The sequence below is a fragment of the Anabrus simplex genome, chromosome 2, assembly GCF_040414725.1.
Source record: "Anabrus simplex isolate iqAnaSimp1 chromosome 2, ASM4041472v1, whole genome shotgun sequence".
NCBI classification, from domain to species: Eukaryota; Metazoa; Arthropoda; class Insecta; order Orthoptera; family Tettigoniidae; genus Anabrus; species Anabrus simplex.
This window is the reverse complement of record NC_090266.1, coordinates 658,478,233-658,600,128: the sequence shown is the minus strand read 5'-3', so window position 1 is coordinate 658,600,128 and position 121,896 is coordinate 658,478,233. Positions and strand designations below refer to the sequence as shown.

The following is a 121,896-nucleotide window of genomic DNA, read 5'->3' as shown; positions in this document are numbered from 1 at the left end:
AGGGAGGGGATGTTGAAACTGTGGTAGAGTTCCAGTACCTTGGCAGCATCATGGCAGATGACTAATGCCAGAACAGATGTTAAGAGCCACATCAAGAAAAATTCTGCATTCGTCTAGCTGTATTCGGTATGGAAAACCTGAGATATCTCAACCAGGACTAAGCTTTGAATCTTTTATAGTAATGTAAAAGCAGTTCTCTTGTACAGATGCGAAACCTGGGAAGTTACGAAACAGATGACCAAGAACCTCCAAGTCTTCATCAACAACTGGCTTAGGCATATCCTGCAGATCCATTGGCCAGAGACCATCTCCAATGAAGAACTTTTGACGAGGACTGTCAGAACTTCCTGGGTATGGAGGAGAGGATGAATTGCATTCAAGAACAGGTAGCTACAGTAGGAATGAAGTTTAATAAATCTACAGATAAAGCGCAGAAAGTGGGGCTAGACAGGGCAGTGTGTGAGGAAGGAAGCACTCAGATGAAACCTTCAGGGCGATGAAGGGAGAAACCAAGGAAGATCTGGTGAAGAAGCGTCGTTGAAAAGATAAGGGAGGCTGGAAAATCCTGGGCAGCCAGGAGAGGAACTCTGTTACACCCCTCTGCACTGAAAGGGAAATAGGACATAAGTGAAAGTAAGTCAAATTATGTAGTCTCCTCTCTTTATTGGCATAAACTCCAAATTTTGAATGCACACCATCAATGCTGTTACTTTTAATTATGGGGTCCTCTCTAATGAAATATTCTAGAAGCTCTCTTCTGTCTTTCAATACCAGAAACAAGCTGACTTAGAACAAGCACATTTTCCCCCTACAATTGTGAACGCAGAATTTGAGAGACCAAGATCTCTCACAAAGTCATTTAGTTCTACCTGATTAAACAACTCCGATTTTCTTTCTCCTTAGTCTAATTTGCAATATTATCTTTCTTACTACTGGCATTGCAGTCTAATCAATTTGATGAAGGCATGGAATAGATTTGATGTACGAATGTTGAGACCATGTGGTACTGGTTGTAGGGTAGATTCATCACTTGGGTAAAGAATTTCATTTACATTTTTCCAGCGATATCTACACACTTTTACCATACAAATGTGTTAGTAAATTACATGGTTCTTCTCTCCTCTCCACACCAAAGCATAATGACTTCTGTTTCCTGCAATTCCATTTTATCAAAGCTGCAACACACGTATAGCAAATAGCGTAATGGACCTATGATTAAACATGAGTTCTTATGCCACTGCAAGTGTGACACATTTTCTTTACAAATACAGTTACAATTCCCCTGTGATCTTTTAAGAATAACTGAACTGCAAATAAAACAATACATTCAAATTACCTGCACGTATTACAGACACATTCACCATTATTACATTACTATGTTCACCAAAGAAATGTAGACAAATAGCCTTTAATACACTGTCCATTTTCCAATGTAGAAAACTATTGGGCCTCTTGACTGTATTACTTAGCTGTCAATTAATTAGGGTTGTGCAGTGCAAGTAAAAATAGGTAAACTGAAATACTGTTAAACTATACATTATGGAAAGGAAATGAGTTTCTATTTGGAATAGTTATGACAAAATGCATATTTAAAAATATTAAAAGTGTCATTTTCACAGCCTTATATTTTATTAGAAAGCATTAATATAGAAACATCCATTTTCCATAAATGAAGAGGAAATGCCTGTACAAATTGAGAATAGACAAGCCTGTACTCAGAGTTCACATCATATTTACAGCAACAAAGTTTACATTCACAGTCAAACAATTTGACAACATTTTAACATACTGAATTTTAAAGCTGGTACAAAAAGAGAAAAAGGCAGTCTTCTTCCACTTCATCTAGTAGTTCATCTCACTTCATCCCAATACCTGAAAAGAAAGGAAATATTTACCATAAAACCAATCAATTTTTTAGGGTTAAAACATTAGAAATATAAAAATGTTATTAATCAAGGAACAGGCTGTACTGTTGGTGAGATCTTGTGTTTACAGTTCGCTATGTCTTCTGGTATGGGCTAGATTTGTTACTTTCAGTGACCTGTCTCAGTCTCGTCCTGTGCTTAGACAATATGAAAGTGATAATGGTTATGACGTCCCTTATCCAGCCAGTCCGTTATGAATAATGTGAAAATTCTGCTCATAGTGTCAGATGGTGAGCGCATTTCATTGGGCTTGGTAGTCTGATATGTAATAGCAACGTCTGTCTACATGTGGAAAGCAATGAAAAATCACCCCACTCCTCTTTTCCCTAGTATGCCTCTTCAGTGAGGCCTAGCCCATGTACAACAGCTAACTGCAGAACTGTTGAGGATCAAACAAGCCCTTTGACTAAATACTCTATATAATCTGGGAACCATCAAAGGTATATGTACTCTGAAAATGTAATTATGCATTACAATACAGTAATATAAAGGGTAAAGATTAGGAATGCTGAAGAGGAATGAAAGTATTTTGGGTGTATCTGTCCCAGAAAGAGTACTGTGCTTGAAAATCAAAAGAATAAGATAGAAAGAAATATCAAAGTGGAATGATGGGGTGAAAGAAAAAACACAGGAAAAGAACTGAAGAGGGAATAGAAAACAATAAATACGTAAGAGAGTGGTTACAGATGAAACCTTGCGATGATCTTAAGAGTGGGAAGAAACTACATAGTCACAAAAAAAAAAGAAGAGTGAAAATGTCAATACCAGTGGCACTAAAAACCAGTTGCAAGGGGTATTTTCATGATTCACTGAATGCAAGGACAAAATACAATGACTGGAAAAAGTCTAAACAGCTGCTGCTACAGGAGATGAGGAAGTGACACTTAAAAATGAAATTGGTAAGGAGAAATGGTAAAAGACAGCTGGATCTTAGGGATTACAGCAAACATTTAATCTGATAAAAAATGAGAAAGGTCTTAAAGAGATTTGTTTGAGAGAATTAACAATACCTACTTTAAAGAAAGGAGTTGGGAAGGTAATAAATAGAGGAATTATAATTCATGCTGCTAAAATCATGGGATGAATGCGAGGAAAAGGAAACATAACCCAAGTAGTACAGTTTGGTTTCAGAAGTGGAAGACCAACAGTGGGCCCCATTTTCTAATACGAGGTCTAGTTGTTTAACCCAACAGTGTGGAGTGAAATTTATTCATTCTGGATAAATATTTCAGGTTCCCTATGTGAATCAACATCTATATCATCCGATGACCAGGCAGGCATCAATTTTTGAAAATGAGACAAAGTCTCATAGTCAACTGGCACTGCCAGTGGATCCAAGTAGCCTAAGCAGTGGCCTCAACGGTATGCACAAGTCATGCGTCTTGGTAAGTGTGCTATTTACCAACTGATGAGCCCAATTTAGCACACTGGGGTGAAACGATGGCAACCAGGAATGATGATTGATTGATGATTGTTATTTAAAGGGGCCTAACATCTAGGTCATCGGCCCCTAATGGTATGAAATGAGACGAAATGAAATGACAAATTAAAAAACCCAAAATCCTCCACTGACCACAATTCAAAACGTGAGGATGAAGAATGAATGGATGGATACGAATTTAAAACGATCAGTGAAACCGACCCACAGGGCCTCACATGCACAGAAGCTGGCGTAAAACAGTAGTATTACTGACCAAGGGACTGCTTCTATAGCACGATACTGAATTGATGACGCTTGTAGTCGAAAGGAGTCCAAAATCCAAGTCATCGGCCCCTCATAATGGTACTGATCGCTAGAGAAGTAGAACCATGGTATTTGTCATGTTGCAGTACTAATCAAGGGTAGCACAAACTCGCGGTATTCCACACATTATGGTACTACTGACAGCTAATGAAATTCCCACATGTATTACAGACCTGCTGTGTTTCGCACATTGCAGTGCCATCGACAGGCAACACAAACCTATGGTGTTCATCACGTAAGTGTACTAACCACAGGGACTCGTACTATCCCGTGGTGTTCCTCATATAGTAGGTACTAATCATAGGCAAGCCAGAACCATGGGTTCCGTCATCCCATTGTGTCGCTCATATAGTGCTACTAATCACAGGTACTGTAAAAGCCGTCGCACTCTCGTTTGCTACTAATCACAAATCTATTTGGTACCTAACATAGTGGTACTATGCACAAGTAAAAGCAACCCATGGTGTTCCCCGCGTGGTGGTACTAATCACAAGGAGTTTCATGGTTTTAATATAATCATCCCTTGGTCGCCCCTTTTTGATGCCTCTTATGACAGGCAGGGGATACCGTGGGTGTATTCTTCTTCTGCATCCCCCACCCGCAGGGGGTTGTGTGTTTAGTCCGCGAGAGGTACTTTATTTCCCTCAAGTCCGCCGGCAAGCCGGTTAGGACCCCCATATCCTCCACCCGGGACGCACCATGTGGGAGTATCACCTCTCCCCCATGCTACACCAGTGTAGTAGGTTCATGGCAATCAGGAATGAGTTAGCTGGAAAATTTATAATGTCCAATAATGGACTAACTATATTGGTATTATAAATTTAGCCATTTGGGACAAATATTTCAGGTTCCCTATGGGAATCAACATCTATATCATCTGATGGACAGGCAGGCATCAATTTTTGAAAATGAGACAAAGACTCATAGTGCATTGGCACTGCCAGTGGCTCCAAGTAGCCTAAGCAGTGGCCTCCACGGCATGCACAAGCCATGCGTCTTGGTAGGTGTGCTATTTACCAACTGATGAGCCCAATTTAGCACACTAGGGCAAACCGCTGGCAGCCAGGAATGAGTTAGCTGGAAAATTTACAATGTCCAATAATGGACCACCTATATTGGTATTATAAGTACTACGGTGTTGATCTAACAGCTCAAAGTTCCAGAGCTAAAATGACCAGGCTGCAGACAGCCGCGAATACTCCGGTGTCATTATTCCGTTTAAATGTGCACACTGCCCATTCCAATCACTGCCTGAGTGTAGGGATCGAATAGCTGGAATACTATGATGATCCAGTGTGTTACGTACCAGTAGTATCAGAAAATTTATGAACCACAGGAATGGCATGCTAAAGAAAAGAGAGATCTAACTGACCAGCTACTTCCTGCCAATATTCAGGCAGGCTGTTATACTCGATACGGAGCAGTAATCCCATCTATCGGAGATAAATGGCAGCAGAATACACAAAGCACGTCACAACAATGGCCAATGTAATGCTATTGTTGATAATCAATTTTATGAGCTTTCTATATTGGAGGCCTTCACATTTAGTTTTTTTCCAACTCTGTGATATTAGAGCATCTAATGTGAAGTGAGTCGTCCTTTCTTTCATGACTTCCTCTTGTGTTATTATTCAAGCGATCCTTCCTTCATAACTTTTTCCTCATTCTTATAACCATTTTCACATTTTCACAATTTAATAACCATAACCACCAATATTATTATAGGTGGTACGGTAAGACCGAATAAGACATACATAATCGGAAACTATATAACTCTATAACTTTTGTTATGTAGTACTTTTCGATCTGACCAATAATATAGGTAATTAAAAATTAAATTTTTGGCACCTTCCCTTAAACTACCATTTTAAACAGGGTGAATAAAATTATTTATAGCGTAGACTGTAATTCCTTATTCCCCATCTTTACATAAAATTCTGTTCACCCATTTTATTGTACCTCGGCGCTGATATGGACTTAGGAAAAAAAAAAAAAAAAAAAAAAAATCCAAATTCACGAATATTTCTGTTATCATAGCCAGTACGGTAAAAGTGTATAAGGCATAAATGATAGGAAATTTAATAATATATAACTTTTAGTTATGTAGCATTTATCGACAGGGCCAATAATAACAAATATTAGAGAATTAAATTTTAGGCCTTCCCCTAAACTACCATTTCATTCAGCGTGAATAAAATTATTCATGGCCTAGATTATAGCGACTTATTCCCCAACGTTATATACTGATTTTCATTAAATTCTCTTCAGCCGTTTTCTCGTGATGATCATACATACATACATACATACATACATACATAGACAGACAGACAGACAGAAATTACGGAAAATTAAAACATACATTTCGCCTTGTTACTGTGGCTACGACCGGTATGGAAATATCATTCTCTTTAAATTCTGAGCAATGTACAGACAAAACTCTTATTTTATTTTTACTGAGATAAATTAAAATTAGTCAGAATTGTCTCCAAAAGTCTCCTAAAATCTCTAGAAAAGTCACTAGCCATTACCATTGAAATTCTGTCACTAGACTCCATATCTAGCAGCTAGTCTCTAGAATCGACTAGACTTATGTGAACGAACACGAACATAGCACGCGAGAACGACAGATTGACAATCAATATACGTGTCGCGATATACAGGTTTCAATAAACATCGCACATTCGCGCACATTTCTGCCATTAATAAACGTCAATATTTCGTTTGAAAGCGGCCAATGAGCGAAGGACTTCTGGCCACTGGCGTAAAAAAGCTGAAATGGCGGGATTTGAAAACAAATGTTGAAGTTCACCAAAAAATAAGCTAAAATTGGGAGAAATAATAGAATAATCGGGAGGCGGGAAGAAGTGTCGAAAATTGGGAGTCTCCCACCTAATTCGGGAAAGTTGGCAGGTATGAATATGGTATCATAAAACAGTTTGGTGCACATACACTGACTGAGCAAATGTCATGGGATAGCGGAGCGCTGATGCGCAGGTGTGTTGTCTGCGCACCACACGCCCCCTGTGCCAGCGGCAGTTGTATAGGAGACCTTGTGAGCAGTGGGTGTGCATGTGACAGGTGTAACGTGGAACGGCGTCGTGAGCTGACACCGTTCGAACGGGGTATGGTGGTCGGTGTCCGACAGATGAGAAGTGAGATTGCGGAAGTGGTGCGGGAATTCGGCTTCACACGATCAACCGTGTCCAGGGTGTATCGTGAATGGTTGAATGCGGGTGTCACCGTCCACAACAGACGAACGACCGGCTGTTTAGCCACTCTCGATGACCGTGACCAGCGACATCTGAGACGGATTGTGAATAGTGACAGATGGGCAAGCGTGCAACAAATCACGGCTCAATTCAACACAGGCCGTGCTAGACACGTCTCCCAGTGGACAATCCGTAGGAACATGGGTTCTATGGGGTATGGGAGCCGGCGCCGCATACGGGTGCCACTGTTAACCCAGCGTCATTGGGCACGACGACGCGCATTTGTCGCCAGTCCCCAGGGATGGACACTGGAACAATGGCGTAACGTGATATGGTCGGACAAATCACGATTTCAACTGCACCATGCCGATGGGAGGCACTGTGTATGGCGCAGACCACATGAAGCGATGGATCCCGCCAGACTCGAAGGTGTGGTCTAGGGCGCTGGTGTGTCTGTTACGGTCTGGGGTGCATTTTCCTGGTATGGAATGGGACCCCTAGTTCTTCTGGAAGAAACTTTGAATGGTACGTGGTATGTTGAGCTGCTCGGAGACCATCTCCACCCATTTTTGGCCTTCCAGCGCCCAGACGGTTCTGCGGTGTTTCAAGATGATAACGCACCACCACATCACTCCCACGTCGCCAGGAACATGCAGCGGAGGTCCAACGACTGCCATGGCCACCCAGAAGCCCCGATATGAACCCTATCGAGCATATCTCGGATGTCCTGGAATGCAGGCTCTGTGCCATGGATCCTGCACCCACGAACAGACCAGCATTGGCAGCCGGTCTGCAAACGATTTGGTGTCAGCTGCGTCCAGAGGACTACCAGGGACTTGTCGACTCACTTCCATGGCGTCTCACTGCAGATCGCAGGGCCAGAGGCGGCCCCACATGCTATTAGGTGACTATCCCATGACATTTGCTAAGTGAGTGTATATGCTAGCCTTCAAAGGTCCAGTGAAAGCTCCTCCCGCATCCAGTGAAGGCTAGATTTTTAAATGCTCCCACTCAGAAGGCTTAATTCCTGGACTGTACTTCCAGTGTTCAAACGGAGCATTGTTAACATTAATAATACGATTGGTATAATGACCCACAAACTACTACCATGGTTTTCGAAGATGCCAAGGTGCTGGAATCTGGGCTGGGATTGAACCTGCCAACTTGAGCTCAGGAGGCCAGCACCCTTCCACCTGAGCTACTCAGCCTGGCAGCATTGTTCACTGTTACCTTCCAAAAGTTGTACTGGTGTGGTATGATAAGTTAGTTTGCTGAAAAACAGCTTGGTCTGTGCTTTGGAAGTAACACTATACATCTGTGTTAGTAACCACACTGCTCTCTGCAAATAGTCAAATAGAGAATTTATGTGAACAGCATGTTTGTTCAAAAAAGAACTGCCCAGCTGGAGTCTGGTCATTCGTGGTTGAAAAGGATTGTGTGCGTATATGTGTGTGCGCATTTATTGGTTCATTTTGAAATAAATTAGAGTGTTAAAACGAACAGTGTTTTATTTGTAACAATATGTAGGCCTATGTTAATTTTTAGTTGCCAATATTTCTTTTCATCTTCCTCATGTACTTCTGTTGTACATCACTAAGGTCTAGTAATGGAGGAGACATTCAAAAGAGACTCGGGGGACATAGGCACACACTTTGGCCATACCCAAGATCAGCGACCCGCCACCTCCAGACGAAAATCCCAGGTCTACGTTGGGGATGGGCCAAGAAGCTGAAGAGATGGGAACTCCACTTCCCCCATCCTGAAACTGACGCTAGCGTCATGGACGAAGGATAGCGTCGCGACATAGCAGCACTCCTCCGCTCCTGCCTTACAGAGCATTATTGCCACCAAATGCTAATGAAGCCTGATCAGGGAAAGATAATGCGAACCTCGTCCTGGAATGTACCGTCTAACCAGTTTCTATAGTCCGGGAGATACACGATGTTCGCCGATTGGCAATTTATCCATCGTGCTCGCCTAGGAGTGCTGCCACTCAACAGATGCTGGAGATATGACAGGGCGAACAATGACTGCCGTTGCCACAAGTGTGGCGATCTGGAAGAGACAATGGCTCATGTACCAAACCACTGCCGTCCTCATATGGGAACGATAGCGAGATGACAAAACGTGAACCTCGACAGATTGGTCAAAGCTGTACCTGCCAGGTCGGGGATATGTCATAAGAATCAACAGGTACCCTATGACGAGTTGACTGAGTCAGGTATCAACATCGCTCAGGATATCAGAGCACTAAGGCCCGACCTAGTTGTAATCAACAAGGACAAGAAGACCATCATAATAGTAGACTACACAATACCGTTCAGCGATGGATATGAATCACTTAAGAAGGCTCGTGAGCAGAAGAAAACCAAGTATGAACCAACTGCAAGGATTCTGCACGACGCCGGCTACAGTGACTTTGGACGCCTTCATTGTGGGCTCGCTCGGCACCTGGGACAGTGCTAACAACAGAACACTACAGAGCATGGGCATCATGAAGACCTACTCCAAGATGATGTCCAATCTGTGCATCTCGGACACGATACGTTGGTCGAGAGACATTTACGTAGAGCATGTGATGGGACACCGCCAGTACACATAGGCGACAGCGATGTAGTGTAGCGCCTTGATAGTGCGAGTGTTGTGAGTTAGGGCAGTGAAATGAAAGTGAGAGCGCCAATGCGCAACCGAATGATAGGCTGTGTACCAGTGAATGATTGAAAATAATGTTTAATTGCGTATTATTATTATTTCATATATGAGTATTATGTGAGTGAATGACAACAGAGTGATAGTATGAGAGAGTGAGTGTGTGTGATCCAGTGACTTGAGGGAGAGAGAGTGTGTGTGAGTATGAATGCTAGTGGCCATAGCACAACTTTCTATTATGAATTAAAGTTTGCTACTGTGATATATATAATTTGTAATTATATTATTTTATCGTGTATTATATGTTAGCATGAGTGAGTCAATATTAGGTAATACCAGGGTTGTGTCAACTAGGGTTTAGATCAGTTCAGGCCGACTGCCCAGTGCTCTGCAAAGGTCCAACCAATAAATTCTGTTAAGTTTAACCAGTGGGCGGGATACCTCCAGCCAACCTCATTCCCACTTACGCCTGTAAGGGGGTCATGGGGAGTAATGGGCGGGAGAACGTTGGACCATTCCAGATGCCTTCCTTTCTAACAAAACAAGATCAAATAGGTAAGACAAGACACTGATACTACTTAAGTCTGACTGGGCATGTAAATGACTAGGAATGTATAGAACGTGTGCTTAGTTCAGGGCCGAGTCCAACTATTCACTTACCCTCATAATACTGTGTATTATTTTACTCTACTATCAGCAAGAGCCACACAAACATTCAACTAGTCAACATATACACTGTGGACTCACCAGCTAAAAACTACTTATTAATGTGAAAAAAAAAACCCCACTCAATTATTTTCAGCATTTATCTGTTGTTGTTTGAGTCATCAGTCCACAGACTGGTTTGATGCAGCCCTCCATGCCACCCTATCCTGTGCTAAACTTTTCATTTCTACGTAACTATTGCATCCTACACCTGCTCTAATCTGCTTGTCATATTCATACCTTGGTCTACCCCTACCGTTCTCACCACCTACACTTCCTTCAAAAACCAACTGAACAAGTCCTGGGTGTCTTAAGATGTGTCCTATCATTCTATCTCTTCTTCTCGTCAAATTTAGATAAATCGATCTCCTCTCACCAATTCGATGCAGTATCTCTTCATTCGTGATTCCATCTATCCATCTCACCTTCAGCATTCTTCTGTAACACCACATTTCAAAAGCTTCTATTCTCTTTTTTTCTGAGCTAGTTATCGTCCATGTTTCACTTCCATACAATGCCACGCTCCACACGAAAGTCTTCAAAAACATCTTTCTAATTCCGATATCAATGTTTGAAGTGAGCAAATTTCTTTTCTTAAGAAAGCTCTCCCTTGCTTGTGCTAGTCTGCATTTTGTGTCATCCTTACTTCTGCCATCGTTAGTTATTTTACTACCCAAGTAACAATATTCATCTACTTCCTTTAAGACTTCATTTCCTAATCTAATATTTCCTACATCACCTGCCTTCGTTCGACTGCACTCCATTACTTTTGTTTTGGACTTATTTATTTTCATCTTGTACTCCTTACCCAAGACTTCATCCATACCATTCAGCAACTTCTCGAAATCTTCTGCAGTGTCAGATAAAATAACAATATCATCGGCAAATCTCAAGGTTTTGATTTCCTCTCCTTGGACTGTGATTCCCTTTCCAAATTTCTCTTTGATATCCTTTACTGCTTGTTCTATGTAAACATTGAAAAGGAGAGGGGACAAACTGCAGCCTTGCCTCACTCCTTTCCGGATTGCTGCTTCTTTTTCAAAGCCCTCGATTCTTATCACTGCAGACTGATTTTTATACAGAATGTAGATAATTCTTTGTTCTCGGTATCTGATCCCTATCATCTTCAGAATCATAAATAGCTTGGTCCAATCAACATTATCGAATGCCTTTTCTAGATCTACGAATGCCATGTACGTGGGCTTGTCCTCCTTGATTCGACCCTCTAAGATCAGACGTAAAGTGAGGAATGCTTCACGTGTTCCTACATTTCTTCTGAAGCCAAATTGATCTTCTCCCAACTCAGCTTCAACTTGTTTCTCCATTCTTCTGTAAATAATACGTGTTAAAATTTTGCAGGTATGAGATACTAAACTAATGGTGCAGTAGTTTTCACACTTGTCAGTACCGGCTTTCTTGGGAATAGGTATAACAACATTTTGCCGAAAATCAGATGGGACTTCTCCTGTCTCATACATCTTGCACACTAAATGAAATAACTTTGCCATGCTGGTTTCTCCTAAGGCAGTCAGTAATTCAGAGGGAATGTCATCAATTCCAGGTGCCTTGTTCCTATTTAGGTCGCTCACAGCTCTGTGAAACTCTGACCTCAAAATTGGGTCTCCCATTTCATCAGCATCAACAGCCTCTTCTCGTTCTAGAACCAAATTATCTACATCTTCACTTGATACAACTGTTGGATATGTTCCTGCCATCTTTCTGCTTTGTCTTCTTTCCCTAGAAGTGGCTTTCCATCTGATCAAAATAGGCAAATTTAGGCAAAACGAGAATGTGTTCTATTGACTGCAAATGACCTAAAACGTATAAATATTTAGAATCGTACAGCTTAGACCGAAAGAAGAAAAATGCAAATAGGCAAAATCCTCGGCGTACACATCACCACAGAATCCAGCTTGTTACGGGACAGATTTTCCCACTATTGCATAGCAACAGCTTCAGTCAGTTGCTGACTGTTAGGCGGAGGATTTGGATGGTGAGGAATTGCTCTCTTCAGTTCACGCCATGCATGGTCGACACAGTTCATATCTGCAGAACATGCTGGTCACACTGTTCGCTATATGCCATACGTCTCAAAGAACCAATAGAGCACTCTGGCTCGATGGGCATGAGAATTATCCACTAGTGTAAAGCCCTTGCCCACAGTTGGCAGCAAATCCTGTAACTACAGGTTCGAGGATGCTGTCTCTGTATACCAGACCAGTCATGTTACCTCCCTGGATACACATTAAGAGGCGCATGTCAACCAAACAAGATTCCACCCTGAGATATGGTAGAATCCCCCTTGCTGCTGATGGTGCTCTAGGATGAAGGGCCCATTCCATCTCTCATCGGATCATCTCCAGACTCCAATCCTCCCATTATATGGATGCAAGTTTATGGGGAAGTGCTCAGAAAAGAACATATGCTTCCACAGTTCCTCACGCCATGGGCTATAAGTTGTTGCCCACCTCACAGGAGCAGCTCTATGGTATGGTTTAAGAGGAGCTTTTGGCACAGCACTGACCTCCATGATATCAGTCTTCCATTATGCAGTAAATATCACACTGCCTGATCTGACACGTTTGCTCCGGTGCCCCTCCGAAAGTCCTGGCAGAAAAAGGTGGCACTAGCAGTGAGCCTACAACATGCTGGAAGCAACAAATACCAATCTTCCCTGTGAGCTGTTTTCTATGGGTATCCTGTCCACTGTTGACCAACAACGGTTTAGCTCTCCCTGAACTTTCTTCAAACACTGGAGAAATCACTCCAACAAGAGTGGCAAGATCCACTTGTCTCCATCCTTCTTGCAGCAATTCAACCTGGCAATTTCGATCCTGGTTCAGTCTGATGGCATTTGAAGATGCTCAAATACGTCAGCCTCATGGCAGTAGATTTAATGGCATGTAAAAGAACTCTTGCGGAACGAAAGTCACAATTCAAATGTAGTCAGTAGCAGAAAGGATACTCTTGGCATGTTTTCTTCAGTCCTAATGTGCATCTATACACCACTGACCTTTCAAGTGGCGATATTAACCCTCTGTCGGTCATAATATATAATGTTTCACGACAGTATGTAAAAAACTCGACTAACAAGTTAAAAAATTCCACCTTTCCACCACTTTAATAATCTTCGATGACTCTTACATTAAAAGAACATTAATCTATTTAAAAACGGTACAAGTTTTGTTTTCTTTTGAAAACATCTTCAGCCGTGTTCAAAGTTCAAGACCTTATTCCCACTTTAACAAATCCTCATCTTTTTAAAATTTGCTTTACATTGCACCGACACAAATAGGTCTTATGGAGCCACTCAACAGTCTCTTCCGATGCTTCGATAAGAGCATTTAATTTTCCTTCGTCGGCAGCCCTGAAGATGGTTTTCCGTGGCTTCCCATTTTTACACCAGGCAAATGCTGGGGCTGTACCTTAATTAAAGCCATGGCCGCTTCCTTTCCACTCCTAGGCCTTTCTTATCCAATCGTCGCCATAAATGTGTCGGTGCGACATAAAAAGTAGATAATAATAAATTATCATTTTCCTTCACGTTTCTTCAACCTGACTCCTCTTATTTCATTTGCTGTGCCAGTATCTATTTTCTCTGTCCAAAAATATCAAGACCGGGCAAGTTGGCAGTGCGGTTAGGAGCGCGCAGCCGTGAACTCGCATCCGGGAGATAGTGGGTTCGAACCCCACTGTCGGCAGCCCTGAAGATGGTTTTCCGTGGTTTCCACCAGGCAAATGCTGGGGCTGTACCTTAATTAAGACCAAGGCCACTTCCTTCCCATTCCTAGGCCTTTCCTGTCCCATCATCGCCATAAGACCTATCTGTGTTGGTGCGACGTAAAGCAATTAGCAAAAAAAATATATCAAGAAAAGCTAACACAGTACTTACCATATTATTTTTTTAGCAACTGCACATTTAATATAGTTTGTTTCTCTCCTTCTTTGGTTTTAGCCACTGACATCCTCTACCAATATTTCACTTTGGCTAAGAAATGGTCTATATCCCTATTTACTCCACAATAAATTCTTACATCCATGACATCTGACCCATGCCTCTTATCTATAGGGAGCGTGCACGGTCGCTCTCAGCGCCTCTCGCGGAAGAAATCGGTAACATTTCGGTGATCTTGTCTTGAGCGGTCAGTCCAGGCTGTGTAACTGTGGGTGTGAAATTGTGGTAGCAGTAGTGTATCAAAATGCCTAAATCAATTAGAAACTGTTGTGCAGTGAACTGCCACAACACACAAAGAAACACGCGTGGAAAAGGAATTACATTTCACACACATCTCTTGGTCGTCAACAGGAATCGGGCAGATGCAGAAAGTGGATTTCGGCTTTGGGAAGGATAAAGTAAGTACAGTAGGCTACTTTATTTCATTTGTGAAGTACATCACACATTTCATATCACACATTTCAAACATACCAGGTACACCAAGTCAAGAACCCGTTCATTTAGGTACACTTTGAAATAGTACATTTCATTTCAATTATGCATTGCAGCAGGTACGTATGTTTACATTCATGTCCTTCCATGTGCACGTGTCTTGACTACGCTGAATAATAATAATAATAATAATAATAATAATAATAATAATAATAATAATAATAATAATAATAAAGGTTTTTCAGCATTTCAGTGCAGATGGAACTCCATGGGAACCCAACAAATGCTCCGTCATTTGCAGTGAACATTTTGTTGGAGGAAAGCCAAGTAATATTGAAAATCATCCATCATATATACCATCTGTGTTTCATGAGAGCTAGCCCCAGGGATTCTGAACTTTGGAGCGTGGGTTGGCGACCACGGGATCCTCAGCTGAGTCCTGGCATTGCTTCCACTTACTTGTGCCAGGCTCCTCACTTTCATCTATCCTATCCGACCTCCCTTGGTCAACTCTTGTTCTTTTCCGACCCCGACGCTATTAGGTTTGCGAGGGCTAGGGAGTCTTTCATTTTCACGCCCCCTTGTCTTTCTTTGGCCAATATCTTCATTTTTCGAAGTGTCAGATCCCTTCCATTTTTCCTTCTGATTAGTGTTATGTAGAGTATGGTTGCCTCATTGTACTTCCTCTTAAAACAATAATCACCACCACCACCACCATCATCATGAGAGCTATAAGAAGAAACAAAAAAAATGTGATGTATCCCGGTTTTAAGAGCAAGTAAACAAATGAAATGCTCAAATATACATACGTCTTCCAATCAGGTGAAAAATGAGTGTGTGAAAAACTACATAAGTCGGTGCGAGCAGCATTTGAGATTGAAGCAACAACTTTCGAATTCAGTGTGTGAAAAACTACATAAGTCGGTGCGAGCAGCATTTGAGATTGAAGCAACAACTTTCGAATTCAGTTGTGTTTTTAGTGGGAATTCAAGTATTTCGGAAAAGGTAGATAAAAGTTGTGATCCCAACACCCCCTGGACATAATGCAGAGGATTTCACGGATACCAGAGCATAAAAAGTGAGGCACAGTTTAAGGATTTAACAATTGTTTCATTTAAAACATTCAATTTTTTACTTTTTCCTTTGTTTCTAAAGTCTATAAATATAAGTAATAACGATGTTTGTTTACTCTTGTTAATGAAAATGAAATTGGACCTTTGCTTTCTTGGCAGTCATATTTGGTGTACATCGGACTACTGCTGCGCGAATATTTTCTTACTGCTCTCGGAGCAGTCAAGAAACGCGCTTCTAATTTTGTTTTCTGGCTTAGCAAACTATCCGTGCAAAATACTTCGCCTCGCGCTTTTAAAACATATTATCCTGACGCATGAGTTATAACAGATTGCACAGAAATGAAATCAGAAATGCCAGCAAGAATAGATGAGAGATGTTACATGTATTCTTCATACAAGTCATGTTATTCATTTAACTTTTTATTAGCTGTGGCCACAAACGGAACTAATGTTTTTGTTTCCCCTTGTTATGGTAGAAGAACTAGTGATACTTTTATTGTTAACAATTCAGGCTTCCAAAATCTTTTGAGTGAAGGGGACGTTATATTAGCCGACAAGGGATTCCCAGGTTTTAAAACACAATCACCTCATTCTTTACTTGTTATGCCGCCTTTTCTTCACAATGGGAGATTTACAGAAGATGAAGTGTTACAAACTCAGAGTGTAGCAAGTGTCCGAATTCATATTGTAAGATGCATGCAGAGGGTGAACATTTTCAAAATCTTGAAAAATATTCCATACATCGGCGACATTGTTTACGTAGCGTGTGTACTAGCAAATTTCTTGCCACCAGTAATAAAGAACGTAGAACTGTAACCCCTGCACATAATCCACTCGTATAAATCTATCTTATCAGAACTTCGCTTAGCAACATGATGTGTTATCTACTTATTCCAACTGAATTCCTGTTTATTTGCTTACCGGATGCTGCCTGTCAGTAGCTTGTCAAAAGCACAGTCAATTTCACTCGCGAAATTTGAGTTTTCACAGATTCATAGATATGAGGTAGTTACAATATTGTTATTAATTTCGCCCTGTGACAACAATATCAGGTTTGAATGTATTTTATATCTACAGCATTACAACTTCCATAGCATTACTTCATATTTATCTTGGCAACAAGATCCAACGATATTTTTTGCTGTAACTATGAACCCCAAGTCTTCCAGCGGAACGCACTCTCACCGTATTAATTCTCGGAACTCCGCCAGAGCGCTCTGTTACTAGTACCGTGCACGCTCCCTATAGCTACAGTCATTACGAGTTTTCAACAGGAGTACCAAGTCTCTTCATGTTCTTTCTTATGTGGCATGTGAATGTTGCTAATGGTCATTTTCCTGGGAGCTGCAAAATTCACAAATCTGGTACCACTGTTGTTGCTTTCATTGTACACACTATGAGGACTGATAGTTGGTTTAAATGCCTCCTCCCTTCCAATTTTGTTTCCTCTAATAGTATTTTAATATCAGTATGCCCCAAAACATACATTCTTGGCAGGTCTTTATAACATACATTATATTCTGATTTTTTTTTTTTTTTTTGGAGCATGATCACAGATTTTGGTGACAATGAAGAACTTGACTGCAATTCTCAGACTGTAGAGACTGGCACTGACAGTATCAAAACCTATCACTACATAGCTTATACTTTTATAAACTACCAATTCTGTGCAGAAGGTATTAGCATGTTGGTAAATTTACTGACATGTAAAAGAACTCACACTGGACTAAATTCCGGCACTTCGGTGTCTCCGAAAACCGGAAAAGTAGTGAGTGGAATGTAAAAACCAGTAATATTATTGAAAACAATATTAGGATTTCAGCGACACCTGTAAGTCCATAAATGTGTATCAAACCCCTTCATGAAAATTCATAGAGTGAAATTCTTGCTGCTGAAATTGGGAAAGGATAGCTGAAATGGGCAATTATAATAGTAACATATTTGAAAGGAAACGAGGGATAAATAATTTCGGGTTAAGTGGCTCAGCTTCATGTAATGGATACAGCAATATAATCATTAATAAATATACAAAAAGTAGGCCTACGTAAAAAGAAGAAAAGATTTTAACAGTAAAGTTGAAGTACGGGTCTTAACTTGAGAAAAGTAAGGAAGGATGAACTCACACTGGACTAAATTCCGGCACTTCGGTGTCTCCGAAAACCGGAAAAGTAGTGAGTGGAACGTAAAAACCAGTAATATTATTGAAAACAATATTAGGATTTCAGCGACACCTGTAAGTCCATAAATGTGTATCAAACCCCTTCATGAAAATTCATAGAGTGAAATTCTTGCTGCTGAAATTGGGAAAGGATAGCTGAAATGGGCAATTATAATAGCAACATATTTGAAAGGAAATGAGGGATAAATAATTTGGGGGTAAGTGGCTCAGCTTCATGTAATGGATACAGCAATATAATCATTAATAAATATACAAAAAGTAGGCCTAGGTAAAAAGAAGAAAAGATTTTAACAGTAAAGTTGAAGTACAGGTCTTAACTTGAGAAAAGTAAGGAAGGATGATATTAAATCTAATGCATAAAACTTCAAGAATCTGCACGCATGCACACACACAAATTACTAAAATAATGAAGAAGTTCAGATTACATATCACTGCAATAATGTTTAACGATGATCTCATTTTTATTACACAATGTAGTAGCTATCAGCATGTGTTTCTTCTAGGTAACAGCAACAAACTTGAAATAATATTTTAATCTTGTAGAAAATGTCAAAAGGAAATTAGGTTTGGAATAAGCAATCGCATGAAAATAAAGAAATAAATACTTAATAATGTTAGAAGGCAAAACGGTATGGAACTCCACAGCAACCGAGTTGTAAGCCCCAGTATTTCTGATTTTGATCGAGCTGTAGAGTACTAGAAGTTCAAAATACTCTGTTATGTCTTGTTCATGATAATAATACTAAAATAGTATAAATTTTCAGTTAATATTTACTTGTCTGATGTTTTTAATGTCCTGTATCAAGATGGCCGTGAGCAACGGACATGCATAGCTTTGTAGCTCAGCTGAAAAAGAAATCAAGTACATACTTGAAGTTCTAAACTGTGACAAAAGACCGGACAAGAAGTGGAAAGAAAATATTACTAACTCTGTGAGTATAGTTAAATCAGTATTAGCAAACTTTTATGAGGAATTGATCAAACTGGAGAATACCTTAACCTCTACACCAGATCAACACTAACAACAGATCAACGACACAAACAGCCGCTTTATTATGCCACAGTGTCTTGCACTCATATAAACAAACAAATCATTAATCAGACTAGAAATGTGGAATTCCTCTCTCCAAAGAACAAAGACATGGTAAAGAACTCCGAACAGACATTATGCCTATTGCAAGCTACAAGTAAATCCAGTTCTCTAAATGTAGGAGTAAATAAAGTAAAGAAAAAAAGAAATGGAGTGTTATTCGAATTAAGGAATCATGATGAATGCACAAACCTAGTCAGTCACAGTCAAGAAACTTCCCCAGACCTGACGGCTATAACACCAAAGCACAAAAATCCTACTCTCATCATTCATGATATTGAACAAGACTTTCTGGAGGAGGACCTTGTGGACGCCATTAAAAACCAGAACCCGTGCATAAAGCAGTGCATACTAGATCGCACTCAAGTCTTGGAGAAAAGATTTGTGAAGAACGCTCGGAGCGGTGCAACTCAGTATGCAGTGATAGAAGTCATGCCTAAGATCTACCATGCCGTGATTAAAGAAGAGAAGCTATATATTGGCTACCAAAGGTTAAATGTTAAAGACTACTTCCCTGTCATACTTTGTCACTCATGTTGCGGTTATGGCCATTTTGCAGCAGACTAAATCACAAAGATGCCCAATCTGTTCAGAGGAACATACCGTAGTTGTATGCCCCCGAACCAGAACTGAGTGTGCCAATTGCAAATCATATAACCAAAAAATGGGAAACAAGACATATTTTTCAAGCCACAGATACAAATCACACAGCAACACCTTCACAGTGTCCGGCCTATATTAGAATCTTAAACATAATTAGATCTAAGTTTAATTATGGCTAAAATAACGCTATATCAATATAACTTACACAGATCTCTTATTCCTATGCAAGAATTACTTATTGACACCAGAAATCTATCAGATACACAGCACATCAAACTTCTGTGCATTCAAGAACCATACACTCGAAATAATGCTGTTAAGGGACTAGGCACAAATTTAAACACTCATTCTGCTGATCCGTCAGAGCACAGAGAAAGAGCTGCAACAGCTACTAACTATTCCAATCTTTTGAAGTTGGTACAGTTCTGTTGCCATGACTGTGTTGTAGTGTGTGTGAGCTGGTGGAGTACAACCCTATATGTGAGTAATATATACCTCGATCCAGATTGTGACTTTGACAATGCTCTGTGTAAATTGGATCTCATCTGTAAGTCATTAAACGGAAATCAGTTACTGTTACTAGGGCATATAAATGCAAAACACCAAGCATCGAGGGGCCCCGATGAAAAGGGAAAGAAGTTAAACATATGTCAACCAAAAACACAACTGTACAAACTGAAAATCCAATAAGGCACTTAGCCAAGAGGTCACGGAACCACCCCCCCCCACCAGCTCCTTCACCGAAACAAACCACCAGTCCCCCTCCTCCAACTCCATCAATCCACCAAACCCGCCGAATCTCCTGGCCAGAGAGAAGGCATCACCTTCTAGTTGGCCTGCCCCTCCCCCGGGGGAATGAAAATCTACCCTAGTTCCTAAGAAGTTCTATGATTTTTGTTGTACACATCGTCTTCATATACTAAATGATGGCACTATGCCAACCTATCGCCGTGGTAACTCCGAGAGCTTTACTGATATCACAGTGCTAGGCTCTTTCCATTTGTTTCAGATTGGATTAACAAAAACCCAACGACTGATCATGGGCTAATTAAAACAGAAATTAGTGATACAAGATGTCCTCCTGTTATTCCTGCAAATGTTTATCATACGCGTACATACAAAACTCAAAATGTGAAGTGGCTCCATTTTGAATTATCTGCCAAACGAGTTCTCCATACTTCAATTGAGAAATTGGAGGCTATCTCAACGGCACAAGAGTTAAACAACTTTATGTAAGATGTCACACAACATATTGTAAATTTGTGCAACTCCCACCTTCCTATACAGTCAGACATCCCACCTTCCTATACAGTCAGACAATCACCCAAAGAACTACTGGTGGACACCTCAACTTACAGCACTCTGAAATTGCTTTTTAGCAGCTCAGAGAAGATGCAAAAGATGCACATGTGATACTCTCCAGCTTGCATATTGTACCAGGAAATGATTGTGGGGCCAGAGCATGGGAAGGATCTCAGGTAGTGTTCGGTTTCTTATTGGAGCAGGTACAGAGATGGATAGTATCGCAGGGCGAATAATAGATGGTAAATTTTTCATAGAATTTATTAAAGATATTCACAGAAAAATCACCCTGCAATTGGAATTTTAAACTCAGATTTCCAGCCAATATTTTCCAAAAAGTGCAAAATAAAAGATCAATGTTATTATCTTCTGAGACGTCTATTTGTTTAAGAACATCCAAAATAAATATCACTCTTTCACAGACCATATACACCCTACAGTTCATCTAATATGGATTCAAATACAAAAATATCACTTTGCACCTTGAATTTCATCAAGTCCATCACTTATGGTGCTGACCTACAGTCTTTCTAATATTTTGAACATAAAATGAACACACACTTTCATGGACAAGTTGATAGTTTAAATGACAATATTTGATCACTTGCTGTATGTTTCTACAATTCATTTAGGTTGAAAAATAAATTAAAGTAGTGCATTTGTAAACCTGAAGTTCATCTATGTGAAGTTAATTCAATTTATGAATGATTTTAAAAAGGAATTTACAGTTTAAAAGCAAAATATGAACCTTTCTTGAATGATTATAAATTACGAGCTGATATTCACACGAAGCACTTGTTGGAGCACTGTAATAAACTGAGTGCTTTGTCAAAAGTCAGTCAGTAGGATTACTCACTCAGAATATGAGATGATCACCTGGAATCTGCTTACAAGTGTTGATGTTGTGCTGTACTGCGGCTTGGTGCCAGGAACATTCCGCAGCGTGCAGCCAAGGCTCGAACTCAGCACCAGCGATGTGTTCAGTGAAGATACCACGTTAATCTCCCTCGTCGACGTCCCTCGACGGGTACCATAACTGAACAAACCATGTAAATCCCACGTTGGAAGCGACGTTCGATGCAGCATAATCTCACAGCACTTTGCCAAGATTTCTGTTGTTCTTTGAGGTAATGTCGGAACATGGAAAGTTCAATTGGCACTATAGAGCTCACTAATATTACTGACACAAGTTGTAATGCACAGTTCTATTCTCATATTAATTTTACGGAGTTGAATGTGTGACTTAGAATTCACACTCCATGCTACCGTATGATTTGTAAGTCAGGTTAATGGAGTAAGGACTTACAATCGTTTTCAGTACGGAAAACACAGTTTTTATATACACACAGTTAATGGAATTAAGATTTAACACTGTCACAGTTCATGCTTCTCAATAATTATGTCTGAGGTTCGACCGTCGAATAATAATCACAGTCCATAAGCACTTGAAAAATGTTATTAACAACAGTCTCTGAAATAATACTGTTCATAGATTAAGACGATTTTATGGTTGGATTTACAATACACGAGTCTGTACTACTTAATATTGTCATAAAAAGTTCTTAATGTTCACTGAGTTTCTCGTAGGAGCGATCATAAGATCGAGAAAATGCACATTAAAAAAATAGTCAATTCTAGCCCTGTTATTGGATGAATGTCTAGTGAAATAATGTCTCATACAGTTCACTATTGTATTATTGTAGGAGAAATATGTCTCAGAATGATGGAAATGGTCTCAAATTAGGATTTTAGTTCACCACACGCAATGACTTAGAATATTATCACAGTTCAAAATTACGTGAAAATGGTGAAGTTCACAATGTTGTATACTGATAAATGAAATACTTGACACTTCAATTCACAATTTCTATTACAGCTTCACTCAGTTAACACACTTCTGAGTACTATCTAACGACAATTTAGTCGGAGAAACTTTTAGAATATTTCCTTCGTCGCGGTGCGGCAGAAACTTTACTAGCGACGTCTTCGCACTGTTTTAAAGTGTTCGAGTGTGACCACTACTATGTCCTCACGGATCGCGATGAAGCATACTGTCCTTCATAAATGCAGAACACACACACTGGCTATAACCTTGGTCCACTGACCTATTTATACCGGTCTGCGAGCAGCGCTCGGAATCAGGTGATGAAGGGGCGATAATTCCTTCCAAACCTTAACTTATTATATTTTGGAAACCACTGGACGGATTGATCTCAAACTTGCAGTGTTTCACTTCCAAAATATTGGCTACAATTCAGCGTTGGTCTCACGTTAATTCGTCCAGGCGTTAAAAAGTTCATAAAATAATTTTCGAGAGAATTCTGTATCCCTCACGCAGTGCAGTGAGACGAGAACATTTTCTCACACAGCTGTTCATGCATCGGAACTTAACTGTACACTCATAAATAAAATTTATAACTCGTATGTGCCAGGGCCTATGCCTTCCTGGTACAATATGAAGCCTCGTATAAACGTATCAGAGAACTATATAAAAATACAATTTTGTACACTAAATTAAATAGCTGGAAACAGTTCTGCTTCTTGGAATCAACCAGAAATCCCGGGGGGAAAATTTATAAAGTATGCCGAAAACCAGATAACCTCAAGACTGCTCTGCATACTATTGACACTGGCACTGGATTCACAACAACACCATTAGAAACTGCAAATACTCTAGTAGAGATATTTTTTCCTAGAGATGAAGCTGATAATGAAAGGCAGACTGCCCTTTAAAAGGAAACCATGCTTGCACCAGAAACAGAAGATGAAAAGCCTTTTAACATGAAAGAAGTTAATCATGTGATCTCAAAGTTAGATGATATGAGAGCCCCAGGATTTGATGCCATATCTGCAGATATTGTGAAGCATATTCATAGTGCCTGTCCTGATTTGTTCTTGAAACTGTTCAATAAATGTTTAGAACTCTTGTGTTTTTCCAGACTGTTGGAAACAGGCCACGATAAAAGTGATCCCTATATACGAAAATAAAAATAAATATACAGCCAATTATTTACGCCCAATAAGCTTACTTCCTGTGTTAGGAAAAGTCTTAGAGAAACTTATAATTAATAGAGTGATGTTTAACTTTGCAATAAAGAACGGTTTACATGACAACCAATTTGGGTTTATGCCACCAAAATCTACAGAAGATGCAGTACATAAGGTGACACAAGGGATGAACTCTACCTACGATTGCAAAGAATATCAAAGAAGAATATCAACAGATATCTCCGGTGCATTCAACTTTGCATGGTGGCCTAAAGTGTTGCATTGGCTGAAAGTGAAGGGTTGTCCAAAAACATTTATAGGCTAATGCAAAATTACTTCACAAATAGAAAAGTGCACCTGATCATTTGTGGCACAACTGTGACAAGAAACGTAGATCAAGGATGCCCACAAGGCTCTGCTTGTTGCCCGGGTCTCTGGAACATACTCTATGATGACATTCAACAGAAGTTTCCCGATAATTGTACGTTCATTACTTATGCAGATGATGCATTACTACTAGTTAGGAGTAGAACAACAAATACATTAACAACTGCAGCAAATGAGGCACTCGATATACTTCTAAGGTGGGGACAGAACAACAAATTGAAATTCAACCCATCTAAGACTGTTGCTATGCTAGTCACCATAAAAGGAAATTTGAGACACTGGTGGTTATACTAGATGGCCAAAAATTAGATATTGTAGACAGCATGACATATCTAGGAATAATTTTAGACAGTAAAATTTTAATTAGATCACACTTTCAACATTTGGAAACCAAAGCAACAAAATTGCATAAGAGCCTGACAATGGTAGCACGAACCACCTGGGGACTAAGCTCAGAAATTTTGAAGATTATATATCGTGGAGCTGCTGAACTCTGTATTTTACCACCCATGTACCAGAGATCACAGTCATTCAATATACGCAGATGGTTATCGCATTTCCAGCAGCGAAACACTGGTGGGCTGCACCTTCATGCTATATGAGGGTGAAGACGAAGTTCGTTCTGAGAAAATAAAACTAAAGGAATACTGTTCTGTGTTTCAAGCCAAGCTGCTTGCAATACTGAAAGCAGTTGAGTGGTGCATAAACAAAAACACGTGTGCGATTATACTCAGTGACTCACAAGCGGTGCTGAGCTCCATAAAAACTAAATATAATTTACACAATTTGGCAATACATGTGAGAGAGAATATTTCAAAGTACAATAACCATGTATGTTTCGGTTGGGTGCGAGGCCATTCCGCCATAAAACGGAACGAAAGAGCTGACCAATTGGCCAAAGAAGCTTGTAATTCTAACTTGTCAGAGAGTTATATTAAATGCCCAATTACTTTTGTAAAAAGAACCGTGAAGGATGAAATGCTCTCTCGTTGGAATGAACTGTGGTTAGCAAGCAAAAATGGCTTAGTAACCAAAGACTTGTTTTTTCCGAATGTATATAGTAGGCTGGGATGTAAATATATAGCATGCAACTTTTACTTAACTCAAGTGCTTTCAGGTCATGGTAAATTCAATGCTTACTTCAAACAATTCAAAATTCCAACACAAAACAGCTCACAGTGCTTCTGCACTGAAGACATTCAAACTGTAGAACGCATTCTGTTCAACTGTCCTGCTTATGAGAGAGCATGTTTCGAACTTAAGATACATTTGTTAACTTGCAGTTAACTTGCAACTAAATTTCATATTTTATAAAAAAATGCTGCTCTTTTCAATTTTCAGAATTTATTGATTATGTATTTAAACACATATAATTTGATATTGTCTGCATATTAGCTGTTTAACATATGTATTGTATATATTATGATCTGGTATTTTAAATATTAGTACTCTAGTATTAAGGATTATACATATCATACTTTTATCCTTCCATTTCGGTTCACGTCTATTTTACTGTTTATGTATTGAATTTTATCAGAGAAACTGTATATTTTGTATAAACTACAACCCCAATGTACTCGTACTTTATGGTAAAATAGGGTTCACAGAACTTTGGAGATTAAATAATAATAATAATAATATTAATAATATAATAATAATGTTAGAAACTATGAGCGCATTATTCCATTGCTGCTGACAAAGCTCGGAGAATCTACAGACACATTTTCACTGTAACTAAAACTAGTAGCCGCCATTTCAGCGAGCTGTGACTTCACCACAATAAAAATGTACTATTTATGAGTAGGGCTCGGATGTTTAAGACCTAAAGATAGCCCAAATAAGCAAGCAAAAATGACCTCAAAAGTGATTAAATATGACCTCAATAGTGACAAAATATGACATAAAAATTACAAAATATGACCCAAAAATGATTTATATATGGCCATTTTAAAATAAGTTACGGTATAAATCGAAAGGGCAATTCCTTTGATACATATTTGTTAGCTAAATTCTTCATTCTTATTTTCATATTAATTTTCTGAATATACATGTTTAGCAGTTATTCACACTCTATTGTCCTCGATTCATTTATCAAACATTTCTGAATACATACCTATAAAGTACCAGTACTAAGTTCACTAAGATTATCAGATCACACAACATTTTAAAAGTCAAAAAATGTTTGCACCCTTCATTGGTGGTTTGAAATACGAGAAAACTAGAAATTATTCTATTTTTAAAAAATATTTTGGAATGTTTAAACCTGGATTACATTAATATTACTGAAATGTGTAAAGTTTAAATTGAGCACCACGAAATGAATTAAGTAAATGTCTTTCGATATATTATGGTAGGGTGGCAGGGCAAATAGTGCAAACTCACATAACTTTTTCATTCTTTTCTGCAGGTGGTATTGGAGTGTATGACAAGATTCATCTTCAAAGCATCAGGTGCGAAAGACCTGTGATTATCACTTATTCTTGTAAGAAGACATGCTCCTTTCTACGTCACAAGACGTTATTGATGCATATTTAAATATTAAATCACTGCTATCGAGTATGCATTCATCTTGAAATGTACGGGTATCTTCTCTAACGACATAATTTATCTTGCACATACAGCAAAAACTGTCATTTCGATTAAGCAAGTTTTGAAGTTTCCGTTTTACGCTGGCGCCAACTATTCCATAGGATCGTTATAGTGAAAGTTCAACAATTCTCACTATGTCAATAGTTGCATGAATTTCTAAGCTAGCAGCTTCTAAACGAGTAATTGCACTCGATATAATTACGAAGGTCGACTTAATATACGCCAGACTTTCTGACAAACTGTTGGAAAACAGTTCCTGCATAATCTTGATAGAAGTGGCAGAGTATTGCACTTGAATTAACTACAGATGTGATATGGAAGAGCAGTTTTGTGAATACTAGTTCTCATTCAAAAAGTTGACGATTTTGCACAGCTACAGCTGTCGTCAAACTGCCAAAATATGACGTTTCTACAAAAATAGCTCAAAATATGACCTTATTACTAAAAATAGCCAAAATATGCATTTATATGACAAATAAAAATCACTTAATTATGATGATAATCACTTCATTTGCAGCAAAATCCAATCAGGCAGGCAAGAAAATAGAGACAAAGAAAAATATGACTTTTCCTAAACATCCAAGCCCTATTTATGAGCATAAGTCAAAAGCCTTTCTTTCAAGGCACTGATAAAACAGCGGGGTTCCTACATAACCTGAGGCTGCATCATTCACTCTCAGCTGTGAAATGAGCGGGAAAGTACGTGCTTGCGAGCAGGAAGAGTGTGTGTTCGAGAGGTAGGGTTGCCAATTTTTTTGGTACAAGAAAGAAGGGGCATTTACCAAAAAACGCAGGATTTTTCACAAAAATAAGGGACAATTCATAAATACTTGAAAATCAAACGTTAGGTACCAATTTCAACTAGATTATAATTAGTTCCATAAACAGAATAAGATAATTTTTGAAATTCGTAAAAGAAACTAATTTACACCCTCTTAACAGTACACTACTGTACCGGGAAATGATTGTGGGGTTTGAGCATGGGAAGGATCTCAGGTAGTGTCCGGTGTTTTTTGGAGCAGGTACAGAGACGGATAGTATCGCAGGGCGAATAATAGATGATAATTCTTTTTTCTATAAAATTTATTAATAATAGCCACAGATATATCACCCTGCAATTGCAACTCAACTTGGTAGTTAATATTTGCCAAAATTAAGAAGAAAATATTTATGTTATGATTTTCTTGACGTCTGTTCGCTTGAGAATTTCAAAAATAATTATTGTTCTTCTATAGATCATGAATAGCCTACAGCCTTTCTAATTTTAAATGCAAACACACACAAACATTGCCTAGCACCTTAAACACACACTTGTCATGGAAAGTTTGATAAACTAAATATTTGAACTCTTGCAGTATGTCTTTCAGTTTGTTTAACCCGGGAGAGGGCGCGCCGCGGAGAAAACCTCCGCACTTTTCTTATTTTGTTTGTACGAGAATGTGACTTTGACCAAGTCGCATGTGCGCTTGTCTTATTGTTCTCGGGGATTTTGGAAACCAATTGTCAAGGTTAGTTTATTTCTATCTCTAACTCTGTTGCTGTGGCGATTGTTACTGTTAGGTATTGTCATCGTTGCGGAAGTATTCTCCGCGCGCGACTCTTGCTGACACGTACATTGTTGTGTTTCCGTCCGAGTGAGACTGATTCAGTGTATGGTTTGATTTACTCGTTGTGCTTTATCTTTCACTATCATGATGGATATCAACGAATGTTCCGGCCATACAAACCGTGAGCACTGAATGCATTTCTTCTTAGACTTGCGGTTCTTTTTGCGGTCGCAATGTACTTAGAAGAAGACTACTAAACCACGCGGTAAGTGAATCACCTTTTATTGATTTTATATTGAATTGCAATAGGCCTATATTATACTTTTATATACTGCATGATTTTCAGATTTACGGAATGCAGAGGAACTGGAATGAAGCTGTTTCAAAATACGAGGTTCCCAGAAAGGTAGAAAATGTTATTACAAGCAATAAATTTTGAAAATGACTGACAGAACTAAGATCGAAAAGTTGTCTGGTTTAAGAAACTGACTTGGTATATTCTAATAACGACCCAGTTTATGTAGTGCAGTCTATAGTGATAAAATATTAGATGTTTATAACAGCAAATATGATGAAATTTTCTTTGTCTAAATCATGCACAAACAATCAGCATACTGTACTTTAATGTATGCGCAGATGTAGCTAAATATTACACTATTGTACAAAAAGGTGTTATTTTACTTATAGCTGAATAAATAAGGCATAGCTCAAATGCAACTTTCTTTATTGCGAGCCTGTACCGATGCGGAGACAAGTTCCGCGCGCGCCCTTTCGTGTAATCAAACATCGCGCGGCCTCTCCCGGGTTAAATTGAAAGAATGAAATGAATAAAGCACTTCAACTATTTAATGATTTAGAAAGGAATTTATAGCAAAATATGAACTTTTTAACTGACAATGAAATTATGAATTAACATCCACACGCAGCACTTGTAAGAACACTGTACTGAACAAAGTGCTTAGTAAAAAGTCAGTCAGTTGTGATTACTCACTCAGATTGCGAGAAGATCTGCTTACACATGTTGGAGTTGTGCTGTACAGTGTCTGGAACATTCCGTGGATTGCGGACGAAGACTCGAACTCAGCACCAGCGATGTTCGGTGAAGATACCACGTTTATCTCCCTTGTCGACGTACCTCGATGGGTACCATAACTGAAGAAACCGTGTAAATCCCTCGTTGGAAGCGACGTTTAATGTAGCAGGATCTCGTAGCACTTTTGCCAGATTTCCGTTGTTCTTGGAAGTAATGTCGGAACACGGAAAGTTCAATTGGCACTATTGAATTCACAAATATTGTGGATATTAATATTATACACCGTCGTAATGCACAGTTCTATTTTTATATTGATTTAACGGCGTTGAATTGACATTCACAGTCCATGCTGTAGAAAACACAGTTTTTATATACACAGTTCATAAGCACTTGAAAACGTGATCTATCACAGTTTCTATCACAGTCTCTGAACAAATATTAGTAACAGATTAAGGCGGTTTTATGGTTATATTCACACCACACTAGGCCGTACTATTTAATATTATTGAAAAATGTCCTTAATGTTCACTGGATTTCTCACCGTTGTGATCAAAAGATCGAGAAAGTGCACAATGAAAATAGTTAATCTTTGCCCTGTTCTGGGACGAATATTGAGTAAATACAGTCTCACACAGTTCACTGTAAGGGAAATATGTCTTAGAAGGGGTTTTAAATTACGATTTCAGTTTACAATACAATACAATGGATTTATTTTGTCTGGCAAGATTAAGGCCATTAGGCCCTCTCTTCCATCTAACCAGAAAATACAGTATCTACATGTGCAAATTAAAATAAATAGACTTAGGCCTACAATTGAAGCATCTTGCAACTACTAAACAATGCAATATTATGATGAAAAGCAAGAAATTAAAAATAGGAAAAATAGGAAAATGATGATGATGATGATGATGATGATTTACACAATTATGACATGATTACCTAATTTCAATTAACCTTGATAATAACAGTGAGATTATATAAAGTCTATAGTTTGAGGAAGGCTAAATCTACAAAATTTCCATAACATACAAATAACAATATAGGACTTCATCTATTACTTACTAGGTACCGGTGACAAAGTTGCCTAAAACTAGCAGGTGAGGCTCCTCTAACAGAGACGGGTAGCGTATTCCACTGTCGTGCCGAAGAAATAACAAATGAGTTTGTGTATCGTATGGTGCGGTGAGGTGGAATAGATAAGAGTGTATCAGATTTTGACCGTGTTCCGAAACTGTGATTGGATGAGAGGTGGTGAAATTTACTGTACAAGTAGGGAGGAGAGCATGAGGAGAGTATTCGATGAAGAAGGCATAAAGCATGAAGATTACGGCGCTGTTTGAGTTTTAGCCAACCGAGTTCATCGTAGACAGGTGTAACATGGTCAAAGTAACGTAGGTCACATATGTAGTGAATACAAGCGTTTTGTGCACGTTGTAGTTTGTCATTAAGAGTAGCAGTCAGGTCATTGTACACGGTGTCACAGTAGTCGAAATGAGGTAATACAAGAGTGCAAATGAGGCGTTCTTTTAATACTCGAGAAAATATGCTGCAGAATCTTCTAAGTGAGTTAAGTGTCGCAAATACTTTCCTGGAGATACTGGTAACCTGCTGCTTCCAGGAAAGATGTTCGTCTATAATAACACCGAGATCTTTGACAGATTTACTGAAATCAATTGGTGAATTTTGTAGGTAGAGTTTTGGTAAAGTGAAATTGCTTATGGTTTTTGAACAAAGCCGAGGATGTGAAATTAATATAGCTTGAGATTTTACGTTAATTAATCTAAGTCCATGCATGTCAGTCCAGTTACAGATTTCTTGTAAGTCTCTATTGAAATTTTTAATTTTGTCGGTTAGTCTTTCCGGTTCACAGTGCAAATATAATTGTATATCGTCAGCGTACATGTGGTGTCTACAGCTGTTTAGCGACGACGTAATATCATTGATATAGACAAAAAATAGAAGCGGTCCCAGGACAGACCCCTGTGGAACACCAACTTCTATGGATCGCCAGGAAGAATATTCATTACTGTTATTTCTTACACACTGCAGATGACCGCGGAGGTATGAATTCATCCACTGAAGACTGTTTGTCGAGAACTGGAGTTTAAATAATTTGGAAAGTAGTATGTCTATATCAACTGAGTCAAAAGCTTTAGAGAAGTCAAGAAGAGCTGGGATGGTAACTTGTCTTTTGTCCATCGCATTGCGAATGTCGTCGGTAACCTTAAGTAGTGCAGTATTAGTGCTGTGGTAACGTCAAAAACCAGACTGGTGTTCGTCAAGAATATCGTGTGTTTGCAAGTAGTTGGAGACTTGTTGGTGTACAATGAATTCTAGGGCTTTTGAAAGGACCAATAATATGCTCACAGGTCTATAGTAGGTTACGTCTTCAGGCGGTGATTTTTTAGCGAGCGGGACGACAACGGCAGCTTTCCATAAGGAGGGATACGCGCCAGTCATTAGTAAATGGTTAAATATGTGAGTTATAGTAGGTAAAATTATGTCAATTATTGTCTTAATAAGTTCTATTTCTATGTGTCTATACCTTTGGACTTCGATTTTATTCTAAATATGGCTTGTTTAACTTGCGAAGGTGTCACATGTGAAAAGTAGAATTTTTCTCTGTCAGGTGCAGGGGAGTTGTAATTGCTGTATAGTGTTCTATGTTTCCTTTCTCTGTCAATGGTATGTCCGGGAGTGGTAAAATATGTATTGAGGGAGTCCAGGGATATGTCAATAGGATGATCGTCTCTTTGTTTACCTATTCCCAAGTATCTTAGTTCTTTCCAAGCCATACCAGGTTGAGTATTTTGTTTTAACAGGGTATGTGCATGTCTAATTCTAGCGTTGCGTACTGCCTGTGATGTTTTATTTCGTAGCTGTTTAAATGCGTCAAAATTGTCTTGTGTCGGTTGTCGCTTAAACTTTCTGTGTGTGGCATCTCGTCTTGCCATTAACTCTTTTACCTGCAGGTTTAACCACGGTGCTGGGGCTCGTGTTACCCGTACTGTTTTCGGCGGGGCGTGTCGATCATAGAACGCTGTCAGATATTCGTTAAATATATTTACTTTAATGTCAACGTCGTCAACTGTCAGTATATGGTGCCATGGAACATTTACTGCGTCTTCAGTAAACATACTGTAGTCAATTTTAGAGAGATCTCTGAATGTAATAGTCCTTGGTTTTGTCTTTCGGGTCTTTAAGGAGTAGGACAAGTATATTAGGTAATGAGCAGAAATTCCTAGTACAGATGTCTGTCCGTGTTGTAGTACTTTGTCTGTATTCTTGACAATCATTAAGTCGATTGTCGTGTGTGACGTGGCGGTGTGGTGAGTAGGGAGTGTTTGCAAAATACTCATATCGCAAGATGTAGTCATGTTTATGAGCTGCCGACATTCGGCATTGTTGTTTCCGGTGTCTGTGTTAAAGTCGCCCATGACAATTACATGTTCATATTGCGGGAGTACGCGCAACAATGCGTTCTCTATGTCCTCCAAATGTCCAATAGCAGGTGGCTTGTAAACCACACAGACAGCACATTTCTGATGGGCTACGATTTATTTCCACGAGCAGGAACTCGGGTCGTCTATTGTACCACACGCAATGATTTATGATATTAGCACAGTTTAGAATTATGTGGAACTTGCACAGTTCACGGTGTCATATTTTAGTCAGTGAAATATGAGATACTTCTATTCTTACTTCCTATTATAGCTTCACCTTTATAACAAATTTGCAAGTATTCTATCACCTTGAAAAATGTCTAGAATCTTACAGTTGTCGCGGAGCAGCAGAAACTTTACGTACGATATGATGTCCTTTTACTATTACAACAGAGTTTGAGTACGGCCAGTATTATATCCTCGCGAATCGCGACGGAGCCAACTTCCTACACACACTGTGCACACATGACCCTGTACACGGGACTGCACGGTTGGAATCAGATGATAAGGGGAGAGTATTTCTACCAAATTTTAAATTGTCATATCTCAGAAACCACTGGATGGATTGATTTCAAATTTTTGGGGTTTTACTTCCAGAACATTAGCTATAATTCAGTGTTGGTCTCGTGTAAATTGGTCCAGGCGTTAAAAAGTTCGTAAAAATACAATTGAGAAACTTCGGTAGGGGAAGTAAGCTGCAAGTGGCGGTGACGTCACTTGACCTTGCTTGACTTGCTTTCTCGCTCGTGGAGTGCAGTAGGTACGAGAACATTCTCTCACATAGCTGTTCACGTAACGGAACTGAATTGTATGCTAGAAAATAAAATTTGTAATTTATATGTGCCAGGGCCTATGCCTTCCTGGTACAATACATTAGGTATGACAAAACACGCAGAAAAACATTATTAGAACTACCTTATTTTCTCCATCTGTACTTCACATTTCACTTAGCTGACTTTAAAATTGCACTGTCTAACTGTATCATGCCATGGAACACTCTACAAGACATGTTTACAGTAATTAGCAGTTCACTTTCAATCAGATCTACTATACACTTTCTTCTAATGTCCATAGTAAATAATGTTATTGACTTTAAGTCCCACTAACTACTTTTTAATGGTTTTCAGAGACGCTAAGGTGCCAGAATTTTGTCCTGCAGGAGTTCTTTTACGTGCCAGTAAATCTACCGGCAACAGGCTGATTTATTTGAGCACCTTCAAATACCACCGGACTGAGCGAGGATCGAACCTACCAAGTTGGGGTCAGAAGGCCAGCGCTCAACCGTCCGAGCCACTCAGCCCAGCTTTTACTGCCTGACCACTTATTAGACATTAAGGAAACAATACGTTCAACCAATGCATTTGACCCAGGAACACTCATTACAAAAGACACAAGTTTTTCCAATTCCTTTAGTTTCTGTTGTCCTTTATGACTAGTAAACACTGACAACCACTTGTTTAACCCTGGATCGCGCGCGCAGGCGGTGTTTGGACCGCACTTTTGAATTATTGATTTGTATTATCGACTAATGCGAACTCAGCCCGATTACGTCCACTGCTAATCTTTGTTTACTCTGCTAAGCATCAGACAGCGCTACTGATAAGTTGTGTAATGCTTCAGTTCAGCGTGGGAACAGTCGTGAAGACAGCCTCCACCGTTCAGCTTGCCGGCAGCGGTCCTAACACCGCAACGCGCACAGAAATGTAAGTATATTTTTGAGCTTACGTTTATTGTTCCAAGCGGTGTTATACATTATTTCCGCTGTAACAGCGTTCCTTGCAGAATGTTTTAGTGACTAATGGAGGTGGATACTTCATTATGTATATAATTGCAGGTATGAAGTATTATACGTATATAAATATAGTAATCTGTTTTTATTTTTTTCACTACACGGATCGAAGAAGATATATGCAACCTGATGACATCCAGCAGTGTCTTATGGAACTCTCGGAGCAAGACGGAGTAGACAGTGACTGTGATTTCGAAAGTGACATTGATTTTGAAGGAGAGGGGTTCGTAGATGATGATCATTCTAGTGACTCCGCACAATCTATTACGAGTGATATTCCAATGGAAGAGGACACGGGGTGCAAAGACGTCAGATTTTATATTGGAAAAGATGGTCAAACGATCTGGAAAAGTACTCCTGTGGTTCTGAATGATTCTAGAACCCGTTCGAAAAATATCGTGAAGACGTTTCCCGGGCCAAAAGCACGTGCACGAAACACTCCAACACCGATGGATGCTTTCCTGCAAATAATTTCCCTAGAAATGATCGATGATATCGTAAGATATACTAACATTTACGTTGCTAATTGTCGGTCAAAGAATCCGGAATCGCGAAGTAGGGACTACAAGGATACTATACGTACCGAGATTATGGCACTTTTGGGGGCATAATTTGTTATTGCAACTAAAAAGGGCAACCGCGCAGATACTTTAGAACTTTGGTCATGAGATGGTACTGGAATGATAATCCTCAGGGCAAATTATAGCTCCAGGCGCTTTCTGTTTTTGATGAGATGTTTGCGTTTTGATGACGTAAGTACTAGAAACGTACGAATTGCGACAGACAGATTAGCAGCCATCAGAGAATTCCATTTTAAGTTTGTTGCTAATAGTCAGGCTTCCTACTCTCCAGGGGAGTTTGTAACAATAGATGAGATGTTGGTAGCTTTCTGTGGCCGCTGTGGATTTATCCAGTATATGCCTCTAAAACCAGCTAAGTATGGGCTCAAATTCTACGCTCTGTGCGACAGTAGAACATTTTACACGTTCACTTTGGAACTCTACTGTGGCAAACAAGCCGAAGGTCCTTACAGTTGTTCCAACAAACCGGTGGACATCGTCAAAAGACTAACTGACCCAATAAAGAATTCACATAGGAATGTTACCACTGATAATTACTATAGTAGCGTTCCATTAGCCGAATACCTATTGGAGCAAGGACTGACATTCATTGGAACACTAAAAAAAAATAAAAAGGAAATACCTCCCGAATTTCTAATGGACAAATCTCGCCAGGTGGGCTCTAGCATGTTTGGATTCCAACCTGATATGACGCTAGTGTCCTATGTGACGAAAAAGAAGACAGTTGTCCTTCTTCTATCAACTATGCACGATACAGGTGAAATTGATCCCTCAACTAATAAACCATTCGTCATCGTTGACTATAATGGGACCAAGGGTGGCACAGATACTGTTGATCAGATGTGTTCTACATATTCAACAGCAAGGAAAACCAGGCGATGGCCTCTTGTAGTGTTTCTTCGTGAACTCGATATTGCAGGTATAAACTCGTACAAGATATTTCTGGCCAACAGCCCATCAAAGGATTGTGTGAGAAGGAAATATCTCACTGAATTGGGATTGAGTCTGATGGAGGTAAATCTCCGAGAAAGAGCTCAGCTTCTGTCTCTTCCAAGTGATTTGCAGGTATTCTTATCTAAGTTTCGTGAAGCCAAGGAGACTATGAAGTGTGCATCATAAAAGAAAATCTGCTTCATTTGTGGAACGCACAAAAATACGAAGACTGGTGTTACCTGTGACCTATGTCGTCGAAATGTGTGCCGCAATCATAGTCAGCATACGGTTACCTGTGAAAAGTGCAGTCAAGAAGCTGAAGATGAAAACTAAATGTGCTTCATTTCATTGGGAACAGTAATCTGCTATTTGATTTCATAACCCTATGTAGCGGAGTCCCGTGTTTGAATTTCTTGACTTGCATTTGTGTGTTCTCTAAAACATGTTCAATTTCATGAAGTGTATATATGTTTGCCTTTTTAGAATACACATGACATCTTTCAATTATTTCAATCAATTTTCTTAACCTAAGAACGATAAAATTCACATAATGTGCGAGAAAGTAGGCAAACTACGTTGTGCGGTCCAAACACCGCCGCGCGCACAGTAGCGTGATACGGAGTGGCGCGCGCGGTCCAGGGTTAAGGCATCTTCTGTACTCTCCAAGATACTGGGCTAGCTATTTGTTCTACGTCGCACCGACACAGATAGGTCTTATGGCGACGATGGGATAGGAAAGGCCTAGGAAATTGAAGGAAGCGGCCGTGGCCTTAATTATGGTACAGCCCCAGCATTTTCCTGGTGTGAAAATGGGAAACCACGGAAAACCATCTTCAGAGCTGTCGACAGTGGGGCTCAAACCCATTATCTCCCGATTACTGGATACTGGCCGCACTTAAGCGACTGCAGCTATCGAGCTTGGTAAGATACTGGCAGGAATGTTCCCAACAAGACAAAACTCTTCATACAGTTACTCCATATCAATTACTTTAGTTAATTTTTTTTTTTTGCAAGATGCTTAACGTCGCACCGACACAAATAGGTCTTGTGGTGACGATGGGACAGGAAAGGGCTAGAAGTGGGAAGGGAGCGACTGTGGAATTATTCAAGGTACAGCCCCAACATTCGCTTGGTATGAAAATGGGAAACCATGGAAAACCATCTTCAGGGCTGCCAACAGTGGGGCTCGAACCCCTATCTCCCAAATACTGGATACTGGCTGCACTTAAGCGACTACAGCTATCGAGCTCGGTTTATTTCACTTAACTGGAGGGATTTCACTACAGCTTCCAGGGAAGAAAAATCTATGCTTCTGTTTAAATCAAAAGCTTGTACCTTTGCTGCAACATTCTCCTCCAAGAAATCCTATGATTTCTGTAGATAGTTTAAGGCTTCTTGATAGAACTGCAAAAAACTTATCTCCAGTTTGGTTCTTTCTGAAGAAGATAGAGGTTCCATGGCTTAACTGCATTTCCAAAGAATTGATCTTATTCTCTTTGTTTCAGTTTTCTCTTCAGTAAGCACAATGCATCATAACCATAAGCTTCAACCATATAAATAGTGTCTCTTTGTAAGATCTTGATGCACTGAGCTACATTGCTGAAGAATAGTAAATGGATTTCTAACAATATATCCTCAAGCTCATCTTCTTGATCAAAATATATCTCAAGAACTTTGGAACAGTCCTCTCCCAATGATCTGAAGTAGCTTTTGATGGCAGGCCAGTTGTGGATTAATCTTTCTACTGTACGTTCTAAAAAAACCAGCGAGTTGTAACGTGTCTCAATATCTGCATCCATTCAACATCTACAAACTCAAAATATTTCTTCCGGTCTTCACGGCCCTTTGCAGGCATGGAAAAATGTCTATGTATTTTCACAATAATATATTTTTCTATGTCTATATCCAGGCAATCAGTTACATGCCTCGTTGTATTGTGGACAATGTGAGCTAAACAATCTGACTTCAAAATTCTGCCATGTGCATCATAAAAAAAAAAAAAAAAAAAAAAAAAAAAAAAAAAAAAAAAAAAAAAAAAAGAATTGTGCTTACCATGGTTGACATTAATGCTGTCTGCAGTACCGGTATAAGCAGTAATCTTCTCTAAAGGCAGGCCATTTTCATTGACTACGTTAATGACACACTCATGAACTGAACTTGCGGTTTCATTGGCACTTTCATCATAAAAGTCCAGCAACTTGTTTTGTACACCATTTGTAGCTGTGAAGTATCTTACACAGAGGAGGAAAATTTTACTATTACCTTTATTGCTGGCATCTGTTGCAAATGAAAAGCAACAGCTTTTAGAAACAAGTTCTCTCAACATCTTATGAGACTTTGTAGCCAATATATCTTGCACCAAATTTTCTCCCATCGTTTTTCCACATGAAACACTGATGGCAATACTGAATTCTCCAAAAATATGACATACCAGTTTATTCGAACAATCCATGCTGGCATAACTAAGGTTATGTTTTACAGTATGAAACACAAAAGTTAATTCTGCTGCAGTCACTTTATCTTGCTGTATTTGAGAGGTCACTTGATTAGAAAAATACGAATTCAGATTTTTCTTTTCATTTTGTGATCTTGTATTTGCTTTATGGGTTTCAGTTCTAGCATGTTGCTTAAGATCTGACTCACTGCCGTGAGATATAGAGAATTCACGCACACATATGGAACATTGGGCCTTGTGCATTGTCCAATAACAGGTTTCACCCACGTGTATGACGATTCCCAGCTCTTTTGATATGACGTTGCCCGTTTAACTTTCTTCTTAGGAGTTGTATTCACTGAATTTCCATCAGAATCTGACATCTTAACACAGATGTCTTCGATGAGCTTTGATAACTTCACAATATACGTACATTTAGTCTCAAACATTTTGTGATCTTGTATTTGCTTTATGGGTTTCAGTTCTAGCATGTTGCTTAAGATCTGACTCACTGCCGTGAGATATAGAGAATTCACACACACATATGGAACATCGGGCCTTGTGGAAATTGGAATGGAAGACCTATGGAAGTACGCGGCAGAAGATGAGGTAAATAACCCAGCATTCTCAGTTTTACCAGCAAATGGTGAGACATCATGAGATTTCCTTCTTCTGAGGCTCCAAAGAGAGAAAAAAAAAAAATAATGGAGCTACTTTGAACTTCAGCGGCGCTCAAATCAAATACGAATTTTACAATATTTCGAGGAGAAAAAAAAAAGACAAATGCTCATTTTTATGGGACAACAGTTCATAATATGGGGCCCAAAACATTTTCACCCCAAATACAGGATGTCCCATAAAATGTGGGACAGATGGCAACTCCATCGATAGCAAGCTTGTTTGTGTCATTCTTGGTGAATATTTAGCATGTCTAATTCAAGTGTACAAAATTTATATGATGAAACCACACTGGATGGTGTTATGGAAGACTTGGGTTCTGGATTGAGGACAAGGATAAATAATACACACCAAGTGAACATGATGATTCTGAAACTTCCAGGCAAGTTAACTTAGACTGGTGTGAAGTGGGTTCTCTAATGCAGTTTTATACTGCTCCCTAAAAGTTTTTGGCGGTTTCCTGTATGCAGCAACTCGACGTGAGCCTGTCATGAAGCGATGAATGGCGGGAAGCAAATTACTCGTTGTAAACAAGGATACCTGTGCCAATTGACCAATTAGATTGGAATCTGTATATGTTTTAGTAGGTATGTCCTCAATATTTGTCAAATTTCAAAACATTGACCTAAATGGCATTCATAGCTGCATCAGAATGTTTTCATTTGTAGAAATTATCTCCATAAATTTATATGTAAAAACTCCTGCACAGTTATGATAAATAAAAGTCATTTTTGTGCAGAGGAAAGTGTGATCTTTCTAAATATATATACAAGTAGCAAAGAAATATATCATAACTGAGCATTTTATAAATACATAAAAAATTGTTAAAAATATTGATAAATTTATGAATATCTCAAAAACTGTTATTAATAGAAACTTGAAACATTGTATGTCGTATCATGCTGATACTGACATTAAATGATCAAAATTCTAAGGTGATAGGATGAAAACTGTGGATTTTAGAATTTTCACAGATGCATTGCCTTAATTCTGGCACTTGATATGAAGAATTTGTGCCAAAAAACTCAACAGCAGTTTTTCAAATCATAAGAGGTCATATGTATTTTTTTTTATTGCATGAATAAAGAATTTGTTCACTACTGAAGAATGTTGGTGCAGCATATCTTAAAAGCTCTCAAAGATGAACTTGCAACAACTTCCAGAATGGCAAAGGAGGTCAGTTCTACAGTGACGATACTACATGCGATGCAGCATATCTTACAAGCTGTCAAAGATGAACTTGCAACAACTTCCAGAATGGCAAAGGAGGTCAGTTCTGCAGTGATGATACTACATGCGATACAGTTTGTCACTGATAGTTGGAAAAAAGTCATGTCCAAAACTGCTTTGCTCATTACAGTTTTATGGAGCTCAGCTATGAAAGTTCCAATGCAGAAGTTAGGGATATCATGGAGGAATTGCAACATGTAACCAACTGTAAAGAGTTTTCATGCGCTGATGTCGTCGATCTGCTGTGACGACGACAACAAACATTTTGACAACTAAATCAAGGAACAGATTGCAAAAAAGAATGGTATCGAAGAACTGGAAAGCGATGATTACACCGATGACATCCCACCGATTCGTGTGTCTACTCGAGAGGCGAAGAAATGCATTGACCAACTTTGGTGGTACTTTATGCATGAGGGTAACGGGGCATCGTTGGACAACTGTACGGACTTCATTCTGATACAGCATATGAAGAATCTGTGTCAAAAAACTGAACAGCTGTTTTTCAAATCATAAGAGGTTGTTTGTACTTTTTTTCACTGCATGCATAGTTCTCATTTTTATTTCAGTAGGCATGAATGTTGGGTACTGTAATCACACACTGATAACATTATACATGTGTACTAATGTACTATCTATTTATTTTAGCACCCACTCGTCTAATTTCAGTATAAAAATTTGAGAATTAATTTTAGTGAGACATCTGGTTAACTGAGACGAAGTGGCTTCCTCCCAATGTGTCTCTCATAAGCGACTTCAACTGTATTACGAATAGAAATACTTTGAGTTCTTTCTTACTTATAAAAACTCAGTAAAATCCAGAGTGTAACAAAAAACATTCCTGCAGTGACATCTCAAATTTGTTGGAAATTTTATTTTTTAAAATTTTTTGTGTGCCTATATCCAATGTTTTACCACTTCAAACTTCATCCATACCATGTTCAATGCATAAAATATTATTTTGCTTTTCTATGACATCTTTCTAGAATAACTTTTCAGATAGGATAGAAGGTACCTTGAACCAAACTTTAAAGGATTATTGAAAACAATAAGTGTAGCACAGTGCAAAGCACTGATACGCAAAAAAGCAAATAATCTGTCAAATGTTTGCTGTGGTCTAGTAGGACTACTCTCAAGGCTTGGAACGATCTGTTGATCATTGTAAGGTGTAAGTTATATCAACAATAGTATCTTGAATTTTTTTGTCATACGTTATATACAAGGATTTAATTAAAAATGGCACATGAATCATTGATGAATATTTTGCAATGCAGTCCCAGGAAGCCTCATAGTGAAGCTCTCTCTATGCAGAGCACAGATATGAGCACAAAGGCATGAAGCAGTATCACGGTCAGACAACTTTGGTGGAGTAATATGATAAAATTACCGAAGCACATGTATTTATAGCAAAGGTATAGGTAAATATGTTTCTAACCGATGGAGAAGTATGATAGAATTCAGCGGAAGCTGCTTGGGTGTATGCAGAACTATTTTTTGGAAATCAGAGCTCTATACTGGTGGATGACTACAGAGATTTATCCAACACTAGAAACAAAATGCTCTCCTATGCACAAGCTGGACCTGGACATCCCAGCAAAGAGTCAACAAATCAGAGCAATGGTGGGAATATCCCATTGTACTGCCTTTAAAAACATGGGAAGACCTGAAATACCTATCACTATCTGGAGCCATGTATAAAACTTGTAATTACTAAAATGATTTGCAATCACAAATTGCATTTGGTAAATAATTCCATAGTAAACTAGCACACTTTGTGAAACATGTACTGTTTATAAGTAAGACACCTTTTACTAGAAATGGAATGTTCATTTTCATTTTTCTTGTGAATGGGCACAGGAAAATAAAATTATTTTTTTTTTTGGAGAAAATTCCCTGAACCAGCACAGAACGCCTCCACCTGGATGATAGCTTTTATCATTTAATCTTTTGGTATCACTTGGGTAGTTGAAGCTTGTCATAAAGAGAGTAAACACCATTAAGTGGTGGGCAAACTCCAAGAGAATGTTTACTGACTGTACTGATCGTGTATTGCCCAACAATGGTGGATATTAAAAGCACGTGTTGAAAAACTGCTCCATTTTATTTAAGAAAGTCTTATTTGAGTCTTTTTAACTTAAATGTGCAATAAACTTGCTTGCTGTGCAATATTATCTGAAGGTACATCATTTTGACTAAAACATTTCACTTTATTATAGATTTTCATTGATAAATATTTCAGAATGTTGGCTGCAGTATTTTATATTATGAAATCTACAGTTAATAATGGACAAAATAATTTCCACTAACCTGATAAAACTTCCTTTTGAAAACCAATATTTCTTTAATACTGCTGTGTGCATAAAGCCTCCAGCTAATCCCAGGAGAGAAAGGAAGGCAATTAGGGACTGGATACATTTGAAGAGAGTGCTTATGATTGTAACTCATGAAAGTAAGATATGTAAGAGTAGCTGCTATGCTGCTAGGTTTCAAAACATACAGATTTTCTGAGACATGGTGAAAATTGCAGAAATTTTACTTCCTGCCTTTCAACTATCTTACCAGTACTACAGCCAATCCTAAGCCAAAAAAAAATACATACCTATTTCTTAACTACTAAAACAAATCAAACATGAATTTTCCACCCTGAATTCAGTGTAAATTCTTAAACGTGCTCTAAGATGTATCTCATCTAGTTAATTTCTTGCTTGTTTATTGTGTAAAGGGGCCTAATATCTAGGTCATTGGTCCTAGTTAATTTGTTCAGGACTCAATTTATCAATATTCTCATCGGTATAAATGTTGAATTTGGAGTAGGCCAATGAAAATGTACAACATTTTGACCACTTTCTGTCTATTTAATAAGGCAACAATATGAAACATCCATACTAATCCTTCCAATATCAGGTAGGCTATATCATATTGGTTCGAACCCCACTGTCGGCAGCCCTGAAAATGGTTTCCTGTGGTTTCCCATTTTCACACCTGACAAATACTGAAGCTGTACCTTAATTATGGCCAAGACTGCTTCCTTCCCACTCCTAGCCATAAGACCTATCTATGTCTGTGCAACATAAAGCCAATTGTAAAAAAAATGTATATATAATTGCCTTGTACACCATATCTGACATTGCACAAACTAATCTGAACAGCTATTTTACTTACCATAGAAATTCACGATGGAGTATTGTAACCCACATGAAGTTCATACTGGCTGTTTATGACAGAAGTATCAATTCCCAAGAATCTCTCCTGTAGTACTGCCAAGTGTTTCCTGCATAGAAGGATACAAATGTAACAAACATTCCAGATTTGTCAGCATAAGACAAGGGGGAGCATGAAATCATGCATCATACTATGAATTACAAAAAACAACCCCTGTAAGTTTGCCTAATGAGGAAGAGCAGCAATCAAAAAGCTACCACACTGGAACAACATGCTTTTCCATGAATTTTTAAGGATTACTATAACAGTATACATTGCATGCTCAAAAGTCACAGGAAGGGGTGTCCCATTAGATAATGTGCCGTGTATGACCCCTGAGCGTTGCGGCTAACTGCGGTGTAGCTGAGCAGTCTGTCACAGACACCAGTGTTGTGAAGATGGCAACACGTCATTAGTTAACCGACTTTGAATGTGGGACGATCATCAACACTCAATGCATTGCGGAGATTACACATGAAATCGGGTTTCCGAGGTCAACAGTGTCGAGGGTGGATCTTCAATATCGCAGAGAGAATGGTACCACCCGCGTAAACTGCTGCACAGGAAGACCACAGGTGTTTAATGAACGGACATGATGTTGACTCTGCAGAACCATACTGGACGCTTGACGGGCTACTGTGAGTCAGATCACCACTCAGTTGATGTTTGGAATCAGGAACCCATTTCTCCAAGGACTGTAAGGAGGATGAAGACCAACTCGTGTCCCTCAACGCAGAGGTCAACGACGTGCATGGGCCCGCGAACATTGGTAATGGACCCTGGAACAGTGGGGGGCGTGTGGTATGGTCTGATGAATCCCGGTTCCAGTTGTATCGAGCTGATGGGCGCGCGAGAGTGTGGTGTATGCCCCATGAAGCTATGGATCCTGTGCGTCAACAAGGTTGTGTCCAGGTGGGAGGTGGTCGAGTTCTTGTCTGGGCGGCATTCTCGTGGTCACAATTAGGCCCCATTTTCAGGCTGCACGGAGTACAGACAGGTGCACATTATGTGGCCATTCTTTCAGAACATCTGCATCCATTTCTGGCCCTAGAGTACCCTGATGGAGATGTCACGTTTCAACAGGACAGCGTGTCATGTCACCGCTCTGTGGTGGCATGCAGGTGGTCAGAGGAGCAACTCGTTATTAACATCACATTTAGTGTCTTCCCATGACTTTTGGCTGCTCAGTGTATATTACTACATATATATTACTATAACAGTACTATAACTATTACTCCCCTGTGAACCAAGTGACCCTGCGTGTCCCAAAGAAGCAGGTAGCCGAGCCGTAGGTGCAACCATATCGGAAAGGTAGGCTATCTGTCGAGAGACGAGACTAGCAAATGGTTCATCGAATGGGGGTAACAGCCTTTCAGAACTTGCAAGGGCGGCAGTCTAGATGATTGATATGATATTGTTATAATACTCGACATGGCTTAGCTTAGTTGATACTGCTACACAGCTGAAAGCAACGGGAAACTACAGTCGTAACTAACTCCCGAGAACATGCTGCTCTCTCTGTATGAATGATGTACTAATGATGGCTTCCTCCTGGGTAAAATATTTCGGAGGTAAAACAGTCCCACATTCGGATCTCCGGGAGGGGACTACACAATAGGCGCCAATCATCAGGAAGATCGATAATGACATTCTGCGAGTCGGAGCGTGGAATGTTAGAAGTTTGAATCGTTGTGGTAGGTTAGAGAATCTGAAAAGGGGAATGGATAGACTAAAGTTAAATGTAGTTGGTGTAAGTGAAGTACATTGGTAGGAAGAGCAAGATTTTTGGTCAGGTGACTACAGAATTATAAACACAAAGTCAAACAGGGGTAATACAGGAGTTGGTATAATAATGAATAAGAAAATAGGGCAGCAGGTAAGCTACTATGACCAGCATAGTGAAAGGATTATTGCTGTCAAGACAGACACCAAGCCAATGCCCACCACAGTAGTGCAGGGCTATCTGCCTAATAGTTTAGCGGATGATGAAGAAATCAAAAGCATATATGAAGAGATAGAAGATTTAATACAATATGTAAAGGGTGACGAGAATCTAATTGTGATGGGAGACTGGAATACAGTGGTAGGCCAAGGAAGAGAAGGCAATACAGTAGGAGAATTCGGATTGGTACAAAGAAATGAAAGAGGAAGCCAGCTGGTTTAATTCTGCAGCAATCATAATTTAGTCTTTGCTAACACTTGGTTCAAATACCACAAATGATGGCTGTATATGTGGCCGAGACGTGGAGACACTGGAAGGTAACAAATAGACTTCTTTATGATTACGCAGAGATTCAGAAACCAGGTGTTGGACTGCAAGACTTCTCCAGGAGCAGACGTGGACTCTGATCACAACGTGTTGGTCATGAAATGCCATCTGAAGTTGAAGAAACTGAAGAAAGGAAGAAATGCAAGGAGATGGGATTTAGACAAGTTGAAAGAAAAGAGTGTGAGGGAAACACAGTAGAGGAAGAAAGGACAGTCGTGAAGAATGAGAACAGTAAGGCTGCTGAAGAAAAGATAGGAAGAAAGGAAAGATCAACTAAGAATCAATGGATAACTCAGGAGATACTAGACCTGACTATTAAACGATGAAAGTACAAGAATACTAGAAATAAAGAGAGCAGAAAAGAATTCAGGTGATTAAAGAATGAAGTGGATAGAAAGTGCAAGGTAGCTAAGGAAAAATGGTTGAAAGAGAAATGCAAGGATGTTGAAGGTTGTATGGTCCTAGGAAAGGTAGATGCTGCATACAGGAAAATCAAGGAAACCTTTGGAAAAAAAAGAAAAGAAAAGGAGAACTGGGTGTATGAATATTAAGATCTCGGATGGAAAACAACTCCTAGGAGAAAGAAGAAAAGTCAGAAAGATGGCAGAAACATATCAAACAGTTGTATCAAGGTAAAGAAATAGATGATCGAGTTCTTGAAAAAGAAGAGGCTGTTGATGCAGATGACATAGGAGACCCAATTTCGAGGTCAGAATTCGACAGAGCTTTGAGTGACCTAAGCAGGAACAAGGCACCGAGAATTGAAGACATACCCTCAGAATTAGACTGCCTTAGAAGAAACCAGCGTAGTGAAGTCATTCCGTTTAGTGTGTAAGATTTATGATACAAGAGATGTGCCCTCCGATTTTCGGCAGAATGTTGTTATACCTATTCCCAAGAAAGCCGGTGTTGACAAGTGTGAAAACTACCATACCATTAGTTTAGTATCTCACGCCTGCAAGATTTTAACATGTATTATTTGCAGAAGAATGGAAAAATAAGTTGAAACTGAGTTGGGAGAAGATCAATTTGGCTTCAGAAGAAATATGGGAACACATGAAGCAATCCTGACTTAATGCCTGATCTTACAGGACCAAATTAAGAAAGACAAGCCCACGTACATGGCATTCGTAGATCTAGAAAAGGCATTCGATACCGTTGATTGGACCAAGCTATTTGAGATTTTGAAGGTGACTGGGATCAGATACCGAGAAAGAAGAATTATCTACAATCTACAAAAATCAGTCTGCAGTGATAAGAATCGAGGGCTCTGAAAAAGAGGCAGTAATCCAGAAAGGAGTGAGGCAAAGTTGCCATTTGTCCCCTCTCCTTTTCAATGTTTATACAGAACATGCAATAAAGGAAATCAGAGAGGAATTTGGAAAGGGAATCAATCTGACTCTGCAAAAGATCTGGAGAAATTGCTGAATGGTATGAACAGAGTCTTCGGGAAGGAATACAAGATGAAAATAAATAAGTCGAAAACATAAGTAAGGGAGTGCGGTCGAAGAAAGTCAGGTGATGCAGGAAATATTAACTTACGAAATAAAGTCTTAAAGGACGTAGATGAGTACTGTTAATAATGGCAGAAGTGAGGAGGATACAAAATGCAAACTAGCACAACCAAGGAGGGCCTTTCTTAACACTCCAGTGGCCGCGCGAAGAAAAGTCATGTCAGTGGTCGCACGGATCACAATTGTGATCCATTTCTTTTTGTGATATACGGCTATTCTATAGTATTTATTCAATGAATATGATTATGCATTGTGAAAAGTACTCTATTTTCTGTACAATATAATATAATTATGCATGCATTTATAAAATATACCTGAAAAATTACCGGACATTGTGATTTGTCTCACTTACTCCCTCCATAATGTTTTTGAGGTACCTCACTCTCTGGTTAATTCAGCCATCGATTTATATTTTCATAGTCACCCATTTTGTACCTATATACCAATAATTAATATAAACTCATAAAATGGAGTAGATATATGCACATGAACTGAAATTAGACACCGTAAAAAGAAAACAAAGTCAAAATAAGTCACGCTAGTGGTCGCACGGATCACAGATGTGATCCGCAAGAATAAATTGTTCTATAACGCAACAACCATCAGTCAAGTTTAGCAGATTACTGCATTATCAGAGAGGGTATGGGGCACAAGGAAGGTACACGGACGCTCAAGGTCAACAATCATACCAAAAAACAGGAGCAAAAAAACTAAACACCTGGATCACTATTGTGATACGCGCGACCACTGGAGTGTTAAGAAAAGAAATTTGTTCACTTCGAACATTGATATAGGAATTAGAAAGATATTTTCAAAGACTTTCGTCTGGAGCGTGGCATTGTATGGAAGTGAAACATGGACAATATCATGCTCAGAAAGAAAGAGAATAGAAGCTTTTGAAATGTGGTGTTACAGAAGAATACTGAAGGTGAAATTAGACAGAATCACGAATGAACAGATACTGAATCGAATTGATGAGAGGAAAGCGATTTGGCTAAATTTGACCAGGACAGATACTGTAGAATGATACGACACATCTTAAGACACCCAGAACTTGTACAGCTGGTTTTTGAGAGAAGTGTAGGTGGTAAGAACGGTAGGGGTAGACCATGTTACGAATATGACAAGCAAATTAGAGCAGATGTAGGATGTAGTAGTAGTGTAGAAATGTTTTTTTTTTTTTTTGCTAGTGGCTTTATGTCGCACGGACACATATAGGTCTTATGGCGACAATGGGATAGGAAAGGCCTAGGAGTTGTAAGGAAGTGGCCGTGGCCTTAATTAAGGTACAGCCCCAGCATTTGCCTGGTGTGAATATGGGAAACCACGGAAAGCCATCTTCAGGGCTGCCGACAGTGGGATTCGAACCCACTATCTCCCGAAAGCAAGCTCACAGCCGTGTGCCCCTAACTGCACGGCCAACTTACCCGGTGTGTAGAAGCGAAAAGGTTGGCACATGATAGGGTGTTATGGAGCGCTACATCAAACCAGTCTATGGACTGAAGACTCAAACAACAACTTTAACAGATCTATCACATTTTCCATATGTGTAAAAATAATATCACAAGTGTCTTAAAACAGAACTAACCATACCATATTTGGTTCACTGGTACCTATTGCCAAGATATTAAATACCTAATTATATTTGTCACTGCCTCGTCTGCAAACCATGTGACCTTGCCGCGGTGGGGAGGCTTGTGTGTCCCAATGAGGCAGATAGCCGAGCCGCAGGTGCAACCATATCGGATGGGTATCTGTTGAGAGACCAGACTAAGGAATGGTTCATCGAAAGGGGGGTAGCAGCCTTTCGAAAGTTGCAAGGGCGGCAGTCTAGGTGATTGACTGGTACGGCCTTGTAATAATACTCAACATGGCTTAGCTATGTTGATACTGCTACATGGCTGAAAGCATAGGGAAACTACAGCCGTAACTAACTCCCGAGGACATGCAGCTCTCTCTGTATGAATGATGTACTGATGATGGCTTCCTCCCGGAGGTAAACTAGTCCGCCATTCGGATCTCCGGGTGGGGACTACACGAGAGGCGCCAATCATCAGGAAGATGGATAATGACATTCTGCGAGTCGGAGCATGGAATGTTAGAAGTTTGAATCGTTGTGGTAGGTTAGAGAATCTGAAAAGGGAGATGGATAGACTAAAGTTGGATGTAGTCGGTATAGGCTAAGTGAAGTACGTTGGCAGGAAGAACAGGATTTTTGGTCAGGCGACTACCGAATTATCAACACAAAATCAAACAGGGGAAATGCAGGAGTTGGTTTAATAATGTATAAGAAAATAGGGTAGTGGGTAAGCTACTACGACCAGCATAGTGAAAGAATTACTGTCGTCAAGATAGACACCAAACCAATGCCCACCACAATAGTGCAGGTCTATATGCCTACTAGTTCAGCGGATGATAAGGAAATCGAAAGAATATATGAAGAGATGGAAGATTTAATACAATACGTAAAAGGTGAAGAGAATCTAATTGTGATGGGAGACTGGAATGCAGTGGTAGGCCAAGGAAGAGAAGGTAATACAGTAGGAGAATTTTGATTGGGTCAAAGGAACAATAGAGGAAGTCGGTTGGTTGAATTCTGCACTGATCATAATTTAGTCCTTGCCAATATTTGGTTCAAACACCACAAACGACGGCTGTATACATGGATGGGACCTGGAGACACTGGAAGGTATCAAATAGACTTCATTATGACTAGGCAGAGATTCAGAAACCAGGTGTTGGATTGCAAAACTTTCCCAGGAGCAGATGTGGACTCTGACCACAACTTGTTGATCATCAAAATGCCATCTGAAGTTGAAGAAATTGAAAAAAGGAAAGAATGCAAAAAGATGGGATCTAGACAAGTTGAAAGAAAAGAGTGTGAGGGATTGTTTCAAGGAACATGTTGCACAAGGGCTAAATGAATAGGCTGGAGTAAAAACACAAGAGAGGAAGAGTGGATAGTCATGAAAAATTAAGTCAGTAAGGCTGCTGAAGAAATGCTAGGAAGGAAGAAAACATCAGCAATGAATCAGTGGATCACTCAGGAGATACTAGACCTGATTGATGAACGACGAAAATACAAGAATGCTAGAAATGAAGAGGGCAGAAAAGAATACAGGTGATTAAAGAATCAAGTGGATAGAAAGTGCAAGGTAGCTAAGGAAGAATGGCTGAAGGAGAAGTGCAAGAATGTCGAAGGTTGTATGGTCCTGGGAAAGGTAGATGCTGCATACAGGAAAATCAAGGAAACCTTTGGAGAAAGGAAATCTAGGTGTATGAATATTAAGAGTTCAGATGGAAAGCCACTTCTAGGGAAAGAAGACAAAGCAGAAAGATGGCAGGAGCATATCCAACAGTTGTATCAAGGTAAAGGAGTTGATAATTTGGTTCTGGAACATGAAGAGGCTGTTGAAGCTGATGAAATGGGAGACCCAATTTTGAGGTCAGAGTTTGACAGAGCTGTGAGTGACCTAAATAGGAACAAGGCACCTGGAATTGATGACATTCCCTCTGAATTACTAACTGCCTTAGGAGAAACCAGCATGGCAAGGTTATTCCATTTAATGTGTAAGATGTATGAGACAGGAGAAGTCCCATCCGATTTTGGGCAGAATATTGTTATACCTATTCCCAAGAAAGCTGGTTCTGACAAGTGTGAAAACTACCACACCATTAGTTTAGTATGTCATGCCTGCAGAATTTTAACACGTATTATTTACATAAGAATGGAAAAACAAGTTGAAGCTGAATTGGGACAAGATCAATTTGACTTCAGAAGAAATGTAGGAACACGTGAAGCAATCCTGACTTTACGCCTAATCTTAGACGATCGAATCAAGAAGGACAAGCCCACGAACACGGCATTCATAGATCTAGAAAAAGCATTCAATAATGTTGATTGTACCAAGCTATTTAAGATTCTGAAGATGATTGGGATCAGATACCGAGAACGAAGAATTATCTACAATCTGTATAAAAATCAGTCTGCAGTGATAAGAATCGAGGGCTTTGAAAAAGAAGCAGCAATCCAGAAAGGAGTGATGCAAGGCTGCAGTTTGTCCCCCGTCCTTTTCAATGTTTACATAGAACAGGCAGTAAAGGAAATCAAAGAGGAATTTGGAAAGGGAATCAGAATCCAAGGAGAGGAAATCAAAACCTTGAGGTTTGCTGATGATAATGTTATTTTATCTGAGACTTCAGAAGATCTTGAGAAGCTGCTGAATGATATGGACGAAGTCTTGGGTAAGGAGTACAAGATGAAAATAAATAAGTCCAAAACAAAAGTAATGGAGTGCAGTCGAACGAAGGCAGGTGATGCAGGAAATATTAGATTAGGAAATGAAGTCGTAAAGGAAGTAGATGAAAATTGTTACTTGGGTAGTAAAATAACTAACGATGGCAGAAGTAAAGAGGACATAAAATGCAGACTAGCACAAGCAAGGAAGAGCTTTCATAAGAAAAGAAGTTTGCTTACTTCAAACATTGATATACTGTAGGAATTAGAAAGATGTTTTTGAAGACTTTCGTGTGGAGCGTGGCATTGTATGGAAGTGAAACATGGACGATAACTAGCTCAGAAAGAAAGAGAATAGAAGCTTTTGAAATGTGGCGTTACAGAAGAATGCTGAAGGTGAGATGGATAGATCGAATCACGAATGAAGAGATACTGAACAGAATTGGGGAGAGGAGATCGATTTGGCTAAATCAGCTGTTGAATTTAAGAGTGACTTCTGTCTAAAAAGAAACTTATTTTGCATGCTATTTCTGGAAGTTCCTTTTCTTTATAGGAAATTTCAAGTAACTTGGACTGTATGGACTTATTTTGAGATAAGTATGAGGACTATATTTTGTGATTCAGTACTATTATGTTTTATTGTATAATATATTTTCATTTATTATATAAAAGGTTTTTTTCCCCTTCAGTGCATGTCTAAATCAGATCATTCCCCCTGTCTCCCCTGAGAGTATGGGTCACTAAGCTTATACCTGATGATGAAATTGTTGACTTTTCCCCAGGCTGCTTAGAAAGCGGTTTACCTTGTAATTGAGAGAAGTATTACAATTAAGATTTGATTATCACTGAAGTAAGTTGGAAATACCTTAATCTTAGAATTTAAAAAAAAAAATGAATCGGTTAATTCAGATCATGCAATAAAAATTTCATGGCGATCCGTATTGACAGTTTTTACTACCAGTGGCCTTGTGTTGAATAGGTGGACTCAGTTTACCTTACCAAGTGTTAATTCAGATAGTAAGTGCACTAGCAGTAGAAGCTTATCACACCAGCCAGACGACCATCTAACACTGCCAGCAGGATACCTATGAGAGAGAGCACCCAAACTTGCACAGTAGCCTCTGGATGTGGCATTCTTTTGCCTTTTAAAGTCATTTTATTCGCAAGCATGTGGTAACTTCCTTGAGTCAAATCCTGGCTAGCAGGTAACTCGAGAGAATTGTGGGAGAACTTTTTGGCCAAGCAGCGACAACAGAAAGAGATTATGAAGAACATCACCAATTTTCTACCTTCAGAAGATATGGCTGTCAGTAACAGAGATAGAACAAACTGTTACCTTCCAGTATCATGTTTCAGTGTATCCGTTACAGTGTAGCTTTAGGTTATTAAGCTACAAAAGGAACATGATATAAGTTGCAGGTCAGCTTTTGTGAGGAACAGTCGCTACATGTGCGGCCTTTTGAAGCCCCTAACCACACCTTAGTAAGTATGTAAATAGCAGTACTACATCTCCATCTCTCTTTCTTCAAACACACTGTCAACAGCTTGTCACTCACATTCTGAACTATTCAGAGAAATTTTTGCAATGACCCACTTACATTCCTAGAACTAATGCTTCGAAACTTTCATTTACACAATACAGTGACAGCTAGGTCTCCTGTAAATGTAAAGAAATACACTTGGTTTTGATTTTGGAAAATCCACTTGGGGGGGGGGGGGGGGTGAGGGGGTGAAAGAATTGAAAAATGAGTTGAATTCTTTGTATGAGGATAAATCTATGTCAAAAACTAAAGATGTTGAGTACATGAAAATTGGTATTTGGAGTCTCCTTAGGAAATAAGGAAACACGTGCTCTTTTGTTTTCGGAAAATTCACTTAAGTGGGAGTGTGAAAGGGAGTGAAAAATATTGAATTTTTTAAAATGGAGAAACTTATATCTCAAAAATTGAATGTTGCGGATGTGAAAATTGGTATTTGCAATGTCCTTTAAAAATAAATAAACATGCATTTTTGAGGGAAATGTACTTTGGGGGTGGGGGTTGAAAAAGGAGTTTAATTCTTGTTATGAGGTTACATATACCTCAAAACTGAAGATGCTACAATCGTGATAATTTGTATTTGGAAGATCCTTTATAAATAAAGAAACGCATATTTTTTGCGAACAATTCACTTTGAGGGGGGGTGGGGGAAGGAAGTGAAAAAAATTGAATTCCTTTCATGGAGAAACTTATAGCTCAAAAACTGAAAGTTACAGTCGTGAACATTTGTATCTGGAATATCCTTTAAAAATAAAGAAACACGCTTTCTTGAAGGGGAGAGGAATCAACTTAGCGGACGGGAGTGGGGTGAATAATGAGTGGAATTCTTTTCATGAGCGTATATCTCAAAAGCTGAAGAGGTTACAGGCAAGAACATTTGTATTAGAAATCTTTTTTCAAAGTAAAGAAACACGTATTCTTTTGTTTTCGGAAAATCAACTTGGGGGAAGGGGGGGGGGGGTATTGAAAATAAGTAAAGCAGGAGTTGAATTATGTTTATGAGGATACTTATATCTTAAAACTGAAGTTGTTACAGACTTGAAAGTTGATATTTTGAATTTACTTTAAATATCAAGAAACACATATTTTTGTTTTGGGAAAGTCCACTTAAGGGGAGAGAGGGGTGTAAAGAAGTGAAGAAGAAGTTGAATTCTTTTAATGAGGATACAAAGATTTCACGAACTGAAGGTGTTACAGATGTACAGAAATGTAAGCTGGTAATTGGAATCTCCTTTAAACATAATGAAACACGTACATATGTTTGTTCTCGAAAATCCATGTAAGGTGCTGAAAAGAATTGAAAAAGCAGTGAATTTTTAAAATTAGTACTGGTATATCTAGAGTATATGTCAAAAACTTAACATGTTACAGAAAAGAAACTTTGTATTTGGAAAATCCTTTAAAAGTACAGGAACATGTACCTTTTAGATCTCGGAAAAGGCACTTAATGGGGTGAAAAGAAGTATAAAAAGAGTTGAATACTTTTTTATGAGGATACTTTTATCTCAAAAAGTGAAGATGCTACAGACGTGAAAATTGGCCTTTAAAATCTCCTTTAAAAATAAACATGTGTTTTTTGTTTTTGGAAAATCCACTTATTTGGGGGTGTGGGTGAGGAAGGACTGATAAAGGGGTTGAATTATTTTTATAGGGATACTTATATCTCAAAAAATGAAGATGTCACAGATGTGGGAATAGGTATTTGGAATCTCCTTTAATAAAAAGGAAACATGTATTTACTTTTATTTTTATGTTGCATGGTCGTCTTACCCAGAAAAGGTAGCATCACAAGTGTGGTTTATAAAGTGTTTCTGGGGTTAATGAAACACAGTTTTTGGTGAATTTTTATACTTTAGGGATTTTCAGATAACGTCTTAGTACAATTCCGAGACATGATTACTTCTATCAAATTACGAAATCCATGCGAGTGAAGCAGCGGGTAACTGCTAGTCCAGTATAAAAGGCTGCACAATCTTGGTCTTCCATCATTGGAAAAGACTGGAAATATGAGGTAAACAACTGTGGACATGGCTTGACCAGCCCTAATCCCTCAAACTGACTTAACAACATCCAATAAAACTGTTCCATTTTCTTTCTAGAGGCATCAATTTCTAATATGCTTGGTATTTTGTGTCAAAATCAATAAACTTCAAGGGATGTAAAGGTCCCTATTTACCTCAATCAGTTTTCAGCCAGTTAAATGTTGCAATGTCATGAGAGTGATATTTTAAAGTTGCAGTGATGCCAAAAGGTAACTGAACAAGGAATTCACCGAGCATGTGATTGCGCGGTTTGGGTCATGTAGCTATCAGCTTGTATTTGTTAGATAGGGGTTTCGAACCTCACTGTCGGCAGCCCTGAAGATGGTTTTCCAATGGTTTCCCATTTTCACACTAGGCATATGCTGAGGCTGAACCTTAATTAAGGCCATGGTCACTTCTTTCCCACTTCTAGCTATTTTCTATCCCATCATTGCCATAAGACCTACCTGTATTGGTGTGAAGTAAGGAAAATTGTCCAAAAATAAAAAATGAAGTACCAGGAATGTCGTATATAAGGAAATTCTTCAATAAATATTCACCCCCACTGAGTGCCATGTCTTGACAGGCTTCAGTTAGTTAATTATTATTCATTTACCATAAAAGGGCCAGCCCCATGTACATTACACAGTTCATCCTAAAACTTCTACTTATTGTTTAATGTCTGGCTCCTTGGCTGAATGATCAGTGTGCTGGCCTTTGGTTCAGAGGACCCTTGATTCAATAGGGTTGGGGATTTTATCTGGGTACGCTGTAGTTAAATTCTCTAGATCAGGGACACATCACACTACAAACTGCCACAGAAACCTTCAGTAGTGAATACATCCCTCCACAATGGGTTGGCATCAGGAAAGACATTAAACCAAAAAACTGGGCTGACTTATACAAAATGCTGAACCGAGTTAACTGGAAAAAGACCAGGAATTATTATGTCAGGCTCCATGGCTAACTGGTTAGCACGTTGGCCTTTTGTCCGGGTCGATTCACAACCAGGTGAATCCTTCTGGCTCAGGGACGAGGTGTTTGTGCCATCTTCATCAAAATATATCATCCCTTAAGCAGGGCTCTACATTCACAGACGCACAGGTTGCCCAACGACGTCAACCCGTAAGACCTACACCATGCCTCACCGCAGGCCATACCCCATTATTATTCAAAGGACATGGACAAATTCCACCAATGTACTCTTTTTATTTTTTTATTTTACCATTACTAGAATTGTAATTATTTTACTATGGGCTATTTCAGTACATTGTTTTACTACAACAGTTCCAAGTAATATGAATACTTTATCCTTGTTGTCGTATTATTTTGTTAAAGGTTTTCAGTTCATTCTCTGTGAGTAGGGCCAAATGTATTTAATGGCACTGTACTGTGATTTCTTTTCTAATTACTGGAAATGTTAATTTACCTTCTTTATGCAATATGTAAGTATATCTCAATGCCCTTTTAAAAAGACATTATGATGCACCTTTGAGGGCTTTCCTAATAAGAAAACCATGACTCAGTCTTTATTCCTGCAGCCTGTATAACGTGCTTCATCACCACGCCCACTTGTTTTGATCGCTTACAATATGGCAGACGCAGCATTCAAGTGGATTCAAATATGGCTGTGCAATAGCCACTCTAGTCGTCTTTCAAGCAGGTTGGGTTGACAATCCTAATGCCGTTTTTTCAAGAGCTTCGCTATGTAACAGCGTTCAGCAATAATCATGTCAGGATGCTAGGTACTCATGAGTATGCCCAAGAGACTGCGGACAGGCAGCCTGCTTTCCCACTCTATTCGTACCAGTCAAGTGAATCGTACTCGAGTAGTCGCAGCTGAAGTCAAATTGTGTATATGCTTGCACTGTTTTTTCCTGTGTTATGTCTGCAGTGAATAAAGATAATGAATTAATCATTGCTGAGAAGAAAAAAAATGGTATTTATGTTTTAAGAAGAACAATGATGCCCGTATAAAGCATAATATATGGGAGCACCTAGATCTTGCATGCTGTATGGAAACTGGATTGTGTGTCAAGTTCAATATCAATCATTAAACAAAATATTCCTGTGCAAAGAACAATAGCAGTAATTCTGTCAGGTTAGTACTGCATTTCCTTATTTCTTTTACACAGTATCCCTCAGTCTCTCCAGAGTTGAGTGCTCTAGATCTGCAACCTCTTAAACTAAACACACACACACACACACAAAAAAAAAAAAAAAACTTAACACAAATAATAATAATAATAATAATATCATCATCATTATCAGTGCAAGACTAGGATGTGCAGATCCTAAAGAATGAATTCCCCATCGTACAACTGTGACCCAAGCTTTTTCTAAAATGTTGGAAGAGATGGGGTCAGTAGATCTGCCACATATAAGCAGGTCTTAGAAGAAGGCTGTGTTTCTTTCACAAATGACGGTTGGACAGACAAATACAACAGTTATCATTACATCACCCTTACAGCAAATTACATACATGACTAAGAACTGCAGAACAGAGTAATTTATATTTCAACATTTTCAGAAATGCCCCATACAGGAAAAACTATACATGATCAATCATTCAGCTGGTTAAAGAATCGGATATTAGTGTTGTCCTCATTACAAAAATTTCTTTTGTGACAGAAGGAGCGAACATGAAGAAAACCTTACAGGGATCTGACATATCATGACTTGTCCACTCTCTTGCCCCTATCCTGAAGCATACATCTAAATGTAATTATCAGGATATTGTGGCAAATAAGCTGTCTCCAAAGTTCTTACTAAATGTAGTTTTAGTTACCTTTTTAAAACAGAGTGGTCAATGCAAAGTCTGTTTAAAGCCGTCCATTGGGAATATGAAACTTGATGGAACACAAAACTAGGCATGTTCAAATAAGTTCTTCAAAAATGGTGTGAAATAAGACTAACTAAAAAGAAAGGGTCAATCATAGAAAATAACCAGCATTAATAAGGAGGAGAGCTCAATGATTCAGTCGAAACAAATTAAGAAAGGGATTGACAGGCTTCAGAGGGAAAAATTCGCAACTGCTAAGTATGCTGATGAAAGCCAGACTTACAAAGCACAAAAACATTGCAGAACACAGAAATTATGAGTTACTGGCACATAAAAGAACTCCTGCGGAACAAACTTCCGGCACCTCTGCGTCTCCAAAAATCGTTTAAAAATATAGTTAGTGGGACATAAAGCAAATGAATTATTCCTTATTAACATTCCTTGAGAAGCCTTTCTCGTGAACAGCCAAGATTTTCTTCTGATGATGCAGAGCAAAGTTCTCCGCGAAACGTAAAGAATTTCACTGTATTTTCTTGATACAGCATCAGCCCAAAAGCCTACATCATGTCTACAACATAATTATTATTAAATTATGAGTAAGGTTGCAGATCATGCTTTATACTTCATTCAAAAAAGGTACTTATATGTGACGCAGCCCAGGGAACCATGCCCCACGTTGCTTGGAGAAAATCTTTGGCACAGTGGAAAACGGAAGTTGGGTTAAACGACGATTTCTGGATTTTAGTGCCTTCTGTTAGTTAAAACAGAGCCTATTCAACACCTTACACTAAATTGAAATCATAAGATATTATACTTGTACAAAATTTTTCCTTCACATTTTCCAGAAATAAGTAAGAATATAGGTAAAATTTCAATAAACTTTCAATATATAACTTTACAGCTAGAGGTAAATAATTTTTAAATAAATTCAGAATTGAGTTCCTTATTGCAAAGAAAAAATGCAGAAAAATGTTGGCCTCCTAGGCCACGACATACCGTATTTACCCTCGTAATTCTCACGCTCGCATAATTTTCGCACCCCCAATTTTGATGACTAACTATTTGGAATTTTATTTTGCCAGCATAATTTTTGTCTCAAACCGTAGGCTACTCTGCAACTTAGCTCAAACGCTGAAAACAATGAAATTACCTTCTGACGTCACTGCCAGCCGTAGTCTAATATTACCGTGAGCGAAACTACATTCCAATCTCCATGTCTGGAGTTATACCTTGGCCTTCACTATGTGATAAGTAGTTCTGTTTTTAGAGTGCAGTAAGCTTGTGAATGGCTTGCGGGTAGCTACCGCAGATTCATGCTGCAATTTGTTGTGTGTAGTAGTGTGTTAAGGAACAGCATCACACATTTTTATAAAGTGCCTTTTAGCGTGCTATGTGCTGGTGTTACAATCCACCAGTTAGCATGGAGAAGTATAACAACTACACAGCCGAATATAAACTATAAGTAATAAAATAGGCCAAGGAGAATAGTAACCATGCTGCAGAGCAAAAATTTTTAATCTCGAACGCACATGTTCACTATTGGAGAAAGCAGGAAGAGGCTCTATGTAATGCTAACAAAAGTACACAATCCTTCAGAGGTCCAAGGCATGGAAAATATCCTGAGATAGATAATGAACTCTTAATGTACATCAACGACTTAAGAAGTAATGGAAATGAGGCATCGAAATGCTTCAGTTTCACGCATGTGAAATTGCAGCACTGAGAAATATACCCACAGCAGATTTCAAAGCAAGCCATGGCTGGGTACACAGATGGATGAAATGAAATAATACTGTACTAGGAAGGAGAACATCTCTGCATCAAAAGCTGCCTAGTGATCACACGGAGAAAGTTATTGAATTTCATCGCTACTTAATTAGACTGCAAGAACAAAATTTGTATTAATCGTCACAAATTGGCAATGCAGATCAAACGCCGGTGTATTTTGAAATGACAAGGAATACAACGTTGCAAGAGAAAGGAACTTTAGGTGTATGAAATAAAGGCATCAGGCGCAGAGTAAAACAACGATGTGCCGTCATGCTTGCAATTACTGCAGATGGAGAAAACTTCCACAATGCCAAAATGTCATTTTCCACATGGGATACATGTACGCATGCAAGAAAAGGGCTGGATGGACAGCAATCTAATGAAAGACTGGGTAAAAACTGTCTGGAAAAGTTGCCCTGGTGCTCTACTTCGTCTACCATCAATGTTAGTAGTTGACAGCTTTAGGGGATATCTCATTTAAGAAGCCATGGACTCCCTTCTCAAAGGTAGAAAAGACATGGTAATTCCAGGTGCACTGACATCTGTTCTACAACCTCTAGTCCTGGTTTCTCCAACTCTGTGTTAAATTTTACTTAACAAATGTTATTAATTTAACACTTCGGTAAAAAGTGCTCTGTTTCACGAACACATTTCCAACATTTGTTATGAAACAATTGTTAAAGACATTTCCATGAGATTTCTGAACGCGTTTGGCAGTGAGCGTCTTTTGTTTCTTTACATAAAATGCTCCTCGCGGTATGTTGGAATAGTATTTTGTCACACATGGTAGATATTATTATAGGTTATGGTTAGCAGAGACTGCTAAGACGTGACCGTAGTGTAGTAAGAGGCAACAAAAGTGTTATTATATTGAATGTGGGACAAATTCTGTTATAAAATTTAATATGAAAGTATGCGAGTATGATTGAAAATGAAAGAATGGACTGCTATATCACAACATTCAATATTATTCTTATGCAAGTGCAATCTAAGGCTACTACATCACCGGGTAAATGTGATAATTGATATGTATTGAGTGATTTTCGGGCAGTCATTTACTGTGGGGAAAATAATGTAAAGCCTTGTTAATGCTGCAATGGCAGCAGGAATTCCTTGCAGAATTCTACACACTCTTGTTTCAAACTCATGAAAAGTATCTCAAGCATTTCAACAAGCTTCAATGTACCCGAGTATCTGTGTGGGGGGTGGGCACCCAACTCATATATAGGCCTAAGGGTTTAGGTCAATACGCTTTCGTTTTGGAAAAAATTGAGGTCAAATGTCATGACACAGGATCTGCTTCGGACAACGTGGAGGTGATAGAACAGTAAAAGGCAAACAAATTTTACTTAAATGTGTCAGGTCTGCAACCTAATAATTTCTGAACAATTGATGAATCCCCGATTCCAATACAACGCATATATACTTGGAGTTACATCACAGTCAAACCAAATGGTAGCCTGGTGGTCACTGTACTTGTCTGTGAACCTCGTAGACGTGAGTTCGAGTCTCGTCGCAGCTATAATTCTTGTACAAAATAAATTAATATTTGGGGGAACATGAAGATAAAAATGGGAACAAAATATTACGCAAAATGCAGTACACTTAATTTCCTACCTGTAATTAATATAGGCCTAAACGTTCTCACAGTTACTACTGGATGTCTCTCTCTCTGTACATAATTATTAATTTGAGGTAGAAAATAAAGTTCAGTGCAGTTTGCCTAATATTTTTATTTGCATTTTTACCTTTATGTTCCCTCAAAAATAATTTAATGTGTATTAAAAATACTGGCACGGCGGGACTCTAATTCATGTTGTCGCAGTTCGTAGAAAAGTTCAGTAACCACTCGGCCACCGCTACGCTTGACTGAGTTGTAATTCTTCAAGTACATACGCGTTGCATTGGAATCTGTGGATTCATAAATTTCTTGGAAATTATTAGGTTGCGGACTTGACACCTGACATGTTTAAGTAAAAGGCGTTCACCTTTTAGTGTTCTATCACCTTCACTTGGTCCGAAGCGGATCCTGCCTCACGACATTTGTCCTCAATTTTTTCGAAAACGAAAGTGTATTGACCTAAACCCTTATACACAAGTTAGTATGGAGTGTCCCCCCAACACGTGCATTAATTAGCTTGTTAAAATCAATTGGTCGCAGGGTCTGACCTCTCCTTATAAAAAACTATAAGCTACTGTTGCACTGGAGACAATGATAAGTTTCAATCTGTTGGAAACCCTAACCTATTTTCAATTTCTTCTAGTACCTTGTTCATTATGACTTTGATAATTAGATATCTTTATAGAAATCTTTCTTCTGACAACTCTAAAAAGTCGTTTTTTCCATAGTGTGGGTCGTCCTTTCCCTTCTTCAGTTTATAAATAGTCTCCATACAGCAGTGAAGCTTCAAACTTATGTCTTCTACATGCCTCCATTTTGAAATTTTAGCAGCTGTTAAGAGGTTTAACACAGGGCTGCTACCATGTTAATTTAAGATGACCATTTTGTTAAATTATGTGTTAAGTCTCCTTAACAGCAGTGTTAACACTTAACATTCGTTGAAGAAACTGGGCCCTAGATGTGTCAATTAACAAACCTTTTAAGGATCATATCTGGCATTTTATATGGAATGGATGGCAGCAGGTAAGCCCACATTCACTCCAGGTGGCAATATTGGGCATCCTTCTGTAGAATTAATGTGCCAGTGGGTAACAGGACGCTGGAATTTAATTCCATGTGAAATGCTTACAAAGAACTTCAGGACAACGGGAATATCCAACTCGCTGGATGGTCTGAAAGATGACAAACTCATGGAATGACAGGGAATCACACTCCTCTGAATGTGACGACTCCTCATCGGCTGAGAGCAACGGTGAAATGTCGAAGTGTACCAGTAAGTTTGATCAACACTCTTTTTATTACCGGCATGTGACTTACATTTTGTTACAGCTAATGCATGTACCACCATATTACCTACTTTTATCATTACAGATTTGTAGGTTGCTCCGTAGCAGTGTACAACAGTGCAAAGCAAACCACACTAATTTTTTTGCCTAGTCACCTACATGAAGCAAGTGTTAAAAAGCTGTAGACCTGCCTGTAAACTAACGTCATATAATTTTTTTTGCTAGTGGCTTTACGTCGCACCGACGTAGGAAAGGCCTAGGAGTTGGAAGGAAGCTGCCGTGGCCTTAATTACGGTTGCCTGGTGTGAAAATGGGAAACCACGGAAAACCATCTTCAGGGCTGCTGACAGTGGGATTCGAACCCACTATCTCCCGGATGCAAGTTCACAGCCGCGCGACCCTAACCGCATGGCCAACTTGCCCGGTAGTCATATAAATTTGAGAACCTGACTGTAGATATTTCCTTTGTATGCGGTATCATATTGCAGTGATGGAAAACGGACAGCCTACCATAAATACGTACAAACGGCATGCAATGTTGTTTGTCTAATCTGTCACTGTTCATACAAATTATTAATACAACTTCCCCCATGAGGAGGCTGCCACAAGGACAAACTATGTCTACTACACAGTATTTTGTCTTCTAAGTTACTGGCGAGTTTGCTAGTGTGCCAGATAGAAATAACCATCACAAGGCTCAGGAATAAATTTGGAATGAATTTGAAATGTGGCATGATGTATGGTTCTTCAAATGTTATATAGATGATTGCGGAGTATGGTTACTGAACCTCGTGCAGTGATAGCAATGTTGTGAAGTCGTGTCCGGTCGAGACCTGTACAAGAGTCCATGGACAGAAATATTGTCTAGGTGATATAAGTCTTTATAGTAGTTCATGGTTGGCTGGTAAATTGACTTCTTCTCGGCGTCCACCACTTCGGCCTGATCAACATGCGACTCGAAGCGTACTGTGGGATCTAAGATTAGTCCTTACTTGCTAGCTGGTTGAAAGGCTATCATGTCAATATGCCTGTCGCTCCCACTGGTAGCTATGCCAGAAACCTCTTCGTGCACCGTGATCCCTCAGCGAGGTCGCGATCACGTGTCGTATTGTATGATGGCGGGAATTTCTCAATACCTCTCCGTGAGGACAGGCACCCAGGACATGGGCAAGAGTTTTGTGCTCTCTATGGCAACGTGGACAGAGGGTGTTGTCCTGGGACCTTCCCGGCACGGAGCGAACGGCCCACACATTTGCTGTCGTCTTGATGGCCTCTCTCCATTCCGCACAGGATAAGCCTCGGTGATCTCTTATCCATTTGTTCCCTGGCATGTATTCCTGGAAGAGTCCAACGACCTTTCCTTTGTGCGGCAGCTTTGTCCATGACTGAACTTCTCTGTCTCGTAGTATCTGTCGGACCTTCCTTACATTGGGAAGATGGCTGCTTTTGGACATAACTTGATCATTCAATTCTATGCCTAGATCTTGCAAACAAATTGCACGTTCTTGACCCAAGTTCCTAGTTGCATTAATGTAGCCGTTATTTGCAAGCGTTAATTTATTACACATGTTAACATGCTGTAGTTTGGCTTCCCAAGTGACACAAAACAAACAGAGGCCTTTATACTTCCTTTCGGTGTACACCATGTGATCCGGAACGTCTGCTGGTAGTTGTAATAATTATTTAGTTCCACCCTTTTAATATTTTATCAGCATCTGATAGAAAAGTTGTCATCCTTTAGTCATGGCACTCGGCAATCTACAAGTCTTTACAAATATTTAAAAAATGGAAGAGGCCTCACCGAAGTCGAGAAATGGCTATTAGTTTAAAAGAAGTACTCTAGAAAAACATTCCGTGCTAAAGTTTGCAGACCTGCAGAAAACTATCATGGTTCTTATATGGGTAGCACTGTTTAGGAAGGAGAAAATTGTGCAATAATGATGCAAAACGATACAGTACCTTAAGTGGCAAAGAGGAGAGTTCCTTCTTTTGTGCTTGCCATGTATCCAACACATGTATTCTTACTTATATAGAAAAACTAAAAAGAAGACTATGTCAGTCTGAGAAATTAGACCACATTGTGTGTTGCAATTGGCCGGAGAACAGTTGGCTATTATCTCCATTGGAGCTTGCAACATATGTGGTCCTGGGCTGCCGCATTCTGGGAAAATCTTCTTATTCTTCTTTCCTTCCTGGGACCTCTGAACATTAGTTCCTAATTAGCGTCTACCTCCAAGATCTTTTGCTACCATGTTTTTCCTTCATTCCCACCTAGATATACCTGCTCCCTTCACAAAGCTGCAGGTTGTTCTTATTGGGTCTTCTTGGATTTTTTTCCTCTCTCTTCACCTGGTAGTCCTAGAGTGGAGAGTCTGATTCTACCCAGTGCCTCACATTCGAAAAGTATGTGTTCAGCTGATTCCTCTGCTTCACTGCATTTTGTACATATGTTGTCTCTTATTACTCCAATTCAATTTTTTCCAGATGGCAGTGTCGTGTCAACAGTCCTACTACCCATCTTATATTTTCTCTGCTGAGTTTCAACAGTTTTTAAGTATGCTTCTTGTTTGGTCCTTTTATCCGTTCCTTTGCAAGCCTGCATCCTGGAGTATTTTTCCAGTTGTCCACTTGTTTCTTTTGTACTCATTTTCCTATGTAGTATCAGGCTTGACCATAGGAAATCCTGCATACAGGTTCTGGGCCTACAAAATGTGTTCCTCCCCTTTATCTGCCTTTTCATTTCCTTCTATACCTGGATGCCCTGGTACCCATATTATTTTGACAATGTTGCACTATGAGAGCTTCAGGAGAAGTGAGAGGCAATACCAGACAATTTTGGATATTATCCGGACTGCCTCTAGTGCCTTAATGGCAGCTTGGCTGTCCATAAAAATGAAAACGTTCTTAAAGTTCATTTTCAGATTTTCTTCAAGACATGTTGTGATAGCTATAATGTCAGCTTGAGACTGTAGTATGTCTGCCCTGTATCTTCTTTTTCTGTATTCCATTTGTTGATATCCCAGTCTTCATTTTTTATTATCTGGGTCTCAAACGGTTTTTCAAAGTTGTACTTGGGTATCATATGATCAGAAGGCATGTGTAGAACTTCCTCTGTAAATTTTACAGTGTCCTGGATTGGGTCTTTGTGCATTCCAGTACTCTGATTGTGCCAATCTATATGAACTCATTCTAGCCTATCCTTTTATGAACTTGCATAGTGATGGGAGGTCTAGTAAAGTATTCAAGGCTTTTGTCGGTGTAGTTCTCATAGCCCCAGTTATGGCTATGCATGCCATTCTCTGTAGGCTATCCAATCTACTGCTGACTTTACCCTGACTTACTTTCTGCCACCAGATGATTGCAGCATAGGCCATCAACGGTCTAATGGTCATTGTGTATATCCACATTACCACTGATGGTCTTAGGCCCCATGTCTTCCCAATGGCTCTTTTACATGCATACAGCAAGTTCTTGGCCCGGGTTATGTTCCTTTCTATATGTGGATTCCAGGTTAGATTTTTATCTAACACTACACCTAGGTGCAGTGCCTGTTCTTCCATATATATATATATATATCTTGCCCAAAGAGCTTCAGTGATCTCCTTCCCTGTAATTTTCTCCTTCTTGTAAAAGGGACCAGAGTTATCTTGTTTGGATTGACTGATAGTTGTTCTTCCCGACACCAGTTCTCCACATGGTTGAGTGATCTTTGCATGAGATCCTGGATAACACCACCGTAGCTCGTACCACAATCACTAGGTCATCTGCATATCCTTGTGTAGGCTATAGAAACCCTGTTCGTTGAGCATAGCTATGATTTTGTTCATCACGAGGTTCCACAGCAGAGGCGAAAGAACTCCTCCCGGGCACAGTCTCAGGTGGTCCTAACCGTCAGCGTTTCTTCAAACAGGGTTGCTTTTATCTTCCTTCCGTCTAACATGGATTTAATCCATTTGACGACGGTTTTACTCACCTTGCTCTTTTCCAATGCTTTGATCATAGGGTCATAGGTTGTACTGCTGAAAGCTCCTTCTATATCTATAAAATGCCACCAGTGTAATTTCTTTATATTCTAGGCTTTCCTCTAGTTTACAAACCAACTGATGTAGTGCTACTTCAGTAGATCTGCCAGGTCTATATGCAAACTGATTTTCATGTAACGATGAATTCAGTTGCACCGTTCTTCTGATATATTTATCCAGAAATTCCTCCATTGCTTTCAGCATGTAGGAGGTTAAACATAATGGTCTGTTAGCTTTGGCTTGGGCATAATTTGCACTTCCAGGCTTCGGTATGAATACCGCTTTAGCTTCAGACCATAATTTCGGCACATACCCTAAAGCTAAACTATCTCTGAAAAGGGTCATCAGGGCATTGGCGAGTATCTCCCGTCCTTCCTGTAGGAGTATCGGAAGTATCTCACCTGGCCCCAGAGCCTTTATAGGGTGAACCGTGTCGATTGCCCATTTTACATGGTTGTGTTTTATTATTCTGTTGGCACAGTTCCAGTCTGCTCTTCGAGCTCTGGTCTCTGTTCCAACCGTTTCTCTTCTGTCATCTCCTCAGCCTCAGGAAAATGACACGCCATTAGCATCCCTAGCGTGTCCTTCCTCGCCTGAGTAAGCCTCCCATCTGGTTTCTCAAGTGTCCCCACCTGATTTATATGGGTTGCTTTAAGAACCTTCTAGAGCCTTGCTGTTTCAGTGTGTGATTCCACTTTCTCACAGAACAGTCTCCAAGATATTCTTTTTGCTTTCCGTATCTCTAGGTTATACTCACTGAGTTTCCTATGATATACGTCCTTCTGGGAAAATAATGAAACCACAAAGACTGAAAGTGGTGTGGTGTGTGCCAGATGCAAGTGCTGTATCCATGATGTTCTTGCCCCAAGGCAATGGTCCTATTACTAGCCATTTTTAAAATTTTTAATTTAATTTTTAAGACACAGATAGGTCTTACGATGGGATAGGAATGGACTAGGAGTGGGAAGGAAGCAACCGTGGCCTTAATTATTTGCAAGTTGCTTTACATCGCACCGACACAGTTAGGTCTTATGGCGATGATGGGACAGGAAAGGGCTAGAAGTAGGAAGGAAGCAACCGTGGCCTTATTTAAGGTACATCCCCAGCATTTGCCTGGTGTGAAAATGGGAAACCAAGGAATACCATCTTCAGGGTGGCCTTAATTAAGGTACAGCCCTAATATTTGCCTGGTGTGAAATTGGGAAACCAGGGAAAAACACATTCAGAACTGCCCACAGTGGGGTTTGAACTCGTTATCTCCCAAACGCAAGATAGGTATGTGACCCAAACCGCACAACTTGGGCCGATGACCTTAGATGTTAGGCCCCTTTAAATACCAAACATCATCATCAAACCGCACAGCAACTTGGCCAGTGACTGACCACTGGTTTTGTCACTAGCCAATAATCTGAACAAGCCATGCAAATGGTACAGTCACCAGCCACACCTAAGTTGGCAGCCTTGTGTAGCATGTTATGACATCATGCAAACCATCCCATGTTGAACCCTAACCTCCCTTTTGCACTCACCATTAAGTTTTTCCTTTTGAATTAGTCAAGAATGGGCACCTGAGCTGAGGCTCTTAATGGTGCAATACAAGAATTAAATATTGACAGAGTTTACTAAATACCTATTTATAATACAATAATACCTTATTTCTAAATATGTTACAGTCTAGAGAATAGGAAACCCTTACAAATATATATGACCACTGAACATTACTTGGTTTGTAAGATTTACTGCTCATTTTCTTTTGCCCATTGATTATTTATTTTTTGTTTTAATTTTGAAACTGTTGTTGCCTGTTGTATACGTTTTACACTTTAATACCGGTACCTCTTTCTAACATGTTGGTAGCTCCCTCTCAGTAACGTGACCTTGTTGGCTGAAAGGTCAGCGTATTGGCCTTCGGTTCAGAGGGTCCCGGGTTCGATTCCCGGCCGGGAATTAACCTTAATTGGTTAACTCCAATGGCTCAGGGGCTGGGTGTGTGTGATGTATTCAGCATTAGAAATAATCCTAGGTAGGGCCCTCATCTTCACAGACATGCAGGTCGCCTAATAGGCTGTCTACGAGAAAAAGACCCACACCAGGCCTCTCCGGAGGCCATACGCCATTATTATTATAGTAACGTGACATTAGCTATGGGGAGGCACTTCCTCCCTTTCCCTTTCATGGAAACCTTTCCAATACTGCCAGCAAATATGAGCATTTTACAAAGACAATTTTTAACTTACTACATTCATTAAATTGTAATGTAGTTAGGAATTTTCAAAATCAGATTCCAAAATCACTGTTTGGAGATATGATCTTCACAAAATAATAATAATAACAACAATAATAAAGTTGCATTAACTAAATTAAAACGTAAGTTAAAATGTTGAAAAATCATTACTTCTCGCAGCCCAGTACTCGCTACATTCCGCTGCGCACGGAACGACTGTCGTTTGTTTACACGCTCGCGGCCTTCTCGGGAAGGATGTTGTGAAACAGTGCTCAGAGCTGCCAACCTCTGTACTGAGGAACTAACGAGTGAGGTGCTTCGATAGCTGGTGGTGGTGATTATTGTTACACGAGTGGTCTGGACTGGTTCTTGCCGTGCGGACGGTTAGGACAGGATCTGGACAAGACCCTTGGTCTCGATGGTTAGAAACCGCGAAGCGGCCCTAGGCCCCTAGTTTCGTGAGGAAACACGATTGGTCTGGACAGTTAGGATTCTTGCCGTGGACAAGACTATTGGTCTGGACAGTTAGGATTCTTGCCGAGGACAATACGATTGGTCTGGACAGTTAGGATTCTTGCCGTGGACAAGACCATTGGTCTGGACGGTTAGAAGCCGCGAAGCGGCGCTAGGCCCCTAGTTTTGTGTGGAAACACAATTGGGCTGGACGGAAGATGATTGGTCTGGACGGTTAGGATTCTTGCCGTGGACAAGACCATTGGTCTGGACGGTTAGAAGTCGCGAAGCAGCCCTAGGCTTCTAGTTTCATGTGGAAACACGATTGGTCTGGACTGGCTCTTGCCGTGCGGATGGTTAGGATAGGATCTGGATAAGACCATTGGTTTGGACGGTTACAAGCCGCATTGTTATTTTACATGGTGTTTTTTGTTTGTGCTTTTATTCAGCCGGGGTTGGTAATGCAATGTATTTATCAGCATTGATGGCAATGACGTCACATTCCCTTCACATTGACTAATGAGAATGCAAGAAACTACTTTAGTCATCGACGAAGGCAGCTGCTGCTCTTTATTAGGTTATAAAAGTAAATGCACTTCTGGGAGCAGGTTGGTGGGTTCCTAGACATCGCAATGAACACATCTCTCCTCTAAAAGGAATTCCATGTAAGATTTGCATTATTTTCACTTCCTTATAATGTTATAAACGTTGGGCTGTGGGATGTAAAGTTATACCTGTTGAAAACTCTTATTTTGTAAAGAGATCAGATTTCAAAGTCAATCATATAATTTTCACAAAATAATAAAAATGCTATTTATTTTTAGTGTCGCTTCACTAAGTTACTTCAGATTTTAAGAAATGCTGGAATGTCAAAATTTTGTCCCGTGGAGGCATGGTATGTGCAGGTATACTTTTATTTCATACAACTTTCTGAATGAGCAGGTAATATTTTCTCTCACTCATTAAACTTTGTTACACAAATGCTTAAAATATTCCCTTTCAATTTCATAAAATCCTATACTTTAAGAGAGAGTCACATACAGACTATACTATTCTTCATTAATGAGCTAGACCTATGTTCAAGGATACAGATTTAACACTATCACACTAGAAACCGAACCTACAGAGAAAAGATCTGAAAAGGCACTACAGTCCAGTAAAACAGGATGAAAGAATTTAAATCATGATAGCAAATCTAAAAAGAGAGTATAGCTCAAGGTGCAAGAATTCCAATCATGAATTCTTGCTAGAGCATTATAAATATAGTAACGTAGAAACTACACATTATTGTTTGGAAAGCATAATGAATAAAAATATGAATTAACCATATGTGTACAATAAAAATATGGCAATAAAGAAAAACGTCTGGATCAAATCCGGAATAACTTATCTGAGATCTAAATAGACTCACGATCTGTTAAACAATATTCGCCGTAATTATATAATTTTACCAAGTGAATTATAAGCAAGACAAGAGGAAACTAGTAGGAAATAAGACAGCAAATTAGATGAAGTCGTGAACTGCGCACTTACACACCTGAGGTACAAGGAAAACTTACCACGGTCAATAATGTTGGTTAAAGAGATTCCATATCGGCTCTTCTCTTCGCATAACACCCCAAGCAAGCACATATTCCAACAATGCCTATCACAAGACCAATAAGCAACGCCAAAACATCGCCGAAATCGAAACCACTGGACGCAAAGGCACTATGTATGATCGCGAGGAATACGAAACAGGTACATCTGAACATTATACTTCGACTAAATAATCCAAAACTACACTCAACAGAAAAGCAAACAATTTGCTTCAAAATTATTCAAACTGCACCAAACAACAATGTCAACTTGTATAGACAAAGAATTCAAATGAAATGCAAACACAATAAGATGTCACAAGCACATAAACAAACACTTTCGACCACGGAGTTTTTCGATTTCACCAGAGAAAATCGTAACGATCAAGGAATGTTCACATGCTACTTCTTCTTCTTCTTCTTCTTCTACTTCTCCTCCCTCTTCCCTTGAAGATGCTTTCTGCTTCTTCTTGATATTTGGTTGGGCTTGGTATTTAACTAACACCCAGTTCCAATACTTTAAAGGTGTTTAATGAGCTTGTACTTTATAACAAATACAGTAGAGATAATACCGCGTATACACTTACGGATTTCGCCTTGCTAAAATGGGACACAATACGACGGTGGCGCTCCTTGTGACTTGACCTGAACAAATCGCGCTAAATTCAAATATCAATGGAAATGTATATACGGAAATAGATAAATAAATTACGTCTAGAAAGAAAGTGTTATTGAGATATTAACTTCGAAGTTGCTAAATCAATTCTGGATAAATGAATGAAGAATTATTTAAAAGGTTATTAATCAAAGACTGAAATTAGACATATAAACAAGAAGTGAAATGGACTGGTGTGAAATGGCTTGATCTTTCATTTATGCATTACTTTTTTAGCTTTAGCATTCCTGCCTGAACTCTTACGGTTGGATTTGTCTTTTTTCTCATTTAAAAACATTGTATCATCACATCAAGACACTTGTCAATAAAAATATCGGCACATTCCTTACACATATGATGCAATGAATTAACATATAATAGCTGCACAATTTTCCTCTTAACATGAAGCCTACTAACAGAAAGATATTCCTTACACATATGATGCAATGAACTAACATTTAATAATAATAATGTTTTTGTTTTACGTCCCACTAACTACTCTTTTACGGTTTTCGGAGACGCCGAGGTGCAGGAATTTAGTCCCGCAGGAGTTCTTTTACGTGCCAATAAATCTACCGACATGAGGCTGACGTATCTGAGCACCTTCAAATACCACCGGACTGAGCCAGGATCGAACCTGCCAAGTTGGGGTCAGAAGGCCAGCGCCTTAACCGTCTGAGCCACTCAGTCCGGCGAATTAACATTTAATAGCTGGACAATTTTCCTCCTAACATGAATCCTACTAACAGAAAGATAATCTATAAAATCCCGGCTGTAATCTGAGAAGAGGGATAAAGAAAGAGTAGTATCAAAATGTTGTCGATAGTGATGCTTTAAGGAACATTTACGTACAATAAGAGCAAAAATGTAACATACCCTTGGCTGTATTGTCGACGATTTCTAACGTCCCTGGCCTGGAAATGATCTGAAGAGATCTTATAATTCTTATACAAGCGTAACGTCCCTTCTTTCTTGTACACCTTATCCAAATCACTTCTGTGACATTTCAAAACCCACAGATCACACCTACAACAACACATCGGTATTGAAGGTTAACTGCTGCACTATAGAAAAAAATATGCGTATTACATTTTATGCCAGTTAAAATATGGGTCGAGCAGGTCAGAAGATTATGAAGTACTATAAAAATCTCTGTCACTGGAAGAATATATATGCAAACACAATATTACTTATATGTTCTTGTCACGAGGGAACCTGAAGAACGACTGCGCATTTTTCTCTACTTCGTAATTACTGCAGCCAAACACAGCACATACCTTTCCCCTCATGTTGAGAGGAGATATCAAGAAATGACACACACTACTATTTATTTATGTCAACTCAATGAAAACGCATAAATAACACCAAAAACTTCACACAAAAATACACGTGCTCTTATGAGAGAATCAGTACTATTCAGGTCTATCCGCTAGAGGGAGTTCCAGTAGCTGTCCCTCGATATCTCGCTCAGTGTCGCGTATTATCTCTACTGTATTTGCTTATAATAAGTGAAATGCGCACAAATGTGCAAGAAGTTTAATATTTATTTGTCTTTACTGTACTCGTTGATTGATCTTGTTCTTTTTCACTTTGTCTTTGCTGGCGAGATGTAGTGTTTACAGTGTACTATGTCTTCTGGTATGGGCTATATCAAATGTGTTACTTTCATTGACCGGTTTCAGTCTCATCCTTGGCTTTGACATTATGAAAGTGACTGAGGTGTGATTGATGCTAGTAATGCAATTCCTTATGCAGCCAGTCCCTGTTATGAATGGTGTGAAAATATTGCTCATAGGGTCGGTTGGTGCATGCATTTCAGTGGACTTGGCAGACTGATATGCAATAGCAACTGCGGGCTCAGTGAGGAAAGCAACGGGAAACTACCTCACTCATCATTTCCCTAGTACGCCTCTTCAGTGACGCCTAGGCTAGCTGTTGGCGGAGCTGCAGAGGATCAAACCAACCTTCGGGCTGAATACCCAACATACAACATACAAGTATGTGGTAGCGATCACGCACTTCCTCACTTAGAGAGCACACAAACTCGTCGTGCACCTCATGGAATCGCTTAGTCACACACAGCTTATGGTGGAAGCCATGAACTGTCACCCTTGTAACTAGATGTCGCTGTTCGTAGTTCGCTTCTGTCCATTTTCGCTCCAGCATGGCGTCGGTGGCATAGAATTCGAGCTCGATTTGGGATCGTTTCATTCTTCTCTCTTCGATTATCTTTACGCTTTGTTTTGTGAATGGAACAACTAGATTGATTCTTAGATCCTCAATATAGAATAACTCTTTACAAAGTTCGTACACTTCGTGTACGTAGGCACACCTAAAACTCGCTTTAGATATCTGGCTTTTAGTTTCTCTAGAGCCCTAAGGTCAGCCACGGATAACTTTTCCCAAATGATTTCGATGCCATAGGTGCCTTATTGCAGCATGAAATAGCTCTATTGCTGTTTTTAAGGATAGAGTTTGGAGGCCTTTAATTCTGCATATCGCTTTCATGGTTGTTCTTGCCCTTTCCTTTATGTGCATTCTGTAGGAGTTGACTGTCGTTTGTAAGGTTATTCCAAGTATTTGAAGGAATTCGTTATGTTTAGATCTCTGTTCTGAAATGTAATTTTGTCCTTTGTTGCAGCTCTTCCTCCTTTTCTGAAAATCACCATTACTGTCTTAGATTCACTTATCTTCCAGGTTGGGTGACCCAATTACCATGTCGTCAGCATATATGTGTTGTGATACTGTTTCACTGAATTCTACTATTTTCGATACGTCTGCAGTTGCAATGTTGAATAGTATTGGACTAATGGGTCTACCTGCATTACTCCATTGGTCTGGTAAATATCCTGGGAAAGAGAGATGCCATCACTTATGTTAACTATGTTGTATTATAGGATGTTCTTCAGAAGGAATGAAATGCTGTGTGTTTCTCCAATCATTTGTGCTAGTTTCTCAATCATTACTTTTCTGTTTAGGGTGTCGAAGGCTTTTGTGTAGTCGATGAATACTGCGTAGTATTTTCCTTTTGGAAATCTTAAGGCCTGTTCTATTTCACTTATTAGGTTCGTTATTGCCTGCAGTGTCGAGCGATGTTTTCTGAAGCCATACTGACGTCCAGCGAAGAGATGGTCCGTTTCGCTCACTAATCGGTCCGTGATTACTCTCATAAAGGTCTCGAAAGCACTGTTTTCTAGGGCGATGCCTCTGAATGAGTCTGGGTCCATGTTGTCTCCTTTTCCTTTATAGATTATTTTTATCATGGACCTCCTCCAAGATTCAGGTATTTGTGCGCTGTCTAGACACGCGTTAAATAACTCAGTCCACACTTCTAGGAATACATCTTCGGTTGTCTTGATAAATTCATTGTAGATCCCATCAGGACCAGCAGCTTTACTGCTTTTGGTTTTTGGTATGGCTTGTTTCACCTCATGAGTCGTTATTGGGATTGGGTGCAACTTTGGTTGACTTCCTGTTCGTGTTGATACACTTGTGGTTGGAGTGGTGCACTTCAGGTTGAGGACGTTATTGAAATGGTTTTCCCACACGTCCATTTGTATTGTCGTGGTTTGATGGACATTGTTCCGTTTTAAGACAACGAACGGGTCTCTGTTCGCCTCTTCGACTAATTTTTCTGCTTCTGGTTCCTGATGATGCCGCTTTTTATCTTTTAGAGTGAGTTTGTACCTTTGCGTTTCATTGAGTATTCTTTAATATACTCTGTTTCTCCGCTATGTCTCACTTTATGTAGGGCTTGCAGTGTTATACGTCTTAGTTCATAGCACTCCCTGTCACTCCATGACTTCGCGTTTCTTTTCTTATAGGGGATGGTGACTGACCTAATGCTGTCTTCTATGGTTTTCACAGCCAGATCGAGGTTGTTGGTTTTAAGGTGGTGAATCGCTTCCTCCGATCCCTTCCGTAAGTTCTCCGTCATGTTTTCAGTGATTTTTCTCGCCAGTTTGGGTGCCGTGTTGGTAAACAACCGAGGGAAGATGAGGAACAGGGAACTGTTGCCGAGAAGTTTGGAAGTAGGAGGAAGGGAAGAGGTAGGAAAGGGAAATGTGAAGTAGTGGACAGGAAAAGACAGGTGGGACAGGGTCATGGGATGGAGAAAAGGGAGGAGGAAGTAGCTTCTGCAGCTGTCAGGAAAGATAGGACTGACCAGGAGAGGAGGGGATCAAATGAGGTGGGTAAGGTTGAGGCTCTGGTCATGGGGGATTCTATCGTTAGACATGTCGGGAAAGTGTGTGGAGGAAAGGGTACCAGGGTGGAGTGTTATCCAGGAATTAGGTTAAGACAGATGTTGAAGAAATTAGAAGGGAAGGAGGAGGGAAAGGAGAAAGTGGTAGTGATTCACGTTGGTACTAACAACGTAAGACAAGCAGGTATAAGTACCAACATAGTTGGGGATGTGTGGGATCTGGTAAATGCAGCACGGATAAAGTTTAAGGAAGCGGAGATTGTTATCAGTGGAATACTGTGTAGGAGGGATACTGACTGGAAGGTGATTGGAGATTTAAATGAGACTATGGAGTGGGTATGTGGGAAACTGGGAGTGACATTTCTAGATCCTAATGGGTGGGTACGAGATAGGGATCTGCGCTCAGATGGCCTTCACTTAAACCGCAGTGGTACATATAAGTTAGGAAATTTGTTTAGAAGGGTTATAGGGAGGTACATTCAGGGAAACAGGGTGCGCTAGGCAGCGGTGTTAAGGGAACTGGGAGCTGTAGGGATGACATAAAACTGTTAGTGCCCAACTGTAGAAGTATTGTAAAGAAAGGAATAGAATTAAGTAATTTAATAGATATACACTTACCAGATATTGTAATAGGAGTTGAATCATGGCTGAGAAATGATATAATGGATGCAGACATTTTCTCACGGAACTGGAGGGTGTATCGTAGAGATAGGATAGGAAAGGTAGGAGGGGGAGTATTCATTCTCGTGAAAGAAGAATTTGTAAGCTACGAAAAAAGATGACAAGCACGAAATTCTAGGGGTAAGGCTCATTTCTAAAGATAACAGGCAACTAGATATCTTTGGAGTGTACAGACCAGGAAAGGGTAGCACCGATGCTGATTCAGAATTACTTGATAAGATAATCAGTTATGTGTGAAACGACAAGGAAAGGAACGTGATCGTAGCGGGTGATCTCAATTTACCAAATGTCAATTGGGAAGGTAATGCGAACGACAGGAAGCATGACCAACAAATGGCAAATAAGTTAATATGGGAAGGGCACCTGATTCAGAAAGTGATGGAACCAACTAAAGGGAAGAATTTTCTGGATGTGGTGCTGGTAAAACCAGATAAGTTCTATAGAGAAACCGAAGTAATAGATGGTATTAGTGATCACGAAGCTGTTTTTGTGGTAATTAAAAATAAATGTGAAAGGAAGAGATTTTTTTTTGCTAGGGGCTTTACGTCGCACCGACACAGATAGGTCTTATGGCGACGATGGTATAGGAATGGCCTAGGAGTTGGAAGGAAGCGGCCGTGGCCTTAAGAGATTAAAATTAGGACTGTTAGGCAGTACCATACGGCTGATAAAACAGGCATGAGGGAGTTTTTAATAAGCAACTATGATCGGTGGAAAACGGTAAATATAAATGTAAACAGACTCTGGGATGGGTTTAAAGCAATTGTTGAGGAATGTGAAAATAGGTTTGTACCTTTAAAGATGGTAAGGAATTTTAAAGATCCACTACATTATAACAGGGAAGTAAAGAGACTAAGAAGGAGGTGCAGGTTGGAGAGAAATATAGTTAGAAATGGCTGTGGAAGTAAGGAGAAATTGAAGGAACTTACTAGGAAATTGAATCTAGCAAAGAAGTCAGCTAAGGATGATGGCAAGCATAATTATTGGCCACACTAATTTTAGTGAAAAATGGAAGAGTATGTATAGGTACTTTAAGGCAGAAACAGGTTCCAAGAAGGACATTCCAGGAATAATTAATGAACAAGGGGAGTGTGTATGCGAGGATCTTCAAAAGGCAGAAGAATTCAGTCAGCAGTATGTAAAGATTGTTGGTTACAAGGATAATGTCCAGATAGAGGAGGTGACTAATACTAAAGAAGTATTAAAATTTACCTATGACAGCAATGACATTTACAGTAAGATACAAAAGTTGAAAACTAGAAAAGCTGCAGGAATTGATATGGTTTCGGGGGATATACTAAAGACAATGGGTCGGGATATAGTACGTCATCTGAAGTACTTGTTTGATTTTTGTTTGCATGAAGGAACTTTACCAAATGAATGGAGAGTTGCTATAGTAGCCCCTGTATATAAAGGAAAGGGTGATAGGCATAAAGCTGAAGATTACAGGCCAGTCAGTTTGACATGCATTGTATGTAAGCTTTGGGAAAACATTCTTTCTGATTATATAAGACATGTTTGCAAAATTAATAATTGGTTTGACAGAAGGCAGTTTGGGTTTAGGAAATGTTATTCCACTTAAGCCCAACTTCTAGGATTCCAGCAAGATATAGCAGATATCCTGGATTCAGGAGGTCAGTTGGACTGTATTGCGATTGACTTATCTAAGGCATTTGATAGGGTAGATCATGGGAAACTACTGGCAAATATGAGTGCAATTGGACTTGACAAAAGAGTGACTGAATGGGTGACTCTGTTTCTAGAAAATAGAACTCAGAGAATTAGAGTAGGTGAATCTTTATCTGTCCCTGTAAAAATTAAGAGGGGAATTCCTCAAGGCAGTATTATTGGACCTTTATGTTTTTTTCTATATACCGTATCAATGATATGTGTAAAGAAGTGGAATCAGAGATAAGGCTTTTAGCAGATGATGTTATTCTGTACACAGTAATAAATAAGTTACAAGATTGTGAGCAACTGCAAAATGACCTCGAAAATGTTGTGAGATGGACAGTAGGCAATGGTATGATGATGAATGGGGATAAAAGTCAGGTTGTGAGTTTCACAAATAGGAAGTCCTCTCAGTTTTAATTACTGCGTTGATGGGGTGAAAGTTTCCTCTGGGGATCATTGTAAATACCTAGGTATAAATATAAGGAAAGATCTTCATTGGGGTAATCACATAAATATGATTGTAAATAAAGGGTACAGATCTCTGCACATGGTTATGAGAGTATTTAGGGGTTGTAGTTGTAGTCAGGATGTAAAGAGGAGAGAATATTTGTCTCTGGTGAGACCTCAACTTGAGTATGGTTCCAGTGTATGGGACCCTTACCAAGATTACTTAATTCAGGAACTGGAAAAAATTCAAAGAAAAGCAGCTCGATTTGTTCTGGACGATTTCCGACAAAAGAGTAGCGTTACAAAAATGTTGCAATGTTTGGGCTGGGAAGACTTGGTAGAAAGGAGACGAACTGATCGCCTAAGTGGTATGTTCCGAGCTGCCAGTGGAGAGATGGCGTGGGAGGACATCAGTAGACGAATAAGTTTGGATGGTGTCTTTAAAAGTAGGAAAGACCACAATATGAAGATAAAGTTGGAATTCAAGAGGACAAATTGGGGCAAATATTCGTTTATAGGAAGGGGAGTTAGGGATTGGAATAACTTACCAAGGGAGATGTTCAATAAATTTCCACTTTCTTTGCAATCATTTAAGAAAAGGCTAGGAAAACAACAGATAGAGAATCTGCCACCTGGGAGACTGCCCTAAATGCAGATCAGTAGTGATTGATTGATTGATAGATAGATTGATTGATTGATTGATTCTGTGCTTCATTTACTGTTGATTTACTTATTACTTATTCACCGCCGTCCCAATCCTGCTCTATGCGAGGCTTTTTGCGACTAGGCTGCGACAAATTTTCTCCGCTGGATGGCAGGCATAGACGCACAATGTTCCAAAACCGTATGCAGTATGGCCATATGTTTACCGAAGCTCCTAAATTACATCAATAATCTATACAGGGTGTTAGGAGTATACGTGCAGATATTAAGCTAGTCGGCAAAGAAAAATACATCTCATAATATAAGCTATGTACTTTTTACCTTGTCCTATTAATTTGCCCATAACTGAGCCAAATATTTCAGGACCGAATGTGTTTTGAACGGCCGTAGCAGGATATGCCGGTTACGTCATTCTGTCCACGCATAGTGGAAGTACAGTAGCAGAGTATAGGGCTTGTTGAACCGGTTCCTTATCTCAGGCCAACAGATGTTGTTGTGCACTTCCCCTAAAGGCTTGGCAAGTAGAAGAGGATGACTCACGTGCCAGGCCACTTGCTGTACTGGAAAACCGGTCTAGGGTACTCTGTGTGAAATGTACACAGAATCCTTACAGTGACCTCGAAGATCCGTACCAGCACATACGTGTGAATCAAGTATTGTGTAGTTGTGTGTGATTTATAAGACGTCAATGGCATTACTCAGTGATCCAAGCTGACAAAATGAAAGGAAATAGTTAATAAGTAAATGAAAAATGGGCGCAACATTTCTGTGCTGTTATTGCGACAGTCTACGATGAATTTCTGACAATAGACAATGCGAGTTGTCTATGCTTATTCATAAACTTTTCAGGTCAATGAAAGGACGGTGGACACTGAAAGAAAGGGCTGTAAGTATTCAGTGAAATTGTTATTAATGAGGCAGATTTCAAAAACCGTAGTTGCAACCATGCGTGAACATTACTCGAAGGAAAAATAGCTACTGTGGATTTTTTGCTAGTTGCTTTACGTCGCACCGACAGAGGTAGGTCTTATGGCAACGACGGGACAGGAAAGGGCTAGGAGTGGGAAGGAAGCGGCCGTGGCCTTAATTAAGGTACAGCCCGAGCATTTGCCTGATGTGAAAATGGGAAACCACGGAAAACCATCTTCAGGTCCGCCGACAGTGAGGTTCGAACCTGCTATCTCCCGAATACTAGATACTCGCCGCACTTAAGCGAGTGCAGCTATCGAGCTCTGTCTACTGTGGAATTGCCGCCGGGCATTTCGAATAGAAGGCTTATTCTTCTTTTTCCTAATCTGTTTAAGCCCCAGGGTTAGTTTTCCCTCGGACTCACCGAGGGATCCCACCTCTACCGCCTCAAGGGCAGTGTCCTGGAGCGTGAGACATTGGGTCGGGGAAACAACTGGGGAGAATGAAAAGTACCTCGCCCAGGCGGTCTCACCTTCTATGCTGAACAGGGGCCTTGCGGGGGAATGGGGAGATTGGAGGGGATAGACAAGGAAGAGGTAAGGAAGCGGTCGTGGCCTTTAGTTATGTACCATCCCGGCATTTGCCTGGAGAAGTGGGAAACTACGAGAAACCACATTCAGGATGGCTGAGGTTGGAATCGAACCATCTCTACTCATTTGACCTCCTGAGGATTAGTGGACCCCGTTCCAGCCCTCGTAGCACTCTTCAAATTTTGTGGCGGAGCTGAGAATGGAATACGGGCCTTCGGGGGGTGGCAGCTAATCACACTAACCACTATACCACAGAGGTGGACAGAAGGCTATTTACTGGACAGTAAGTGCCGATAGGTAATGTAACGGACCCGTTTAATTAAAACTTCCGTAATAATAATGTAACTACTACTAATATCTTTACGTTCCACTAACTAATTTTCACGGTTTTCGGAGACGCTGAAGTGCCAGAATTTTGTACCGCAGTACTTTTTTAAATGCTAGTAAATCTACAGACACGAGACTGGCGTATTTCAGCACCTTCAAATACCACCGAACTGAGCCGCCATCGAACCTGCCAAGGTGGGATCAGAAGACCAGCGCCCTATCGTCCGAGCTACTTAGACCGGCATTGGAGCTTAGAGTAAGTTGATCGTGCGGTTAGGAGTGCGCAGCTGTGAGCTTGTATTCTGGTGATAGTGGGTTCGAACTCCACTGTCGGCAGGCGGGAAGATGGTTTTCCGTAGTTTCCTATTTTCACATCAGAAAAATACTGGGACTGCACCTTTATCAGACTTCGAACGCTTCCTTCCCACTTGTATCCCTTTTCTCTCCCATCGTCGCCGTAAGACCTATTTGTGACGGTGCGACGTAAAACAATTTGTAAGTACATGCTTCGGTAATTTCGGAGACATGTCTGCAATTATAATATTAATAATAATTCGGACCTGTTAAAAGTACACTATTTTCTCTAGTGTTTTCTGACAGATTACGAGCTCCGAAGTTTGAGTGGGGCGATTAACTTTTATTTTCATAATAGTTAGTAATAATAGACAAACACAGTTTTTATAATATTGTTAGTGCCTTTTCGACGGATGCAAGCTGACAGCTGCGCGCTCCTAATCGCACGGCTAACTCACCCAGTAATAATAACAATAATAATAATAATAATAATAATAATAATAATAATAATAGTAATAATAATAATAATAATAATAATAATAATAATAATAAGAAGAAGAAGAAGAAGAAGAAGAAGAAGAAGAAGAAATCTTTAGGTGCCGATGGAGACGCGCGGTGTCGGAATTTTTCCCACAGTATTCTTTAACGTGCCTCTAAATCTAGCGATCAGAAGCGGACGTATTTGAGCACCTTCACATTCCAGCGGACTGAGCCAGGATCGAGCCTGCTAAGTTCATGAAACCAGTGCTTGAACCGTCTTAGCCACTCAGCCTGATACGTTTAATAGGCACTGCAAAATCAGCAGTAAGCTAGAAGGCTTTCATTTCCATTTAAACATGTTCTCTTCGGTTGGAAGCACGAAAGGAAGGTACGTTTAATTAATTTATTTTCATAACATGTCCCTTACTAGTATGAAGTAAAACGTTCGATGTGTTTTGACATTTCAATTCCGATACTACTCACTTGGAAAACCTATCCCATGCATTCTTTCGTTGACGTAATAAACTTTATTTACGTACACGTCAACACGGGATGTTTCTGCATACGGCGAGTTGGACTCCCAAAAGACCATGATATTGAAATCGCACTGCGGGAGAATATTCCACGTAAGCAGTTCGACAAAAGCACTAGACTTGTCAAGGGATGTGGCTGGACGGGTTCCCCGCCCCTGCATGAAACCGGTCTGTCTGACCTTGACCTGAATAACAGCTGTCAGAGGTGCGAATTATCGTCCGTTCTAGTACGCGAGTTACTTCGTAGTAGTAGCATCAGTAGTAGTATTTGAATAATGCCAGTGTATGAATACCACGAATACTATGATATGCTGCTAGTGTATCGTGTGGCAGAACAGAACACGGGTCGCCCTTCATGAATCTATCGGGAAAGGCTTCGAGCAATTTATATTTTGCTTCATATTCACTACGAATTAAAACAGAGGACACTTTGCGTTTTTAAGGGCCGATGACATTAAGACAGCAATCATCATCATCATCATCATCATCATCATCATCATCATCATCACGTATAAATATTCAATAAAATAATTGCTTTATATTCATCATTACTGAAATAGGAACTATAAGTTAACGTTTAACTTAAGAAGGTTGCCCAGAGTGTTTTGTTAATTTGCAAAAGAAAGTTTAAAATTTCTTTTAGTGTACGGCAGTCTGTATGTTTTTGTTTTCTAAACTGTTGTACTGTAATGTTTAACATAGGTACATTTTTGTTCACAGGCGTTTTCGTGTACGTTCGTAAATCCGTACTTTTCTATTCGAGATAGTCTTGTTACCGTCCACCTGGAATTACGGAGCCCGTACTGTATGTTAGTTCATTATTTTTCTACAACAGAGTGTTACTAATGCGACTGTAGTTCCTACGACCACGCCACTCTTATGTCTGTGTCACTAATGTGCGCTTTGTTCGGGTCTGTACTGCTTGACTATGTGGCTCTCGTTACCTTCTTCTTCCTCTTCTTCTACTGCAGCCTTATGTCTTAACAGGTATACTGTATTCCACCGACATCATCTTAACACGCAGTAGCGTAATCTGCTGCGATTTACCGAGATCGATAGCTGCAGTCACTAAAGTCTGGCTCTATGGCTAAATGGTTAGCATGCTGGCCTTTGGTCACAGGGGTCCCGGGTTCGATTTCCGGCAGCGTCGGGAATTTAACCTTAATTGGTTAATTTTGCTGGCATAGGAACTGGGTGTATGTGCCACCTTCATCATTATTTCATCCTCATCACGACGCGCAGGTCGTGGATACAGGTGCTTATGTACCACAACATCACCGGCTTTCAGGCCGGCTAAATGGCTAAATGGTTAACGTGCTGGTCCTTGATCACAGGGGTCCCGGGTTCGATACGCAGCAGGGTCGCGAATTTTAACCTTCATAGATTAATTTTGCCGGCACGGGGGCTGGGTGTGTGTGTTGTCTTCATCATCATTTCATCCTCGTTACGACACGCAGGTTGCCTACGGGTGTCAAATCGAAAGACCTGCTTCTGGCGAGCCGAACTTGTCCTCGGACACTCCCGGCACTAAAAGCCATACGACATTTCATTTCAGTGTGGCCAGTATCCATTATTCGTGAGATAGTGTGTTCGAACCCCACCCTCGGCAGCCCAGAAGATGGTTTTCCGTGGTTTCCTATTTTCACACCTTAATTAATGCTACGGCCGCTTCCTTCACTGTCCTATCCCTTTCCAGTCCCATCGTCGCCATAAGGCCTATCTGTGTAGGTGCGACGTAAAGCCAATAGCTGCTGCGATTTGTTATTAGCACCATCATAGTAAAATGTAATATAGTTGTGGCGGAATCTTCTTGGATACGTTCGACGTGTGTGGATTGTGTATAATTTGATAACTCATCTGTACTCATGAAAGCGACCTTCGGCCTGGCGTTCAGATTAATAGCTAAATGTCTCTAACGTGTAACCTTGTTTATGTTTCCTAGATTTGTTGATGTGTATGTTTGATGTTTATACACAATACGAGATTACAGCTGACTCATCCCCACAAGCTTGACCTGGTTCTCGTCTTACGCATAGTAATCTGTAGGTAACTACTACGACCAATGCTAACTCACGTGACATACATTTCATCTTGTTTCCTCTTAAACCACGCATATTTTACTATTTTCTTCCACGTATTTGAGCTTTTAATGACCTAATAATAATAATAATAATAATAATAATAATAATAATAATAATAATAATAATAATAATAATAATAATAATAATAATAATAATAATAATAATAATAATAATAATAATAATAATAATGTTAAGTGCTTTACATCCCACTAACTACTTCTACACCGAGCTCGATAGCTGCAGTCGCTTAAATTCGGCCAGTATCCAGTAATCGGGAGATAGTGGGTTCGAGCACCACTGCCGGCAGCCCTGAAGATGGTTTTCGTGGTTTCCCATGTTCACACCAGGCAAATGCCGGACTGTACCTTAATTAAGGCCACGGCCGCTTCCTTCCAATTCCTAGGCCTTTCCTCTTCCATCGTCGCCATAAGACCTATCTGTGTCGGTGCGACGTAAAGCAAAATAGCAAAAACAAACTACTTCTACGGTTTTCTGAGGCGCTGAGGTACCCGAATTTAGTCCCGCACGAGTTACTTTTATGGACCAGCAAATCTGCCGACACGAGGCTGACGTACAGTATTTGAGCACTTTCAAATACCACCGGACTGGGGCAGGTTCGAACTTGTGAAGTTGGAGCCAAAAGTCCTGCACCTCAACCGTCTGAGCCACTCAGCCCGGAAGGAGGCACGAAATGTAGGTACGTTAATTTATTTAGTTGTATAGCATGTCCATTATTCCTTCGAAAATAAACGTTCGATGTGTTTCGATAATTCAATTCCGATGCTACTCATTTGGGCATCCCATTACTGCTTTCGTTGGCGTAAGGAACTGCCATCTTTCTTCTACCTTTACGCAATGCACAACGGGGATCGTACCGTATTTCACGTCCCGGCGCGCCTATCCCAACCAATAATTATATCACAGGCTCGTACAGGTCCCGCACCGATACAGGTTTTCAGGTCATTTCCATACTCACTAGACCACGGGGCTGATGACCACAGATGTCCCAATCTCCTAAAGGACATAACAGCAAATGAACCAGTATTAACGCTGAGAATTCGTTACATCTTCAGGGTCCGAAACCGATGACCAGGGTTGTCTGAAGCCCTTAAGACGGAAACTAAATACTGACAACAACGAAACCAGTCTGGCGAGAATGTAACGTAATATGGCATACACTACTGTAGTAGCCACCTTCAGCTGTTATCGTAGCTCAGTTGCTCATAAACATAAAACCAGTTTGACAAGTATGTTAAGTAACATCTCGTGCATTGCATAGATAGCGTTCTGCTGTTACAGTAGTGCATGTGCACGTAAACATAAACAGAAACCAGTTTGGCACGAATGGCGCGTGACTCGCCTGTTCTCAAAGAGAAGCTATTCATTCACAAGAACAAGGCATACTACCTATTCTAAAAACATCGTATCTCTTTGCTCTCGAAAATAACTTCCGAGGATTACTAAAAGTTTGATATATAGTGGTTCGTCACATCGTTCTCTATTGCTAGAAGGAATATCTGCAGGTATACACCTAACACCCAGTATATATAAAATAGCTTGTACTGACTGACTGACTGACTGACTGATTCATCATCGCCGAGCCAAAACTACTGGACATAATGAAATGAAATTTTGGAGATACATTCATATTAAGATGTAGGTGCTCGCTAAGAGAGGATTTTTGGATATTCCGTCGCTAAGGGGGTGAAAAGGGGGGTGAAATTTTAAAATGAGTGTATCTATATCTCAAAGCTTTTAAAGTTTACAAATGTAAAAATTGGTATTTAGACTCCTCATTAAAAATAAGGGAACACGTATTTTTCTTTGTTTTCAGAAAATCCCAATAGGAGGGGCGAAAAAGGGTGAAAAATGGGTTGAATGCCTTTAATCAGGATACCGGTATTTATATCTCAGAAACGAAAGGTTTTACAGACCTGGAAATGGGTACTTTTGATCTCTTTTAAAAATTAAGAAACACGTATTTTTTTGTTTTTGGTAAATCCAGTTAATGGGAGGGTGAAAAGGGGGAGATGTAAAAATTGGTATTTAGAATCTTCATTAAAAATAAAGGAACACTTATTTTTTTGTTTTCGGAAAATCCTAATAGGAAAGGAGGAGAGGGATGAAAAACGGGTTGAATGCATTTAATGAGGATACTTATATCTCAGAAACTGAAGATATCACAGACCTGAAAATTGGTGTTTTGTATCTCCTTTAAAAGTAAAGAACCACGTATTTTTTGTTTTTGGATAATCCAATTAATGGGGGTGAGAAGGGCGTGAATTTCTAAAATGAGTGTATCTATATATATCACAAAACTTTTAAAGTTTATAGATGTAAAAATTAGTATTTAGAATCTCCCTTAAAAATAAAGAAACACGTATATTTTTGTTTTCGGAAAATCCCAATAGGAAGGGTGGAAAAGGGTGTAAATATGTTAAATGCCTTTAATGAGGCTAATTATATTTCAGAACCTGAAGATATTACAGACCTGAAAATTGGTATTCGGGATCTACTTAAAAATAATAAAGAAACAGGTATTTTTTCGTTTTTGGAAAATCCAAATAATGGGGCGGGGGCTGAAAAGGGGTGTGAATTTTTAAAATGAGTGTATCTACATATGAAAATTTTAAAAGTTTACAGATGTGAAAATTGGTATTTAGAATCTGCTTTAAAAATAAAGAAACACGTATTTTTTGTTTTCGGAAAATCCCAATAGGAAGGCTGTAAAAGGGTGAATAATGGGTTGAATGCCTTTAATGAGGCTACTTATATTTCAGAACCTGAAGATATTACAGACCTGAAAATTGGTATTTGGGATCTACTTTAAAAGTAAAGCAACACGTATTTTTTCGTTTTTGGAAAATCCAAATATTGAGGGGTGAAAAGGGGGTGATTTTTTAAAATGAGTGTGTCCACATCTTAAAACATTAAAATTTACAGATGTAACAATTGGTAGTTAGAATGTCCTCTAAAAATAGAGAAACGCGTATTTTTTTGTTTCCTGTAAACCCCAATAGGAGGGGTGTAAAAGGGTGAAAAATGGGTTGAATGCCTGTAATGAGGATATATATATCTCAGAAACGGAAGATATTACGGAACTGAAAATTTGTATAAGGGATCTCCTTTAAAAATAAAGAAACACGTATTTTTTTAGTTTTTGGAATATCCAATTAATGGCGGTTAAATAGGAGTGACAAATTGGGATGAATTTTTTGAAAGATTATATCTACAGAATATCTTTGAAACGTAAAATGTTACAGACGTAAATGTGGGTGTTTGGAATCTCCTGTAAATGTAAAGAAACATAGGTGATTTGTTTTTGGAAACTCCACTTAAGGGGAACTCAAAAGGGGTGACATTTTTAAATGAGAACTTTTACGGTAAATCTAAAAAAAACTTAACATGTTACAGAAGTGAAAAATGGTATTTTTTATCTCTATTAAACATAAAGAAACGTGTACTTTTAGTTTTCGGAAATACCACTTGGGTGGAGGGGGGGTAAAAGTGACTGAAAATGGTGTTGAATCCTTTTAATTAGGCTACTTATGTCTCAAAAATGAAGATGTTATAGACGTGAAATTTGATATTTGGAATCTGCTTTAAAAGTAAAGAAACACGTATTCTCGGAAAATCCAATGAAGTTGGGGGGAGGTGGAAGAATTGAAAAATTAATTGACTTAATTGTATGAGATTACATACATCTAATAAAAACTAAAGTTGTTACAGACGTGAAAATTCGTATTTGGATCTCCTTTAAAAACAAAGAAAAACGCGTTTTGGGGGAAACCATTTTTCGGGGCGGGAGTGTAAACGAGTTGAATTCCTTTCGTGTGGACACATAAATCAAAAACTGAAGAAGTTAGAGTCGCGATGATTGGTATTTAGAAGATCCTTTACTATTAAACACACAAGTATTTTTTGCGGGAAAATTCACTTGGGGGGGGGGAGCAGTGTGAAATGAAGTGAAAAAAGTGAATTATTTTTATGGGGATACATATATCTCAAAACTGGAGGTAATAGACGTGAACATTGGTGTTTGGAATCTCCTTTAAACTTAAAGAAACACGCCTTCTTTTAATTTTTTTTTTGGGGGGGGGGGGTTGGCGGTAAATAAACTTAACGGCGGTGGGGTGTAAAAGGAGGTGAGACCAATTGATTTTACTGTCCTTAATGTACTTATAAGGATCCTCCGTTGCTCAGGCGGCAGCGCGCCGGCCTCTTACAGCTGGGTTCCGTGGTTCAAATCCCGGTCACTCCATGTGACATTCGTGCTGGACAAAACGGAGGCGGGACAGGTTTTTCTCCGGATACTCCGGTTTTCGCTGTCATCATTCATTCCAGCAACACATAATAATAATAATAATAATAATAATAATAATAATGTTCCGGACCGTCGTCAAATGTGCGGACCGCGCTAGAAACGGCTCCTGGATGGGTAATGACTAAGAATGCAGTCCAGCCGCGGGTTCAGTGCCGCCAAGGCACCCAATATGGCACCACGCCGTATCTCCTGAAGGATTTTATCCATATTAAAAATGATTATAGGAAGAGATGGCAAAGATTTACGGACCCAACTGACCGGGAGGAATACCTGAGCCTAGCCCGGGAAGTACGAAATCGATTGCTGGAAAGGAAGATTGAAAAATGGGAGGAAACGTGCCGTAATCTAATAGAAAACGAGTCAGATCGGGAATTTTGGTGGATTCTCGTAAAAAACGAGTCAGATCGCGAATTTCGGCAGATTATATATCTAAAACAATAAGCATTCAATTATAAATTTCAGTATAATACCGTAGCGAAGCACGGGTATCTTGCAAGTGTTAAATATCGGCAATATTACCTGTATGAAGTCGCAGTTGGACTCTTCATGCATAATTTAAATATTTTCCTGGACGAAGGCTTGGAGTGGTACCGTACTTTTTGTGTTCTTGCCAAAGCAATATCAGTTAACAGTTTGCTGAGGTTCTTTGACCTCGCAGTGTAACAAAACACATTCTGAAAGGGAAGACGTCCCAAGTCCTCGTATTACGCTCGTACGTTTGAAGGACTTCGACAATAGGGCACAGCAGCTTAAACGAACTCCTGCAGATACTTCACCAGAGCAACAAAATAAGGTTTTGTGTATCGAACTCCTCCTCTGTCCTGATGCATAATCAGTTCCGGTAAAAATATAGAAACGCTTACTCAAGGATTATTTCATAGAATGTTACTTGAAATGCTTCCAAGTTTACCTTATAATGATCGTAGAAGAGAGATGTGTTCAATACGCTAGCCAGGAACCAACCCACCCGCCCCTAGAAGTACATTTACTTTTATAACCAGAAATACTGTTTTAGACGCCAAACTCCATTGTTTATAACGGTGATTGGTTCACGTAGGAAAGAGGATGACGTCACTCACACCTAGGATGAGGCCGAGAATTTGTTACCAACCATTCCAGAAGAAAAATTTGAAGCTGCCAGGGAAGTTTAAAAGGGCTCGGCGCGAGAAATAAAGGCCATTTCATAGATTTAATTTTACGTAGTCCGGCTCCATAGCTAAATGGTTAGCGTGCTGGCCTTTGGTCACAGGGGTCCCGGGTTCGATTCCCGGTAGGGTCGGGAATTTTAACCATCATTGGTTAATTTCACTGGCAGTGGGGCTGGGTGTATGTGTCGTCTTCATCATCATTTCATCCTCATCACGACGCGCAGGTCACCTACGGGTGTCAAATCGAAAGACCTGCACCTGGCGAGCCGAACATGTCCTCGGACACTCCCGGCACTAAAAGCCATACGCCATTTCATTTCAATTTTACGTATTTTTGCACCTCGAGGCCAATCTCTGTCATGAGAACAGTGGCCACTTCGGGGCCACACTCCCTTCGAGAGGCTTTCTTTTCTATCGCCGCGGCGCATACTGTCCACACGGCAAGAAAAAAGATCATTTAGTAGTTGTGAAATGCAAGAAATACTTCACAATAACCTCACATTTCCTCAAATCCTCCTACCTGGGGGCTTAGGCCCCCAGACCCCTTCTTTTTACTGAATTAATGTTAGAAATGCAAGAAATACTTCACAATAACCTCTATTTTCCTGAAATACTTCAAACTTTATTAATAATTGAAAGAAAAAAACTTCACTTAACGGAGAAGAGGGTATAGTTGACCTGCGGCCTTAAAAAGCTCGTGCACACGAGTATAGAGGAAGAGACTAAGGCCAAAGAAGTAATAAAATTTACGTATGATAACAATGACATTTACAATAAGATACAAAAGTTGAAAACTAGAAAAGCGGCTGGAATTGATCAGATTTCTGGGGATATACTAAAGACAATGGGTTGGGATATAGTACCATATCTGAAGTACTTATTTGATTATTGTTTGGTTGAAGGAGCTATACCAGATGAATGGAGAGTTGCTATAGTAGCCCCTGTGTATAAAGGAAAGGGTGATAAACATAAAGCTGAATATTACAGGCCAGTAAGTTCGACATGCATTGTATGTAAGCTTTGGGAAGGCATTCTTTCTGATTATATTAGACATGTTTGTGAAATTAATAACTGGTTCGATAGAAGGCAATTCGGTTTTAGGAAAGGTTATTCCACTGAAGCTCAACTTGTAGGATTCCAGCAAGATATAGCAGATATCTTGGATTCTGGCGGTCAAATGGACTGTATCGCTCGGAACATACCACTTAGTCGAGCAGCTCTTCTTCTTTCTCTCAATTCTTCCCAACCCAAACATTGCAACATTTTTGTAACGCGATTGACCTGTCTAAAGCATTTGATAGGGTGGATCATGGGAGACTACTGGCAAAAATGAGTGCAATTGAACTAGACAAAAGAGTGACTGAATGGGTTGCTATATTTCTAGAAAATACCATTTTTCACTTCTGTAACATGTTAAGTTATTTTAGATTTACCGTAAAAGTTCTCATTTAAAAATTTCACCCCTTTTGAGTTCCCCTTAAGTGGAGTTTCCAAAAACAAATCACCTATGTTTCTTTACATTTACAGGAGATTCCAAACACCCACATTTACGTCTGTAACATTTTACGTTTCCAAGATATTCTGTAGATATAATCTTTCAAAAAATTCTCCCCAATTTGTCACTGGTATTTAACCGCCTGCAAATATCACAGGACCCTTTCTTCAGCAAAGTTCCATAGTCTATAACTTAAGAGGAGTATTTTGGATTGGGGACCACTCTGCGACCACTACGGGATCTGTACCCATGGGGAATGTTATCAGGCGAAGAGGCTTTGAAAACTAAGGGATCCTCAAGATTGTCTATCTCCAGAGGGTACAGTCGTTCAATAGGTCTTATCAGTGTTCCATCTTTCAGTCTTAACTTGGCTACCCGAGAAACACCGTCCTTGCCAGGAAAGAGAGACACTATTCTTGCTTTTCCACTCCACTCTCTTTTGTTGCTCGCAATCAACCAGAACCACATCACCTTCCTTCAAAGTCGATGTTTCTTTTCCTTAGGGACGCTGGATCAGCTGGGACAGGTATTCCTTCCTAAAGCGTTGTTTCAGTTCTTGCATCAGGTGTTGTCGGTAGCGCAGGCGTGCTTGGAACTTCTCCTTCTCGAGATGATCAATATCTTGCACAGAACCCTCTACAACATCGTTAAGAAACATTGATGGTGTCAAAGGATATAAATCCTCAGGATCCTCTGATATATAAGTCAGTGGGCGTCCATTAATAACGGCCTCTACATCACAAACCGAAGTCAGTAATTCTTCATAAGTGGGTACAGACCTTCCGAGCATTCGTCTCAACAATTCTTTAATGGATCGGACCAGACGTTTCCAACATCCTCCCCACCAACTTGCAGTAGGGGGATAGAATTTCCACTCTATTTCTTGAAAGCTAGATTGTTGCTGAAGTTCTTGGAGATCTAGGCCTTTTAATGCATTGGAAGCCCCAACAAAATTAGTACCATTGTCAGAATAGATAATGGATGGACGGCCCCTTCTATCAATAAATCTTCTCAAAGAAAGAATGAAAGCTTCGGTACTTAATGACGAAACTAGTTCCAAATTGACTGCCCGAAACGCGGCACAGGTGTAGAGAACAATCCATACCTTAGAATTACCTCTCAGAATTAATGGTCCTGCCATGTCAATGCCAACCACTTCAAAACATTGGTATCCTTCACTCGATCATTAGGTAGAGGGGCAGACTCTGTTTCAACATTCCTTAATTTATGACGTTTACACTGCAGACAATTTGCTATCACTTTCTTTACAGTCCTCCTAGTTTGCACTATCCAATACCTTTTTCCTCAAATATGCCATTAAAATGCAAGCTGGCATGATGTTGCTCCATAATCAGTGCCTCAACTATTTTATGTTCCTTAGGTAGCAACAACCGGTATCTGAATTTCATTAGATCCCCTCTCATCACAATCTTGGTCTTCACTCGGATGAGACCTTCCTCGTCTCTGACAACATTTATCCCATTGACGTTATCACCTTCAGCTAGGAATGAATCTGATTGAATACCTTTGATGAAAATCAGCTCTGCTGCCTTTATTTCTGAAAAGTGCAGGGGACCTGCATGGGAGTTAATCTTCGTTGCATTACTACAAAATCTAAGAATCCACGCCATAACCCTAACTCGTTGAGAAAAATTCAAATGTCTTGTCATTTCTAGACTTAGCATTGTCATAGTGCAGTCCAACTTCTTCTTCCTTTCTGCTAGGATTTGGTTTCATCCTCATTGTCTTCCATCTGATTAAATGGCCACTCTTCTTCTGGTCGTTTTAACCGTTCCGGACGTTTCCACCACGAGGATTCCTTCAGCTGGGTCGGATAACATCCTCTTGATATGAGATCAGCTGGATTGTGTATTCCTGGAATATGTTTCCAGTCCTCTGGACTTGTTAAACTCCTGATCTCTTTTACTCTGTTGCCAACAAATCTAGCCCACGGTTCGTCTCTTCTTATCCAGGCTAATGCTAATGAAGAATCACTCCAGAAATATTCTCTCACATTTTGTAGATGTAGAGCAGACTTAACTGTTGATACGAGTCTACTTCCAACTAGGCAGCCTAATAATTCCAGCCTGGGAATAGTGATGATTTTAAGTGGGGCTACCCTGGCTTTAGCTAACAGCAGCTGCGTTGAAACTTCCTGGTCACTTTCAGTTCATAAAAAGATCACAGCAGCATAAGCGTGTTGGCTGGCGTCTACGAAGGTATGAAGCGACCACCGATTCCTTTCCTTCACACCGCCCGTGATTAGTCGAGGAACTTCCACTTCCCTTAAGCAGTTTATTTCCTGATAACGCTTACGAAATTCATCAGCGATACTCTCAGGTAATGGTGTGTCCCACTTCTGTTTGACCTTGGTTTCATTCTCTACGCACCATGCCTTCTGCAACAACAGCTCGAATGGGAGAAGTGCTGGAGTGAGAAACCCAATATCAAAAACCTTGTGTATTAAGGAAAGTAAGATTCTCTTCGTCAATACTTCTGGGAGAGCTAGAAACTCTGTATTAAATTAAATTCTGTTCCAGTGTAGTCCGAGAATCTTTGTGATGTATCCCTTCTCAGTTTCACTGTCCTCCATCGCTGTGATTCCTTCTGTTGAATATTCCCAATTCCTAAGTTCCAGTTTTGCATCATTCAGCAGTTTAACGCTCTCAGTTAGAAATGTATCAAATTCTTCTTCGAAGCCACCGATGTCATACATTTGTCGACATAGATAGACTTCCATCAATTTATGTGCTGATTTGTCTTCCTTACGTACATTGGTAATATGGTGTTCTATTACAGCACCTAGTATAAATGGACTGCAGGTAGTTCCAAAAACCACTCGTGAGTGTCTGTAAACTTTGATTTCCTTCATATCGCAATTCTCCCACCATAGGAAACGCAGGAAATCACGATCTTCCGTCGCAACCTCAATCATTTGGAAGGCTTTTCGAATGTCTGAAGTAACTCCAATTACGTTCTCCCGAAATCTGAGGAGTACCTCTGGAATTAACTGAACATGATTGGGCCCTTTCTCTAGACAGTTATTCAGTGAAACACCTTCTCCTATCTTGCAGGATGCGTCGAAGACAGGACGAACAGGAGTTGTCAAGCTTGTTAATTTAATTACTGGCCGATGAGGAAGATAATCACAGCATCTTTCTAATTCTTCATTCGGTACCTCTTCTATGAACCCTTCTTTCTTCCACTCGGTGAAAATCTGACCGTAACTGGTGAATAGGTTTGCCTTCAGCAGCTTGTCAGTTGTAGATTCAAGTCTCTTCTCTGCAATATGCTTATTGCAACTGATCTCGGGGTGACATTTTCTCCATGGGAGGTTTATTATATAGCGACCATTGCCATCTCTTTTCAAAGTGCTGAGGAGATTCTGTTTGACCTCTTCAGTCGTTTTGTCTTCTACCTGATCACAGATACCAATAGTCTCCAGGTTCCAAAACTCAGATATGGTTCGCATATCGTCATAAGCCATTGAGATGGTGAGGTTACTCAGATTAACATCAACAGGCTGGTCTTGCCTCTCACAAGCCAAAGTCCATCCGAGTTTCGTTTCCACGGCTAAGAGTCCATTCTTCAATTGGACTGTCTTTCCTGTGAGAATCTTGGCGTATACATCTATTCCTATGAGAATCTCAATCTCGGGGAAATCATCACCCAGGTCACTGATCCATATCCTCTTCATTTTCAACACTTGCAACAAGTCCGAAGATCTTGACACTCGTGGAATCGACTGACAAATTCTAGGATGATCCCGTAACTCTATTTCACAACTGAATTGTCCATCATTTCTTCCTATGTTGATTTTGTATATTTTGTGTTTAATGCTAGAACTTTGATCTCCTCCAAACAAAACATGGGTTACTATTTTTTCTGCACAAGATTCTAGCCTCAACTCTTTAATTGTACTCTGAAGGAGGTAACTTCGTTGTGAGCCACAGTCAAAGAATGCTCGTACTGTTTTCTGTTTACCATTCCCTTGTAATTTGACCATCAGTGTTTGTAGGGCAACTTGATTTATACAAGTATGGTTAGCTAGATCGGATGTAAATTGAGATGGCTGCGTTTCCTTCTCAATCTTAGATTCACACTTCTCAGCTCGTGATACATCAGGACATATAACAGTAATGTGCTTATTTCCACAAAGTAAGCAGTGAACAGAAGACTTGCAGTTCTTAGCTAAGTGGTTAGGTTTTGTACACAAATAGCAACGACCTTTTTCTTTCATTTTTGATCTCCGGTTTTCTATACTCATCTTCCTAGTAAAAGAATATTTATCACTTTCATGAGATTTACTACAGAAAAAGCACGACACTGAAGAACTGTTGTTGTAAAGGGCGGCAACAATAGGAACGGGTCTATCTACAGGGTCTTTATGATGTTTTCTTCTCCGTCCTGGTAGAACCTAACCTTTTCTCATTCTTACTTTTCACAACCAAATTACTAAATCCTGCTTGAGCTAATAGAATCTGCTGCTCGTTTTAGACTTCAGTCCGTAGAAATTCCATGAGGCACTCAAGTCGAGACCCAATTTCTCCATTTGTACTTCCTTCTAGTTTCGAGAACCGACTTCTTTGCCAGGCTCGTAATGTCTCTTCTGGGAGGCTAGATTCGACTAATGGAAAGAGCCATGTACTTGGATCTGCAGATGCTAGATTCAAACTACAGAGGGATCGAAGGTGAGACTCTAGCTTGATTAACAAGGTGGGTAATGGAAGCTCGTCCTCTTGCGTTGCATTTGAAATCACTAACTTCAGTAATTCCCTAACATACACTTGTAATAGAAGATCCGCTCTTCCAAACCATTCTTGTAGAGTTTGAATGACCTTCGGGTAATTTTCTGATGTCTGTGGATAACTAAGAACAATTTCATGAGGTTCAGTTCCTATTTCCATAACTTGCAATAAATACTGAAATTTGTCACTACCATGCAAACTATCGTCTTCGTGAATCTTCCGAAATTGCGACCAAAAACTTAACCACTCCCGTAAATCACCATTAAATTTCTTAATTTCAATCTTAGGAAGTTTATAAGTTCTCCTCCTATCCTGACTATGACATGAAGCCTCTTCATGTGCCTCACCTAAAGAACTGTCTGATCTACGGTGCGTCAAAACATTATTCACCTGTACCCGTATAACCTCAAATTCGTCGTTATACTTCTCGGAAGTTTCTTTTTCTGATACAATTACTGTCATATCATCACTGCTATCTAAAAGTGCATCCATTATTTTGCTGTCTAATTCACGAAGCTCCGACATTAATGCCTCTAAACGACTGAAATTTGAAGTAAGTGCATAATTAAAATCGGGAGACGTACCTGTTGCGAGAATTCCCTTTATGTCGTTTATCTTCTTTGTGAAGCATTTTCTCACAGGTATCCTACCTTTCTTCAGTTTCCCCATATTTATTCCTCCTCGACTTGGAAGAAATAGTAACTCGGTACCACGTGCTGTTGTACTTCAAATTCCTTCTCTTCTAGGGCAGGAATAAACTCACAGCATCCATCACGTCGGGGTCACCAATATGTTGTAATGAACTCGATCTGACTCCATACATTCAATATATTTACTATTTAAACTCAATAACAACGCATAATCGTGATAGATTACAGACTTAGACAACAACACTAATTCACTTCACCGGTCCATGAGTCGCCATGACATGATACACAACCAAAAACAAAAGAGCGTAAAAATACTACACAGTTCAAAACAATTTAAATTCTCAACAGAGTTCATTTTGCAGTTGCTCACAATCTTGTAACTTATTTATTATTCTATACAGGATAACATCATCCGTAAAAAGCCTTATCGCTGATTCCACTTCTTAACTCATATCATATATATAGTGTATAAGAAAACATAAAGGTCCAGTAATACTGCTTTGAGGAATTCCCCTCTTAATTATTACAGGGTCAGATAAAGCTTCGCCTACACAAATCCTCTGAGTTCTATTTTCTAGAAATATAGCTACCCATTCAGTGACTCTTTTGACTAATTCAATTGCACTCATTTTTGCCAGTAGTCTCCCATGATCTACCCTATCAAATACTTTAGATAGGTCAATCGCGATAGAGTCCATTCAACCTCCTGAATCCAAAATATCTGCTATATCTTGCCGGAATCCTACAAGTTGAGCTTCAGTGGAATAACCTTTCCTAAACCCGAACTGCCATCTATTTATCCAGGAAAGGGTGTTAGGGATTGGAAAACTTACCCACGGAGACGTTCAATAAATTTCCAATTTATTTTAAATCATTTAAGAAACGACTAGGAAAACAACAGGTAGGGATTCTCACCAATGGGCGACTACTCTAATGCAGATCAGTAGTGACTGATTGATTGTGACTGAACCAGTTATTAATTTTGCAAACATGTCTAAAATAATCAGAAAGAATGCTTTCTCAAAGCTTGCATGCAATGCATGTCAAACTGACTGGCCTGTAATTTTCAACTTTATGTCTACCACTCTTTCCTTTGTACACAGGGGCTACTATAGCAACTCCCCATTCTGTAGTATATCCACGATGTCTTATCAATTCCAGCTGGTTTTCTAGTTTTCAACTTTTGTATCTTCTTGCAAATGTTCTTATCATAGGTAAATTTTAATACTTCTTTAGTGTTAGTCACCTCCACTATCTGGACATTATCCTTTTAAGCAACAATCTTCACGTACCGCAGACTGAATACTTTCGCTTTTTGAAGGTCCTCGCGTACACACTCCCCTTTTTCATTAACGATTCCTGGAATGTTCTTCTTGGAGTCAGTTTCTGCCTTGAAGTACCTGTACATACCCTTCCATTTTTCAATAAAATTTGTGTGACTGCCAATTATGCTTGCCGTCATATTTTCCTTACCTGACTGTATGCTTTCCCTTTGGTAAATTGAGATCACCCGTTACAGACACGTTCCTTTCCATATCGCTTCCCACATTGCTTATTACCTTATCAAATAATTCTGAACTAGCGTCAGTGCTGCCCTTTCCCGGTATGTATGCTCCAAAGACATCAAGTTGCCTATTATCTTTGGAGATGAGCCTTACACCTGGAATTTCATATTTGTCATCTTTAACTTTTTTTAGCTTACAAATTCTTCTTTCATCCTAATGAATACACCCCCTCCTGCCATTCCTGTTCTATCACTACGTTAGACATTCCAGTCCTGTGAGAAAATTTATGCATCCATTATATAATTTCTCAGCGGTGATTCAACTCCTATTACAATACCAATACATAATAAATGTTGTAGTAACGGCCACTTCCGATTATTTATATCTCATTCATTTTCACCGTATGAAGTGTCATGATCGATATACTCTCCAACTAGAGATTTTACTGCTGTTCATCTCTTAAAGGACCAGTTCCGCCTAGCATCAAGTAGGGTTTTCCCATAAATTATAATGATAATAATACCAATGCAGAAGCAAAACCCATAGTAAGAAATGGAATGTTTAAATACAGTGGGAATTTACCAGTACTAAACGAACCAAGGCAAAAATTTAGTCGCATATCACGGAGATCGAACCGCGGGTGGTCGGTAACAGAGTTCATGAACTCAAGTAATGAGGGGCCAGCACATTTGTTTGTTTTCACCGAGCAACGTACGGTAATGTAGTATTTTCTCAATATATACCTTGCTCATCGCGGGCATCAAACCGTAGTAGTACGAGGGCAGATCAAAAATAAGTTGCACTTCCCAGTTATGGTCATTTATTACACCTCCTATACAACAGCAACACGAATATAACGACATACACTGTAACGTCAATTTTCCACATAGTTCCCAAGAGACTCCAAACATTTCTGCAAACGCACAACCAACTTGACGATGCTGGATAAATATAAATTTCCACCAGCGTTCTGCAACCACTCGGAGAAAGCGGCCTTCACCTCTTCATCGGTCTGGAAACGTCGACTCCGAGCCCCGTTTTGAGCTTACCGAGCAGATGAAAGTCACATGGCGCTAGGTTGGGACTGTAGGGCGGATGTTGCCAGACCTCCCACTTGAAACGCTGCAGCAGTTCTCTCGTTTGGTGGGCCTTGTGAGTTGTTGCGTTATCGTGCAACAAAATCACACCGGCGCTTCTCTTTAATCGCTTTACGCAACCGGTGCAACGTTTGACAATACGACTCCGCGTTGATCGTCGTTCTTTCGGCATGAATTCCATGTGCAACAAACCCTCCATCTAAAAGAACACTGTCGCCATAACCTTACCGGCTGAAGGTTGAACCTTGGCCTTCTTTCGTTGTGGTGATGAGGGGTGCACCCATTCCATTGATGTTCTCTTCGTTCCGGGGTTGAAATGGTGGACCCACGTTTCGTCGCCTGTGACGATTCGCCGCAGAAACCCGTTGCCGTCTGCGGCATAGCGTTGCAAAAATGCCAGGGAGGATTGGAAACGTTGTCCCTTGCGCTCATCGGTGAGAAGACGTGGGACCCATCTTTGACACACCTTACGATATCCAAGGTCCCCGTGAACAATGGCGAACACACTGCCATTCGACATGTTCAGTTGCGTCGCGATTTCTCTCAGTTCAATGCGCCGGTTCTGTCTAATGATCGCATTCACACTGTTGACTTTTGCACTGGTCCTGGATGTTGCGGGCCTGCCTTCGCGATAGTTGTCCGTGATATCCGTGCGTCAGGCTTCGAATTGCTGACACCACTTTACGATACCTTGCCGGGAAATGGCCCGCTCCCCACACACAGCACTAATTTCACGATGAATGTCCGTGCAATTCTTCCTTTTGGCCCATAGGAATCGGATTGTCGCACGCACCTCATATTTGGAGTGAACGTCCAGTTGACGCGCCATTGCATTTGGCCGCTATTCATACAATACTAGACGAGACACCACAGCGACCTGCCTAACAGATGTGTGGGCAGTGTCTGTCCCTTTCTCTGCTGTGCCCACCTTTGCGACACACAGCGCGCTGCTGCGGCGCGTTAGTGCAACTAACCTTTTGATCCAACTACGTAATTAACAGAGTGCTATTCACAACTAGCCCGGGACCACGACAACAGCAGGTGATCGTTATCAGTGTATTAGTACTTAGTACCATGAGCTGAATGACACAGTAGGGATATTACGAGATGTGAATATGAGTTAGGTCATATATTTTTTGTACCCATCTGTTAATACTGACTGTGAACAATTTCTACGTTCTGCGTATGTTAAGATTTTATACTTACCGATGAGTAATGCTTTACAAAAATCTGTGTATATTTATAGTTTGATGATATTAAAACCATGTAACATATGGTAATCTTAAGGGTTTTTGTTAGAGACATGGGCTAACTTTACAATGGCCATATTCTTTTCTGTCACATGTATTATAAATGTTTTGAAGATCTACCCACCAACACCGAATTTCTAACCTCGTAATTAATTGTGACTTGCTACATACCACGCACAAATCTAAATATTAAGAAATATTACGTCAGGCTGTCCGATTCTGAATACAGCAAAATAATACTGATATAAACAAAATTAATTAAATTGAACTACCGTATTCTCTATCGAAATAATAATCATACCATTCTCCATCATATATCAGCTGACTGAGTATTTGGTTAAAAAATAGTGGCTGAGCTGAGCTGGACTTGGCCACACTGTCCAATATATAATCACTGTACTGTGACCTTGAGCGACGAAGATTGGCATGTATATCTGCTGCTAACTACAAAATAAATGTATAGAACTCACACTTCAGTGGCTGGACAATTTGGATTATTTGCGGAGAGTTTGCTTTCATCGCGGTAGATAATTCCATTTTTCCCTATTGTGCGGAAGTAGAATCGGCATTTCAAGTAACGGGATACAAGTTCGGGGAATAAGCACAACACATTATGTTCTTAACAACACCATTGCGAGGATTTCACAGTAATTACTTTTAAATAATCCTAATAATCTCTCCATAAAGTTTTGTGAAAATCACTATTTCCACTCGCAACAATACATCATATGCACATTTCGATGCATAAGTAAGATATTATCACATTCAACTGCATCATGGTATTTGATTAGTGTTGGTGAGCAGGTACATTATCAGGTAAAATTGTTGGACACATTCGGTGTGTCTACAGTCACTCTCAAGTATTCCAGCGGGTTTGTACTTTGTGTCAGTGTTCAGTTCCCACGTGAAAATTTCAGTGGTTTCACAACCTTCTAAACCATTTGAACTAAAACTCCGATAACATTTTATGCTATAAGCGACAAATCCACTGAACAGCTGAAATACCAGTCAATCGTTCATTCGTTGGAATATATTAAGGTCCAAATGAACAGATGTGAGAAGCATGATAATTTATACAATGAGGGTATTTAGGGGCCTTCACCTGTTCTCGTAAGTGAGCCTCAGAAGGCAAAGGCTCATAATTTACGGAGTGCCTTCGGGAGACTTTCTTTAAAAAAAATACATGATACTGCCTAGACGATTTCTTACTGAAGATAAATAGCAACAAAACCATGAGTGATTATTTTGAAAACTTGAGATAACTATGGCCGCACGCTTATGGCAATACTAGCACACTGCCTTTTCAAATTACAGTGCTGCCGCTATGTGGCGGATCCACGATTATCTTCAGTTTGCTAACGGATAGAAGAAACACCTCCTAGATAATAACGCCTCACAACAGCGCTGTGACGTCACGATAGGGAGGCAATCTCAATCCAAAGAAACGCGAATCATTGTCACACGCAAACAAGATTTTGTAAGGGTTTGATTTCACTGCAAAGCGCACAGGAAATTTAATAAGACGTGCTGATCTGGTAATTTTGTGGTGTATTGGATCGCACTTATTTTTGGCTAACAATAATGGTTGTGCGTCGGCCAGTTCACTATCACAGTCGTAGTTTTGATGTCAGGAGCCTCAAAGAAATCGCCTGCTAGCTTTACAGTTGTGCCGTAAAATAAGAGGCTAATTATATAGTATAACTACAGGTATTCTTACCTCACTTGAATTGAAAATTTGCGCTCCTGTTTTTCATTGATACAAACTTGTCAGTCACCCGTTGATTGAAGTCTGTGATCTCCATCACCAGATCTCTTTCCATAGAAAGCATTGCCAAGGCCGACAATCTTTCCTGGGTCATAGAGTTCCGTAAAGAAGTTTTTATTCTCTTCAAAGTAGAAAAACATTTTTCTTCTTCGACAGACGTCATAGGGATTGTATAAATGAACTTCAACACTTTCAAGCACTCAATAAACGTCCGCTCTAGGTTGTTGGTTATTATAAAATCTGCTAGACTAACAGTACCCGACAATGATCTGAATTCTTGTGCTGAATAGATGGAAGATAGTTCATGGCGTAGTTTCAGTTTGTCCAGAAACGTATACACTGAACACACTGTCTGTAAGGTACCTTCAGGGAACCTAGAACGGTACAAGGATAACTTCTCTGGAAGAAACAATGATGAAGCTACAAGATGACCTGAGAAGCTAAAACGATTTTTAGCCTGGGAAATTATCACTTCGCACACTTTCTTTGCTTCTGTTTACCAATCAGTCTTGTCCAATTTCTTTTTATTCAATGAGCGATCGGTAGGTTCATTACCGCTTGTGAGGTCAATTTCTTCTCGTATCACGGAGATGTTTACTTCAAATGCTGAAACGGCCTTATGTACAGAACCCGCATCAGTGTGTCCGTGTTGTAGCTGACCGAAGAGAACTTCGACTAGTGGCATAACTTTACAGGATAATTCCAGCCAATAATTGAAACTACAACTGGAAAGAACTTTCTTATGACCAAGAGCCTGACAAATTGTAGTTTCTCTCATTACAGTGCCATTTTCCAATATCTGGTACATACACTCAATAAGGTCTTTCTTGCAGTCATAAACTGTGTTTATGCATCGTGATTGAAAATTCTACCTAGTAGGGCAAGCCCGTGGCAAACGTTTCCTCACTATCTCGTGAAGTATCGCGGTCCACTGTGGATTTCTTTTTTGCTAGTTGCTTTACGTCGCACCGACACAGATAGGTCTTATGGCGACGATGGGATAGGGAAGGGCTAGGAGTGGGAAGGAAGCGGCCGTGGCCTTAATTAAGGTACAGCCCCAGCATTTGCCTGGTGTGAAAATGGGAAACCACGGAAAACCATTTTCAGGGCTGCCGACAGTGGGGTTCGAACCTACTAGGGCCTATCTCCCGAATACTGGATATTGGCCGCACTTAAGCGACTGCAGCTATCGAGCTCGGTCCACTGTGGATTGTTGGAGAAGAATGCACAAATTCCTTGCAAACTTGGAATAAGTATTTTCACATTGCGGTTGATTGATGCCGCCTTGCTCATTATAAGATTAACTTGATGGGCATAGCAATGCACATATAGTGCGTTGGGATAGGATTTTTTCAATACCTCGTACCCCACCAGAGGTACCAACCATAACGAATGCCCCGTCATATATATGTGTTATTAACTTTTGGGGAGTTTCATTTATGTACTTTGTGCTTCTTTAATTCTTCCAATAAACACGCAGCTAACATTTGTGCGCCAAGTTTTGCAGGACACAGGAAACTCCAGATATTTTCTGTTGTTTTGCCTCTTACTACGTAACGGTAAACAACAGCCATCTGGAATATATTCGAAATATCACTGGTTTCGTCTGCTATAATAGCTAACACTTCTGATTCCCTCATTTGTTTTGATATTTCTTCCTGGCATGCCTCTAACATAATTTGCAAAATTGATTTTTAATTGTTTTGGATGTTCCTTTGTAAACAGTTGCCTTTTTCAAATTACCTTTTAAGCATGACATCCAAATCAGCGCTAAAATTAATTAGTCGTCTGAAAACACCTGGTTTTGATGATGATTCAGTTTTATCGTGCCCCATTAAGGCCATTTTAAAAGAACCGCAGAAACGAATACAGTTTACTAAAATATTTAACACATATCTTGTATGCCTGACTTCTTCGTTATACACAGTAATTTTTCTTCTATACGCACTGCCGAGTTGTGCAGCTACGTTGACAGTTAGAAAAACTGTCAGTCTTAAACAGTTTTGAAAAATGAACAACTGAAGATTCATGTTTCTCTATTTTGGTACTTAAGTGGTTTATGTCCGTAATTCCTACTTTGGTCCACGCTAGTTCTCCATCAAACAACAAGCACGGAAATCAAAATAACGCATTTTTAACTTCGCAACCACATAACCAATCACTATTTGTATACATATCCATTTTAAACACCCTCTTACACTGTCTATTTTCAGTATTAATATTCTGCAGAATATTTAATTCTGGTAATGGTCTTCCGACTGTCCTTACGCTAAGTTTCTCCTCATCAGAAAGCTGGAAAAACACTCTGGCTTGTAAATTATTTACAGTATTCATTTTCACTCACACTCCACTGCAAATGAGATTACGTCTTGAATAGGTAATATTTCAAATCAAACATTCAGTTACAACAAAATACTAATACATCTACAGTGGATAGATTTGAGCACTTAGGCCGTGAAACGATACCAACAAATAGTCAAACTAAACTACACAAACACTGGCAGCTTTTTGACGAACTCATACTCATAATGCCGAATCCATCAGTTATAATAACGCACAGAAAAATCTATCTAGAACCAAAACACACCAAGACCTACACGTAATAAATGTAAACATAACGTCTATAGTAACACCGACAACTCCATGTCGCAATAGTCCAGCCGTTTACACACATGTGATAATGTTAGCACAAAGCTCGTTTTACAGTTGACAAAAGTATAACGTGAAGTTATGCTGATGAGAAAACGTTCCCTTGAAGGTATATCCTCAAAACAAATTTTGGGATTTAAAATGGTTATGATTGCCGATGAAATACCAATGTTGGTAACATTGTGGGTGGAGCGGTACGGCTTACCCCAGTGACGTGGAAAAGAAATTACCGTTGGGAGAGGAGGAAAAGCGGGGATGAAGTCATCTCTGCAGAGTGGTGCGATCTAATGGGGACATTTTGAATTGTTTTTCGATAGCGAACTTGCTGGTCTCCTGCAATCCCTAGGAGCGATACTGGCGGGCGTGCTACAAGATGATATACATCGTATACAGGCTTAAGCTCGTCCCTGCTGGAACGATATAGCGGCGTGCTAGCGCTAGGAAGTTGCCGTAAGAAAGGTAATCCCTTTAGTTTGATTCAAAGACGGCGGAGTTTAATGGTCTGTTACAAAGAATTAGTACATCGAACGACCAAAGATGGTTGGTTCTAACAAATTTTAGAGTATATGTTAGGTTTATTAAACTGAAAAATAGGAAGAAAGGACGACGAATGAAGTGTAAAATTATGGGGAGTTGTGCAACCCTGCTACAATACCACGCACCATCCTTGATATGAACCACCTGGAAACGTTCATTTACACTGGGAAATTGTTCAATGGGTGCTTTGGTATGACTGAAGATTTTTACTTTTCTGACAAGGTATACATGTTTTTGCCCATTGTTGAACATCTTTCCCTAAGTTTGACCAAGCAAATCTAGAAGATATGTCTCACTGATGCCCTCACACCTGGATGAGCCATGTCATGTTAATGTCGAAAAACTGCAAATCTGAATGGCTTGGGCACATATGGCCGAATATTGTCTGTTGACACATCACACCAGAGACCGGTACCATCAGGCGTGGTGTGAAGCTTGAACGTAAGTGAAGTATCAGAACCTAATCGGAGTTTCTGAAGTTCTTCTACTTGTCTCTGTCAAATCGCCATTTTTTATAATTGATTGACACTAACTCTTCCATTCGTGTAAAATTTTCTCTGTCTGAGACATGTCGCAAGTCTGTAGTGAATTGAGATATATACTGAAGATATATTTGTTGAATTGCTGACGCCTTATCATTCTTCTTCTTGAAGGCATATGTTAATGTAGCATGGTCTGTATAGACAGGAAACGTTCTTCCTTGGCTCCTTCCAGTAGGCATCTGAAGTATTTTATTCGCAGATAGATGCTAATAAGTTCCCGATCATAAGTAGAATAATTCTGAGCATTGGAGAACTTCTTCGAATAGAGTTCAATAGGTTTCCAATATTCATTCTTCCTTTGTTGTAGTGCTGCTCCTGCTGCAAAATCTGATCGTCCATAAACAATGCAGTTTCATGATCCATGTTTGAAAACGTTAGCAGGGCTGTCTGTGTAAGTTGCTCCTTACATTTCTCAAATTGCTGGGTTGCTTCTGGAATCCAATTAATTGGCCTTCGGTCGTCTTTCTTGGTCTCTTTTAAGAACTCATTCAAAAGAGCTTGATTCCAGCAGTAGATTCCAAATGTCGACGATAAAAATTAATAGTGCCAAGGAATGGTCGCAGTTGTCGCACTGTTGTTGGTCGTTTTGCGTTAACAATAGTTGCTACTCTTTCAGGGTCTGATTTAGTTTATTTCGGTGTAATAAGGTACCGCAAGAAAGTGACATTTTTTAATCCAAATACCAATTTTCCCACGTTCATTTTGAGGCCATGTTAATGGAGTCGTTCGAAGAGATTGGTTAGGTCTTCGATGTCTTCCTCTTCTGAAGTAGATGCTATTAGTATGTCATATAAATTTGCAAAACAGAAATCAAGTCCACGTAACACTTCATTAGTACATCTCTGAAATGGGTTCCTTAATCCAAATTGTATGAAGTTGAATTCGTACAAGGCAAATGGGGGTGATGAGGGCTGAATTGTGTTTGTTGTCCTCTGCTAAAGGCATTTTATAATATGCCTTCATAAGGTGCAGCTTAGAAAAAAATGCCTTGTCTTGAAGGATGAGGGTAACATCATCTACACGTGGAATTGGGTAACGGTCTGCGAGGGTGCGGTCTTTGAATACGTTGATATTCCCCACAGATGTGCCACTTGCCATTAGTTTAGTCACCATGTGTAGAGGACTAGCCCACTGAGATTTAGAAGGTTGAATTATATTGTCATTTAACATAAATTGAAATTATTGTTTTGCGATGGCCAGTTTATGAGGGTCTAACCCGCGTGGTTTCAGAAAACTGGAGGGCAACTGGAAGTTGTTATCTAGTGCTGGACGTCATGCTTTACATCATTCGGTGTAATGAGAGGAGTCAAGAGTTCGGGGAATTTGTTAAGACTTTCAGAAAATGTGCAGGTAATATGGAGGGCTCTCACAACTTCGGCAGCATCAAGGTTGTAACATGTCCAAGAACATATTATAATGAGGTGTTGTTATTGTGTCATTATATTGTTCCAAGAGTAAAAATCAGTCGGTTCGAGATGAACGCGATTACCGGTAACGAAATTGAACACAATGTATAAATGTTGTAAAATGTCAAAGGAATACGGTGCAGCGCGAAGTCGAAATGGTCAGGATCATAATGGCAGTGGCTGTAACAAAATAAGAGTTCGAATTGTTAAAGCCAACACTATTTAAAAAATACAAATGAACAAGCATTCAAGCAAAGTGGGCATACTACGGTAGAGAAGCAAAATACACATCTTGAAAGTATTGAAATTGAAGTAATCCTGAGAAAGAAGAGATATTTATAGCGATTATACTAAAGAATAACGCATAAATCTAATAATAGTAATATAATACATGCGTTATATGTGAAGTGGAACTGGGAAACGATACAAGTGCCACAAAATGCAAAATGCGTTTTTTTCGCTAAAAGTGATCTATGTGCCGTCGCCAATAATATGGAAAAGGATATAAGTTGAACCAACCTCCCTTTGTAGTTCAAACTCTCTACGATAGGTGGAGCCTGATACAAGTCCAACGGCATTTTTGTAGGGAGTGATACAAGTGCCAGCGAGCTCTGTGGAACTGTTTGCGCGCCAACGAGTTGTTTACTTGCAGAAAGTTAGCAAAATGCAAGCTGCGAATGGTGGGATAAAAGCAAAACAATGGATTGTTAACAGAGAACGTCGCATTCATGGACGTCCTTATGTTAATGGCAAAGGTGAAATGAAACCAGGGAAACTTCCGCCTCCCTCTACGGTATGTATGATATATTTTTCCGTCTGCAGCCATGCATGTAGGTTATGTGTACATTCACGACTGCTAAATAAATTAAATTTTATTAAACCTCTTTCCCATTTAAATTCGATTATCGTGATCAACTTAACTAAATTAAGATTTCATGATTATAATCCTCATTTGCTTGTTACAGGCGAGCTGCAAATGTAAATACAAGTGCCGAGACCTGTCGCAGGAGCAGAAAGAACGTCTCTTTTTAGAATTTTACGAGCTTTCTAATGAGCAACAGGGAACGTACCTCATGAATCGCATAGACATTGTGAACATTGCTAGAAGGCGACATGAAACTTATTCGGATCCCAGCGAAAGCAAGCGACAAGCGACTATGTGTTATTCAGTTCCGAGTGGAAATAGTCTTGTCCAGGTATGTGCGAAAACATTTAAAGAAATGTGTGGTGTGTCCAACAGAAGGCTACAAACATTGAATATGAAGAAGAAATTGGGCAACAGTGCCTACAATGATCAAAGAGGAAGAAACCCTTTGTCTCACATTAATAAGGTAAAGTATACTGAGGAAGACCATAAGCTCGTTCGCGAGCACAGAGTCATTTCCGAAAGAAGAGAGCCATTATGGAAGGAATGCTAGTAGCAAGCTGTATCTGAGTGCTGATTTAAATGTCAATCGCATGTATCATGCATTCCAGCTTAAATATCCTGAATCCCATGTTCAGTACAAGTATTATCAAGGAGTTTTAAAGAACGATTTTCTGAATGTGTCATTTGGTAAGCCTAAAACTGACACATGCCGTACCTGTGATCATATGCATATTCAACTTAAAGCATCTCCAGCTACAAAGACTGCAATAGAAAAGCAACTTGAATTACATCAATGTAAGGCTGAGAAAGCACTTTCTTTACTAAGCGAAGATAAACATGCATCACAGATGCCTTTAAGTGACATGTTATGTGTATCCATGAACCTGCAGCAAGTTATTTTCACACCAACCTTAACACATAGTGCAATGTTCTATTCAAGGCAGCTCTCAAATTCCAATTTGTGTGTTAATATTGGCGATACTGGTGATAGCTACATATGCATGTGGCACGAGGGTATAGCAGGTCGCGGAGGCAACGAAATTGCTTCATGTCTCTTCCGTGTTCTCACATCCCATAACACTACTAAGATGAGACTGACACTGTGGTGTGATAACTGCGCCGGACAAAACACAAATCGAATGATTTTAATGGTACTAGTGTACCTAGCAACACAAAAGCAGTTTGAGTACATAGATATGAAATTTCTTGTCAGTGGCCACAGTTATATGCCATGTGATTGGGATTTCGGTGTGATCGAGAAACGTAAGAAAGTGTGTAAAGCTAAAAAAAGGGAAGAAAGTGCAAGACATTTTAACTTTGAAGTTTAGCCCTTCCAATTCTGGCAGCAAAATTTCAGCAGAGAAAAAATGATCTTTTGGCAATGCTGGAATATATGGATCCAAAGTATCATGACTTTTATAAAGAACTTTGTAAGTGAGAAATGCTGGGAACCTTTGTGTAAGAAATGTTATGAATGAACGATATTAGACCTACTTTGCTGTCTCATATTTTTGTCATCAGTTGCATAGTATAGTATGTTCTTTAATATATGCCGTTCAACGTAATAATATTGTCATTGTCGATATCATGCTCCCTGCTCCTCACACTTGTATCACTTTCTAAAGACATTTTGCATGGCACTTACATCTTTCCCAAAAACTGTACATTTGTTGCACTTCTATGTCTCAGTGAGCAAAACTGTACTTCAGTGTTCTATATCATTATCTTTCTTTTAATCTAAATGATACCTGGAAATTGTCAAAATGTAGTAAAACATATTAGTTTCAACGTAATATAGTTTTCTTTAATTTCCCACGATTTTTGATTTTGGCACATATATCGTTTCCCAGTTCCACTTCACAATTATATTAAACATTGTAAGGAGTGGAAGAGGGTCTGCCTGGCCGAGGCGGTAATGGCGAGCTCGGTTCGCCAGGAAGGACGTGGGTTCGAATCTCCGTCAGGAAGTCGTAAAGAATTGAGAAACGAGATTTCCACTTCCGGAGGTGCATATGGCCCTGTGGTTCACTCAGCCTACACAAAAAATGAGTACCAGGTTAATTCCTGGGGGCAAAGGCGACCGGGCGTAGAGCTAACCACGCTACCCCATCACGTGCCAAGGTTAACAATGCTGGAAGTCTTTACCTTCCACTCCTCCAATGGCCTTCATGGCCTGTACGGAGGTGACTTTGCTTTGCTTTGCTTTTTTGTAAGGAGTGAAAGACAGAACATCGTGAAGACGGCGTATTCTAAGCCTTGATTCTGATAAGAAGGAATTCGATACTACGCATCTCTATATATAAGTCCATTTAACAACTGCATATGACATATAAAATTTAACCAATAGCAGGCATATTGGAGATCTGCGTAAAGTTAAAGCTACATAAACCAATATTGAATTGATTATCATTGATAATTATGTTAGAAGGCTTTGATCACTTTAGAATATTACAGCTGTTTTCATCTATACATTTTCGTCTTCCAATTGCGCAAGACAAGACCGCTATGAGTTTCTAAGGAGACTATGGGGCCGACTGTCCAGATGAAATCGTGCTGAGATGACAGCAGAGGGGAGCTACAATCCCAGATGACAATGCAGTGGCTATCGGAGGAGAATGGTAACCAACCAAACCTGCAGATGACGAATGAGAAATGATCTAATCCCGGGAGCGAAAGGACAACGATAAGATTCGTAGGCAAATTCATTTAATTGCTAGATAAAATAAAATGTATGTTTCTTGTAGTTGAAAAGTAGATGCTAGGTCGTTAATATCTCCAGAATGGTTCAAGTTATGTTAGATTATCGCGTGTGGCTAATCTTTTGTCATGACGAATATAAGAACCAAGTGTGATGACTCATCGAGTTCAGGCGCGCCCCGCTAGGCAGCGCTAGAGTTTGGTAGCTCCACAATATCTATCAGCTGGTCTTCGGAATGGTGACACAGGAAACTTATTACTCCATAACTGATAAGTATATACACTGTCTTTTATAAAAAGAATGAGAGATTACAATCAAAATACCACGGCAGAGAACAATGGAAAAATATCATACACGAAAATAAGAGCTACGACTTTCAACAGATGTTGCTAAAAGCACAAGTTACTCGAGTGTATATATACATAAATAACACAACTCCCAGCATATTAAAAAACACCCATGAAGTATTTAAAGGTAATACTCTACTTACCATCTCAGTTTGTCGGTTACTGGACTTTCGAAAGCTTGCGTGAAGATTTGGCGGATGTTCGAGATTGTAAATCTCGCCGGATTTCTTTCACTCTGAGGAAAAATCGGCACTTCAGATAATGATAAACAAGGCTGGGGATTATATCCATAACATGTTGAAAACAACAGCCAGCACCTGAAGGATCAACTGAAATTTTGTCTATAGAATCGATATATCCAAAAAATATTTCGCTCCACATCGATTTTGAGTTCAGTTTTTCACTAAATACTTTCTCGGCCTGGAAAAGAATGTCACATATACTTTTCGAAGGGCGTGTTAAACACACTTCATTATTGCTTGCACCGTAGTCTTTTATTTCGGAGAGAACTGAAAATGTACTTTAATTATTGTCACGTAAAGAATGGGCACAGGGCGAACACTTAATAAATTAAGAAGAATGCTTAACATCGTACCCAGCCAAATGGTACACTAAACACTTCTCAATCGAAAAGCTTCGAACTGTGTATTTCTAACCTGCTTCTCCAATAAATTAATTCTCGATTTTGCTGAGTTTAGACTGGATCTAGCTCGATTTAAATTTCGATTAGCATTTTTAGGCGCCTTGTGAGCGATAATATTGTCTTTTCGGCATCAGAAAGCACACTAGAATAACCCAAATTTTGATCAACATTAGACTGACCTTTCAATTCTCCACTTGCTGCTACACTCCCGTCTTCAATCATCTTTCTTCTTCTTCTAGAGGTGTCTAGATTCTTTTTTCCTGTTGGGAGTTTCACGGGACTTAATCTCACTTGAAAGGTATTTCGGCAAATTAGGGAAAATGTGAGGCACTGCTCCTGGACGTAATTTCCATCTCTCACGAGGCATAACCACTTTTTCAGCATTCACTATAAAGTTATCTGATTTTACTATCAAATCATCAGAGAAATTAACTTGATAAATTCTACTATTCCTTTCGTGGAATAGCTCTGGCCCATTTTTCAAATTTATTTCTATCCTTCGGTGGTGAAAAGAATTTTATACCATTAACTACTCTACCATAGCCTGACTTACAGCCAGGCACAAAACAGTACGGCGTGTAGAACTATTAATTTAATCAGGCCACATAACACACGTGCTTTAAGTGCTCAACACACAATGAACTGAGTTTAGGAACTGAAAGCAAAGGAAATTCAACTTGTTGACCTGAAATATCTCGCACAATAACATCTCCCGCACTTTCCATCACATGGTTTGCCGGTCTATTGATCCACGTGTTGGACACCGACGTTTGCAGTGCTCCCAGTGGCGGGTCCACAAACTACCACGCTATAAGAGTTGAGTCATCACACTTGGTTCTTATATTCGTCATGCTTTTGTGTTGGTATATTGGTGGAAATAGGTAGGGGAAGATCTGGCAGTACCGGACGGCGTGCAGTATCGGACAGTGTCACTTTCTGGGAATCGCCGCAAGATTGCAGCACCCTTCAGTAAATGCTTATAAGCTTGTTGTGATGGAATCGTGTGGTCGCCATTTTGAGGTGGTTACTTAAGAAGTGTACTTGTGGTGTGAGATTTCGTGATTTTGTGCTCAGTGTTACGGTACGAAGATAACTTTCTTGGCTAATAACGCCAGCATAGGTAAGTGCAATATCAATTAACGTGCGGTTCTTCAATAACTATTGGTTAGTGCACAATTGAGTGGTATAATATCCCTGTGGCTTTAATACATTCAGTTTCCTGACGCATAAACTTTAAACGAATGGGTATCGGACAATTGGCGGGCAGTATCGGACATGAAGCTTGTAAGTTTTCTCGCCGACTATAACAATTTTCTATTTTGTTTCAGCTCAAAATGGAGAAGAAACTTGGAAAATGGACAGAGGAAAATATGAAAATGGCCATTAATGAAGTAAAAAGTGGAAACAGAAGTCTCAGGGAAGCAACTGAACTCTTTTCTGTTCCCAGAAGCACATTAGGCTACAAGGTAAAATTAATTTCTTCCGGAAATGAGCTTACTTCTCGCTGAGAGACATTTTTGGGCTGGTAAATGCTGCATTTACCAAAGTGTGTCGTATGGATCTGGCTCAGTCGGCATTCGCTTGTACTGGTATCTATCAGTGGGGACCAAAATGAAATTCTCACTTCAAGCCCTTACAAACTCCTCCTCGAAGAAAGGCAACGAATAAAATGTGCCCATTCAGTGCAGACGACCGTCAAGTCCAATATTAAATCCAGGAGAGACTTAAAATGAAACATTCAGCGCAGTAAAACTGCAAGGAAAGCGCTAAAATATTACACTGGAGACGACGAAACTAATAGCATCATCTGCAGGGAAAATTTCGCTGAGGACGGGATCCAGTGCAGTTTATGCAAGGGTTGAGCTCATGAAAAGTGTATAAATCTTGAAGGGAAATTACCTTTATTATAAATGTGACATGTGCAGTGTGAAATAATGTGACAATATATAAGTAAGTTAGAACACTCCCTTGAAAGCAGACTGTACGATACTGTACGCCATGTTTTTAAATCTTTAAAATTGTTATGTTTCCTAAATTAGTGATAAATTGCTTTTATTAATGTTAGTATGTAAAAGTTCAACAGCACTCATAAGGTGAATAATAAGGTTCCTGAAAATCGGTAATTTGTTTAATTCCACACTAGTCTACCTTTTTAACTCGAGCATTTGGTTAGGTGTCCGGTACTGCCAGACCTTCCCCTATTCTTAAGAAATAAGACATACTCCAATCAGGCTTACTACTCCATTTGGTGCAGACCATTCAGCTGCTAATGTGCGAATGTGTCTGCCATTTCAAGTTTCCCTGCACCTGCCAAGCACATGGTTGCACACACTTCTCAGGTCTAAAATTGGCACCGAAACGGAAGTGATAATAGGCAATCACGAGCAGTGAAATGGCAAGCAATAATACAAGTACGCAGGGAATGACGGTCTCGTCTAAATATACGGTAAAATTCTGAGAGCTCCTATCAAATATAAATATCGAAATAATGACCATACTAAGCAGCATACAAATATGCTACACAACACCCGCGAATTCAACAAGTAAAACGTTTACTCACCGCATGGACCCATTTTTCTCATTAATATCTGCGGCTATAGTAGGGCGATCGGAAATCTGCTGAAAGGAATTAAAGTACTTGCTTCACAAATACATTCGTTTTCCCGCTGGAAAATAAATATCCGATGTGTGCGAGTATGTTCCTTCACTGTCTTCGAATAGTCACACCATGCCTGATTTTTCATCGGAGTTTCCTGCTATTTGTTAGAATTTACGATATAAAAACTAGCGAACAACACACAGATAAATAAGACACACGAACCCGAAAAATCCAACACCAAAGCTAAAGCACTTGAATAATAAACCTTTAAACCTAAATATTAAACTGATTAGAACGCTAAACTAAACGGTATAACACATGGATCAACGGGAATAATAACAGCAACAACAGTAAAAAAACAAAATGAGGTAATAATAAACAAGGTACCTCCACTGCAACCAGGAAAGTGGTAGAACCACTCGGAAAGGTGTGGGTAAAGAACAGCTGACGGAGCGATCGAAGCGTTCCAATGTCTAAACCCTTATGCTATTGACAACCTTTAGTAATCTTCAATGTTTATTTGGAGGATAATTACATTAAGAAATCTATGTTTAGTTTCAAAAAAGATTTTGAGGACTTGAGGGCTGTGTTCAGAGAAATGAAAGTAGGTATGGCTAATTGCCAGACATAGGCTCTCTGAAAGAATAAGTTGCACAGCCGAAACATTATTTTAGAAGAAACAATCTAGACATTTATAGAGTATCACAGAAGGTAGGTGGTGAGTCTTGCCAATTTCATGAATATTGCCCTAGATAAGAAGTATACTGATATGGTAAATCGAATTGCTACATACATGCCTTGACCAATCTTAGTTAAATTTCTATAACAGGTTGAATAAGAAAGAACTTATGAACTAAAAAGAACCGAAAGGATTACCAAAGTTCCTAACCGAAGGGTTTACATCAATAAAAATCTTACTCCTAGAAACAAGGCTTGTACAATGAGCCAAGAGATTCCATAAAGTCTGCAAGGTTGGGAACTAACTTAGTAAAAGTAATCGAATTACTTGTAACGAACACTTTTTAAGTAATTCTTACCTGTAATCTTTACTTTTTACAAAATTTAATTTTTACTCTTAATTTACTTTTTGAAATAGAATTGTAATCATTATATTCTAGCGATCATTGCATTCTGGTGATATATACACATCGTATGGAAGCAGCAACGGAAACAAACTGTGACGATAAAGATAACTGTTTAGTTATACTACAGCAGAACCAATAGCTTAATCAGTGTTGGTTGAAGTCAGTGGTGGCGATAAGGACCGCTCAGACCCCTAGTGGGGGGAGGGGCATGGCTTCTGAGGGGCCCATGACTGTTTCTTAATTCCGTAGCTGAAGAGTGATTTTACATATTGATAAAGCCACAGCACACAACATAGTATTATTTGTACAGAGGGTTATTCCAAACTTAGGCCATCGTAGTGAAGCATTTCTTTAGGCAATGGGAGTACGGTAGTTATTTCGGAAGTAATGTGGGTTTCCCAACCTGTTCCAGTAAAAACTATTCCTTGCTGCCACTCACATCAATCAACAAGGCGTTCGAAGTAATTAGCCAGTTCTGAGAACCAAATAATCAGCGAAGATGCGAAAACAAAGGCATACTCCTTGTGTTAAGTCTAAATATTGAAGTTTCGAGCCTGTTTATAACTCACTGCAGTCAGTAGACTGTTGAGTTGTAAATTATTTGGTCCTAGAAACGAGATTACTTCTTAATATTGTGATGGTCAACGTGTTTTGGTTAGTATAAATGAATATGCATTTCTTGTGCGTGTATTCGTGTTCGTACCATTCAAGTGTATTATTTTAATTTTTCGGATTTGGAAACTAAATTGTGTAGTACTAGTGTATTAAATAGGAGACAAGTTGTTGTTTATCGTAGATTTAAATGTAAATTTTACTACCAGCAGTCGCGGCACGTTGTTCTTTATGCGCATTCCGAAACAGAGGAACTTGTAAACCCCACACGTATTGACCGAACATCGAATCCAGGCCGTAGAGGTGGGGAGCTGAAGTCACAGAGATACCAGTCTCCTCAGTGATCAATTATGTCAGATAAGCACAAGTATTTCAGTTGTATAAAAAGCGCGAAGTTCAACTAGAGAGAGAGGAATTGACTAGCAAATTAATCAAAATTGATACGGTTTAAAAAAGCTGTCCTATCACAAACGGGGTGAGAATGTCACTGGTGGTGTGAGAATGTGACAGTGATGTCATATCATATGTCTGCATCTCCCAGTGCCACCTGGTGTCAAATATAAGAATGTGGCCTGCACTGATGCTTTGTTTATAGTCAAAGGTTGGCAGCCATGACGTTCTTCCTGTATTTATTCTTTTACCTAGGCGCGAGCAGTGCATTTAAAATTACTCGCCGTTCCCGCTCTTTTGTATACATTTGCATTTTCTGTTATGTGCAGCTTCCACCGTGAATTGTAGGCAAAAAGTAACTATATATTTTGAATCCTTTGGTGTTCTAGGTCATATCTCAGTTTTAAACACATTGTTATCATCATTTGTTCATGAAATGCAAATAATTTGATCTAAAATGAGAAGATTGTGGGGTGAAAATGTGACATTGGTTTTCTTTTAAATTTATTACAGGCTGTGCTTCTCTATAATGGGACGGATTTATAAAAGGAAAATTGGTGGACGAAATTATCGAAATTGGACAGGTGATCAGTTAGAAGCAGCACTGAATGAAATCAAAGGAAAAAAAAGCTTCTATTCGTCAAGTGGCGGAGAAATATGGAATCCACAGGAACACGTTGGGGAAGAAAACGCATGGACAACTTGCCGGTAAATCAGATGGTCAAACATTGTTGTCTTATGAAGAGGAGAAAGTAATAGTTTCTCATGTGATCGCGCTGGCAACTTATGGTTTTCCCGTTACTGTTAATAAATTACCGGTACGTGTGTTAATACGGTCATACCTTGACAGGACAGGCCAAGTTGTTTCCAAGGACCCCCTCGCCTGTCAAATAGTAGTGGGACTCCCTTACTCCCATAGGTCCGAGGCTTGCTTAAATTTTCTGAGCTCGGTAAATTCATGAAGCAGGATGGTACCCTACTTACACATAGTCCAAGTGAGGATCACTCCTCTAACGGGTTATGAACCACCGGTGGATTGTATAGTCCTAACCGCCTGAGCACAAGGAGGGCCATGACTCAAAAAATGTCCGAGATGCCCACTCCCATTCCATAGCAACTGGTATCCCGACTCTCAGGACCACTTACTAGGCCACTCAGCCGTTGCCCATGGTTCACGAAATGGGGGACTATGGAATTAAAGGTAGATTATTAAAATCAATCAAAGGCATTTGTGTTGACAATTGGGCTTCAGTGAGAATTGATGGTAGAATTCGTTCCTGGTTCAGGATACTTACAGGAGTTAGACAAGGCTGTAATCTTTCACCTCTGCTGTTCGTAGTTTACATGGATCATCTGATGAAAGGTATAATAATATGAAAGCAGTAACTTGAAAACTCTCGTAAACGTATACCAGCTTGTTTAGATGCTCTTTGAAATAGTTTACAAAGTCCATAGTGCAAAATGAAGTCTTGGATGAAGAAAGAGATAATACTGGTGCATGATTATTGTATCTTCTATTTTAATAAATCAGTTTTTCTTATATTTTTTTCTTATATTTTCTGTCGCAGAAGCATGCCATGTCTACGAACATCTGAAATTGAGGAACTGTGGGATACACTAGGAACAGAATCAGAAGCCGGTGGTGATTCTGATGCTGAGGATGCCTTAGTCATACCAGCAGCAGGTACTAGTACGAGCAGTGGCGAAGCACTGGGAGGTAGCATCAGTGCACAGTTGATGGAAGAGGATTCGGATGGGAGCATGTATGATCCAGCTGACCCGGACCAAGCAGATAAGAGCCAGCAATATTTAGTTTCAACATCCGATTCATATTGTGATACTGAACGAGAGTCAGACTCCTCGAGTCTAACTCGGTAGCCTCCACAGTAAAATTTTACTAATAGAACAAGAGCCCAATAGTTTTCAAAGCTTTGTATACTCTCGCCCATTTGGACCCAATGTACTGTGAATTTAGCTTCTCCACTTGAGATAGTTATGAGTTTCTTCTCTGAATGTATATTCAAAACCGTAGTTGATGAGTCCAATAAAACAAGTTTAATAAATAAATATACTTTATGGATGTGGTTAATTTATCGACCACAAAATATGCATGTCCCTAATAGGATTGTGGTTAAAATTTTGCCGAACAATTTTAGTAGTGATTACCGTAAAATGATTTAGTTGCTATTGATTAAAGGTTTTTTGGTTCTAGTATTTACTTTAGAAGGTAAGTATGTTACTTTTGGCCATTATGAATAAAAAAGTTTTGCCCTATAAAGGGTTAACTTACCAGCTGAATAAACTTCGCGTGCTGCTATTAGCTATCGGAAATGCATTGTGGTTAAAATTTTGACCACAAAAAATACACGGGCGCTTCTCTCTGATGGCCGTACTGAAAACGAAGGTTGTGGTTAATCTTGGGACCACAAAGCGTTCCAGCTGAACACCGATGATGATAACGTTGAGTTTTGTAGCTAAATAGAATATATATACAACCTTATCCGCGCTATAAAGTTTACTTCCGTCAAGGTAGCAGTAAGCCATGTGCATGTAGTTAAAGATAGTGGCTGACAGCTGCAAGTCTAAATATGTACAACTCTGATGACGTCAATGCTGCAACACGTGCACACTCTTGCCTTCGCGATGCATGTTAAAACTTATTCGATAGAAGGAGGAGGAGGTTATCACAGCCTATGTATAGCCGCCACCTTGTGCAGACGCTATCTTGTGCAGTAGCCTCTAGGAGGAGGAGGAGGTAATGTATACTCGCTATATTGTGCAGTAGCCTCTAAGCTAGCTTTCTTCATAAGAGCAGCCGCCATCTTGTGCAGTAGCCTCTAAGCTTGCTTTCTTCATAAGAGCATGTGTATAGCCGCTATCTTGTGCAGTAAGCCTCTCAGCCAGCTTTAGCAGCCGCCATCTTGCTCAAGCGCCCTTAAGCTGTCTCATAAAAGCAGTCGCCATCTTGCGCATTAGCCTCTAAGCTAGCTTTTTCCATAAGAGCCTGTGTATAGTAGCCACCTTGCGCAAGCGCCGCTAGGCCGTCCCATAAGGAGCTGTGTATAGCCACCAACTTGTGCAATTAGATAGTCGCCATCTTGCGCAAGCGCCCCTAGCGAGTGTCATGAGAGCCTATATATAGCAGCCATCTTGCGCAAGCACCCCTAGGCCGTCCCATAAGGACCTGTGTATAGCCGCCATCTTGTGCAATTAGATAGCCGCCATCTTGCGCAAGCACCCCTAGGGCTTCTCATAAGAGTCTATGTATAGCGGCCATCTTGCGCAAACGCCTCTAGGCCGTCCCATAAGAGCGCATGTATAGCCGCCATCTTGTGCAATTGGCGTCGGAAGAGCATCTTGCCGTAAAACTCCCTTCAAGAAGGCGGATGTGAGGTTAGGCTTTCTCTCTTAGGCGTCTGGAAGGGCAACTAGCCGTTAAAGTGAGGTTACGCCCCTCAAGATGGCGACTGTGAGGTTAGGCTCGCTCTCTTATGCAAAAATCCACGAATCGGCCTAGCCCTTCTACTATACTAGGGGTCAATGACCTCAGGTGTAGGTGGTGTGCGAACCCTGTTGCTCTCCTACTAATAGGAAAATTGTCAGCAGATTCGTTAGCCGCTTAAGTATTCAGGAATTGCCGTTCAGGGATCATAGAGAAAGTCAATGTTCTTCTTTATGTTTATGTAATAAAGGGAATTACTTGGCTACTCTTGGTTTACTGGTTTCGGAGGAATCTTTCATGAAAGACCATTTGGAGTCAGAAAATGTCTTCAAAGGTACTTCTGGTGACATAAAAAATGATTTATTTAAGGCTGTTACTGTTGCCGTTCAGGAACGCATTCGCAAAGAGATTGAATTACCTGAATTCGTTTCTGTCTAAGCTGATGAAACTACAGGTGTTTTCTTTAAATCACAGTTACGTATTTTTGTGAGGTATTGTGTAAATGGAAAGGTCGAAAAACGGTTTCTAGGCTTTTATTACGTGTCTGCTGGGGTTTAGCTGATGTCATAATCTCTCTTCTGAAAGAATGAAACATTGATATACCAGACTCGTGTATCAAACGTATGACGGGGCTACAGTAACGTCTGGCCATAAAGGAGGTGTCCAGGCAATTGTCAGACAGTCTTATTCTAATTCGTACATGGTTACGCCCATCAACCCAGTTTGGTTCTTCTTCATGCTACGAAAAAACTAAAAGAGATTAAATTGTTCATATACAATTTATCTGTCTTCTACACATTCTTCTCTCGTTCTTCAAGTCATGCACAGTTGCTGAGAGAGCAAGGTTTTCAGCTTCCTCATCCTTCTCCTACCAGATGGAATTATGATTATCAGGCTGTTATGACCGCGAAAAAATATTATTCCGAGTTGAAAAGAGCAGTGGATCATATCATAAATTCTGACAGCTGGGACACAGAATCAATCCAGAAAGCAATAGGAATAGACAATATATTGAACAGTCACAATTTTTGTCCCTCCTTTGTCTCTTTTCTGGAATTGTTGTCGTCACTGACTTTTTGTTTAGCATTCTGCAGTCGAAAATGTCCTCTGATATAAATTTGCGTATTAAAGAGGAGAAGGTTGCTACTACTAACGCCACATCTATCAGAAGAATTAAAGTAATGAAAGAAGTAGAAGAAAATGTCATGAATGCTAACCGGGGCCAAAGAAGAGTTGCCTACGGGGTTTTCGATTCAGTGTTGCTTCAGTCAGAAACACGTTTCGGTAATTACGAATGCCTTCGTGTCGCAGAACTACTTGATGAAACTAAATTTAATATTTAACATTACAATTTCGTTAACAGCATTTAAAAGAAATCTTGGCCATGTACCCTAAGGCTTTTCATGTAGATCAGCTTGAGAACGAACTTACCAACATTTACTCTGATTCTGATAAACATATTCGAGCCCAGCAACTATTGGCTTACATTCTTATTAATGAACTCCAGAGTGTGTACCGTATGAGGAAAAAAACAAAATTGCTTAA

General features: G+C 39.7%; 1 long non-coding RNA gene across 1 annotated transcript; it reads right to left on the bottom strand.

Annotated features, from left to right (window-relative positions):
* Positions 1-1,607: 1,607 nt before the first annotated feature.
* LOC136862996 (uncharacterized) lies at positions 1,608-71,423 on the bottom strand. The gene is made up of 3 exons (XR_010859109.2): positions 70,996-71,423; positions 43,661-43,769; positions 1,608-1,872 (listed from the first exon to the last, which is right to left on the bottom strand). It is a non-coding gene; the product is annotated as an uncharacterized lncRNA (long non-coding RNA).
* Positions 71,424-121,896: the final 50,473 nt, after the last annotated feature.